Below are 132,871 nucleotides of genomic sequence, written 5' to 3' on the forward strand. Positions count from 1 at the left end.
ATGCCGGCGGCTATGACCAACGCTGGGTCACCGGTTCACAGCTCGACGCTGAAGCTGACTCACACTTATACGGCTCACATTCATCCTTGCGTCACGCTACAATAAATTACGCCAGTTTTAGCTGCAACAGATCCGCTTCTATAATTGGCGTCGCACGCGACCGCGCACGGAGGGCTCACATGCAGGGAAGCGTGATCTGCTCAGACGGGCACTAGTCAGGTCTGCTCGAGTCGTTTGACCCCTGCTCTTCTCAGCGAATGAGGCCCGAGCTGTCGTAGTGATGCCAGTCGCCTCGTCAGCCGGCATGTTGGGCCAAAACACGGTCGTACACTCGGGGGCAGATTGATGTTCCACAACTCTTTATCCACCGGGTTCCTATGGCTCAGCATTGGCAGCAGCCGCCTGGTACCGGTAGACTGTGCCGCTTCACTTACTTGTCAAGCGGCACAGCCTACCCACCTGTATGACACCGGTCTGGGTCGGTGGCTGGAAGGCGATGTGGGCCGCCTGTGACGTCAGCGCAGCGGTGAGGGCCGAGCCCGGAGGCATGGCTCGGGTCGGCGCGGCGCGGCGGCTGGCGAGGACTGCGGAGTGAGGTGGGGTGGGAGCACGGACATCGCGTGGCTGAGCGAGTGTAGTTAACTTTCGCATCTCAAGGCGCCAATTATTCTACCTAACAATTGTGCTAAAGCAGTTGTTAAAATGTCCTATCCCCAAGACAGCGCCTATCATCATACTTGCCATGCACATTACGACACACTTAAGCGTGGCAATGGGACAGCCGATAGAACTTATGTCACTCGTGCATCGAGGTGCGGAGCTATATTTTGTATAACATATTAGTATTAAGGCCTTGATCGAGCAGATTGGTGTCTATTGTTTCGCACGGCAATCGTCCAGAGACGTGGGAACTGGGGGTTATGAGTAGTGCCGCAGCCAACGCTCCAATTTAAAGCGATTATTACTGTTGCTCTAATATGTGGTCGCAGCCTCCAATAGCAAACCGTTCCAACTAGGAGCCAAAAAGTCGGCCACTCAGGGGGGTTCGAACCGGGCTTCTCCCACCGGCCAATTCACGACACGAGCGTTCATCCACTGAGCTACCGAGAATGGTCCTCGTCCGCACAAAACAAAATGACATCCACCCGCTGACCGCCAATGACAGTATTGTGACATTTGATCGCGTTTGACCGCGGCGGGTGGTCGCTGGTTTCGACAGCTCAGTGGATACACGCTAGCGTCGTGGGGTGACCGGTTGGAGAAACCCGGTTCGAACCGTCCCAGGTGCGCGACTTATTTGTTCCTAGATGGAACGGTTTGCTATTGGTGGCTGCGACCACACATTAGAGGAACATAAGAGTTGCTTTGGGACGCCGCGCTATCCAAAAACCCCAGTTCCCACGTCTCTGGACGATTGTTGTGCGAAATAATAGACACCAATGAGCTCAATCAAGGCCTTAATACATATCTGTTAAAAACAATGTAGCTCCGCAACTCGATGCACGTGTGATATAAATTCTATCGGCTGTCCCAATGTCACGTTTAAGTGTGTCGTAATGTGCATGGCAAGTATGATGATAGGCGCTGTCTTGGGGATAGGACATTTTAACAACTGCTTTAGCACAATTGTTAGGTAGAATAATTGGCGCCTTGAGACGCGAAAGTTAACTACACTCGCTCAGCCGCGCGATGGTCCGTGCTCCCACCCCACCTCACTCCCCAGCCCTCGCCAGCCGCCGCGCCGCGCCGACCCGAGCCATGCCTCCGGGCTCGGCCCTCACCGCTGCGCTGACGTCACAGGCGGCCCACATCGCCTTACAGCCACCGACCCAGACCGGTGGCATACGGTGTGGGTAGGCTGTGCCGCATGACAAGTAAGTGAAGCGGCACAGTCTACCGGTACCAGGCGGCTGCTGCCAATGCTGAGCCATAGGAACCCGGTGGATAAGGAGTTGTGGAACATCAATCTGCCCCCGAGTGTACATCAGGCGTCCCCGTCATGTTACCGAGTCTGTTTTGATAGCCGCCGCGAAGAAGATATCATTCGCCATTGCGAATAAATTACCATGTCATTAGCGTGGTGCCGAGAGCAAGGTGGGGCGGGGGGCTGAGAGAGGGAGAGAGAGAGAGAGAGGGAGAGAGAGAGAGAGAGAGAGAGAGAGAGGGAGGGAGGGAGAATCGGAACAGGAAGAGCGTTCATAGGTCGCGCGCCATTCGCGCGGAAGGACGAGCCGCGTAGCTCAAATCCAATCAGTTGTAATTCAGTTCCAATCCATCATATGCCCCACCTCACGCCCGCCCAGGCTACGGAGCTGGCTCCGAGCTACTCGGGGCACCTGACGGCCAGCCGAGGTCAGGTCACCTGGTTCAGGGTCACCACAGATCAGCGCTCGACTGCGGCCTTCGTGGCGCGGGGGCGGCGCAGCGCGGCCAGCCTTTAACTGCTCGATCAGAGCCGTAAACGGCTGATAGATGACGGGATGGCGACGAGCGCTCTGCTGCGGGCTGAGCCACCCACGTACGGAGTTTGGGAGAGCCGAGCTCAGGGGCGCACAGAGGCTCACTGTGATTTGGCCATCAGTGGACTGTGATAGGGGGCTGTAATAGGTGGATGACATCAGCCGCTATTACCATTGTTCATGCAGTAGCTGGGCTGATGCGTGACAATAGTGTCATTGTGCTTCCGCTGCGCATATGAACATCGCAAGCGGAGCCATTTGAGGTCGACCAACCGTGTGACTGCTACCCATTCTAAATTATCACTATTCATGCACTATATGCGTCGTTATCAGTTAAAATGTTCATGCGCACTCATGTGCCGTGTAATCTATAAACAATTCACTGTTGTTTATAGGGGCTCTAGGCCGACTACTAAGGTCATTTTGCGCCCATTACAAACAATTCACACACCTGACGCACGTTGTCGGCACGGCTATACGGTCCAGCTCGTGTCCAATGTCCGTATTGGAAGCGGGATGTGTCCGAATTGGACACCATCAGTTAGCGGCGCACCTTTCGAGGGTGGAGGCGCAGACGGCTGGGCGCGGCAGCGGCTGCTCGGTGTCCGATGACGCTACACGAGCCGTGCTGGCCAAACGAGCTGCCCGGCCCAGCGAGCACCGGACGGGCGAGCTGCTGTCAGGGGCGGCGTCAGCGCGCGGCTAACGACTCCATCACGACACCACACGGCGTCACATCAGCACCGTCACGCCGGCAGACACTCCGTGACGGGAGTGTGACGGGAGCGTGACCAAGTCGTGACCGCCCCCCCCCCCCCCCCCTCCGTCCCCGCTGGCGGCGCCCCTGGCGCGCGCGGCCTTGGCACCGGCCGGCTGCGGTGTCATTACATTACGGCACACAGCGGATGGTCATGGCTGTGATTATCCCGCGTGCTAACAGCGCCACGGCAGTGAGGCGGTGAGTGGCACTCCCCTGGCCACAGCGGGACGGCATATACCGCACCAGCAGGTGGACAAAGGGCCCAACCGCAAACGGCTGTCGATATGTACGTGGGGCCGTCAGACACCGATGGGCAGCGCGGTGACACATCGTAACCATACGAGCCGTCCCTATAGAACGCTGATCGCTGATCAGTGATCTGTGATCGCTCTACCGTACACCAAACGAAAGCGACTCGGGACACTCGGAGAATGAGTCTATCGGCGCTAAAAACAGAATCGGTTACATAATTAAGACGCATACGACATCACGGATTCCGTAGATAAAATCAACCGTCAAAAAACCTCACCCTGGTAGTTTTTCGTGCCATTAATTAAACCACTTCACAAATGACATCGACTCCATCAGATGCCTCAAAATCCGACAAGCAGCCGCCGGGAACTAGGAAAGACGGTGGGCGTCTTCTGCCGCCCGGTGGCTGGCAGTCGCAAAAACCGCCGTAAAAGATGGCTAACAATGGCGTGGCCGCATACAATGAGGTGACATGGTGACGGCTGTCGACCGATTAGGCTCTCTCAGACCGCCCCACCTGTCCTGCCCGGGCCAATTGAGCCGTCCCGTGACGTCACACACACAATGACGTCACCATGTCGGTGCTCCATGTCGGGGCGGGCCGCGGACGAGTGTGTGTATAAACCACTCGGGGCCGGGGCGCACGGCGGCTAATGTTATGCCGCCATCCATTACCGCCGTGCGACGTTTGTATTGCGCAAGGCGGCGGTGGCGGACAGACATCGCGCCGCCGGCTGTCTGTTGGTGTGTCTGGCGACGGGCCAGGCTCGGTGGGCCTCGTGCGGCCTGACGCCGACCTCGGGAACAGCCGGAGCCCCGGCCTATCCGTCACCTGGCACCTGCCCCCGGCACGGTGGCACCGAGCGCCGAGAGGTGTTCGGTCCGTGTGCCCGCTCACAGTGCGGCGGGAGGCTCTGTCTCGTCCAGCGTTCTGTCCTAGAACGTCAGCGCACTGCCTACCTGCCTATAGACGTCTCACTTCCTAAGCAGAATAGTCAACGACTGTAGGCCCCATCAAACAGGTAGCACCGGTGAGGCCATGGCGTATTTGGACTTGATCAGCCAATTCATCCGTAAACTGTACAGCTATTCCTCCACGTATGCCTACGCCCTACATCGTCGTATACCACTCCTTCCTTCCTCCCTTCATTCCTTCCTCTTTCTCTCTCTCTCTCTCTCTCTCTCTCTCTCTCTCTCTCTCTCTCTCTCTCTCTCTCTCTCTCTCTCTCTCTCTCTCTCTCTCTCTCTCTCTCTCTCTCTCTCTCTCTCTCTCTCTCTCTCTTTCTCCCTCTCCCCTCCCTTCCAACACCTCCCTCCTCTCCCACTCTGATAGCTCTCTCTACTCGCCCTGCGGTCTGACAGCAGCCCAAACACAGCCCCACTCGTCCCCAATCCTGACGGCACGATCAGACTCGCTCACCGCCCGGCCTCGTTTCTGATGCGCTCGGCCACCGCTTCGACATGCTAGCCGGGCGGTGGGCGGTGGACGATGGGCGGTGGGCGGTGGGCGGTGGGCGGTGGGCGGCGGGCGGTGGGCGGTGGCGACCCGGGTGTTCTTATTGATTGGCGCCGGGTAGGCCGCCGCTGTCACACCGAGGGGGTGGCACCCCGCCGCGCGCTGAGTGGCTCACCTATACAGACGAACGAAAGGATAGAGCGGATGGAGGGACGGACGGACGGAAGGATGGACAGATAGATGGATGGACGGACGGACGGATAGGTAGGCACTGACAGCGGACAGACGGGCAAGCGAACAGACTGACGAACAAACAGACAAACTAGCGCAGACAGAAAAGCAAACAAGCAAACCATAACCAACAAGCAGGGGAACGAACGGACAGACCTACCGGCAGACAGATGATAGATAGACTTACGGCCAGGGATGCGGAGCCGTGGAAATTTCAGACGGCTCCGGCTCCGGCTCCGGCTCCGGAGAAAAAAATCGGCTCCAGCTCCGGCTCCGGCTCCGGGTGAAATGTTATGGCGGCTCCGGCTCCGGCTCCGGCTCCGAGTAAAATGGTCCGGCTCCGGCGGCTCCGGCTCCGGCGGCTCCGGCTCCGACTCAGTACATCCCCTATGCAATCAATTAAATACGGGTGGAAGAAAAATTGGATTGGTTATACGCGTTACTCTTTGCCATGACCGGCTCACCGCGTCCCCGCGCAAACGCACCTCGGAGAGAACCGGCAGAACAAAGGGCTAGGAAGCGATGGCATTGGAAACGCAGTCGCCGCGAATCGGAGTTCAGTGAACCATCGTAAGCTGACACCCGTCTCGGCTGCATTGGGGGGTGAGGGGTGGGGGGTGTGTGGGATGAGACGGTGCTGGGAGTCGCAGTCCACTGCACTGGTTTGAAAACAATGGCCGTCACCTGATGACTGGTCCTCATGTTCTGGGGATGCAGTAGACGTGGGGGGGGGAAGAGCAAACAGGAAGTTGTTTGCGTACTGTGGAATACTGGGGATATTCGGATTTTTTCATTCACTTGATGGCCCATGACGTAAGTACCATATATTTTACTGCCTTGTACTGTCAAACCGAACTAGGTCAATTATTTTTTTCCTCTTCAAAAAATAAAAAGGAGCCGGAGTCGCCCCCTTTTTTGGCGGCTCCGGCTCCGGCTCCGGCTCCGGGCTATATTGTTTCACGGCTCCGGCTCCGGCTCCGGCTCCGGGCAAAATATGCCGGCTCCGGCGGCTCCGGCTCCGACTCCGGCTCCGGCTCCGCATCCCTGCTTACGGCCATGAACACGGACTGGGACAATCCTGACTCCCAGTGATCGCCACGCCCCGCGGGTATGGTCTGCTGACCATACCGATATGCCCAACCTCGTCCAACGGTCACAGATAAACAGACTCCAGGCAGACCAGGCCCACAGACAGACATACAGACACATGACCCAGCCGCCCGTCCGGGTGGGCCGAAACATGACGCTGAAGGCGCTCCGGCTCCGGGCTCAACTGACTGAAACCAGACTCGGTCCGGGATTCCTCTATCCCGCCGCCACCGCCGCTCGGCGAAACGCGAGGGTAATTGGCACTCGGACAAACTTTGGTCGTAATGCAAGCCAAAGTGGTCACGCAGCTAGTTTGGAAAGTTGTCTCGCAAGACGTTCTAACATCATAAACGGAGGCGGGGGAATATTTTGGGAGCCAGACGGCGCTGGCGTGGAGGGAGCAGCTCGCCCTGTTCCCACCACACTGCCGCTGATATCATCGTCGCCTGGAGTCGATTTAGCAATGACCAAACGGTGTTTAATGCAGCGACCACCGGCTGGTCGTTATCCGCATACCAGCAGTGACAGTCGCCGCGACGAGCGCTGAATTTAGCCGCCGTGACGTCAGCTAGTACCTCGCGACCCGCCACTGACACCACACGGCTCTCAAGACCGATCAACCGTCGGCAAACCACTCTCCACTGCACAGAAACAGCGGCTTACTTTTTACCATCCTACCCACGCTCTCTTCTGAGCTGGAGGTGGCCGGCGCGGTAGCCGGGCTGCCGACCATGGTAACAGCACCAGCCACCGGCCAGCCGGGCGCGGAGGCCGGCTTTCGCTGTCAGAGTCACGACACAAGGACCGGTACGCGACGGGCGGCCGGCGACAGCTCACGACTCGGAGAGACCCGCAGCCGAGTTTGGTGCGGCTCACCGGCCACCAGTCGCCATCCATCATAGTTGGAGCGAACGGGCAGGGCTACGGGAGACGGTATGGGTACAGCGAGGCGTCGAGATGGTGTGATGAAATGCGCAGGACTCGCAGGAGACTGGGCAGTGATGGAGCGAGGATGGAGCTGCTGAGAGCTGGTGCAGGGTCAACCGAAATCATCAGTCATTCTCTGAATCACAATGATAGTAACGGTAAAATTTTACATTGTCTCTCCAACATCCGCATACCTCTATAAAGGAAGACCAGTGGAACAGTGAAAAGTGGACACTGACTGTTCCACTTTCTAGCCGAGGACGGTCAGATCGGCGCGCCGCAGCGGCCGCTAGGTCATCTCACACCGCGCACTGCGCCGAGCCGCGCTCGTACTGCGTGGGCCGGCGCCGCGCTGCAGTGGCCGCATTCCGACGCGCATTGTTCGCCGTCAGCGCGCCACTCCACGTCGCTCGGCGCACAGCAGAGAGCGAGAGCACAGAGTCAGTCTCCAGCAAGGTGCGCAGGCTGCGGCGCAGCAGAGTAACGGCGGCAGAAACGGGTCATTGCAGACGTCTCTCTCTCTCTCTCTCTCTCTCTCTCTCTCTCTCTCTCTCTCTCTCTCTCTCTCTCTCTCTCTCTCTCTCTCTCTCTCTCTCTCTCTCTCTCTCTCTCTCTCTCTCTCTCTCTCTCTTCTCTCTCTCTCTCTCTCTCTCTCTCTCTCTCTCTCTCTCTCTCTCTCTCTCTCTCTCTCTCTCTCTCTCTCTCTCTCTCTCTCCCTCCCCTCTCTCAGAGACAGAGACAGAACAGACTCCCGCCGCGCTCACCACTCACCGGGAGCACCATGCTCAGTCAAGCATGCAGCCAAGTGTGTCATACACCGGGCACGTCTTATCCGTGCCGAGCGACGCTCGACATGATCCGTCATTTGCATGTGACCGCGCTGGCTCGTGGTGTCGCGGTGCCGCTAAGCTCGCGTCGCGTCGGCGCTGGCTCGCGACTGTCCCCGCTCCCTGGCAGGTGCTAGGTGACGGCAGCAGCAGCGGCAGCGGCGGCGGCGGCAGCGGCAGGCGATGGTAATGTCGTCATCGATCGTCGCCCCCGGCGTCTGACAAGGGCACCGAGCGAGCCGAAGGTCGCGCCACGTTCGACATCCGGATGATTCACCAAATCAGCGGTGCGCCATCGCTGAGGTGAGCCCTATCTTCAGAGTTCCGATGGTGGGTCGAATTGGACGGGGAATCACGGGCACAGGCGCGCGGTGATGGGTCGGCTGCGCTCCATCGGCCCGACGGCACCAGCTGGTGGAGCCTGGATCAGATCTGGCTCAGCGCGTCGCTAACACGTGTCTGAGTCGACTCGTTCCGCGTCGTGTCAGAACATTCATTTGAGCTGCCAGAGGCGTCGCTGGCGGCGATGACGGCTGCAGCTGACGTCCGTTCGCCGTCTCTCGGCAGTTGGACGGTATCGGTCTGTTGACGCCTCTCGCAGGCGCGTCCAGCAGCGCTCGGTCGGCCCTCTTCTAATGCATCACCGCCCGTGGACGGCCGCCCGCCGTCATCTATCAAAACACGCCGCAAAAAGGCGCAGAGGACGGCGCGGCGGCGGGCGCCGAGCGCGGCACGAGTCTGCTACCTCACAGCGAGCGATACGACGGGGTGGCGCCGTGACACAGCGAAACACATGACACAGACGAGGGACGGACTGAGGTGACACCAGGATGACACAGCTCAACACCGCCTGATACAAACTCGGCGCGAGCAGGCCGCCATCAGCCCCGGCGCCGGAAGATAGCACTATCACGGGAGTTCGCTGAACGGGTCAGGAAGGAGTGTCACGCCGCGCGCGCTGCCGGCAGCAGGGAGCGTCCCGCGCCGCTGACGGCGGTGTCGGGTGTCGGGTGTGGCGTGTCACCAGTGTCGCGCGTGTCACCGGCGCCACTCCCTGCGACCCATACCGGGAGGGAGCCGGCGGTGGCCTCCGCCCTACCGAGAACAGGCCGACGGGCGCTGAACGGCCCGCTCGCAGTCCAGACGCCACCAGCCGTCCCGCTGCTTAGCGTTGGGGCTGTGGTGAAACCCGATCCGCGGTATCAGACCGATTGGCATTCATCCTACGCAAACAGATCATGTCTGGTAGACTGGGGAGCGGGGTTAGTTGAGAACGGTCGCTGCAAGCTCAATAAACAAAATGTTTCTGTGTAAAGATCGAAATCCCAACCATGGTCCAAACATTCACCCGATTTGGTATCCAGTATCTTCACCATGACAGCGTGACGCGCATAACGATCACGTGACTGCTGCAGTCCGCCCATCGTTACGTGACCATTGTCACTGTGTTTTGGGGCGGGCACAGGGCGGGGCGGAAGCAATGACGGACACGGAGTGCTAGACCCGTCCCCTGCTGTCCCGCGGCCGCTCCCCAAATCAAGCCTCACCAGGGCGCTGCCATACCTGTAACGCCTCCCTGGCAACACTGACATCACAGCCCTTTCCTCAACTGATATCAGATACCTACCCACCCCACACATCTACAGGAGGCATCACATCACCCAAACGTATACTGATAAGGTAATTCAACACGACGATTAGCCGTCGGTGTAGGATGACACAGGGACTGAGTGTTCACGGCTCAATCATGCCACCTGCAGACCGTAACCGGTGTCTGGCTCTGCCTATCTGCCTCACTGATAGCAGTTTGCAGTCCACACTGACTGAGACGTCTGTCTCTGATTTCACCAACTCGGCTACTGATCAGCCCACCGTACTACAATCAGCCACAGCAGACACGCCCGCTGGTTAAACAGCGCTGAACTCCGTACAAACTACAATCCAACCGATCAGCGTCGCAAGCGAGAGCGACGAAACACAGGTGACACAGATACAGGCCAACGAGCGAGAGGTCAGGAAGGCGGGAGAGAGGGAGAGGAGGGAGACAGAGGGAGGGAGAGCTCGCCTGGTCGGCCGATCGCGCGATGTCTGACTGGTTATCAGCGCGTACAACCGGTACAATCATTAGCGGCGTCACGTATCAGTCGAGGCGGCCCGCCGGCGGCCGCTCCACCGCCGCGTGGCCACACCCGGAGATGAGATAGAGAGAGGAGCGGTCAGGACCGGGCTATACAGGGGTCGTTATACGGGAGGGATGGTTACACAGGAGCGGCCGGGGCATGACGGAGAAACGAGCTACACCGGAGTCACTCCTAGCGGAATCACACGAGAGAGAAGAGGCTGGACTACACAAGATCTTTCAACGAGTATTGGATAATCACAGAGACGGAGCCAAGATGGAGACGGAGCCAGAACACTGGCACAGAGACGGAGACGAGAGACGGAGATGTAGTTGGGATACTGACATGGAGCCGGGAGACCCAGATGAAGACGAGGATACTGAGATGGAGCCGGGAGACAAACATAGACGGAGCCGTAATCCTGAGATCCAGACATCAGACGGAGGCGGATCCGGTCGGCCGGCGCCGATGGTGGCACTGATACAGCCCGCTGTCCTGTCCAGCACTGATGGCCCGGGCGGTAACACGGTCCGGCCGCCGCCCACCGCGGCTCCGGCGGCCGGGGCGGCGACCTGGGCGGCATGGGCGGCGGCCGCCCGGAGCGGAGGGCGGCTACCGGTGGCGCAGGGCGGCTCCGAGCACCTTTGGGCAGCTCCACATTTCTCAGGTCGGTCGTCGCCGCCCTGAAGCGGGCCGGCGATGCGTGGAAGCGTGTGTTGGACCGCTCTGATGATGGCTGGTCCCGACAGTGATCGGCCTCATTCGGCTGTAAGGCGGTACTGTCTGACGGTTCCACATGACAGTCCTGTCTGACAATCCTGTCTGGCAATCCTGTCTGAAGACGGTCCTGCCAGATGGTTCTGCCTAACGGTCTCGTCTGACAGCTCTGTCAGACAGTCCTGTCTGACGTCCATTTCTGACACTCCTGTCTATGCGGCCGGTCACGACTGACCGATCTCGCTCGACTGTGCGGCCGGCGACCCACCGGGCGGCGCCGGGGCCGGCCTGTCATCAGCCGCCCGGCGCTCACACTCATCGAGCCCAGGCAGCCAGGTAGGACAGACGTGCGCCGCATATCTGCATGTGAATCGCGCCTTGTTACGATGAATGGCCGATCAGAGCGCGGTGCGGCTCGGATGGCCGGATTACACCACGCCTTGGATAGAGCGCCGGCAGAGGACATCGAGCTGGGAGCAGAGCTGAGCTGTGGGACGCGGGAGGGTGGAGCACCGATCCGGGAGAGCCGGGCCAGGGTGGCAACGGGAGATGGAAAGCCGCACGGCGAGACGGGAGCCCGGGCGGCGGCGGCGCCAGTAGCGGTGAATAGGATAATGGAGATCTGGGCCGAATACGGACGAGCTCATCAAACAGGGCCGGGTCGGGTCGGGGCCGGGGATCAGCAGGGCGGGCCGACAGGGCAGGTGACAATAACGGAGGCCAGAACAGGTCCGAGCCACGAGCACTGAGCCGCGCCCTCATTCACACCGATATCATGTGCCACTCACGGAGGCTGACAGTGACACCACGCGGTGTCCTCGGCGAGTCCTGGGCGCACCGCGCCGTGCGTGCCGAGCGGGGCCGCGCCGCCGACATACCTGGAGAGCGCGGCGCTCCGAGCGGGCTGGTCGTGCCGCACCCAGCGCTATGCGCTCGGCACATGGGAGAAAACATGGGACGAGCGCCGCCACGCCGCCATGGAGCGCAGCAGACGAATTATCCGTAAATTCCTAACATAGTAAACCCTCCTACTACAGCCGAGTTAGCACCAATAATTACCAGCTGGGCTCGGTTTTAAAACATCCAGCTACTTAAATAGCATGCCGGGCGAGTTCAGTCGACTAACAACATTACCAACATTTACTGGGAGCAAATAGCCGGAAAGTTGTGTTCGTGCGGCACGCCCGGTCGACTTTTAACTCGTGTTCGGCCGTCCGGACCGCAGCGTTACGTGTGTGTTGCACAAACAGACAGTCGTTCGGGAGCAGGGCCGGACCGGTATCAGACGGTTCTGCTCGGCCATACCGGCGACGCCGCTTTCCAAACCTGTCTTGCAAGACGGCGCTCCCATGGGCGGAGAGAGAAAGTTGTTTGGTCGGTGACAGGCGCTGGTCGCTGGAGGTATCGGCTTTCCGAGCCGTGTGTCGCCGACCTGTCCACGCCCAAGGACGGGTTAATTCGTTCCGCACGTGGCACACCTGACCACAAATCAGGTCGGTTGACGCCAAGGCCGCTTGTTTGTGAAGGAGGGACAGCACACCAGTCACGGCGGTCGTTTCGGGGCCATTACGGACCCAAGATCATGCCGGCACGTAGGCCGCATGCGTAGGCCGCAGCGTATGGCGCATAACTAAACTACGCCCCGCCGTACAGATACAGCCGTAGCGCTACCTGGTACTACATCCAGCCGTGCCGCGGCCCCCCAGCACGACAGTCAGCCGCACGGGGGCCGGGACGGCTACGGCCGGTTCGAGGCCACTCGGCGGCACTCCCGTGGCCGGGCCTCCGGCGGCCGGCGGCCCTGGTGGCCACAAGGCCGCTGCCGTCGCCGCGCCACTGACTGTCCCTGCACGACTGCACCGGCTGAGCGTCCTTCGCGGCGAGCGGCCCCGCATGGCGCCGCGCCGGCCCGCCTGTTGAGATGGCACCCGTCCGCGGCGGCAGCGGCGGTCACGTCACCGCCGCCGCGCTCAGGGTCACCAATGACGCCATCAACACGTCACTCCACACCGCCCGGACGTCATCGGACAATGATGACGCCGTCAGCGACACCACCGGCGTCTGTGTGTGCTGACGTACGTTCGCCCACCGCACAGAGCTCGTTACACCAGGCGTGAAAGAGCGCGGCCACAGACGGGAGCACGCCGACCGCAAACGGGCGCGCTAGGGAACCCGGACATGGCCGGTTAGCTCGGCGGGGAGCCCGATTCATGGCTCACTCAGTGCGGCCGCCGTGCCATCAGCAGCAGCACTGCCGTCTGGGTCTGGTTGTGCCCTTCACTGGTGCCCAGTACCGGTGTGAGATTGGTGCCGGCTGGTGAGTTATACTTATCACTAACCCGCACCAGATATAATCATAGCGGAGGTTGGGTCGCTTTCAGAGGTCACGAGGCCGCAGATTGACGGCCGCTCATCCCAGCTGCTCGGCTAATTTCGAGCTGTTTCGTCGACCACAGTCAGTTACCACCCGGATGAAATTATAACCAGCCTGGTGCAGTGCCGTCAGCAGGTCGTCGCTGCCGGACCCAGCGGCTCCAACTCACCAAGAAATCGAGCCATCGCGCATTGCAAAAGTTTGTTGTTCGAACGGCCACGACATGTATCTAACAGCGAACAGGAACAAGTTGAGATAACGTCCAGTTCGGAGAAGACAGGTGTGTTACATCCGCGCCAGCCTGACCGCATTCTGCACGGAGCCCGTGATGAGGACGCTACTTAACGCCATCACAGGGCGGCCAGCATGCTAAAACCGGCAATCGCGGCCATCACGACTGGTGTACGCTGGAGGCTGCGGAGGCCGAGGGCGCTGTCTCAGCAGACGGCGCGCCGGCCCGGCGTCACCGCGGCGCCCAGCGGGACCACCCCGCGTGCCGCCGCGATATGTGCTGATCGCGCAGTGCTGGCCGGCGAGCCAGTGGCGGCACGCACCCCCTGCTGTCGTCAGCCGCCGGGTAGCCGGGCGGAATCCATCAGAGCCCGCACCGACACGCCGAATCTGCCCACTAAACCGCCGGCCGGGCGGAGCCGGAAGGGACTGCCGCGCTGACACACCAATACGACCACTAAACGACCGTCCCTTAGGGAGCGTGGAGGGACCGGGGAAGGGTGGCACGCGTCCCGCCGCTGATGGGGCGGGGAACACACCTGGGAGGGACGGGGCGCAAATTCCCAATAGTGCTACACGCTACGCACAGCCCGGGCGGGTGACGTCACGGTGTCGTCACTCGCGTACGGGGCATGCGCATGGGGGCCCGCTCGGCTCTGGAGGCGCCGGCGGCAGGCGGCTCAGAGAGATCTGCACGGCCGATGGGAGCGGGTTCCGAGATGTGCACGGCCGATGGGAGGGCTCGAAGACCACTGCTCTGATGCCTTTAATAGTCAACTACACTGCGAACGATTTATCGGGTATATCCGACGCAGAAGTTGCGGCGAAAGAACCTGAGGCTGTTGCGTCATGCAGCATTATGGTAAACGAAATGTGCTCTGCTCGTGCGAGGTTTTAGAGTTGTGGCTTGGTGGGACAGATTCCTGTGCCCATCGCCACTTGCTAGTAGTCTGAAGCTGTTCAGAGTAGTTGAGGTAGAAGAACAGTAAATTTCAAGCCAGTTTCTGAACTCTTCTCGGGTTTTGACGTCCTACATCCCAAAGTCAAGGTTGAGGTATCATCTTTGCAGTTCACGTCGACGGTCGATGTTTGAAAAGCCTGAAGATTCAAATTTTTTCCGAGAAAAAAACACATCTTTTTCCATCTTGCACCACAGGTACAGAAACAACACCACCCACAAATCCAACACAAATTACAGTCTAATAGGTGTAACACCAACACGGCCTTCAAATCCAACATCCAGCGCCAGGGCTGCGGAGTCGGAGTCGGAGTCGGAGTCGGTAGGAGTCGACAGATCTGCCCGGAGTCGAGTCGGAGTCGGAGTCGATTTTGGAAACCGTATCTGGAGTCGCAGTTGGAGTCACCGAAAATCAATCGACTCCGCAGTCCTGGCAGTGCTGCGGAGTCGGAGTCGGGAGTTGGAGTCGGTCGGAGTCGACAGTTCTGCGCGGAGTCGGAGTCGGGGTCGGAGTTGGTTTTTGAAAGTCGGAGTCGGAGTCGGAGTCAGAGTCGCCTAAAATCCATCGACTCCGCAGCTCTGTCCAGCGCACTCGGCCAAGGCCATCAATCAAGGCCGTAATTCTATATACCCTGGTATGAGGCCCTTGAATTCGCGCCTTAGGTCCGTGTGTGATTCGTGCATAGACTCGTATATTGTCGTCATAGACTTTCCTTAACCTGTATCTGAACTAGCGAATAGATCCCCACCTCGTCTGACTATTGGCTGATGGATGTGACGTCACATAACCCCCAGGCCAATGAGCGTGGGCGTCAGGTTATGACGTCATCTCCCGCGAAAACCAGCCAGTCAGCGCTGGAGGTGCGTAGCGTGTAGCATGATTGGGAATTTGCGGACGGGGCGGGCCCAGCCGACAGCTGCCCCAACACCCAATCACCGGGAGTCCATCGTCGGCCAATTTAGTCGGCCCGAGTCCATCCAGCCGGCGCGGGACAATCACCGTTCGGGACCGCGCCGGCCGGCCCAACAAAAGGCAATCAAGCCGCATAGATCTGACATACGACCGACTTAAATGCCGGAATGATGGTGCCATCGCGCCGCCTGTGGCCGCCACGACCTCTCATACATACACACACCATCACAGCGTGATGGTAATGTCGTAATACAACGCGTGACAGGTCCGGCGCCGAGGCCGGCCGACCACACACGCACCCGCCCCACGGGCGGCGGACATGACACACACAGACACACACACGGCCGACATCGGTCGCTATAAAGCGGCTGTCGGCGCCGGTCGTGTTTACCGGGCCATCTGGCGCCGCGCAGACACCGGCCCGACGCGCCGCCATCGGTCACGGAGCGCCGTTTTTTGCCGCCGGCCGCCGCTCGGTCGGAATGCTCGCCGTGCGCTCCTCGTCTGACGGACGGACAGATACGGCTGGACAGAGTAACGCCACGCCACTGAGAGAGGCCGAGAGAGCCGGGGAGGGAGCGCGACCTCGGCGCGGAGCTGGCGCGGGCTCCGAGCCGGTGTCGATTGATTTGTCCTCGCCTGCGGATAAACAGGAGCGGCGGCGCGTTTGGGGCGCGGTGCGCGGCGCCCGCAGCGGGGGCTCTCGGCGCGTGATGGTGCCGTCACGACGCAAAGGCGTGACCTGACGCAGCGCGCCGCGGCCGATGGGCGCGATACAGACGCCCGGCGGTGAGAGGGGCTGCGGGCGGTCCGGCCCCCGCCGACCGCCCCAGACGGACGCGGTCAGCGCCGGTTCCGGAGCCGTGCATTGATTTCCGCCATCGACCGCGGGCCGGCCGCCGCTCCATCTCCGGCCGGCGCCCACTAGTCAGTCTGTGACCCGCGCGGTGCGGGGCTGCAGCCTCAGCTGGCCAGCTCACCGGCCCAGAGAACCCCATCGGACGCTCTCCACTGCCGACCCACCACCGCCGCAGCAAAAACGCCGCCCCGGCCCGCTGACGGCCAGCATATGGCAGCCCGTGGTTTACCCCACGCTCGCTCACCGTAGGGGATTCGCGTAGTGCATTTGGCAGTGTCGGCCGACTGTGCAGAATGCGGCAGCGCGTAGCGGCCGGCTGACGGCGTGCGTGGAAGACGGTGCACGTGCTTGCCGGCGCCACGCGGCCGGCGCCGCATCCGCTGCACTGAATCATACGCCGGCGTGGCCTCGGCGGCCGCTGGCAGCGTGCCTGCCCGCCGCAGCGGCCCGGTGCGCGCGCTTTATGGAGCAGCCGGCGGCATTTCCATATGACAGGGGCGGGGACCATCTGCCGAACGGCTCACCTGGCGCCGGCCGCGGGGACGCGCCGCGCGCCGATACAGCAGCCAGCGCACAAAGCGGATTACGCCGCCGGCGGCTCCGAAAGCCGCGGTTTGCGATCACCGTCGGAGCCGCGTGAGAGTCGGCCGCGGCGCCGCCGGCTCCGGGAGAAAGTCGCCGGCTCGGCACAGCGCAGTCACGCGCCGGCCGACCCGAAATAGTGCCGCCCACAGGCCGCCGAGCGGCCGGCCGAGCGATCCGGCGGCTGGTCCGGCGCTGGTGGAGCGGCGCGACCGGCCGCCGCGGGCGGGGCTCTGTTCCGCGCGGCCTAATTGAATGCGGTCCGTGTCAGTGGCGGTGTCGGACGCATCGAGCGACGCCCGGCTGGCATACAAACGACCGCCGGCGCCCGGTGCGGTCGCCACCCGCCCGGCCGCTCCGCCCAGAAACCGCGGAATGGCGAGCGAACGCGGACGGCGCCGCGGCCACGTCAGTGGGATGGTGCTCGCTGCTCGTTACTAACCGACCACACATCTGTCACAAACGACCACGCCACTCGGCGTACAGTTCGTCACAAATGCCACAAAGCCACGGAACTGGCATGCCGGCACGGACGAAGGTCTGGACGACGGACAACCCACTGACGGTGACACCTGTGCAAACCACGGCTTCAGCTCGAGTCCAGGAAAACGATGCCTGTGGGCGCGGCTTGGCCTAGGCGAGCTGCCGGGGCGGGCCAGGGCAGCCCGGCAGTCGGTGGGCGCGGTATCTTTGTCCGATCGTGCCGTCATCGTCTGGTCGACAGCCTGTCAGAATGTGGAACGGACACACCAGACAGGACCGCTGTCGGGACATGTCGACTAAGGCTACTTGGGCGAGGTGGACAGGAAGGACACTGGACAGTGGGCGGTAGGTATTAGACACTTGACAGTGGACATTGGACACTTGGACAGTGGGCGGTAGGTATTAGACACCCACTACCCGTTACGACATTGGACAGTGGGCGGTGGACACAAGACAAAGGATGATAGACAGGCTGATGGTGGTCTATCGCTGACGGGGCGGATACTGAAAGCACGTCTAACGATGTCTGATCAATGATCAGTAGGCGGTCATCAGACATCGCCAATCTATCGGCGAACCATCAGCAAATCGTCAGGAACTCACTCCCTACCCGTTACTGACGGCCCACGCGGGCGGCCGACGGCGGGCGGTGGACGGTGGATAGTGGGCGGTGGCCGGTGGGCGGGGGCGGCCGGCGGCAGCGGAAACCAATAACGGCTCCGTGTGGCGGCGATGATGGCTGGCGGCGCGATCGACAGACCGCGTCGGTACAATATCGGCCGGTGACGCGTCCAATTACGGCCGGGCCACCGGCGGCCGCCGACCGCAGCCCGCCGCACGGCTGACGACACTTCCGGGCGACGGCGTCATCACCGGCGAGGGTGCCACCCACCGAGTCGTCAGCGGCGTCATCAGCGGCGTCATCACTGGCAGCGTCATCAACCGCGTCATCAGCGCCACCGGCGTCATCACTCCAACGATCCATCGACGGCCGATGGTCCGTCGCGTCTCGCCGGCTGTCTAGATGAGGTGTCCCTAACGACAGCGGGGTCCGTGGCACCGCCTGCCTCCTCCACCATACCCCTACCCAGCTCCGGCCGTCTCCGGCACACCGACAGCGACTCATCAGCGGCCCGATGACCGTCGCCGGGACCACATCAGCCGGCGCCGAGAGACCGCTTCGCTAATGGAACCTGACAATCAGACTCATGCCCGCCGGTGTTGAGACCAGTTCCCGGAAACGAGCTGGCCAGGGCCGTAAGGGGTGTGTTCTGTGGATTGAATGTGCCGCCTCCGTCTCCGACTCTGTCTCTGTCTCCGTCTCCGTCTCTGTCTCTGTCATCAGTCTCTGATGATGATGAAGACGATCATCACGCCGCGGCCGATTCCAGGCAGTTGGCTCGCCCCGCTGGGCGGTGTTTACCTTGAGAGCATGTTTAGCGTTTACATAAACAGGGCTCGACCATGTCCGTTGGACGAGCGAGCCGATAGGCACGGCCCACTGGACGCCTGACATGATTCAACCCGTCACCGCTGGGATGAATGACGATGTCTGCGCGCGACTCGACAGGTGTTTTGCGTCGCGTTTTTACCTGCGGTCTCAGAGTGAAGCCATTATTGACTAACGACCTTGCTGATACGAGTAAGTGCCAAGTGGCACCGTGACGATAACTAGCGCCGTCGCGACCTTCACCCAGATGGAGGCCGACCTTGCCAGACCACACGAATGACGGCACGCACGCACACGAGCAAACTACGCCACTAAAGCCGCACTTACCGCCGGCGGAAAACTCGCCAAACTGGCCGTAAACCTGCCCGGTGTGCCGGCGTGCCGGTCCGTAAACACTCGACACGCACCGTCTCACCATCTGACAACATTCTGCCGCCGGAGCCGACCGCGAAAAGCTGTTGTATCATCGTGTCAATCAAGCCGCTGACTAACGTCTACGTTTATAGCTGCAGGTCTGAGCCAGTCACAAACGTTATCGCTGAGTATATATAGACACAGCGCGTGAACGGTGCGCCAGACATCTAAGAGCTTTTATCGCGGCGAAAACTACCACATAGTTCGTCGACCTGATAGCCATCCAGTTAGACAGCTAATTAGCTGAGCCCAGACGGGCCATAATCTGCCTCTCAGTCGCCAGACAGGCCCATCTCAGTTAGTTTAGTTTTCGTCTGGCCATGGACCCGAGCCAGAGAGGCCAACGAGATCACCGTCTTCTCGCTAATTTCAGTCGTAAATGGCTACTTTCGTCATCAATGATTCCAACGAGCAGCGCGGAACATTTGGACAGTTAGTCAGTGTTCGATTCACTCTGTAAATATTCTAGCTGGGTGGTAACTCAGTCTGACCCAGCCGGGCGCTAGATAACTGCCTGATTTCAGACAGTTCCTGACAGTCTCGGACAGTTCCGGCTCCGGCTCTAAGTTCCGGACACCGCCCTCGGTCCATCTCCGCTGACCGGCGCCACTCCTGCTCAACATAATCGCCTCATTTACCAGAGTGACAGCGGCAGTCGCGGCAGCTAGCGAGCCTAGGACGTCCGCCCAGCCAAACCCATGGCACTTCAGCTCAGCGACGGACCCCTCTGACGCGCCCATCCGACTTGCAGTGGCCTGGTCGTCCGGAGATGGTCCGGAGAAGCCCGGACTCTCCCCGGGACCGGCGTCAATAGGTCACGATAAAGGTCAGCCGTGACGCGTCGGCGCCGCCAGATTCCTGTCCGAGCCTACGGCGGCTTCAATAACACTCAAAGGGCACCCGGCAGCGTGGTGGCCATCGCTAACTGACAATAGGGTCTGATCAGGCGACAAGAGCTTGTTTATCCACGTTAATATTGCGCATATAATTAGTTTAACATCAAGTGAACCTTTAAATTAACTTACACATACACGTCATCAATCAGCGGCATTCTATAAAATTTATAGCTCCTCAAATTTCACGTCATTGGTAAATTCCAGCCACCTGACGGACTTATCCCGCACAGTTAGGTACCCAGTGCACTGTCCATTTGGTCCCTCACCACGGCCCACCACGTCCCAGCACGGCCCAGCACGGCCCGCCCAGCGCGCCGGTCCGTCCGTCCGGACGCTCCAGTGACCTGGTCGGCGGCGATCAATGCCACAGCCGCAGCGGGCCGACGCCGCGCCACCGCGCAGTCAACAACGGCGAAAAACAGCCGTCCGGCTCGACACAACTGCCGGCGACGACGATATAGTGGCCGGGCGAGTCGTTGATAGTTAGAGAGGTCGGAGGAGGGTAACCTGAGGGGCTGAGGCTGGGGATAGAAGAGATAGGTCTTAGAGGTCAAGGCTGTGGAGAGCTGGGGTACGGAGAATGGGAGTCAGGCGGTCCGAGGACTGATAAGGTGGGCGACACGGGAAGTCAGACTACCTTAGAAGTTAAAAGTCGGGCGACTTGGGCAATCCCGCGGATGGGGAGGGCAGAAGTCGTCAGGAGAGCTTCAAGAGTCGGTCGGCCCGGTTGGAAATTCAGAAGAGCACCCGCATTGTCAGACCGACGACTCACCACAAAACATCGCAGCACACCGTTCGGCGCGGCGCGGCAGCCAACTTGGCGAGAGAAGTTTCCGCCTGATATGACGTCAGCGCCACCGGTGGCCGAAAAACACCGGCAGCCGGCCGGGAAAACGGCTCCTGCAGTGGCCCGCCGCCACCGGAGTTGTCGGCTGTCGCTCGCCAGCAGCGGCGGCCACTTTCCCCGAGCGGGCTTGAGGCGGCGGACAGCTGATGGTATCAGTGCGGCGGCCGCCGCGCCGGTTACGTGGTCGCGGTCGGGCGAATCGAGGCGAATCGAGGCGAGGTAGCGCGACACGCAGCCGACAGTGCGACAAGTGCCATCCGGGGCTGAGCTGCCACAGACACGCGCGCCCACGCGACGTCTGACTCGAGCGGGCCGTTGGCTGCGCGCACCTGAGTCGGCCGGCTGAGCGCCCGTGCGGCGGTTCGTGTTGTCAGTGACGGTGACGGCGTCACTCTGAGTCATTCTCTGAGTCTCTGTCTGTGTCACTTTGAGTGACAGTTACCGAGAGTGCAGCTGTGATGATGCTGCGCAGGGAGGGGCCCAACTCAGGTGACACGGGGCAGGGCGTCGCCCAGCTGAGGCCCAGCTGTGGGGAAGCCGAGCTGTGTGGGCGCTGCCCACACACTCCGCGTGAGCGAGGGGCCGCCTTTCCGAGACACACGGGCTCCATCACCGGATCGCTGGAACTGAGGGCCGACCAGCCGCTGACACGGCCCCCAGCCGGCCTCCGCGGGCCTCCGCGCCGCAGCGCACCCCGAGAGGCGACGAGTGCCTACCGCGTGGCGTCAGCAGCTTCTGCGAACTATCTCATCACAATTCGGCGTAGTCGTGTACCAGCACGGCGCTGTCCGGGCCGCGCCCGTGGTGCTCGCTGACCGTGGACCGGCCGGTGCCCCCGCTCGGCCGGCCCGCGACTGCGCCGTGCAGCCGTCCCACGGGGGGCGGCGCGCCCCCTAATTGCCTCAGCCATGGCCACCGGGCGGGGCCGGCCGCCGCGCTGTCGGTCGGGCCGGCGATGAGTCGACTTTACTGCGCCGCGTCACCGGCGCATTATGAGACCGTTCGCAGAGCCGGCCGGCCGCTCCGGGGAAGCGCGCTCGTCGCGCCGTGACGGTCGGTCGTCACGGTACCGGCACGTGACGTCACGGCGTGCCGGGGGCACCGGTCGCCGGGTCCAGCGGCGGCGCGCCGATTTATGCACGCTGCCGGTGCGGCCGACCGTCTGCAGGGACCGAGCTGGCCGCTGCAGGTGCAGAGCAAGGTCGGCCGCCACCTCCTGCCGACCGACCGTCCGCCGAGACGGCGCGGGTACGAAAGCGACCGCCGGCCGCTGCACCCGCTGCACCCCTCACCGGACCTCCGCGCACCACTCCAACGCCGATTGACAGTCAAAGATAACAGAGAAAAGACGCCCCGAGCTCAGACACGGTCGCTTGCGTCATGATCTAGCGTGCCTGGGCTGGATCTAGCCGTGTTATGTCCCAGAAAAAGCAGACAAGAGAAAAGTTAAGTCTGGGCGAAATCTGGATTCCATCAATGACTCATATGGGTCACCCTTCGCCAGGGTTGCTAGGCGCTATCACGATCATACAAAGCACAACCAGCTCCGTCGGTTTTTGAGTCATGTGCACAATTCGCAACAGCAGCTTACTCGACTGCTTCTTTGCATGTCTTCGAGCGCCAGTAGCTTTCTTCTGCATCTCATATCAAGTAAGCTACGTAAACTACGACTTGATAGGGTCGTAACTCGTAGTAAAATACGGCTGTATCAAGCAGATAGATAGAAGACAAACAATCTCGCAGCTCGAAAGAAGTTGTTCATAGTTGTGTTCCACAACCCTGAAGACATCCGCTTAAGCCGATACCATCGCTCGCTTTCTGCAGTCACACTGTTCGCATTGGCATAAGCCGGGTCACATACATTCCCCACACATCCAGACAGCCCCCACAGGCCCTCCCCAGTCCCCGACCGACCTGGAGCCGCGGTCGTCGGCACTCACCTGACGTAGACCACCAGGCCGTTGCGTGTGACTCGGTTCCAGCGGGCCGGCGCCGTCACGGAGCGGACAGCAGCCAGCTCGGTGGGCGGAGGCGCAGCGCGCGCCGGCGGAGACAGGCTCTCCTGGCTCAGCGAGCTGCACGACGACTCGGCAGCGTCCGAGCGAGCCGACTCACAGCGCGGCGATCCGGGCGTGCCGGCTCCGCCCGGCCACCCGGCTACCGTCACGGTGGTCACAAAGTTGGCCGCATCCGGCGGACTGGCGGCCAGTTCGGGCGCCGGCGGCTCGTACCACAGCTGCTGCTGCTGCTGCTGCTGCTGCTGCTGCTGCTGCTGCTGCTGCTTCCAGTACTGGATGTTGGCGGCCGTGGGCGGCGGGGGCGGCGGCGGCGGCGGCGGGCCGGCGGCCACCCACCCGCCGCCGCCCGGCTCCTGGTGGGACGTCATCGCAACGTCACCGCATGTCCCCAGGCTGGCTGCCGCCACAGGCTGCAAACGGGCACAGGGCACGGGGTCAGGTTACGGGCCATCACGTCAGTGCGCGGTCGCTACATCAATACTGAGTGGTCATTTGTCGAGGGAGGTCATTCGTCAGCAGCGGTCGGCTGCGGTCGCCATGTCGCAGCCATGACGTCGTTGTCGTACCAGAGAAATGACAAGCTTCCTCTGCAGGTGTAACCCCATTCATTGTGGCTAGACTGGTGTGCGGGAACGAGAAATATTCACTATCACTTCATCCGTCATGGTGTAATGACCAAGAGTCGTTACGCTCCTCAGCAGCGCAGTGTTCCGCAACCGCAGAATGTCCGTCAAATCCCTCCGCTGCAGCACGTCAGCGGCAGAGACGCTTTGCTCCTTCCCACCGCGACTTCTGTATCGGTTGCAGAAAGTGAAAATAACACCGGGGTGCGGTCGAGGAAAAGTCAGCAATACTGCTACTCGACCTCCCGGCGCAGACCAGCGATAATTTTTCACCTAGTTTGACAGACAGCCGCTCGATTGCAAATGCAAGGCATGTCAAGACATTTCACATGTCATGTTTTGCCATCGCCGGGCCCGATCAAACGATCAGACCCGTCGCTCATAAACTTACGATCAAGGTCATCATGATACACCGTTCCCCACGCAGGCGCCGACACCTGTTTTGAGAGTCAACAGCTGCTCGCCAGTCCAATCGGCCCTCCGGGGACCCTTCAGCGACGTTGAACTGCGTTACTTCGAGCCGTCGTCGGCTGCCGGCGCCGACGTTCCGCTGAGCAAATAAGGTCGTCGGTCGGGTCGTCGGTTGGGTGGGCGATGGCGATAAGATGATGCAAGGCTCCATCTCCCTCAGAAGATATCCCTCGTGTCTCGGCTCCTAGCTCGGGGAGACCATGAACTCGCGCCGGCCCTGGCCTGTCCCAGCTCGACTCTGGTGGCCGTGAGCCCGCATATGGCCCGCCTGGCCCGCCGACCGGCCGGCCGGCCTGCAGGGGCGCCGTGCAGGACCTCATTGTCATGCAGCCGGGTGGCACGCCAGCCAGCGCATTACCCACTAATGACATCGCATTTGCTGCTGCAGTATATTGAAATGAAATGTCTATATAAGCAAGGATTTTACGAGATGAGATGAGAATAGTTGATGATGGCCCGAGTGTCATCTGGGAAATCCCTTCTGCAGTGAAATGACAATGACCCTTCATAAACTAACCGAGTTTACCTATCGCATTCAACGAACAAGGATAATGGGCACATCAACTTGCAAAATATGTTTGACGACAAACCTCAAATAAGTTCACGAACAGAATATGGTCAGGGAGCAAGCATGAAATCGATGCGCAAAAGACATCATTGGGTTATACCTACCTGCCCGTTCATGTAGTTCGATAACCATAACTATCAGGTAATGCGATAGTCAGGTGAATGGTTAAGTAACAATACAGCCAGCTGCCAGTTAGTAAAGTGGTTGGTTAGGTACGTACAATAGTCAGTCAGTTAGGTGGTTAGGTAAACCGATAGTTAGGTGTGTCATGCTAAACCGGAACGTCATAAAATTGGCTCCAGTATCCAGGTAGGTTAGTACCTAGGTAGACACGACTTGGACACGACACATGATGATCATTGATCACGAGATCAATGAGGTGAGGTGATGTATAGGTAAGGTAATAGGTATCTAGGTACTATCTACCGCTCTTTGTGATATCACATGGTTAGATTTAACGATGTTTGTAAGCATGTAGGTGTAACTTAAAAGTGGGTTTATCTATTTCCCAAACAGCTTATGCCCAGTTCATCCTTGAAATAAGTGACCATCAAGTGCGACAGATCGTTTTAGTTTCGGTCGGGCTACAATAGTCACCGTGGGGCTACACTAAGGTGAAAAACGACACATTTTTCACCTAAGCATAGCCCGAAACTAAACAAAGTATAATCATTTACCTGGTGAGGATATAAAAATGGCGCTTAATTAACATAGAAATACGACTATCGACTATCGCTGTCGATGTGGTCCCATGCACGGTGACCCAGCATATGCTGACATCATAAAACTAATATCACTGAAGAAATCGAATGAAAGAGGTTATCATCAAATATTAACGCGTTATTTTTGTATCATTGGCATAATCGGTAAAATGCGTATACCTATACCTAACGATCGCATCGCATGCGCCGTCCTTCTTACCTTAGTCAGATTTAACAGATGATCCACAGACCTCTAAACGCCTGTGCTCAGTTCTATACAATCAAAGGTAGCACGTAATACGCTCAATTTGCACAAATACGATACGAACACGATAATCTTCCTCGCCGGCCACGCGTGCACCCTCCCCTTTCCGCGGTTCACCGGCAACTGTCTGAGAGCTGCCATATCGCAGGTGATGCTGGTAGTGGAAACTGGTAGGGTATTTCCCCTACCGTAGTAGAAACTGGCGCACCGACGAGCCGCTGCCGCGGGACGCTGCGCGCTGGCTGGAGGTCCGCCAGGTCCGGCACATGAATACGGTACCTACATACCGATGGCTGATGAAGGGATGATTTATAGGGCCTTCTTGGGAGGGAGGGGGCATGGGCAATGGACATCGGCTCTACTCGACAGAAATTTGGAAGAGTGTGAATAAAAGTGATCGAGCAAAGATCCTACCTACCTGTAAATGATAGTTTGAAGGCACGTAGCGACACTTGCTCTCAGCCAGATAATGTGCTTGCGTTCAGCAGGCTTGCGTCACCTAAAAGATTCGTCTTTAGACATTAGACATAGTTATCCGTACCGAATTCCATGCCAGTTTCGTAGTTGAGGTAATACTAATGACTTTTGTACCGTGTAGGTACGTACGATATACGATGATGACCAATGAGTGTCAAACAAGAGAGTGAGGCGCTAAAAGGTACACCCACAGCATGTATGTAATCGTGTAGGTACGCAGCGCCAGCCCGAGGAAGGCAATGGACTATTTTGACGGTTGAATGTTGATCCATCTTAAAACTTCATGCTGGTCCATTGGCAAATTGGAGGCAAGCTATTGATAAGGACCCATCACATCAGCACTCCTGTCAATAAAGATTAGATGGCCACGTCTAAGCCCCTTTATTGCAAACACTTCGCTGAGCTTGCAAAGAAACGCCGCCAGCCTTAGGCACATCGATATTCAGCTAATCAGTTTACGAGTGATCGACAACCGTTATTGATGTCATCGTCTCAAAGGCTTCAGATTATCGATAGCGGGCTCATTTCAAAATTAGCCGCCCTCAAGCGTCAGACAGTGATTTGCAGCCTGCACGATTGTTATTTAAACTAACCGATTCCAGGAGTTCAAGTACTAATCTGGGCGTGATGCCACTGTGGCTCTCGGTGGGACGGGGACGGTGACAGGAAGGGTGTTTTGTCGATAAACATCGTCGCTCACGATATGGCCTCGAAGACAAAGGCCGATAACGCGGCAGACACGGAAGTTCAGTGGTTTATCGACCAGTCAAGTTGATATGATCAACCGGGTGCCGATAATCGCCTACAAACCGCTGGCGAGGAAAACGCGTTTCCCGGGCTTGTGCTAGCTGATACAGGGTCACTTGAATCACTGTAGTGTGTACACAAGATTCGCATGGAAGTTCAATAAAGCCCACTACGAATGGTTGACGCAACCGGAAATGATGCCATAAGACGGGTGAGTGGTGGGATAGCCTCCAGCTTGCCGAGCGCAACATTTGGGAACAGCAACGTCAGTCAATGGCTGGCTGTAGTAATCCTATAAAGTGCCACGTTTGACACAGCAGGTCTCGCATAGTCTGTCACATACGGTTACCAGTCACGATAAGCTGCATCAAATGCGACAAATGACGTAACTACTGTCTTAAACTATAGCACGATTCATGCGAATAGCCTTCTACTTTTCAAATTGTAGCGTTCTTTGTTCGAAGTCGGAGATATCTACGAAGACCAACCAACGAGTAGTGTTTGTTGCCGATTTCATCGCATCAACAAATCATCACTTTTCATTATGTCCCAGAAAGCACATTCCCATTCTGACGTTATTTGCGAAAGTCGTAAGCCTATTTAACGTTAACCTGCACAGTTGAACACATGGAACACTCAGTGCACGCCTGCCAGCTTCTCCAGCGTATCGCCCTCAAGAGCCCAGCGTATGCACCAGTGTACCGCCCTCCAGCGCTTCTTTGCACCACGGGCTGCCATATCGCGGCCACCACGAACCGAAGCTCGTATGTACACCAGCGCCATCTACACCTCCACCGACCACCCCTCGTTTGCTACAGCTGCTGCTCCGCGCAAACATCTGCGAGTCTATTGAACCGGTGCTTCCACGCCAAAACAGCTCAATCGAACCCAACTGCAGCCGTCCAATCGGGTAACAAAGCGTGTGCCGAGAATACGGAACAGCCCAAACGCGGCTAATGGCCTCGTAGAGCGACGACAGCGGCTGTCGGACGAAGCGAATGAACCGCACTGAACACTATCAAATTATACGGTGTGCCATGTATTCAACAATGGGACATGTTGGTGGCGACATTTCACACATGAAGCCGGGCGCGTCTCCCATACGCAGCGGACGCAGAAGGACGCGAGCCGTACACCGAGATAAAATAAATTATCCACTAGCTCTTTAGAGTCGTAGTCGGTGCTTTCGCGAGCTTCACGCACCAATCACGGCGTGTAGGGTATATTTAGTTGTGTGTGTGGTGGATCGGCCCCTAGGCGTAGTAGTTGAGATTGGTTTTCTTCTTGGCCTGGACCTCCATGATGGCGTCCATGAAGTCCTCGTGTGTTACGGTAGTGGCCTCCCGACGGAGAGCGATCATACCCTGCGGAAACAGTTTGGACCGGGGTCAGCTCGAACGGAAAACATCCTGTGCGGGCCTGCGTAAGACAGGCCAAGAGGTACGACTGTGGAACATACTGACCGATACAGCATCATCCAGCGAGAACCATTACAGTTACGTTAGCTCATTTGGTCAGTATCATTAGATGCACAGGCGTCATGGCTGTCAGAAAAAAGTTAAACGTATAAAAAGAAATGTGAAGCAAGGCAGCCTACGATTACTGTAAAATTTGCTAAGGATTAAATTATTAAAGCATGACAGACTGACAATCCCGTTCCAATATATTAACTTATCCAATTTCTTAGAAATGCTGCTCAACCAAACACTGACTAAAGTCACCGGGAGGCATTCCATTGTTACATGGGCTGGCCAGACGGTTTCAGACGTATAGTGAAGCCACTCACCGCCTCGACGCAGACGGCCTTGCACTGGGCGCCGTTGAAGTCGTCCGTGGACCGGGACAGCTCGTCAAAGTTGACATCCGGAGACACGTTCATCTTACGGCTGTGGATCTGCATAATCCTGGCGGACGGGCAGACAGGGTCATTTAGTTAGCAAACAGGTAATCAGTTCGCAGTCTCTGCTCGGTCAAGCTTCAGTTTGGGCTGGGCTGGGTTCCTCCCTTTACCGTCGGCAAGGATCCTCTTCCCAGTAGAAATGTGCCCTTCCCTCTAGATAACGGACTTGTATTATCCCTTTTTCACGGACTCTTAGTTCGGACGAAGCTCCTTCTCTTCATTACGGGCTCAGCCCCACTCCAGTCTGGGCTCACAGTTCCAATCCCAGAATGAAGTGCGATACTAGCTGTCCTCTCCCTCCCCCCCCCCCCAGCCCGGCCCTTGCAGCCCCTCATCTGGTTCGAACCTGTTCATTCAGTTCAATGCTCGTCTTTCTTCCAGCCCACCCAAGTCCAGCCCAGCCCAGCTCAGCCCCATTCCCAGCCTAGCCCCGTACTATACCATCCAGGGTATATTGAGTGAAGGGTAGGACGAACTTTGGTAGGAATTTCTAGTATAACTACTAGAAAACCTACTATATGTGGTCGGGACTAGCAAAAAGTTAGTTCAAACTAGAATATGGTAGCGCTTATGGTTGGCAGTCGTGACGCGCACGTGACATTCATTTCTTAAATTTCTTAAATAACAGGTTTTAGGGGCCGATTAGTGCGCAGACACATTCAATTAGCCATTAATAATTGATTACGCAAACATTCAAGATTCTGCATCATTCAATTCTAGCCGAAATCATACGGCGCTCCCAGGATTCGAACTCACGACCCTCGGATCCGTAGCCCGATACGCTACCGACTGCGCTACCGAGGACCGCGCGCCGACGATCGGAGAGGCGGATCGCGGGTGCTGGCGTGCAGAGAAATCTTTACCCTGTACGCCGTAGAAGATCGGCTGGGTTTCGTGAAAAATGGTAGAGGAATTGTCGAAAGAAAATTCATCGATCTATCATTTGAGACTAAGAACCATTGATTCCTTCAAAGGTTGACCGAGATATCGCTCGCCGAAAACATGCCATTTAACATGTAAACCCTATGGGCTGGTAGGAAATGTACGTACGCCGTGGAGCAGCAGTGCTACCAACTAACTTCGGCGGGGGCCGATACCATCAGCCCGACCCCAACACCATCCTCACCTGGCCCGGGCCTGTTCGTTCGGGTGCGGGAACTCGATTTTCCTGTCGAGTCGGCCGGACCGCAGCAGCGCCGGATCCAGAATGTCCACACGATTCGTGGCGGCAATCACCTGATGGAGGGACAAACGTCGGCGTGTGGCACGTAAAAAACACGCGGAGGGAATGGTGAACATGAGAGCAGCGCATGACAGAAGCGGTAGAGAAAACGGCCGCTAATCGTCAGTGCAAAAAAAAACGACAAAAAAGCTGCCATTGACGAAATCATACGTATTTTTCCAAGCAACGTATCTTGTAGCACAATAATATTGTAGCTTAGCGAGAATCACATTTGGCATTTTATGCATGAAATTAGACTTTCAAACAAGTTGATACAGAGGATAAAATGCAACAAGGCGAAAAAGGGTGGGATGCTACGGCAGTCGACTTTGTGCCATTATTCCCGATGTCAACAGACATTGATACACTTGTCCATTCCCGTTTTACTCGTGAAAGACAACATTACAAGAGCATACACCAACATGGACAGCATCACATGCCGAAGCGAAAACATCATGACAGCTCAAGTACCCTTTTCACAACCCACTAAGCTCAAGACAGCAATAAAACTAAGACCATAATTTGCTGTCCTCGCCTTATCAGAGGCCATAAAAAAGCTCTGTCAGCGGCTCAGTGCGCCTGTCATTGAAACAACAAAGCTGGCATATCAGAAACAACCGAGCATTGCTAAGTCTCTAAACACAGTGACACACCCCACCTAACCCGGCACCAGCGGCGGTGGGCACGGGGTGCGGTCAGCACACGTGTCGCCTATCGATCATACAAACACCAACCGCACCACAGTCGACCAACCAGGCAGCGAGGCGTCGCCGCCCGAACCGGGTCGGTATCACCGGCACTCGGATCACCGGCTGGCAGCGCTCATTAGCACCGCATAAACAGGAGAGAGTCGTAAACACCGACCGAATGCCCAGACCGATAGCGGTGCTCACTTGTTAACGCCGCCAGATATCGGAACAGACGGTCGTTCAGGGAGGCCGGGAGCGAGCTGCCGTCGGTACCGTCCGATGACATTTGCAGCTCGTATCGACGGGACGTGTTTGAAATATCGCGTGCAGGGCTCTATTGATTCGTAACAGGCCGTAGACATGCTAGGTTATATGAGGGACTTATTATTTGACTTTTATATAAGCAAAATAAACTGCAATTTGCAATGTTGCTAGCGTTTGTCATGCAACCCGATCTAATCATTCCAAATATGACATGGCTCAACCTCGCTTTCCAATTTGCATAATTGATTATTATGGTGTTATATAATGTCTTTTTGCAGGCTAGCCACACAACAATGCTGGCACACCAAAGCCAATATGACCATGCCATTGTTTTATCCATTATTTTGCAAGTCAACATCACATACTTGCATCGTCTGATCACTTGTTGATCTGGATTTGGAACAGCCGAACAACGAAGGTAATCGTCAACAACCATTCCTTCAATACCTATAATCATACATAGCACGCTATTTATTTAGAGGGCGGCTATCGCCAGTCCGCATTCGTAACATCAGAAAGCCAGCTAGCTCCATTAAGCCCACAGCCGCGCATATGAAACGGCCAGTCCCCGGCAGGCTACGGCTACGGCTGCCACCAGCCGCAACCATACCCGTCAGGAGGCTCATAACATCGAGCGCCCGTCGCGCCTCGAACCCCCAACTTTTGCAACCGGGACGTACTGTGCTCTCACTCCACGGAGTCCAACGCTCTACCAGTACCAACTGAGCTACGGGACTGACATCGTCCTTTTGGACTCCTCCTGTTGCCTGTGATTGAGAACAAGCTACTATCGTTCTTCATCGTCCAGTTAATATCATTTATCCGCCCCACCTCCTCTCCACAGGTCCCAGACTCTGTGCAAATACCGAGGGAACGCCCGTACCTTGATGTCGGTGGTAGAGGAGAATCCGTCCACTGGTTGAACTTCACTTTTCCGCCCCCACCGCCCTTTCACACAGAGTTCCCCTCTGATAGTCTGAGTAAATATCACCGCGTCGCTCCTACCTTGATGTCGGTGGTGGAGGAGAATCCGTCCAGCTGGTTAAGCAGCTCCAGCATGGTCCGCTGCACCTCCCTGTCGCCGGCCTTCTCAGAGTCGAAACGCTTCGTACCTGGAACATCGGGTTCCCAATCAACACCCCATCACAATTCACACACGGCCGGAGTAGCCAAAATAGGTAACTCGCTTCGCAGTGTGTAGGCCATCCTACCATCTCCCTCCCCCTCACACACACACACACACACACACAATTAAGCAATACCACGAGATGAGTCACTCCTACCGTCTATACAGCCCTGGACAGCTCAGCGATTTCTTCATGACGGCCCTAACCCCCCGGACACGGTGAGTTCCTCCTCTCTGCCCCAAACCACTGAACTAACACCATTGCCCTAAAGTCCCCCCCCCCCATCCACCACCACTCACCGATGGCATCCAGTTCGTCGATGAAGATGATGGCCGGCGCCTTCTCCTTGGCCAGTGCGAACGCGTCTCGCACCAGCTTGGCACCGTCACCGATAAACATCTGTACCAGCTGCGGACCGGCCAGCTTCAGGAATGTCGACTTGGTCTGGGCCGCGCACGCACGCGCCAGCAGCGTCTTACCTGTGGACGAGGGGGGGGGGGTATGTGAGGTAGCTGTCTGTGGAGACTAAGTTCAAGTTTGGGAGACGACAAAATATACATGATATGAAAGTGAACACTTTTTGCAGAGTACGAAGGAGGAGACAGTCTAATGGAAGCGCGTTATTGAAAAGTATGTACACTACACTTGTCTGATACAAATATGTGCCTCTAGAACCCAGACTTTGGCATCATATTACTATTAGGAGCAAAACAATAACCGAAACCATAGACGTATAGGGTCTATAACGTTTGGGGAAGAGTAGTTAGTCTGTGCCGATACCAGCATGACCCGTCAGTGCACCCGAAGAAAGTCCGAAAACGGGCAGCAATATTGTGTTGCAATGACCTGTTCCAGGGGGCGCTGAGTATAGATTAAAGCAGTTGCACGTGGTCGCTGATGTCGCCCAGCGTAGCTACATACGTCTCAGCTGACACGGTATATAGGAGGACCATTGAGCTGCTCCTCGCTCCATAAAGATCACCCTCCAGAATAGCTAGTGTAAGGGATTCCCGAGACGACACCCTTTCGGCAACATCTCTCGATGCCTCCATATAACCCTTCTGACTGGTGTCAGACGGGGAGGGGGGGGGGGAAGAGTCAATACAACACATTTCGCCAGACTGTACCCCCAGGGGATTAATACCACTCATCCATCGTTATAACCCCTCTTGCCCCTAATGACTGGTGCCCGAAGGGCCGTACAGGAGGACGCCCTTCGGCGGCTGGATGCCCAGGTTTGTGAACCGGTCTTTGGTAGTAAACTACAAATCCATTAGTAGATTTACCCACGTTACCCCCTACTAGTACTGACCGGTGCCGGGCGGGCCGTACAGAAGGACGCCCTTCGGCGGCTGGATGCCCAGGTTTGTGAACCGGTCTTTGGTAGTAAACCACATATCCATTGGTAGATTTACCCCTGTTACCCCTACTGACCAGTGCCGGGCGGGCCGTACAGGAGGACGCCCTTCGGCGGCTGGATGCCCAGGTTTGTGAACCGGTCTTTGGTAGTAAACTACATATCCATTGGTAGATTTACCCCTGTTACCCCTACTGACCAGTGCCGGGCGGGCCGTACAGGAGGACGCCCTTCGGCGGCTGGATGCCCAGGTTTGTGAACCGGTCTTTGGTAGTAAACCACATATCCATTGGTAGATTTACCCACGTTACCCCCTACTAGTACTGACCGGTGCCGGGCGGGCCGTACAGAAGGACGCCCTTCGGCGGCTGGATGCCCAGGTTTGTGAACCGGTCTTTGGTAGTAAACCACATATCCATTGGTAGATTTACCCACGTTACCCCCTACTAGTACTGACCGGTGCCGGGCGGGCCGTACAGAAGGACGCCCTTCGGCGGCTGGATGCCCAGGTTTGTGAACCGGTCTTTGGTAGTAAACTACATATCCATTGGTAGATTTACCCCTGTTACCCCTACTGACCAGTGCCGGGCGGGCCGTACAGGAGGACGCCCTTCGGCGGCTGGATGCCCAGGTTTGTGAACCGGTCTTTGGTAGTAAACTACAAATCCATTGGTAGATTTACCCACGTTACCCCTACTGGTACTGACCGGTGCCGGGCGGGCCGTACAGGAGGACGCCCTTCGGCGGCTGGATGCCCAGGTTTGTGAACCGATCCTTGTGGGTCATCGGGAGAACCACGGCCTCAATCAGCTGAAATGTGCCAACACAGTTAATGACTGCAGGGTAAAATAACAAGCCATCGACAGTACCCTACTACCCATGAAGGTTAACGAGATATACAGACAAAACATACATCATCGGTATCATGAAATAGGTCCATGACACTCCTAAACCTGTGAACATAAAAATTGCTACAAACTGTAGTTAAACGCAATACCTAATAACGCAATTTCATTACTGTAGTTTTACGCAAAAAGTCGAATTAACTTCAACACAGATGTTCATCACGGCAGCACCAAACAGTGCCCATCAAACAGCACCCCATGTCCCCACTGCCCCCCCCCCGTCCATCCCTACCTCCTGAATCTGTTTGTCCAGCCCTCCGACATCCGAGTACTGTTCGGTGGGCCGCTCGTCCACCTCCATGGCTTTGACACGCGAGTCGTACTCGGCCGGCAGCGCCTCCAGAATCAGGTACGAGTCCTTGTTGACGCCCACCAGATCACCCGGCTTCAGGTCCTCCGGGTCTACGAGGCCGATCACCGGCAGGAAGTATGTCTGTGGGGAGGGTTACAGGGTTCGGTTAGACTTAGGGGATTGGGATTGGATGAATGGGAGGCTTTAATCCAAGAGGACACTGACGATAGCTGCTTTTCTATTATTCAAACAGTGTGGCCAAATTGGTGATGTTGCGGGGAAAGTCACCCCCAATGAAAAGTATAATGACATCCTCAGAAATTTTAAAATTACATCATCACAACGTTTTTGTTGTGAAAGCATACCTAGTGTAGGAATAAAGACTAAAAATGTTCCAATGTATGATTCGCACCGTCATACTCGTACTGTCGCGCTTGCAATGTTTTTTTTTTTTTTTACATCTTTGATGACAATATTTGAATTTTTTGTTTTTACGTTCCACCAGAGCTTGACGTCAGGTATAGTTTTTCCACATAGCTTGTAAAATCTGCACCTAAAATGACACTGAAGACGAGTTTTTTTTAGAATAGTGACATCCTCATACGACTTTTTTATACATCCTCCCCCTAACGCTAAACCAATTTGGCCACACTGGATTCAAATCACAGTGGTAATAGCAGACATTTAATGTTTACATGCAAGAAGAACGACGAAAACGACGACAATGAATGCTCTCGGTCGGGTGGCTCATTGCCAGAAATATGTGATGATTGCCCCGTGCTCGACTTGTGAGTTAATAAAGCGGCACAAAGTATTGGCCCGATCGTGCACCCCTAAATCCGGCTAACATAAAAAGAAAAACTCGGTTCATACGCAGCACTTTGACGAAAAGATATGATAATTATGTCGCGTGGTCAGTGTCCTAGGCAATCAGCGTGGAAATTAGCTACCTACCAGTTACAGACGTCACCATTACCGTCTCTAGGCATACAACAGGAAACGCGGTTAGCCTCTACCGCACTGCAACCCCCGATAGCTCCGGGCCCCTCACCTGTCTGGTTGATGTCTTCACCACTGCACACTTGCCCTTCCGCTGTGAGTCGAGGTCGACATTGGCGCCATCCTCCTCACCCAGGTCCTGGGGGTCGACATCCAGCAACTGCCCCGCACACAATGGGTCAGATCACGGCATAAAAGGGTCGGAAACGGGACAGTTGGACAATAAGGGTTTAAGTGTAGCCTGCTAGACCAGAATAGTTAAACGATACACAAATACGATACAATGGCGATATTAGACAATGCGAGCGTGGGATAACTGCCAAAAAATCAACTTCACTAAGAGAATAATAGAGCAAAAATTTCGCCATATGATATCAAGCACGATAAATACTTAACCATTCAGAAGTTTGAAGAAGCATTCGGAGATAACAACTCAGTCTGATAAGGCCCCATGTCACGCAACATATGGCTTAAGGACACTATGTAGACCACAAAAATCGTTGGTGGTTCATTCAATTTCATGCACCCCACACTTTCTCAAACACAACACATCGCCGTACGGCACGCCACATATGCATACCTCGATAACATTGGAGACCAGGTAGGGCAGTGTCTTGTTGAGTTTGATTTTCTCGGTGTTCTCTCGGATTTTGTCCTTCTGCGTCTGCAGCTCATGGGAGATGCGCATCACCTCCGACTTCATGATACGGATCTCGTTGTCCAGCAGCCGCGTCAGTCCCACAATCTCTTCCGTGTTCATACGCAGCACATTCTCACCCACGGACTCCTGAAGCATGGAGGCCCCGGTACTGTCAGTCAGCAATGAACTGTATGGTGGATAGATCATTGTTCAGATGTGACTTTATGGTTGGGGAAACATTTATAGCAAATAGTTAGAAACCTGCACTGTCAGAAACCACCGAATGAAGCTGAAGCAAGATCAGTCAATTAACTAGACACCATAATTATTTTACAATGGTTGACGAATAGAATATCGATATCAGCTACCATTCCTAGTGTAGATTTCGGCTTTTATTGCGAGCATCCTTATCTTACCTCAGCATCTTCCCAAATGGAGCTGTCTTCCAATGTAGTCATTTTCAATTTGTATTTATGTGCAGTTTAAAACTCTGCAACAAAGAATATGTGATAAGATCCACAACCTAACAGCAACCTGCCTTCAAGATCGATAAACGAGCAAGCGCAATCGTGAGCCCCGCACGTGCGCTTATGCGACGTGAAACGAACTCGCGCGTGCCACTCTTCTAACCGATCCGTAGTGTGCCTGTACCTACCTTGTAAGTACAGTTCAACGCAAAAGTAACGTGCGGTTTCAGTCGTGGTTATGCTTTGCTTCTGTATTTTAGGAACGAATTACCAGACTACAATGAAACTAGGAATGTAGCTTACATGTATCGTCATCCTTGCAGCTGCAAGTTGATGTTTTGCTGTCTACTCCTGGATCACTCCGCATTGAAAAATCGTCAGTCAAAGCCATCTGTAGAGATTGGTAAAAATGCACAATACTTTAGGTGGTGGGCTGTACCAATTTTGATCACTAATGTCCCTAAAAACGGTGTGTCGAATTTGAGCGAAATCTGCCCAGCTGTTCATACGATCCGGAATCGCACCCTGCACGTGCAAAATGATACCCCACCGACTTGTTAAGGGTTTCCTTCTGGCTAGTCCCAAACGGCCTACCAAATTTAATAGCACAAGGTCCAGCGGTTAACCCATGAGCCGCTGTGGGGGGGGGGGGGGGAGGGGGCATAAAGTTACCGCCTTTACGTTGTGTGCGATAGCTCCGAAACCTGATATGAACTTGAAACTTGGTACCTAACGGTCACAGTGACGTCATAAAGTTTTGTCGTTTTCCGATATGGAGATTTCTGATGTCACTGAGCATGAAACGCGACGGACGGTAAATGAACTTAACAGCTCCTGCTGTCATCCTGACACATCTAAGTACTCTTTCAAGTTTCAACTACTTAGCCAGCAATCGGTCTAATATATTCGCTCCTATATTTCGGATATATCGTGAGGAAACTAAGAAACTCCAATAAATAATTCGACTTCTGACCTCACTATGGTGTCATTACAAGTGGGATCGACACCAAATTTAGACAAAACCTCGGCTAGCTATTCAGGAACATGCAGGCAAAGTTTTTCTTCTCTATCTCTTCGCATTGCGACGATATCGTCGGAGAAGTAAAAAGGGACAACTACATAGTTGCCCCTACCAGGTCGGGTCACCCAGCTAAGGTCACCACTGTCCACTGACCACTCACCACTCACCACTCACCATGTCACATCAAAAGACCTTACCTCTGGATAATTTCCAAATTCACCATAGCTGCACTGGCTGAATGATCGTTTTGAAAATTCAGCAACTGATAATTTCTACAATGCGTAGGTACTTATAAAACATATATTTCAGAATTTTGGTATCAGCGACCTAGTCAGTCACTAATCAGGACAATTTTAAATTGCTTGAAACTCTCGCCTTACTTGTGTTTTGCCAGCTGCTAACGAACACGTATGGGGGGGGGGGTCCGTTCATCGCTGGACCCCCTTGCCGTTCGGTCCCCGATCGAGCTAGGGCTTCGCAGAAAAAAAAACGAGCGTGTTGCCCGTGACGAGAGGAAGCCGATGATACCCAATTTTAAGGTCCTAGGTCATTGGTCGTCCTTCCAGGTCAGACCAAAGACCTAAAAGTCGGAAAAATCGGGACCCGTTAGAACATCGTAAAGTGAGGTAATTATGGGATTTTCAGGGCGCTGATCACGAATTTCATGTTAGTTTTGATCACAGATGATGTCTTCATGTATTTAGGTCAGGTCGGGTCAGGTCAGGCCAGGTCAACCAGTAGGCGACCTGCTGGCTCTCCGTAGAAGTAGGTAGGTGTCAACCGCCACTGACGGCTTCGTATTTGTATTTGTATTTGTATTTGCCATCGTAGAGCGGTCCACTCAAAGTGTGGCTATTAAGCTCCGAGTCAAACATGGTCGCTGTCATGGATAAAAAAAAAACACACACACACACACACACACACGCACACATACACGGTACACAGGGCTACCCCTGTGCTGTGGCGGCCACGGCTGTCGGAACGGTCACGTTCGGTGGAGATCCAGCAGGCGTCTCTTCACGGTACGTGAAAAACGCTGCTGGCTAAGCGGTGTCAGGTCACTCGACAGCCGGTTGTAGAGGGCAGGTGCCCTCGAGCAAAAGCGTCTCTTGCCGGTCTCGGTGTTGGACTTCGGCACGTAGAGTTGCCCGTCCTGCCTCGTGCGCCGGGACCGCCGGTCACCGTTGCACACGAATGCAGCCGCCAGTGACTCGGGCTCGCCACCAGCAATCACCTTGTGCGCCAGACACAGTGTACGGTGGTCGGCCATGTGCTGAGCGGGCAGCCAGCCAAGTTTCCCGCGCAGGTCACTAACATGATCAAATTTTCTCTTTCCAAAAATGACTCGTGCAGCAAAGTTCAGTACCTTTTGAATTCTGTCAATGTTTTTCTTAGTGCCGTTGCCGTAGACGGAAAGGCAGTATGTGACCTGCGAGAGAACCAAGGCGGCTACTAGTGTCTTGATGACACCGACAGGCAGGACGTGACGGACATGTGACAGCGCGACAAGAGTACCGCTGCATCGCCTGCCGACGACACCCACGTGACTGTCCCATGATAATTTCTGGTCGAAAATAACGCCAAGATTTTTTACCTCGCGGCAAGGTACGAGGTCAGTGTTGCGGAAGGCAATTTTGAAGTCTGGAAGGCCGCGCAAATTTTGACCTGTTCCGAGAGTGATGAGCTGTGTTTTGTTTGCGTTTACTTTAAGGGCGTTTGCGCAGAACCACTGATCCAAAGCAGTCAATGAATTTTCCATGCTATGAATAACAGCCGAAAGTTCGTTCTTTTTGCCAGAGACAATCACCTGGGTGTCGTCAGCGTACTGCACGACACTTGCACCCGCAGCGAACAGTGACATGTCATTTGCAAACACGGTAAACAAGAGGGGGCCCAGGGCAGACCCCTGGAAAAGGGGTCCAGGGCGGACCCCTGGACCCCTGCGGGTTCGCTTGCACCCGCAGCGAACAGTGACATGTCATTTGCAAACACGGTAAACAAGAGGGGGCCCAGGGCAGACCCCTGGAAAACCCCCATCGAGTTCGGCATCGGCGGGGAGACGCTGGCAGCTCCAGTGTGGTCTCTGAGTGACACACTCTGGGTATGGCCGGTCAGGTAAGATTTAAACCACTGAACATCCACACCGTGCAGCTCGAGTTTCCGAAGTAAAATGTCATGGTCGATAATATCAAAACACTTGCTCAGGTCAATAAGACATAAGAGGGTGATCTCCCCGCCGTCGGCAGCTGTGAGGATTTGGTCGGTTACGGTAGCCAGCGCGGTTTCCGTCGAATGGCGCGGACGGAAACCGTGCTGGCTGGGGGATAGGAGGTGGATCGTAACATGTTACGAAGGCATCAAAACTACTTCGTAATGTTCAAATAGGTGCTAGTCGTTAGATTCGGAATAAGCTCCAAAAACTACCTACCCTTGATATATCAAGTTCGCGGCCGTGAAGCTCCATGTCATTTGACCTGCGTTACTACATTCAGCCAGCTGGCAACTGGCGAGAGGCCCACGCTAGACCCAGGAAGACTGTGCCGCCAGCCACCTTCTCATCACTGTGGCACGTTCAACTTTTGATTCAAACTATCAGCGGTGAAACGAGCATGGGTGATGTCAGGCGGTGGGTCCCTGGTATCATTCCCAACAAGCACTGCTTGGCGGGACCCCCGGGCCAACAGCCACCCATTCAGTCATTCAGACATAACTTATAAGAAAAAAATACATGACAAAGGTCAGCAATCTTGGCCTGAACTTCACATGACCCTGACACCCACCACAAGGACTGGAACATCATTTCACATGTTTGAATGTTAGCAACCACAAAAAGATTGGAAACATGCAGTGCAGATAATGAGAGCTGACACATGCCAAATCGAGATTCCTTCAAACACCGTCTTGAGAAACAGGTCACAGGTCAAAGGTCACTCGAGTCAGGGTAATGTAAGTTTCAGGGTAGGCGTCAAAATGATTCATTTAAACTGAACTCAAGGGTACTTAAAGTTTTGACGCACACACAATCAGCCTTCTGCTCGAATGATTTACAAAAAACTGGGGAGTCATGACTCATGAGTGTCAAAACAGAAAAAAGTATGTTCATCGTTCGACCAAGCCTTTATCAATATTGCGACAACTCGCAAAGATGACAATTTAAATTTACATCGAATGTGTAAGTTGAAGTGAGGTCATCAAACTGCAACCGCAATGGCTATAACAATAAAGTAACGCAAATCGGGCCCTCAGGCCTCAGCCAGGTATGGGTACCTACCAGAAAATTAGGCAAAATGAAGGTACTTACTTATGGGCCGATAGTCTCTTTCCTACCGCTTACTTTAACAGCACCAGCCAATGCCTATCTTTCACTCGCAATAAATAAAAAAGTCGGCCCAAAAGTTGGGGCCTTGGTAACAACTGGATTTCCATTACGTCATGGGTGATGATGTCACACCACGGGTGACGTTTCACTGCTGCTGCTGCTGTCCACGGACGGCAGCGTTTGTGAGTGGGAAACAGTAGCAAAATTGTAAATGAAGGCAGTATTGGCGCTTATGCTACATATTAAATTTATAACAACATATTGATATTAGTGAATGTTTATTTTTGTTTCTTTTCATAAACCCTCCAGTTTCCAGAGTCTGCATGCAAAAGTTCTGTTATTTTAGAGTCAAGCTATTGTACTAAGGGATTTATTTTGGCAATTTAGTCATGTGTTAGGTTATAAGGCTGCAGAAACTTTTAGTTGAGGTTGGTATCCACTATCCAGTTGCAGCTATAATTGTGTCATATTTTGTATCATTTTCTGAACATGAAACACCTACCTATATGATTTCAATTATTGTGATTGTAGAAAAGCAGTTACCCTCACATTGCAGTGGGGATTAGAACAATTAACCACACTTGTTATACAAAAAGCCTGTTTGCCATCAATTTCGGGAATTCAAATTGGGTATTGGTAAGGTAGACATAGCACAAGCTGCCCTATGCACGAGTGTTGTGAATTTAATTGTGACTCGCTATTAGATCTGCGTCGTTTTGTTGTGTTGCATTTAATTGATGTCACGGATGTGCGAATTGGAGTTGAGTGTTTTTGCCGCGTTGGGAGGTGCGGTCGTGGTGAGCCACGTGACCTTTGTCAAGGCTGGTATTTTGCGCCTTATTGTTGTTGTCGGCTAGTTTTCGGGTGATTCTGAAGTCTGAAGTTCTTGATCGGACGTTTTGTTCTTTTTTTGGCTGAAATGGATGCTTGAAGTATTCTCTTTTCAACATGGGTTTCAATACAGATTGTGATTTAATTCGTTACATTTGGTGCCGAAACGCTCGGGAACGGGATCTTTGATTTTCGTTTTGTGATCTCGCGTCAAGATGAGCACTGAGAAGCTTCGAAAGAGAGCGGCAGCGCGAGGATGGATGAGTCGCTGTCGCCGTAAGTTGGAGGAGTTGCTTGAGTGCCAAGACATTGATGTAAGCGCCCTTCAGACAGCTAAAGGTGACTGTGAGAAAAGACTGGCACTGTTGGATGAAGCACAGTCAGAAGCCGAGCTCAGTTTCCCCTCAGAGGCAGAGATGTTAGATGATATTGAGAGTGCTGCCGAGTTCCGAGAGGGGATAACTGATGTGCTGAACAGAGCTGATGCTGTACTGAGCAAGAAGCCCTCAAGTTCCATTGGATCCTCGCAAACAGGCCACCTGCAGCTACCCAAACTAGAACTACCAAAGTTTGGAGGAGATGTGCTGCAGTGGCAGTCCTTCTGGGAGTGTTTTGAGGCCGCAGTGCACAATGCTGATCTGCCTGAAGTGACCAAATTCGCTTATCTGAGATCATTCCTCGTGGGTGAAGCCAAGGAGAGTGTCGCTGGCCTGCCTCTGACTGGAGCAAACTACAGCAGTGCTTGCGACCTGCTGATGAATAGATTTGGGAGGAAGGAGGTGGTTGTCTTCTCCCACATTCAACAGCTGCTCTCTGTTCCGGAGGCGTCATCCTCGAGCGTCCCATCCCTTCGAGAACTTCAAGACCGTCTTCAGGTCCACATTCGCAGCTTGGCATCACTGGATGTCGGAGGTGACCGTTATGGTATTGTTCTGGTCCCTCTGATTCTGTCGAAGCTGACCCCAGACATTCGCCTCGAGTGGGCCCGTGAGGGCTGTGGCAGGGAGTCGGACCTGGATTGGCTGATGAGCTTCCTGTCTGAAGAGATCAACCGCAGGGAGCGATCCTGTGCGTTCAGCAGACTACAGGTGGCGTCTGCTCGAGAGACTGCTGCGTCCACCGAGAGTCGACCGAAGACCACAAACGGCCCTCAGCAAAGGAGGAAGAAGGAGCCGCGTGAAAGGGTGCCAGCAGCAGCAGCAGCTCTGCAGTCAGGAGCGAGTCCGGGGTGCCCTTTCTGTGGGCAGACACACCAGCCTGAGGTATGTGTCAAGCTTCAGCCCCTGTCTGTCCCCGAGCGTAGAGATGCCATCCGACAGGCAGGACTGTGTTTCCGCTGCTTGCATGCCGGGCATGTTGCACGAAAGTGTGGGGCAGTGTGCGCTGAGTGTGGTGGACGGCACAATGTAGTGTGCTGTTTCAAGCTACATGGAGGGGGTATGCAGCGCGATCAAGGGGGTGCGACAGTAGCCAGTGATAGCATTATCCGTAGCAGTGGCTCAAACCCAGCTCAGCATCCATCCCTGTCATGCAAGAGTGGTGGTCTAGAGAGGAGCTGCACAGTGCTGCCCACCGCTCGTGTAACTGTAGTAGGTCGCGGCGGACAGCGAGTAGAAGCCACTGCGCTTTTCGATACAGGTAGTGATAGGACATATATCAGTGACAGACTCGTTAAGTCAGCTGAGCCCGAGTGGGTAGGCTCTGAGACAGTATCCTATGCGGCATTTGGAGGGACTGGCTCATCTGCTGAGCACAGAGATGTGTACCGAGTGGAGATGGTTGGCTCCAATGTAGCCTCTCCGACAGCCCTTTCCGTTCAGGCTATCAGGATCCCTGTGATATGTATGCCACTCCAGCGCCCACGCATGCCTGCTGCTGTGCTGCAGTCCTTCAGTCACCTGGAGCTGGCTGATCCGCCCTCTGACAGACAACTGACTGTAGACATACTGGTGGGGCTGGACTGCTACTGGGATCTGACGAAACAGGGTGAGATTCGGCTGGAAGGGGGACCCGTGGCGCAGGAGACCGCACTGGGGTGGATCATCTCCGGTAAGGTGAGTGCGCCAGATGGTGCTAGGACGGTGGGCAGCGCCACAAGTCTGCTGTGTCTTGGTGACATTCACGAGCAGTCTCTGAGGCGGTTGTGGTCCCTCGAAGGGATTGGGATCAGTGAGTCAGAGGAGACCGATTCTGAGGTGCTTGCCCACTTTGATGCATCTGTGAGCAAAGTTGATGGTAGGTACGAGGTGGCGCTGCCGTGGAAGGCTGGCAGCGAAAAGAAGCTCCAAGAGAACAGGTCCGCCGCTGAGGCGCGTCTGTCGGGTCTGTCTCGTCGGCTGGACAGAGACCCAGAGCTGGGAGTGGCCTATTCGGAGGCACTCCAGGAGATGGAACAGGCGAGTGTGGTGGAGGAGGTTCCCAGTCACGAGCTGGATGGTCCTTATCCTTGCTTCTACCTGCCTCACCGTCCTGTTGTAAAGGAGTCCAGCACTTCGACTCGGGTGAGACCGGTGTTTGACGCTTCTGCAACCGGTCCCAATGGTGTCTCGCTCAACGATTGCCTTGAGGTGGGACCGTGTCTGATTCCCAGTCTTGTAGACGTGCTGCTTCGTTTCAGACGCTGGAAGGTGGCCGTGACGGCGGACATCAGCAAAGCCTTCCTGCAGGTGGGCCTCAGGAAGGAAGACAGGGAAGCTCACAGGCTCCTCTGGATTCATGAGGGTCGGAAGCGGGTGATGCGCTTTCGAAGGGTGACCTTTGGGGTCAGCTCCAGTCCGTTCTTGTTGAACGCGACTATCCGGCATCACCTTTCAGGGTATCCATCCTCTCGCGCGATAACTGAGATGCTCGAGAACTTTTATGTTGATGACCTCCTTTCGGGAGCCGACTCTGAGCAGGAGGCGAGCGCTCTGCTGACGGAGGCTCAGGCCGTGATGGCTGACGCCGGTATGACCCTGACGAAGTGCACGTCAAACAGCTCAGTGATGTTCGACAAGGCCCACGCTGCCTCTGGCACAGGCGAGCTCGAGAGTGTGAAGGTCCTGGGGGTGAGTTGGAGTCCAGCTGAGGACGTCTTCTCGTTCGAGGGCCTCACTGTCCCTGCTGATGTGACTCCGACCAAGCGTGTGGTGCTGAGCTGCATAGCTCGGCTATTCGATCCCTTGGGGTTTGTTGCTCCGTTCGTGATGGTTGCAAAACGCATCTTCCAGGAGCTGTGGAAGCTCGGTATTGGGTGGGATGATGAGCTTCCCTCGGAGTCCAGCCTGATGTTCATGGAGTGGCTGAAAGGTCTGGAGCTGCTCCAGCAGATTCACATTCCCCGTTGCTACTCGACTGAGGGCTGGAACCGTGGTGCTGGCGTTTCGATTCACGCCTTCGGTGACGCCTCTCCTAAGGGCTACGGGGCAGCGGTCTACCTCCGGATCTCCCAGTCAGATGGCTCTATTGAGGTGACCTTGGTCATGGCCAAGGCGAGGTTGGCGCCACTGAAGAGTGTTACTCTGCCACGACTTGAGCTACTGGGAAGTCTGCTGGCTGCACGCCTAGCCGTTCTTGTGAGGCAGGCACTGAGGCTTCCTGATGACACAGCGACTCGGTGCTGTACAGACTCGATGATCGCACTAGGATGGATCCGTGGCGAGCCTAGGCGATGGAAGCAATTTGTTGCAAATCGAGTGACGGAGATACAGGGTCTGACCGCTCCGTCGGACTGGTCTCATTGTCCAGGTGAGGAGAACCCAGCAGATCTGACGACCCGCGGAGTATCGGCTGAGTGTCTGAGCGGATCGGAGCTGTGGTTCCGTGGTCCCAGGTGGCTGGCTACGCCACAGGCTCGTCCCGGGGCTGATGAGTCAGTGCCTCTCGTGTCCAGTGAAGAGCTGCCGGAGGCAACACTTCTGTCGTGTGAGCTGGATGATGCCGGTGTCTCGGTGGTTGGGAGCGCCGGCCTCCCAGCTCTGGTGACTGCGGCACAGAGTGCCCCAATATTCGACTGCAGCCGCTGGTCGTCTATGAACAAGGCGGTCAGAGTGATGGCTTGGGTGAACCGCTTCCGCCACAAAGCGCGGTCTGGGCGTCACAATCGGTCCACTGGCGATCTCTCGGCCGAGGAGTTGGTGGCGGCCAGGCACCTGCTGCTGCAAGAGGAACAACGACTGGCCTTTGCAGCGGAGTTCAGCGCCCTACAACGGGGCAAGCCAGTACCTAAAAGTTCGAGGGTATATCGTCTGTCCCCCTTCATAGGCGACGACGGGCTCCTGAGAATCGGGAGCAGGCTTCAGGAGTCTGAGTTGACCAGTGAGGAGCGACACCCTGTTTTGCTCCCAAAGGGACGGGTGTCCGAACTGCTGGTGTGGGACCAGCATCGTATGATGTGCCACTGTGGTGTGTCTACTCTGATCACTGCACTCCGAGCGGCCTTTTGGATCGTGGGTCTCCGCTGCCTGGCAAAGCGCATCAAACGCTCGTGTTTGGTTTGTCAGCGGCAGGATGCTGTCCAGTGTAACGAGCCGGCGGCGCCGCTCCCTCGCGACAGGGTAACCCGTGCGCCGCCGTTTTCGGTCACAGGAGTGGATTTCGCGGGGCCGATTTTCGCGGTGGACTGCCCACGAAGAAAGTTCTATGTGTGCCTATTCACCTGCGCTGTGACACGCGCAGTGCATCTGGAGTTGACAGGATCACTGTCACAGGCTTACTTTTTGATGGCGCTCAGGCGTTTCGCTGCCAGAAGGACTCTGCCGTCAGTTATCTATTCAGATAACGCGCGAACGTTCAGCGGAGCCGATCAGCTGATGCAGCGGTACTTTGGCCATCTCGCTCCCCGGTGGAAGTTTATCGTGCCAAACTCACCGTGGTGGGGCGGTTGGTGGGAGCGACTGGTGCGCTCCGTGAAGGTGGGACTCAGGAAGTCGCTCGGCACAAGATGTCTCACTCAAGTGGAGTTAGAGACTGTGCTGACTGAGGTCGAGTCATGTGTGAATTCACGTCCACTGACTCAGGTGACTGACGCGATCGACTGCGAGAGTCTGCTAACGCCCAGTCATTTCCTCACGGGACGTGGCGCCGGCTTCCAGGCCAGGCTGCTGGAGGATCCAGAAGCGGTAAGTGGTAGAGCGCTCTCCGACAGGGCTAGGGTACGCGAGAGGCGTCTGAACCGTTTCTGGACGGTCTGGAGGGATGTATATTTGCGGAACCTCCCTCACTCGGTGCGCAACTTTTCGCATCACTGGTCAGCTACAGCCGGGGTCGGTGGTGCTCGTCAGGGAGGATAACGTTCCCCGAATGAAGTGGGTGATGGGGACCGTCACTAAGCTGTTCCCTGGCAGAGATGGGGTGACCAGGTCTGCTGAGGTTCGAACCCAGGGAGGGCACTTGAGGACCCGGGCAGTCCAGAGACTCTATGACTTGAGACTACTCGACTGATGCCCTCCACCTGACAGCAGCAGGCTGTGCGCTCCTCTTCTTACCTCTGTCCCCTCATAGACAGTTCGAATGAGAAAGGGCTGGACGGATTGAGGCAAAATAGGTTTGGATTGTCAAGGCAATCCAAAGGCGGGGAGGATGTTGTGAATTTAATTGTGACTCGCTATTAGATCTGCGTCGTTTTGTTGTGTTGCATTTAATTGATGTCACGGATGTGCGAATTGGAGTTGAGTGTTTTTGCCGCGTTGGGAGGTGCGGTCGTGGTGAGCCACGTGACCTTTGTCAAGGCTGGTATTTTGCGCCTTATTGTTGTTGTCGGCTAGTTTTCGGGTGATTCTGAAGTCTGAAGTTCTTGATCGGACGTTTTGTTCTTTTTTTGGCTGAAATGGATGCTTGAAGTATTCTCTTTTCAACATGGGTTTCAATACAGAGTGTGATTTAATTCGTTACAACGAGAATGGGTCTTTCTAACCAAACCTTACCTAACCTGACCTACAACCTACAGCCTTAAACCTAAAATTTACAACCTACGACCTAGTCCTACGGTATGGCATATCACGACAGCTTGTGCTACGTCTGCTACCATGACCCAACTTTGTTCCAATTCATACCAACTTGGGATGACAGTCACTGCAGATGTGTGCTGACCATGCAGGTCTTTGTTACAATTGCAATTCTATTGTGTTACAGGTTCGGAGTGCACTCCTAGCTTGCTTGCGTGCTCCAGCTTACCCTCACCCCTGTGGCCTGGAGGGAAACAGGAGAATGGACTCTGTTGCCAAGGAAAGGAGTAACCTCATCCAAGTACAAGTCTTTATTGACATACAGTAAGCCACCAAGCTGCCAACAGCAACAAGTGCCTGCACCATCCAGGCCTGGCCAGCCAGTTGGTTCTGACTGCTGACAGGTGGCAGACTCCCACTTGCGGCAACCAATCAGCGACTGTGAATGTCCACCAGCTATCAGCCATCAGCCAGCAACTGGACCGGCTCTACCCAGTAGCGCTGCAGTCAGGCTGGCGCCCTCTCGGCTAGCCGGGTGCAATCAGTGTGTTGACCATCACTGCAGAGCTGCATTCTGCCCCGTCTGTTGGGAGGAGGACACCCCGTAGCATATTCTCCTGCGCTGCTCGTTCCTGATGGGCACTCGGCATTGCCTGCTGGAATCCATCAACCCCAGCATGGAGGAAGTGCCGAGCAGCGACGTTGCGGCCCTGGGGGCCGCCCACAAGTCCCTCCAGACCTGTTTCCAGTCACCGTGGCCGAACTGGACTTCATAAACCAGCTAGGGGTCAGGGGAGCCACTGGAGACTCTGGCCCTAAGCTCGGTGCATCCGGCCCGCATGCAGGAATACCTTCTGCCTGACTGAGACACTACGAGTCGTCCCTCCCTCAGCTCGGTGATGAGGAACTTCAGGGGACTGTCCTGTCGGGAGTGTGAGGCGTTCTTCTGTGTGGTCCGTCATAAGCAGCTACGGCTCACTCCACAGGTCGTTCCTCGCCGGCTGTCAGATGACATCTTGCGCCAGCGGCCGACCGTGGCGACACACGGTGTTTCACGGCACTGTGCTGCAGCGCGCTGCGCGCAGCGGTGTATTGGGTCTCCATGGAAACATCAACAAACTCGCACATTCGCAACGCTGGAACGTCGAGACGAATTCCTCTCAAACGCCACACCAATGCAGCAGTGCATGGCAGCGCAGCGCCCTGCAGCTCGGGGCCGTGAACCGCCGCCTTGACAAAGTGTCTGCAACCCGCGACCTCGAGTCTCGAGACCGGCTCGCCATCTGGCGAGGTGTGCCGAGCGCCACCTGGAGCAACTGCCAGCGCGCCACGGCGGCGAAGCCGAGTTCCGCCGCTGGACCGCCCGCGCAATGGCCAGCACAGACAAGAGACAACCGAATCACAACACCTACAATTACGTTATTATTATGGTATTGTTACAATCAACCCTGCTCTTTCGAGCGTGGATGCACGCTGAAATTGTCGCATAATTCCATGCAGCTTCCACCTTTCTGCAATACAACGCTTGAATACAAAGTAGTCTTGCAATAGGTTTAGAACTTATGTGCAGATTGTCGATGCTGGTTGACTTGATGATTGGAATTGTGTTTATCTGTTTCATCTGTTTTGACTTAAATACATGGCCATGGACTATGGCCTACCTTGGGAAGTGTCTCTGATTTCAACAAAAAATTTTCATCAGGGTACGCTGCAGGGTACATAGTACATATGTAGTGAAAATTTTGAGCATGTATGGGTGCGCATGTAGAGATGTAGACTGCGAATGAGACGGACTACGACGGTTTTTGAACTAATTAAATCTGATTGACAACATAATGTAGGACTAAAAACTGACTGTCAGAAGAATATTCACAGAATATTCACTTCACCCGGCACAACGAAAAGGGAAAGTCAGGGAACAGAGGCAGGGTACAACATCTCGAAGATCAAATTGCAGGTGCCGATTGGTTATGACTTATGGATCATCGCAGCTCAAGGTACTGCCTTGTACTGCTTTATTTAACTGAAATTGCTTCCACCTTGTATTGAAAGAAGTCATTATTGAATATTTTAGAAAGGTTCTTGAAAATTTATAAATACTTTGAATTAATATTTCTGCAGAATTATACACCCGTATCATTATTTACATGTCAATATTTGTATATTATCTATCTTATAAGAAAATAGTGGCCTCAAGTTTCTAGGAAATATCTGATTTTGCTCTCTGAGCCACTGCAGAACCCTAAAAAGTTAGGAGCCGTCTTCATTATTTAATGTATAAAACCAAATAAATTATCACTGCTCAAAAGTGGAAGAAATGACAAATGAAAAAGTTTTCCTACAGCGTTGCAATCCAGATTCTGAGATAGTGATGGGCATACTAGAAAGCAAGTAAAAGGTATTGTAAAAGTACTCCACAAGGTAAAAGTAAGGAACAAGAATATCCTTATTCTGTTTCATAATTTGGTAACAAACATTTTTAATGTGTTTTAAATACCCGAACAAATCGATTCCAGAATCAGTCTTGATGATATAATATGGTTTTTGTATGCTGTTGGTGGTACTTGAATGACCAAAGTCAGTACATGTCCATCACCTTTCGATATTTCCGTGGTGCTCTCCCCCATTTCATAGCTGCTCACGGTGTTTTCTGCTGACGTCATATGGTGCTGCTTCACTAGCGCCACCATACGGCGTCAGCTGGCGAATTATCCAGTTAATACCAGAGCCCAAAAGTTGTGTATCCTACACAACACAGCACAACACACAGCAACACAGTGCGTCTCACAAAGCGATGACTGCCTCAGTGCGCCACAATAGCAATTATTGCAAGTAAACAAGGAATTGTTTTCTTGGCTTTCAAAAAATAAAAAAGAAGCTTATGTTTTATATGATTGATAATGGCTGATGAAACATAAATTATCATAAAAACTGCAGAACATTATTATTTTTCTGTTATTTCCTTATAGTTTTTTATCACCCCCATATATGAGTTGCTGAAGTCGCCCATGCACTTTTAAAGTTTAATTTTTTTCTTCTTATTTTGAGTTATAAAGTGTTTTATTAGCATCTAAAACAGTAAAATTTGTAAAAAGCATTTTTCATAGCTAAGATATTAAATTTACTCTCGGAAATAAACGTATATATTTATTGATTTTTGCAGCGCTGGAAAACGCACCAACGCCATCTTGTTGTTGTGTGTGGTGCTCTCCCGGATAAATTTACAGGGGATAGGGCCTGGGCTCCCAAGAAAGAAGAAGGAATAAAGGATTAATTCCTTTTCTTATCAACTGGAATTGGAACAGCACCCGGTAAGTACAATCCAGGGTTGAAAATAAGGAATAATAGCATAAAACGCTGCCTTTGAATTGACGCTTTGATGTGACGCTCTGGCTCTTAGAATTTGTGAATTTGCGTGTGCGTCCGATTGGAATTGTTATGCGTGCTACGATGTTAAAAAGTATTTTTAACTTAACTATTTTTGCTTAATCATTAAACATAACTTAATCCTGTTATTTGTGCTTAAAATGTGAGTCATGTAAAATTAAATCCAGCATTTTAAACTATTGCCGGATGAAGAATAGCTGTTAAAAGTCAAGATTAAGTCCTAAGCATATTTCATGGATAATTTTTTTCATATTCTCACATGATTCATCCTGAATCCAAAAATGATACTTATTTGTCTTGCAAATAAAAGAAAAAACAATCAAACCTGACCTAGCCTTACCTATTTACCTATAACCTACTAACCTACTACCTACAAACGTACAACCTAACGACCTAAAACCTACAAACCTATCTACCTACAACCTAAAACCTACAAACCTACAACCTGACCTAACCTAAAACATAACATTTTTGCTGTTACATATTTGTATCAACAGCGTCACAATTGTAGTTAGGACCTAAACTTGACATATACCGAATAGCTTTAGGGTTCAAACACTGGCTAAGCTCTGCTTGTTGCATGAAACAGGGTGGCCACCCATCTATGCAGCCTGCATCATGTTTCTTGACAGCATTATGTACTTGAAGTAAATGCATTGCAAGAAGATCCTTTGGGTTTGTAGTCTTCAGCTCAGGATTTCTGGCTATCACCCTTTTCACAGTTATAGTTTTACAGGACTGAACTGCCACCTACTTGTCTATTCAGACTACACATTTTGTCTAGAACAGGTATTGAGTGTTCTACAGTTATCCAGTAAACAAACCCTTTTGCGGCGGGGATACAAAATTTGGTGTTGTAAAATTAAAGCACAACAAAAAATGTGTGCATTTAGCTAGGTACTCCCCCAACATAATGCTGGTTACCACTCCATTCCTGAGCACTTTAAGTGCAATGCTCAGCAAGAGCATTGGTTTGGTGCCCAGTTTTTTTTTTTTTGCTAGGTTATGATTTTCTAGTGCCTTATGTCTAGTGCCCCATTTTGAAGGTTGTTGGAAGAACCTCTTTACGATTATCTTTGTCTTTTGTACTGACAACTGCGGCCAGTGTCCCAAAATTGAGTTTTGTCCTGGTTGTCAGAGAAGAAAATTACACACCAAAAAGAGGGGAGAGAGTGAAAAACTGCTGATTCGATTAGATCCAAAAAGGGTGAAAAACGACAAAAAACATGTATTTTATTCTAAGGTGTAGGATGCTTGGTGCTAAACCGGGCATCCACACAACTGCTCTTTCTATAGGTAAATAATCTAGGTTTTCTTGGTAGGGAGTGGAAAATTGTTCTTAAAAATTGGTGGTGAGAGTGGAAAATGAATTTCATTTGGATGTCGTTTCCCACCCAAATCGACAAATTTTGGGACATAGCAACTGCCTATGAACATTTACCACTTGATTTAGCATGCTTTGGGATGGGTATATCTTGAGCTGAAATTAATCTGTTTCTGCACTGCAATTGGAGCTTTTGTCACTTTTAGGACATTGAGCATTCTGCTTCATTGCTACATAATATTGAGAGGTGCTATTGCTTCATTGCTTCATTGAGAGACGCTATACCCAGAGATGCTTTTTTAACCAAACCAAAGCAAATATAACCTAACCTGACCTGACCTGACCTGACCTGACCAGAACCTAACCTACAATCTACAACCCACATCCCCAGGCAGTGTCCTGATTTTCGTGAATTTGGGTGGAAACCCACACCCAAACAGATTCTCTTTGTGACGTCCCGCAAAGCCAAACGACGTCCCTATATTTATATATAGGGACGTCGTTTTATATCATATATAGGTTTTGCACTTTTACATTTCTGGTTATATCTCAGAAACTAATTGATTTACGATGAAGCCATTTTATACGATCATGGCAGGCTTGTGAACCAACAAGTCGATCGCATCTTCAACACTTAAAAAGCTTAGGACGACGAAGATATAGCGTGAAGTATACTAAATTTCATAGGTGCAAAACCTGCAGCTAAAACCCGCGTGACATGTACAAAATGTACAGTCCACAGCAGAAGTAATGTGGGGTTTGAGTCATGGGTATGTTCTGCTTCTGAAGCTTAGGAACGATTAACCAGACTACAATGAAGCTTTGAATGTAGCTTATATGTATCGTCACCCTTGCAGCTGCAACTTTAGCTATTGACATCTTCTTTTTTATCACTCCGCATTAAACAATCGCCAGTCAAAGTCAACCGTTGAGATTGGTAAAACCCTACATTACTTAAGCGGTGGGCTGTACCTATATCTCGGAATTTTGGTATCGGTGACGTAAAGTCAGGTCAATTTTGCGACCTCTCCATTGTAAGGCAACGAGAGAAAATTGAAATGCCCCTCTTTTGGATAAATGGTGTTCAAAACCCTCTCAAACATCGGTTCATGGGTAAACATGACACACTGACTCGGAAAAATGCACCTGTGACACCTCTGTGTGCCCCTGACGTTATCTTAGGTCACAAACGGTCACGAGCAGTTTTTTGCTTTAACTTTTGATAGAGACGTGCTAGAGCGATGAAAACACGTCAGACTTATCCAGCTCGATGGGAGCCGATGACCACTGTAGTCCGGGCGCCCAAAAACCCCAATTCATCATCATTATCCAGCTCGACGATACGTATTGACTGCTATGCAACACGACCCTTTTCCGGTCAGGTCATGACCTTGACCGGAGGTCAAATTTTCAAGATGACCTTTCAAGTATTTCAAGTATACTACGAATACCCGGCAAAACCCCTGCTGGTTGAATGGACCTGACCTGACCCGACCTGGCCTAAATGTATGAAGCCATCACTGGTATCAAAACAAACATGATATTCGTGATCAGCACCCCGAAAAAAAAAAACATAGAATACACACTTTACGACGTTCTAACAGGTCCCGATTTTCCCGACTTTTGGGTCATTGACCTGACCTGGAAGGTCAACCAATGACATAGGACCTTAAAATTGGGTGTCATCGGCTTCTTCTCGTCACACGCAGCACACTCGTTTTTTTTCGCGAAGCTCTAGCTCGATCAGGGACGAAACGGCAAGGGGGGTCCAACGGACCCTCCTCATACGTTCGCGGCTGGCGAAACACCAATACGGGCGAGGGTTAAAATTGGGTAGGGTAGGATGGGGTAATTTTAACAGGTTGGACATTTGAACACACAAAATTACGGAAAATCCATAAGTGGTACGACAATAAGACCAATGCAATGAGGGAAATTATCGTACATAAAAGGGCTATCATATGAACGGGGTTAAAAGTTTCATGGATTGAAGATGCTGACGCACACTGTAACAAATCAATTTCGCAAGTAAAAACGCCCAACAACGCGTCATTGCAACTCCATTGCAGCGTAAAATCTTACATTGCTGCCTGCTGGCGCCTAATACGCAGCGGCTTTTGTTGTACAAGGAGCTAATAAGTGCCTTCAATCCAAGAAATTTGCCTTTGAAACCTGTTTTCAAATATGGCAAAATATTTTTTAGCGTGAGGTAATTTGAACATAAAGTGAGGTTTTCATTGAAGACCGGGATATCTCCGAAAAAAAAACGCTCCTATATAGTTGTCTTTTCCCAATATCTTCGACCCAAAGCAGAAGCAGATAAGTAATGCCAGTGTTGGAAAATCTATGTCTTTTATCCGTCCAAACTCCAATGTCCAGCATTTTTGTTGATTTTCCGTCCAAAAATGTCCAAGTTAGCCATTTGTCCAAATAGGTTCGAAAATTACGCAGTAATAAACACTTAAAACTCATTTAAATTGCTTATAATGTAATTTTACCAGCCGAAAAGTGTTCATTATGTTGAGATCTTAACTAAGCTTTCCATTCGCCAATCAGTGCTATGCACGGTTACTTGATAAAAATGCTGAAGTGTAGCAAGCTATCGTCCTATGTTGTACAGTTTGCTACCTTTGTCCAACCAATTTCGAATGGGACATGCAAATATTGATACTCTGCAACTGTTATTTTTGTTGTTGTGTTGATTTTTAAAATGAAGGTGTGCTTAGAATTGTTCTGCCCATTTGTTTATGGATCAAACAACTTCGGTGCTGGCGAGATTATCGTTTTGTTGTGGCACGTCGTAAAGGCAGCATGTTCAAATTACCCCACGGTGGGGCGATTTGAACTCACCGTGACTTTGTGGAGATGTGAGGCTATGCTATTCAAGGTATGCTCGGCTCGTCCAAAAATGAGGCTTGCAGGGTGGTGCTCCAAAACTGTTCTCCTCTGGATACCTCGGCTGTCCACCACTCGGCGTCTGAGGCGATCCCCGCCGCGCCGCGCTGGGTGTGCGCTCAGACGCGGCGGCGGCTCGGACCCAGGTGTGAGCGCGGCCAGCTGGTCGGCGGTGAGCCGAGCCGGGCCGCTGCTCGGTCAGTGACTCAGCGGCCGGTTTACGGCACCGTTCTCAGCCGCGCCAGCCCGGTCCGTCCTTCTGGTGTAGTAAGGACGCGCCGTGAGACCTTGAGGGAGGCGGAAGACGGTCTAAAGTCGTCTGGCGTCTGGGACTGGTGGAGTAGTGCGCGCAGCGCGGGCGCCGTACAGCCCTACCCCGCCCTGCACTGCTGTCGTTTGCTACGCCTTGCAGAAACGGTAGCCCACGCATCCCGCCGCGCTCATCTGCCGCTGCCACTGCTGCTGACCCTGAATGGCTGGGCGGTGGTCACCCTTTTACTTACACATTATATCGGTTGGGTGGCGGTCTTAACCGACAGCCACTATTATGCAACTCTTCCGTGTTGAGCCAGCTGGCTCGTACGCAGAGCCATTCCGGTGTGTAAAGCCAAACGGGTCCGATCAGACTGTCGGTGCCGAGACCGCCAGCTCCCCGCCGTTGCATGCCGTGTTCACGGCTGGCGGGCTGCGTCTCAGGTCCGCGCGCCGGGACAGGTACTAACGCGACGGCTCTGCAGCGGCTGTGACAACGTGCACGACCGGCCGGTCCCGTTGCTCGCAGCTCGTCTCCGAGATGGCTGCGCGCGGCCGAGCGCACCGCTCGGCCCGGCCGCCGACTTTCTGGGTCACACTGATGTGGGCGGTAGTATGCGGCGCACGGCGCGGCCCCGAGAACGGTTACCAGATCGGATTTTCTCAGCCCGAGTGCAGTGACCGGCAAGGATGAGGGCGCACTGCGCCGCTGGATTTTGTGATTTGACGACTAAGATGCCAGACTTCAAGTCGTTTCACGTGTATGATGGATCGGAGCAATGACACGGGATATGAACTATAGACTTGCACACAGGAATGTGCATTATCGTTTTGCGTTGTGGGCTGGCAGTTGTCTGTGCCCGTGCATAATGCATACAGTGGCAATATTTTACCTCGCCGTCACGGGAAGTGATGGTCCGACCGGCCATCTGTTGCAGCATACGAACGAATGACGGTATAATGCGGAAAGGTGACGCTCGGGGGCAGGTAAAAGGATTTCATTTGCTGCTTCGACACCTTCCTTTCGCTGACGTCGTTGGCCTTTTTGTTGAAGTGGTTTTATGTGACCGTGTTTTCATTCAAGGGTACAGGAAATCGTTACATGACCGTTTCCGGCGTAGGTTTTAATCGGCGACGCTGTGTCGGTAGTAAGCCATCGCCAGGCTTACTTACGTACCTGCTGACTGGGTCTGCCTGTGACTTTTGTACTTTCCCTGACTCACTGTGTACGACAGGCTCCTTCTCGGCCAGCTCTGGTAAACCGCTGTTCGCACCTCTCTCCATCCCTGCCTCCCCCTGGGCTGGAACAGGGCGCACGGTGCTGGGGAAGGAGCGCGCCCGGCTCCCGCGGTTGTTTGGGCTGAGAGGGGCGCATGGAGTCGGGGAGGGGAGCGCGCGCGCCTGTTTATTTGGGCGGGGCGCTGATGGCCGGGCGGGGACAGGAGCAGGGCGTGGCCGGCCGTCGGCACCGATGGCCGTCGTCCAGGTGCCGTCCGTCGCGCGACACGCCATGCACGGCCGCACGCACCTGTGTCGCCGGCACGACCCCGGCCGCCCCGCTGTATCCGGTCACCACAGTCAGCGACAGGCGGAGGCGGGCGCGAGTGGCTGCGAACCCGGCTGCTGCTCAGCGCGCGCTCGCGTGGCCGTGACGTCACGGTGCACCCACCTTCCCCCTTCCAATCGTCGCCGTCTGATGGCGGTCGGTGGCGCGTGCGGATGACGTCAGTGGAGCACCGACCGACCGTGCCCGCCCCCACTACCGGGACGGTGCGCTGAGTGGGCGCCGCCGCCGCCGCCGTCGCTGCCGTGGGAAGCATTGCAGGGCAGTGTGTGATCAGAGAGAGACATAGGAGCACGGTATGTCAGTGAGCTGTGCGACTCGGCGCGATCCACCTGTGTCTCAGTGTGTGCTTAGGGAGCAGCTGTGTGTAGCCGTACGGCAGTAATTACACCTCGCCTCAGCTTACACCGTACACCATGAGGTGCGCTCCGGGCTGGGGATGGACGGCCGCTGGGACGGCTAGTGTACAACGTGGTGGGTGTCTTGTGTCGACCGGCGGAAATTGGCCACTGGGTCACCGTCCCGACGGACTCCCGAGCTGGTGTCTTCGGAGCCTTTGTGTCCTCTCGTCTTTGTTCGGCTCCTTGGCCTTTTTGTTCGGCAGCTATTTGCGGACCGGGAGTGCGTGGGTGTTCAATCAGAGCATGCCAGATGACCTCCTAATGTCGTTGGTGGTAATTCATTTGCGCCAAGGCCTCCGGAGACTTTTGTGTAACTGTAATGATGCAATCATGCCCGGAACAGTGTCAAATCGAAGTTGCTGAAATTCGGGTATCGAGATGGAACATCGATTATCCCACTCCGCCCGTTCTTTATTTATTTTTTTATGTGTCGTAGACCTCCGCATCAGATGTAAAGAAGTCTGAGAAGACCTTGGTGGTGCTTTGAATGCCTCTCTCGGTGGATGTTTTTCCGAAGAGCATCATAGTTTTAAACTCAAACAGATCCGTTATACGCCGCGCGTCCCATTTTGTTGCCGCCTTTCCGTCCATAAACAGGGAATCCCACGTATGTGGTGGCTGAGGCCCGAGTTGTGAGAACTCTCGCAGGCTGACTGCTCCCGCTCTGCTCTCCGACCGGCTCTCGCAGCCACAGCTCTACCCGACGGATATTGACCCGCCGCTGTCTCTGTTCTCTCCGCAGACGCTGGGGCGTTCCATTGAGAAAAGCAGCAGCTAAATGAGAGCCGCTGGGCATAATGTCAGGTGTGTCAGCGAACCAAAGCAAGGGGGACAAGAACTCCAAGTCAAAATACTCGGCGGTTAAGATTAATGATCTGTTTAAGGTGAGTGGTTTATTTGGTCAGTATGCGCATGTTTGGAATCACTTGTGTTTCTATCATGTTATGGTGCCTCTCAAAACTGTTCGAAGTTAAAGCGTCTCACGGACCAATACCGATGTCATTTAATAATAAACACTCGCGTTAGTAGAAATAGCGATGTGCCGATCTTGACAATGTCTGACGTGGAGTCAATAATTATTAAATATGTTTACTCGTGAGCCCATTAGATCAATGTGTTATGTAAAGTAACGTTCAAAGCATACTCATGCCTCGGCCTGTCCGTCTATGATCTTTTCCGATGCCAAGAGCCGTTTGCGCTGCAGTGAGTCGCTGCTTCGTCTCTGACTTTCGGCCAGCCTGTTGCTGCCTCCGGCAGTTGTTGGCTCCGTGATAGTGGACTGTCGGCCGTCTGTAGGCGGAAGGCCGTCCGCGCCCCTCCCCCTCCCCTCCCCCGCTCAGTTCTGACGGCCCTTTCCGGCGCGCCGCAGGGAAAGCCAGTCGATATCCAGCCGCGCCAACCGATCACCAAGCATGGCTTCCAGAGTTTGGGTAAAGTTGTGCCGACGCGCAGGATCCCGCCTCCTCCTAACCTGCCAAGGTAAGGGACCGTTGCGTGCCGTGCGGATGCCGGGCGGATGTGTAAAAATAGCGCCGCAGCTCCGGCGGTAGTCGAGTTCAACGTTTGGCTGTTTAGTCTGTCAGCGGCTTCTCGGTAGTTACTCTTTGTGGGAGAATTGTTGGGTTTCTTGGAGCGGTGACTGTTCAGTTGACAGCTGTTGTGGGTTACTATGTGTTGTAGTATAGTAGACGCTATCCTACATAAAATGCAATGCCGGTTGTTGTGGTTTGGACTAAAGAGCGTATTGTGATTTGCTTATCACTTAATTGCATGCGTATTAACTTCAATGTTCTATATTTCAGCCTGAAATCGGAGAACTTTGGAAACGACCCTAATATCAACCTTGTGCCAGCCGGGGGCTCAGGATGGGGTTCGAAGGAGCAGCCGAGTACTGGAGCGGAGTCGTCCGGCAGTGCGCCGCCCCCAGCTGCTGCTGCTGCTGCTGCTGCAGCGGCGCCGGCGCCGGCGCCAGCGGCAGCAGCGGCGCCCCCTGCAGCACCGCCCACAGCGGCGGCGGCGGTGGCCGCGCCGCCCGTCGGGCCGCCGCCGACCGCCGCCGCCGCGGTGGCTCGCGGTGTCGGGCTGCCCGGCTCCGAAAAATCCTGGAGCAACGTGACCTCCGGGCCGCCCGACGCCGGGCCCGCGCCCTCCTACTTGGCACACCAGTCGCCCTACTTCCAGCAGGAGTTCCCCTCGCTGGCGGCCGGCGACGCGGGCGGCGATGCGGCGGCGCAGAAGAAGCAGTCGGGGACGGCGGCGGGTGCGGGTGGGACGAGCTCGGCGAGCAGCGCGCCGGACGGCCAGCCGCCGGCCGGTCCGAGCCTGCGGCCGACCACCGAGGGCAGCTGGACGCAGGGCGGCGGCCGCCGGCCGGAGCCGGGCCCGCCCACCGGCGCCACTGCCGCGTCTGGACGGGCGGAGGGCGCCGGCTCCACCAGCTCGGCCGGCCCGCGTGCGCCTCCTGCCCCGCTGGGCCCGGCCGGCCTGCCCATGCGGCCCATGGGACCGCCCATGATGGGCATGGGCGGCCCGATGCCGCCGCCCTACCGCGGCATGATGCCGCCCTACATGATGCGTCCCGGCTTCCCGGGCCCCGGCCCCGGCTACCCGCCGAGCTACCCGGGCGGCCCGGCGCCGGGCGGCATGCCGCCGCGACCTGGCATGTACCGTGACCAGCGCGGCGAGCCGCGGCCGCCACTCACTGACCACCGACCCATCATCAAGGCTGAGGACCTCAAGAGCTTCGACGAGATCGCCAACAAGCGCGACGACGGCTGGGCCGGAAACACTGCCGAAGTCGACTACAAGTGAGTGAAATGGCCTCAGCTGACATGGAGTTTACACACTGTTTTGTTGATACTGCTGAAAGGCTGAAGTGGTAACATCTCGTTAGAAGGATATCTGATGCCAGCTGCTTTTGTTTCTTCACGTTCACATTTATAACTTCAGAATCGATGCATCTCACGATGATATTCTGCATCTCACGATGATATTCTGCATCTCACGATGATATTCTCGCCCGTGCTTGTTTGTTAGTTTCATGCGTAGTGTTTCCCGCGTGGTGTCCCTTCCCGTCGCCGCCCCTGACGCTGTTCAGCCTGCCGATCCTCTAACCATTTATGTCCGCCGTGTCTCCGCAGTAAGAAGCTGACATTCTCCGATGACGAGAGCGAGCCGGATGACGAGCGGCGCGGCGGCCGGGCCGGCTCCGGCTCGGCACCACCCAAGGGCGGCCGAGAGCCCCGCGACCAGCAGTGGGAGCGTGAGCGCGACCGGCCGCCACCGTCTCACACGGACGGGCCGCCGCCGCCGCGCTCTCACGGGCCGCCGCACTGGGGCGGGCCCGGAGGACCGCCGCCGTTCGACTACCGACCGCCGCCGCACCCCGGTCAGTACCGCTGGCCGCTGCGCACTGCGAAGCAAGGGAGATAAGGAGGGACATGGCTTGAAGCTGTGGCGGCGGACTTGAGTGATTCACAAACGCACCAGGCAAACTTTTCTTTAAACTTTTCTGTAAATGCGTAGCTAGTTTCTGGGAAATGGTCTCTCGACAAAGGAAATGTGTGGAATTCTTTTCAAATTTCGGCTTTTTTTGTCGGCATCTCGCTAGTGTGACTTTCCCGATGCGTCCATTTGTGGTCTGACTTTGTTTCTCTTTTTCAGGCTTCATGCCACCACACATGCGTATGCGCGGCGGTATGGGCGGCTTCATGCCGGGCATGCGTCCGCCGGGCCCGGGCGGCCGCGGCGCCGAGGACGAGGAGGCCTGGAAGCGCCGCCAGTCGGACGAGGTGAATGTGGCCGTGGAGCGCGCCCGCCAGCGGCGTCAGCAGGAGGAGGCGCGCTTCGAGCGCAGCCAGGGCTCGCGCGGCCGTGACGACGAGCCCGAGGGCCGGCCGCCGCCGTCGGGCAAGGAGGACGCGCCGCCGCAGTTCTCTCGCCAGTTCCAGTCGGTGCTGCCGCCGCGCTTCAAGCGCCAGCAGTCGGGCGGCGGAGGGTACCGCGGCGGGTACGACGGACGCGATGGACGCGGCGGCTGGTCAGGATATGACGAGCGACCGCCGAGCCGGGACGCGGACCGGCGCGGCGGCCGGCCCCCGCCCGACTACTACGAACGGGAGGACGGCCGCGGAGGCCGCCAGGACGAGTACCAGCGCGGCGGCCGGCGCGGCAGCGGCACCGACCACGACAGGCCGACGCAGCCAGAGGTGACCGTGCAGCGCGACCCATTCGACGAGAGGCCTGAGAGACCGGAGCGGCCCGAGCGTAGTGATCGCTCCGAGCGGTCCGAGCGCTCCCAGACCAGTGACGACAAGGCTGGCTCGGCTCTGACCGACTACGCCACGGAGGAGTATGACTACGGCACCTCGTGGGCGGACCAATTAGAGAGCGAGGTGCAGTCGCAGCGTGACGAGCCGCCGTCCAAACCGACCGAATCTTCTAAACCTGACCAGGAGCAGACTGGCGGCGACTGGCGCCGTGAGAAGAACGAACGCCGGCCGGCCGACGCCGAGAAGAGCTGGCGCAGCAGCAAGCCGCGCGCCGACCACGATGGCGACAGGCGCGACACTCACACGGACAGGAGAGACGCACCGTCAGAGAAACGGGACACGGACAGAGACAAACGGGAGCCGCACCGCGAGCGTCGCGAGCCCTACCAGGATAAACGCGACGGCCACGAGAAGAGAGACCGCCGCGAACCGGGCGAGGGACGCGGCAGCCACGACCGCAGGGATGGACACCCGGAGCGGCGCGATCACCACGGCGGCGACCGGCGCAACAGCCACGACAAGCGCGACGCGCGACCGGAGCGCGGCGAGCGGCGTGATCAGCACGAGGGGCGCGGCGGCCACGAGCGGCGCGACTACCACGAGAAGTCGCGGGGCGAGCACCACGAGAAGTCGCACCACGAGCGCCGTGAGACGCGCCACCACGGCCCTGTGCCGCTCCTTACCAGAGAAAGGCTCGAGGCTGCTGAGCGCGAACGGGCGCCCAGCTCCGGCATGACTGCGCTCAAACAGGAGCCGGTCAAGCTGCCACTGACGCTGGCCAAGGAGCCGGAGCAGTCGACGGCCGACGAGGACAAGCCAGCGCCCCCGAAGAACGCGTGGGCGGCGCGTGACGCGAACAGACCCTCTCCTCCTGTGGAGAAACCGTCGCCGGCGCCGACACCGCCCACTCCGACGGCCGCTGCTCCGGAGCCCAAACCCACACCGACCGAGGAGGCTGCTCCGGCGCCCAGGGCCGCTCCCACGCCTCCGGCGGCCGCTGCGACTGCTGCCGACCAGTCGTCGGAGCCAGCTCCGGCGGCTGCTGCACCTGCCGCCACGGCCGAGACGGCCGACCGGCCGCCCGAACGCCGCGAGCGGAGCGGCGGCCGCGGCGCGCGGCAAGACGCCGGCGAGGGCGGCCGCGGCGGGCGGCACGAGTCTGGCGGGGACGGCGCCGGCCGGCGCGGCCTGGCCGTGTACCCGGGCCAGGGCCGCGGCGGCCGGTATGCCGTCAGAGGGGGCCGGGGCGGCGGCCGCGGCGGCTGGGAGGGAGACCGGTACTCCCACCAGACCGGCTACGAGTATGACAAGAGGGACAGGAGGCCGAGGCGGGTGAGTACGGTTGGTCTCTGTATTGGATGGATGGACTTGGGTCAGTTGTCACTCATTTGTCGCACTTTTGTCACTCAGATTGGTAGTCGACTATTAGGCATTAGGCCACAACATTTGATGCAACGTATTAATCGCTTTTGTCCGACTTACAATGATTTACGAATATTTCCTAGTCAGCAGTTTGTCGCGTATTTACATTCGGTTTTTCTGCCGTATTTGCTCATTAAACAGTTTGTTGCGTAATTACGTTTTTATTTTCCAGTTGCCTAACTTAGACGTGATGATATTGCGATTCGCGAATGTGCATTATTCGGCTATGCCTTTAACTCCCGTTTCCCTTCGCAGGATGACCGTGGCGGCGCGGGAGAAAGGTCCGACAAGTACGAGCGGTACGACAAGTACGAACGGTACGAGCAGCGCGGCGACCGGCGCGGCGAACGCGGTGAACGGGGTGAGCGTGGTGAGCGCAGTGATCGCGGCGGCGACCGGCAGAGAGGCGACAAGGAGGGCCGGCCGCGCCGCCAGGACGGCAGCGAGCCGGGCAAAGGACGCGACCAGCGCCGCCATCCGCCGGCGAGGGACGAGGAGACGACCTCAGCTGCTGCCGGCAAAACGGAGCAGACGCCCTCACCGGCGCCCGAGGGAGAGAAGAAGGCGGAAGCGGAGAACAAGCCGGCCGCCACTCCGCCCGCGGCCGCGACAGACAGCAAGGAGGAGAGCGGAGAGAAGGCGGAGAAAACTGGAGAGAAGGAGGCAAAGAAGCAGACCGGCGAGAACGGCCAGGGAGGGCGCGACAAGGCGGCATCGTCGGAGGGAGCCCGCGACAAGCGGCCACCGCGTGAGGACGTCGAGGAGCGCTCGCACGCTGACCGTGGTGGATATGCTCCACGCGGGGAGCCGTCTCGGCGCGGCCGGGGCGGCTACGAACGTGGTGGATACGAGGGCGGTCGGTACCGCGACGGCGGGCGCGGCCGGTCGCGCGAGTACCGCTCCCAGCGTCAGTACCCACCGGCTGACGAACAGAACGGCGACAGCAAGACGGGCAAGTGGTCGAACCGGTACGACCAGGTGCCGCCGCGCTTCCAGCGGCACCGCGCCGAGCGGGACGACCACCAGGAGGGCGGTGGCCGCGGCCGTGGCGCCTACCGCGGCCGCGGAGGGCGCGGCGGTGGTCGGGGCGCCGCTCCGCCGGCTGCCACCAACGGGCAGTCGGCCGCCGAGCCGGGCGCCGGCCGGCCGGCCTTCACCAAACAGACCTCCGAGCAGACCAACGAGGAGGGCGAGTGGGAGACTGCCTCGGAGAGCAGCAACCCGGAGGGACGCCGGGCCCGCAACGCGGCCGGCAAGGAGGGCCGCGGCGGGCGGAGGAGCTCCGGACAGCGGGCGGCCGACCCGCCGCGGCGGGAGCGGCGCGGCGGCGGCGGAGACGGTGGTCGGCGCGGCGCGCCTGCCGCCGGCGACAAGGCGGGCAAGCCTGCCGATGCCGGTGCCACCGTCGCCAGGGTGGATGAGATAAAGCTGAACGACGCCGCCGGCGCCCAACAGGCGCTGGCTGACGCTACCAGTAAAAAAGCGGCGGCGGCGGCTGTCGACAAGGCCTCCGAAAAGAACAAGAATGGCTTCGAGAATTACGACCTCAACTCGGGCAGTGTAGTGATTGTGGACGACCACCCAGACGTGTCGGCTGACCAGCTTCAGGAGACCGAGGGCTTTCAGGAGGTGCTCAGCAAGAAGACGGCGAAGGAGCGGCAGAAGGCACTGCAGGAGGAGCAGCTGAAGGCGCAGAAGCGCGAGGAGCGCGCCGCCCGCCGGGCCGCCGAGCGGGAGGCCAATGCCGCCACCCGCGGCAAGCAGTACGAGCGCTCGCGACAGAGCAAGCTGCCGCCGCGGCTGGCCAAGCAGCGCGAGAACAGTCGCCTCCAGCAGAAGCAGTCCGCCGACCTTCCGCCGGCCTCGGCCAGCCCGGTGGGCACCCTGCCCGACAGCGACTCGGCAGACCTGTTCGGCATCAAGGACTCGGTGCCGGCGCCGGCGCCCGCCGTCAACGCCTGGGACAAGCCGATCACGGCCTCCCTGCGCGGCAGCTCGGGTCCTGGACACCTCAGCAGCGTCGACCCGGCGGCGCCCAGCCAGCTGTTCGACGCCGCTGACGTGCCTGGGGCCGGGTTCGCCGCCGAGCGCAAGGCCACGCTCGACGCCACCACCTTTGACGGCTCCAGTGTGCCCACTAAGACGATGATCTTCGAGAACACCAACTACAAGAACACGGGTAGTGCGCCGAAACCGGCTGCGCACCGCACCGAGCCCGTCAAACCGACAGAGACGGAGAAAAGAGCCAAGCCGGGACCCATCGAACTGCCGCTGATGTTCAAGAGCGAGGAGACTCGCGAGATCAAGCTGGAGTTTAAGTTCGACTCTGACCTGCCGCTGCTGGCCGACAAGTCGCTGCCGACTCCGGTGGCCTCTCGTTCCAGTCCCGCGGCCATGTCTCCCGGCACGGCCGACCTCAACATGAAGATCGCCTCTGTGAAGAAGGTATGGGACACGCCGGCCGAGCTGCCGGCGATGGCGGCCTCGCTGGCCGAGCAGCAGGCGGAGGAACTGGTCTCTGAGGTAACCAGCAGTGAGCCGCCGGCAGAGAAGGAGGTGGCCGCCCCGGTGCCCGACTGGACAGACAAGCCGGTGGTGTCGCTGGCGTTCGCCGCCGCGCCGGTGAGCACCAGCAGCTCGCCGACCAAGGCGCCGGCCTCAGACGTGTCCGCTGCGTCCACCAACGTGTGCAAGGTGAAGCCGCAGCAGTTGCACAGCGCGCCGGCCGCCTCGTCTGCCGGTCTGACCATGTGCAGCGCGCCCGGCGGCGTGGTGGGCGGTGCGCCCGGTCCTGTGACGGCCGGCCTGCCCGGCGCCGGCATGTTCCAGCCGGCGGCCGCGCAGCTGGGAGGCATCCCGGCCGTGCCCTCGCCGCCGGCGGTGCTGTTCGGCTCCAGCCAGCCGCTGCAGTCACAGACGCCCGGCCTGTACCAGCCGTTCCAACTGGACGCCACGGCGCCGGCCGCGCTCATGGGCCAGCGCCAGCCGTCGGCGCAGTACTCGCAGTTTCCGTACGGCATGGGCACCAGCACGTACAGCCAGCAGTCGATGCTGATGCAGACGCCGCCGCCGAGCCACGGCGGCCCGTCGGCTGAACTGATGCCGCAGTACCGGTTACCGCAGAGCGGGCCTTACGGCCAGCCGGCGGCCCACCAGACGCCCCAGAACCCTCTGCTCATCAGCAGCACCGCCTCGCTGATGTCGGCCGGCGTGAAACCGTCTGGCGCGCCACCCTCGGCCGCGCCCGGTCCGGCTAAGCCCAGCGGCGCGCCCTACCACCAGCAGTCGCTGCAGTTTTTCCAGTATAACCCGAACCTGCTGAGCCAGGGCATGGGGCCGCACATGCTGGGTTCCCAGCTGGTGCCGCGCCAGCAGGCGGTGACACCCACCAGCAGCTTCTACAGTGGCACGCAGACGACGCCCTATTTCCAGGGCGCCGGCTCGGTGCAGCAGCCGCCGGCCGCCCCCGTCCAGTCGTTCGGTCTGCAGGGCTTCAACAACATGGGCCAGTCAACACAGAACGTGGGCCTGGGCATCCAGCAGCTGCGTGCCGCCGCCGGACTGCAGAACACCTCGTGGAAGTCGGAGAACGCGCGCAACCTGATGTCGAGCGGCCTGAACAGCTCGCTGATGCCCGGCTCGCGGCCGCAGGGCTCCAACATGCACCCGCTGTCGCCCAAGCCGGCCGTACCGCCTGGCACGGTGGTACAGTACCCGGCGCCGCCGCCCAACGCCGCGGCCGTGGCGGCCGCCGCCGCCGCCCGCTCGCAGATGATGTCTCAGTTCCGTGGGGTGGGTGTCGGCGGAGCGCCCGGCGCGCCGGCGGTAGCCGGTATGCCGCCGACGGCCCCTCAGCGCTACCAGAACCCCATCCAGCGTCCGGCCGGCGGCGCGGCGTCCGGCGGCGGCGGCGGCAAGTCTCCGCGCCACGGCGCCGGCCCGCAGCGGCCCAACCCGACCTCTGCCGAGCAGGCCAAGCTGCGTGAGGCGGCGCTCCAGTCAGCGCAGAGCTTCTTCCGCAGCAGCGAGAACGCCGCGCACCAGCAGGGTGAGTAGCGCGCCGACACGGACGGACGGGTCGGTCGGCCGGCCCACTGATCCGACTACGATACTCAGCTCGTTTCCATGGTACAATTAGTTCAGATTAGCTTGTGTCCAGTCTCCTTGTACTTAGCTAGTTGTCATGTGTACTGCTGAGTTCATTCTTCATAGCGGGTTTGATTACGGTTTTGTGACCGTAGTTGACAGTCGCACTTTTAGTTTTCAATTTGTTCTTGTGAGTAATATCGGGGTTGACCATTTCGAATCAGACTAGTTTTGCTTTTAACAAAGTCCAGTGCCATCCGCACGGTACCCATGTAATTGGTACGAGTGACTTTTTTTGAAAGTTCAATGTGTTAACGTGTTTCCATTATTTTCCAGCAAAAGCTAACGCGTACAACCCACCACCGGCTAGCAACGTCAGCTCAGAAGGTGAGCCATGCTTCTGGCGATTGTCTTGTGAATGAGGGGGAGGGGCGTAACCGCAGCTGTGAAGCTGCTGAAGAGAACGCGCTTTGCGTGTTTGTGGGCTAGTTGCCATTGGCTTATATTTCATATTACTCTGTACTGTACTGTACTGATCAGTCCGTGTTTTCACTAATTGTAATTGCATGTATTGCTTTCTACTTTCAACGAACAAAGATAATTGACTTAAGCTTTTGAGGTTAATAACAAAATACGTTGTTATTTAAAGTCTCTTATACACCTCTTATTCTTCTTTTCAGCGAAACCAACCAACTTCGCGCAAGACACCTCAAAGACCGAAGGTGAGGACAACCCCTTTTTGTTTTCTCATACTTATCATGGCTAACATTTGCTGATCAATCCCTACAACGGCTGAATGTGGTACAAATTCAGACACTACCGTATCCCCCCCCCCCCCCGATTCACGCCCAGAGACTGAGCGTTCCGTGGGATTTTCATTTCTGACGCCTTTTTCTCTGTGTCCGGCAGCGCCCAAGAGCAGCGCTCCGTCGGTGGAGCCGAGTCCGCCGGCAGCAGACAGCAGCAGCAGCGGCGGTCCGGCGGAGGCGGCGCCCGTATCGGAGCCGACGGCACCCAGCGGGGAGGAGACGACCCCCGTCCCTGTCGCCGAGCCCGTCCCCGCCGCCGCGCCGGCAGCCGGCGGCGAGACGGACCCGGCCGCCGGGGAGCCGGCCGCCCCCGCCCCCGCCCCCGCTCCGGCCCCGGCGACCGCCGACGAGTCAGTCCCGGCGCCTCCGTCCCCACCGCCCCCCGCCGAGACCGCCACGGAGGCGGCGCCGGCGGCCGAGCCGGCTGCGGACTCCGACGAACCCGCGCCCGCCGCCCCGACAGTGGAGGAGGAAAAGTGAGCGGCGGATGTGTTATCGACCTCAAACGAACAAGTCATTGTCTGCCTACGAGTGTCCCACCTGTCACCGACAGTGGCGGGGCTCGCCGAAACAATGAGTGACGCGACTTCTGAACGGACTCTCTCGAACCCGCCGAGCGACCTGTCCATGACTGGTTGGCCCCGGCCGAGTCCGGGTGAAACTGACGGGTAGATTGGCACAGAGAAGACATGCATTTGTGAAGGGCGGCGCAGCTGCCAGGCGGGCGGCTGCGTTGTAAGAGAAGCCCGAGCATTTCGAGGAGCCGCCGAGGTGCGTCCGTTCCAGTACGCTGAAGTTCTGACGGCGTCCGGTCGTCTGCGGGAAACAAATGAGATTGCCGAGAGGAGTCCGCCCGAGGCGTTAGGTTGTTGCACGAGTCAGGAGGTCCGCGGCGGGGGCATCCGGCCGTCCCACGCACACGGACACGTTCTCACGTACACACTAACTCAGAGAAGCCGACGCGCCCAGGGCGACCTCAGCTCGACCAGAGCAGCGACTGGCGGTAATACTCCGAGGTGGCGGCCGGTGGCCGGGCATTCTGCGCAGCCGGCCGGCCGGGCGGCGCTCTCCGCCCGCGCCGCGCCGCCGCCGCGCGCGCGCGCACGTTTGTGTACAGGCCGCTCTCGTCCAGGGGCGGCCGTTTCCGCTCCCCGTGTCTCGTCCGGTTTTAGCCTATGTAGAATGTGATGGCTCACAGAGCGGACGCCCGGTGACTGGCCGGCGTCGACGAACAACTGGTGGTACTCTTTCTTTCGGGGAAGTGGTAATAAATTGTGTTGGACGTGACGTGTCGTTCCCGGAGCGTTTGCAGGCTGCTATTATTTGGTGTGGAGAGCCGCGCGCAGGATCATGGGTGTTATGTGTCATTCACGAGAGGGCTTAACGAGTTATTCCACCTTGTAGTTCAAGCTCAAATCTTATTTCCTATTATTTCAATAAACAGAAATATTTTGTTTGTGTTTCGTTGAATAAAGTGCAGTGAGTGAACAGAGGAACGCACTAAATCGGCAGGGTCTTTGAGTAAATTGGGCAACCGAACACTTCATCGTTAAAACAAAAAAGCGGATCCATCACATCGTCATTACTTAATTATCTCGCTCTCGTTTAGGGGTGTAAATTAATTGGTATGAGGTACCCAACGCATGATAAGCTGTGCTCAACCTTACAATGTTCACAGCGAGGGCCTCTATTACAGTTCATCGCAGCTGCTTTATGACTTACGAGGTGCTCTGCCATAGACTGCACATGAATTGTCGCTGTCTACCTCGAACAAGTGAGCTTTTGGCGAAGAATTACGCTGCCCGCGTATAGGGTATCGCTGATATCGCCAACATTGAAATGCAATAGCACTTAGGTATGCAATTTAATTTTCCGGTATGTATTTCACAACGTATTTTGTGTCATTGTGTTTTAGTGTTCCGGGATAATGGGATCATGAATGCTGAACCATAATTCGAATATCCGCAATGTCCACCATCAAATGTCTCGAGTTCTTTTTCGGCGAGGTACCCCAGTTCACAGCGCTGGGCAGCCGGTATCCGCACCTCACCAAGTTGACGATCGTGGGCCAGGCGACGCTGACCTCTCTGCGCGGCCTGGAAACTCTGCCCCTGCTGCGGGAGCTCTGGGTTATCGAGTGCGGCCTGCGGAACATCGCCCATCTCGACCATGCCGAGCGTCTGGAGAAACTCTACCTCTACTCCAACCGGATCGAAGCGATCGACGGTCTGAGCCGATGCTCGGCGCTCAGCACGCTCTGGCTGGACGACAACTGCATCGGCGCCATCGCCAACCTCAGCCTGCTGCCGGCGCTGCGCGAGCTGAACCTGGCCCAGAACCGCATCTACCGCCTGGAGGCGATCGACTGGGGCGAGAGTGTCGAGTGGCTGAACCTGAGCGGCAACCCGCTGCCGCTGACGGACCTGCCGGCGCTGGCGCAGCTGCCGCGGCTCACCGCTCTCCACCTGCAGGACCCCATGTACGCACCGGCGCCGTGCACGCGGCTGTGTAACTTTCGGCTGTTCTGCGTGCAGCTGCTGCCGCGGCTGCAGGTGCTAGACGGCGTGTCGATCACTGAGCACGAGCGGTATACATCCCGACAGCACCTGGCCTCGCGGCTGGTCTACTACCGCGCGCTGCGCCGTCACGTGGCCGCGCGCTGTCAGGAGCAGGTGGCGCACCTCCGCCGAGACTGGCACTCCTTCCTCACCGCCATGGGCACCCGGCTGCGACAGCTCAACGCCAAGCTGGTCGAGGTGGCCGCCGCCGGCGAGGCCGACCCCGGGGACGGCGGCGAGCCGCCCGTCTCCGCCGAGACACTCGCGGCGTTCCGCGGCGCGATCCGCCGCCGGATGGACGGAGTGACGAGCGTGGCCCGCGGCCAGGCGGCGCACAGCAGCGCGCGGCTCGGCATGCTCGTCAAGCGGCGACAGCTCGTCCAGTCCTTGCTGGAACTCGAGTACCGCACCGTCGGCAACGTGCGCTGCGAGGAGCTGCACGTGGGCGAGGGTCCGGCCGGCAGCCGGGTCTCGGCGCTCAACCGCTACCTCGGCCGCGAGAAGATCGCCCTCTCGGCCACCAAGAATGTGCACTTGATGGCGATGTACAAGGTCAACAATCGCTTCCTAGAGAACGTGATGGTACAGAGCAGTGCGACTGACAAACAGACTCGCGTGCTTGACCGATTTCTGACTACGGACAGAGCCAGAGACATTGACTGGATCCTGGAGGCATGCAAAGGCAACATCATCACCCAAGTGATGGTCAGCACAAACCTGAATGGTGACGAGGCTGCGGACGGTCGGCCTCAGTCGGCGCTGCGCCAGTATTTCGGCTGTTTTCGCGAGGCGCTGCTGGTGCAGGTGCTGGCGCTGCCTCAGGGTAAGACGGTGCCGACGCGCGTGCCAACCTCGCTCGGACCCGACTCCGAGGAGCTGGCCAGCCGGAGGATCATCCTGGCGCCCAAGTTCATCCTGCTGTACACGCTCGGGGAGGTGTACAATAACCGTCCGCTCACCTGTCTGGCCAGCTCGAGCCTGGACGACGACCTGCTCAACTCGGTGTGCCTGCCGACGAGCCGCGCCGAGCGGAGCCCCACGGCGGCGCTGCGTCCCGGCGAGCCCGGCGGCACGTCTGTCTCGCTCTCCGGCAGAGGCATCGAGGCCATCGACGGCTCGGAGAACGTCGCCTGCCTCCGCGAGGTGGACCTGTCGTTCAACGAGCTCAAGTCGGTGGCATTTCTGCGCAACATGCTCCACCTGACCACGCTGGACCTGAGCTTCAACGACATCGATAGCGTGACCGCGCTGCCGATGATGCCCAGTCTGGCGTCGCTGAACCTCTCCTGGAACCGGCTGGAGAACCTGCCGAAGGTTCTGCGCCGGCTGTCGGTCGCCAGTCCGGTGCTGCGGAAGCTGAACATCACGTTCAACCCGTGGCGCGTGCCGGAGGAGCGCCAGTGTCAGATGGTGGCCGTGATGCTGCCGGGCCTGCAGGAGCTACAGGGACAGAGCCTCTCCTACCCGGAGTCGGCCGTCACCACGTTTCGACGTCTGCATTGCCCGATGGAGATCGGCGACCTGAGCCTGCCGCCGCCGGCGCCGCCAGCCGAGGGCACCGGCCGACTGGACCCCCGCAAACTGACGGCCATCTGTCTGGACGGCCAGATGCTGCAGAACCTCAAGTGCATCAAGGACGTCCCGTTCTTGCAGAGGTTGTCGCTGAACGACAACCTTCTGACCTCGCTGCGCGGGCTGGAGGCGTTTCCACACCTCGAGTATCTCTCTGCCGACTTCAACGAGCTGGCCGACTTCACGGGTCTGCCAGCGCCGGCGCTGAAGCTCCGTTCGCTCAGCGTGCGCCACAACACCGTCACCTCGCTGTCGTCACTGGCGGAGGTGGGGCTGCCACTGCTGGAGCTGCTCGACATCTCTGGAAACCCGGTGTCCAGTCTGGCCGGCGTCGAGCGGCTGACGGCGCTGACCGAGCTGTACGTGACTGCCTGCCGGCTGAAGGTGCTGTCGGCGCTGACACCGATCGCCACGTGCCGCCGACTGCGGGCGCTGGACGCCTCGGGCAACCCGGTGTGCGCCGAGCCCAACTACCGCCGGTTCGCCGTGTACCGCTGTCGGCCGTTGCAGATGCTCGACGGCGCCAGCGTCGGAGACGACGAGCGCGGTGAGGCGGTGCGCGCGCTCAGCGGTCTGCTGAGCCAGGACCGGCTGATGGAGACTCTGGCACCGGCGCAGCTGCGCTCCGTCACCCAGTTGGACCTTCCCAGCTGCGGCGTGCGCCAGGTGGAGCTTCCCACCGACTGCCTCCAGCAGGTGACCAGTCTCAGTCTGGAGAACAACGAGCTGACCGTGCTGTCCGGCCTGCAGCGGCTGCCGCGGCTGCGAGTGCTCAACCTCACCAACAACGCAGTGCGCCGGCTGCGGGAGCGCGCCGAGCCACCACTACCGGCGGGCTCGGCGTGTTTCCCGGCGCTCCAGGTGCTGATTCTGGCCGGTAACGGTCTGGTGCAGCTGGGGCCGCTCCAGCTGTCGGTCATGCGCGCGCTCACCACGCTCTTCCTCCATGACAACGAGATCAAGGCGCTGGACGGCCTGTCGCGCTGTTCGTCTCTACAGCTGCTAGTAGCCGACCGGAACCAGCTACAGTCGCTGCCGGCCGAGACGCTCGCCTCTCTGGCTAGTCTCCGAGCTCTACATCTGGAGAGCAACCGCATCCGTCGCCTCCCGTCGCTGTGGCCCCCGCAGCTGCGAGCTCTCTACCTGGCGCACAATAAACTCAGCGAGCCGATGGAGCTGACCCGACTGAGCGGACGGCTCGAGCTGCGGCGCGCCTCGCTCTACAAGAACCCGCTGACGCGCAACGTCAAGTGGCAGGCGATCCTGTGCGCGTCGCAGCCGTCGCTGCAGCTGCTGGATGGATCGCCAGTGTCGGACGTGTTTGGCGGCCGGCCGGCGCTCGACGGGCTCGGAGACGGCGACTCGGCCGACGAGGAGGGGTCGTTCGGTGACCTGATGGGGCCGCGCAGCGTCTGGTGGCGACCTCCGCAGAAGACCGTCTGGGGATTCCGACCCAACGAGGCGCGGTAGCGTACATACCTGCTCTGGCCACTAATTCACTTCGGAGCTCGCAGATGGTTCTGCTGTGTTGCAGAACTTCTCTTGCGAGATGCTTAGGTTGCACGTAAGCGATTCACGCTTTGACCGGTTTATACGTCTATGCTCGTACCTACTGGATGGAAGGTGTCGAAGGTGGTTAGACATTGGATAAGACGCGACGGGCAAGATAGGATAGGGTAGGATAGTGTAGGCCGTAGGGCAGGATCCTCTGGCAGTCTAGTTTATGCATAGGAGGGCTGCTTCCCTGCGAAAAGGCCGGTGTTAGACGATGCTTGGTCAATGCTTTCAGCACTGTCATCGAAAGTTCGAAACTGACGTACGTAGAGAAACATGTATTAATTATTTAACTAACTGTTCTATATTTATTATGATAAATGCATTACATCTATCTAAGACATCTATTTTCGTCGACGGCAAGCGACATTCCTGGAATACATTGGGCCAAAACGCCGGAACACACACTGCGCCGGCATACACAGGTGTAATGCGGGACAGTATACCCCCTCAGGCATCCGACAGACTGCGGGGCTAAGCACGACTTCGGCAGGCACGCTGCATGCGGAAGCTCAGTCTTGATGTCTGAGCTAAGTCTTGATTAGTCTCACGCCTGTGGGAGAGCATCCCAAGACACTTTTCTTTAGTGATGTTTCAAGGAACATAGTTTCAGAATCGCTGCCTTCCGGGACTTTCCAGCTATGATTTTATCCAACTTTGAACAGTTTTCCTGATCGGTCTTGATGAGTTTTTCCGTGTTCAGCCCGAGTCGCTGCAGGCGCCTCATGATACGCCTCAAAAGCCTCTGTGACGGCACTCTGGCTCGTGTCAGCACAAACAGAAGCTGCTCGTTCTCCAGATTTTTCTGCTCGCCGACCCCGCGGTCGGTGCACGACCACACAATAGCGTACCGTTTGTAGTCGGTCTCGAGGACGTTGTAGTTGGCCTCAGTGCCTCTGGACGGCTGTCCGTCGAAGCTGACGCGCAGGCTGGCCTCGCCGGGACGTCCGACCGGTACGGCCTGCCCCCGGGCCTCTGTCGTCGAGCCGTCGGCGATCCGTATGGCGCGGTTGACGACTCCGATCCGCCCCTCGCCGGCGTCCGAGTATTCAGCGCGACTGCAGCGCAGGCCGCGCTGGAACACGGTGAAGTAGCGGGCGTACTCGAACCAATGGCCCAGGTAGCGGCGCACCTGGAACTTCTGCACGATCGGAGGGCGAGGGCAGGAGCCGGGGAACCGCTGCTGGGCCGCCGTCAGAGCGGCCAGCGTCAGCAGCAGCGCCAGCGGCACGGCGACTCGTGGCGGCGACATGGCGGCAACGAGTCTGACTGGTGCCCCCCCACTGTCACCGGGCTTATATCGGCTGATGTCTGTGACAGGTGGGTCGAACGTTGCGGGAAGGCATATGCTCCACTTCCCTCTCACCAAATGTACGCACGTCAAAAAGGCACGGGGTAACTGTCACTCGCTATCAAGCTGTCAACTGTCGGCAAGTGACAGCTGCGGGTGCGTGAGGAGTCACAGGGCTGACCTTTTGCACCCCCACAGGTGACTGGTCACGTGTCCGTCCAATTATGTAATTACCTAATTACGTAAGGGTGGGCAAACTTGGCCACATCCATCTGGATCTGACGTCCGGCCCGCGGCTATAGTAACTACTCTATGTTATACCTACTGAAGACAGCCCTGGAAAAATAATTATTGTACAACACTCGTTTATTCAGAATATTCCACAACACGCAACATATGAAAACATCGCTCAATGGGACTGCTGCACGCTTGTAAAAGATCTGTAAGTAGTTATATGCGATCATCTAATAAAAAAATATGTATTCTCACTGACTGGTGAATCGAAGAATAGTCCGAACTCCGGCTGCATAAAGTTGGTAACAAAATTTTAACAACACAGTAAGGCGCCTTAAATAAATTCAGTACGGCATACAAGACATGAGTTTTCGAGGCACCAGGTATGGAGGAGTTGGTGGTCCACTAGAATGCTCGACAGGATGTCAAGCATCGGAAAGGGAACAAAATAAGCTGCGTAAAATACGCAACTAAAAGACAAAGACAGTCATTTAGGACAGGTTTATGTAATGGATAACAATTATCAGTTTAACAAAATAAACAAACTCAGTCTAAAACACAATGTTCGATTCAAGTTCACGATATCTCTTTCACTAAGGTGTGATAAGAAACAAAAGAACACCATGATTGCGGTAGTCGGCTAATGCCATTCCGTATTACATAAGCGGACCCAGCCTGTCAGACCGCTAGCGGCAACGCAAATGCATAAAAATGATGACATTTCGGGAAGGGCAACCTGTGGTGAGTTATCGGCATGAATGGAATATAATGAATAGAGAACAATTGCGAGTCGGAAATCTGAGACAGGGCAAAACGGTCGTAATTCCGAAGTAGGATGTTACATGATATAGTTACACACCGACGCTTAGCAAAGTTGTAACACATGAAACAATGCACACAGGTCTCAATAATAAAACCCGGTGACTTCCCTACAGCAGCACCAACGGGTATGTCCTAAGTCTTAACATCAGCAACACTAGTAGCACTCAGTGACGTAAAACCGACACATTTGTGATAAAACTGCGCAAACAACGGTGTTCATCGGTAAAACAAAGTGGTTAATATCAAATGGGAAACTGAAGAAGTGAAAAGTCAGCGGTGATTGTGTGTTAAAAACACCCGATTATACCAGTCTAAGGAACCCCTGTACTATGGTTGTAAACGATGCGACCACATGTCCATCACATTGATCTGTTGGCAGGTAAAAATAACTTGTGGCTTAAACTTGACAAAGTTTTGTTAGTCGAGTCTGTCTTGCCTTTAAACAGAATTACGCCTATTTAAAGGCATAAATATTAGAAAGATACAATCACTGATCGTTCAAAAGCGAATCTCACGACCACTGGCATCGAACAAATATGCAAGTATACAAATGCGCAAAATGCACTGCTGGAGCTATCTACCATTCATTTCTCAACCTACTGGCTTCGCAGAGCTACATTGTGCGCAGAAAACAGTGAAACTGGGAAGGCGCTTCACACAACGTATCACGGAGCCCGCACAGTCGAGGCCCCTTCTCACTGGCCGCGGCGAACCAGCGCAGTACCTTCACCAGGCACCAGCCAGCCAGGTCACAAACAGCACGAAGGCAACACGAATCTGGCACCACAAACAACAGCACAACGCATCGCAGCCGAAAAACGGCTACTCTCAAATAGAAGCCTAATAATTGGCGTTCTGAAGTCATTCAGTTCTAATCAAATACTGTGTAAGGTAGACGGTTTCTTTTCGGGATTTTTTGCACCGCAAGAAGGTGGTTTGGCATGGTTTGAGGCTTTTTAAAAGGTCTCAAACCATGACATGTGACATCAGAAGTTGGTCCAATACTAGATTACTGCATTATATGTAGTGTGCAGTCGGATGTAAATGTTATCTAGAAATTAATATCTAGCTATTTAGAAACTAATAACTATCTGATCCAGATAGTATTAGTATACGTGATTAAATAAAGCGGAAAACGGTACTGGATGGAACAAACCGATTATCGGGTGCAGAAAGGAATGAAACAGCCTCCACGGGAGCTGTCCTGGTATGGTTGCTTCGTGAACGTCTTGAAGATGAGGTTGTCCTGACCTTAATAATCCATTTGAAGTCGACCAGCGCTACTAGTCCTCAGCAGTTCCGTTGAACTGGTAGCGGCTCTCGGCAGTTCAGTTGAACTGATAGCGGCTCTCGGCAGTTCAATTGAACTTATAACGACTCTCGGCAGTTCCGTTGAACTTACAACGGCTCTCGGCAGTTCAGTTGAACTGGTAGCGATCCTCGGCAGTTCAGTTGAACTGGTAGCGGTCCTCGGCCTCCCAGTCGATGTCGTTCTTCCTGATGAGCGCCTCTGTCATGGCGCGGATGGTCTGCAGCTGGTCGGCCAGCAGGCGCACCTCCGTCTTCAGACTCTGCAGCTGGTGCAGGGTGGTCTCCTGCGCCAGGTCAGCGCCAACCTGCGGGGCACAGAACGAAACGCGTCACTATGTCTCCCCGAGCACAGTAGTACGTATCGAAACAGCACAGACGATACCTTCATTAAAACGTAACGCGTAATACGTAAGGCTGTAACGTGGTCTTATCGATATTTTGGCCGAAACCATGAAACACCTAATCCATTGATTTTTTGTAGCTCTAGCTCTACGGAATTTGAGCGAAACAAAACACTGGTGTCGCTGGTTCATAATATACTGTGCAAAGTGCAAACGCAACAAGAAAGGCCTGTTCCATGACGACATCAACACAGCTCGCCCTCCCCAGCTCCCTCCCATTTCGACCCACCTTCTCCGCGTCGGCCATCATCTTTTCTGCCACCTCCTTCATGGCAAAGTCGCCGCGCCACAGTTTGGCGATGAAGTTCTTCTTGCGCTGGTTGGGGTAGATGGTCATAGTGCGTACGGTGAGCTTCCGCAGGATGAAGTCGGGTAGGATGGACTCGACGTCTAGGACCAGCTGCACCGTCATCGCCAGCCGCTTCAGCGACGCCTGCTCCTGGACGGCCTTGATGTCGTCGACGGCCAGACCCACCTGAGAGGGGGAAGGGGTGGTTGGATGTTAGTTAGCAGGAGAAGCGACACTTGAATGGGTTTCGCTGTTACGTCAATGATTTCGGTAGCACTACCGGAGTTAAAATGTTTTGAGTCATTTTGAAGAGTATGGCATAAAATATATGCGACGAGCAAAAACGTCATCCGAGAACGCTTGGTGTCACGATAAGCTAATACCAAATAGTGCGAACTCGATCTTATTAGCCGTCCGATTGAAATGAATTAGTAGAAGGACCAGAAACGATTCGCCTTACGTGGCGATGAATGAAGCACGCTGTTTCACCCTGAAGAAGGAACACATCGTCCGTTCCACTCACCAGCAAGTTCATGATGATGATGGACATGAGGATGAGGAAGGCGACGAATAGCGTGTAGGTGACCTCCGGGAACGGCACTGTCTGCGAGTCGTCGAAGAAGATGTTGCTGTAGTCGAACTCGCCAATCATCATGACGGCTGTCTTCAGCAGCGACTTTCCCACAGACGAAAACTCCGCCTGAAAAAAAAAATACATAGGGTGTTATGGGTGAGCGAGACGATAGATGCACATACCCAAAAATAACATAGGTACCAGAAAATAGCAAAACCACCGACTTCCATGTCGCTAGAAAAGGCTTCGGTGAAAACAGTTATAAAAAGCATAGGGTAGATAGTATCGAAAGGTATAAAAGATTTAATGTGATACGGCTGTATGAACATGCTATAAGAGCTGATGATGCAAGGAAACGTTTAAAGCTAAGCCCAGAGAAACTTACACATGATTTAAATGACAAATAGCCTAACCTGATTCTGAAGCAGGACAAAGAAGCTGATGGCGAAGGCCGTGATGAAGAGGAAGAAGACGACCGAGAACTTGCTGAACGTGGAGAGGACGTCAGTGAACATGACGACGTAGATCCCGAACACGGGGAACTTGCGGATGAAGAGCAGCAGGTTCATCCAGCCGAGAAATACGGCCGCCGCGCCGACGTTCCACTGCCACAGCTGAAAACCGGGAGGGGAGCTGCTGGTTTACCGCCGTAACTGACTCAACTAACGACATATCATTCGAAAAACAGCGATAATGACCAACGGAGCAGTGCGGTGCCAAATTGGCGCTTGGCACCGCACTGACATCTACATAGATTGGTGCCATGCATCGGAACAATTAACGCAAACAAAAGCACACCTTTTACGATGAAACACAGTCCGGGGAAAAATAAATGATGCTCAGCGAAACCATGCGAAACGACACCGCTCAGTCACACAATCAGGTTTCACTGTCAGGTTGGACAGGTTTGAAACACAACCATGTAAGACCCCACCTGGCCTGGCTGCGCGACGAACATCTGACTCTCAAACCGACATTTCGGACTCAAATCGAACTGTCAGACCCTGACATGACCCCGCTGACCCTAACTGACCCAATGACTTCGAATGACTATCTGACCGCAGCTTATGCTCCGAACTCTGACTAGCCTGCCCCGTTAACCCACCTCAAATCAGGAGAATGGCCCATTTGACCTCGAACTAACAGTGACCTGCTAATCCACCCGATACCGGCCGACCGCGGACTGACCGGTGACCAATTTGACCCCGCACTGACCCAAAACGGATCTGATGATCTTCCTGAAACCGAACAAACCAGGCTGATCCCTGACTAGCCCATTTTAACCCGAATAGACCAAACACCAAACCGACCTGGTAATTTGTCCGGCCCCGGACTAACCCATTTGACCCCGAGCCGACCTATTTGACCACAGACTGACCCCGGACTAGCCCATTTGACCTCCAAACTGACCTGTCTGACGCCGGTGTCCCGCGAGCAGTCGTCAAAGTCCCAGACCAGCAGCAGGGCGCACACGTAGCACGTCCACTCCAGAGTGTTGTTCCAGCCAAAATAGTGAAGACGAGCCTGAGATAGCGGCGGCAACGAGTTAGCGACAGAGCTGCGAGGAGGGCGGCGTGGGGTGTGGCAGGGTGCTGCGGATAAGGCCAGGTCGGTAAGGTGATGTTACAAAGCTGCGTCGGGCTATGCTTAGAAGGTAAAGACAGGTCATGTTTACACAGTGGAGATGCGGAACGAGGGTCGAGTTGGGTAGTCACATAAACACAGAATACACAACACACTCGGGATAGTCTTCGCGAGCTCGTTTGCAATATTCAAGTGATTCCAAATAGTTGCAAAGGCTTAGCCCTCAATCACGGCAGAGGCATAAGGATCAGACACCGAGTTTTAAAAAGTTACGTGAGTCAATACCTACGCAAGAAACGGCGAAACTCCAAAAACGGTTGCGATGAATACGAGTAAAGTCAAAAAGTTTTGCCGGCCGGTTACAGCCGATCATGGTCAATATATCTTACCTACGTCCGGATGCATGATTAAGTGCATTAAAATAAATCCGACCCAAGCTCATTCGCAGTGGTACATAACTCGTGAACCGTTTTGCATGTGCGTAACTGGTATATCCAGGCGTCTTTTCCCAGTGCTCAAAGCTGGTGCTTGTGCTCGTATGTGATATTGGTGAAATTGTGGGTGATTGAGCTTGAAACCAGTGCAGAAATATATAAATCAATATGTCATCGGCAGCGTTGTAATGAGATGCATGTGAAGTTTGTCACAATTCACCTGAACGCATTCATTCCTACACGCAATAAAGCGCGATGGTGGTGAAATGAACGTGGCCCATTGGTGCAAGAGGCCTCAGGTGACCAAGTGATGCACCGTTAGCATACTCGTACGTAGCATAGTGCGATGAATCGCTCAAACATGTCAGTGTTTGTGCAAATTCCCTATCCTATTACAAAGCAGTGCCCCATGCCGTGTTTGTAATTCCAGCAGGAAAACATCATCTTGAGCGTAGACGACGAAACATACCGCTCAATAATTATCACAAAATTCGATTGATCATCCGTCCATAGTTATTTATAAACCGAAGCGTTCTGACGCTACAAGCTCTGGATCCAAGAGCCCGGAAAGAATAAGCATTCACCGACCCTTCGGCCTTCGCTCAAATAAACGGTGCCGGTTTATATATTTTGTCGGATAGATGATGACACTCTGTGATACTTAGTGAGCAGATTAGGTTGTTAACTTGGAAATAACACATCTCTCCAACTTAACAGCCTGACAGAGCAGCAAACTGTACTGCATATCTCACGATTGCCAAAGGTAAGCCTTACCTAAAACTAACGCACATCAGAATTCGTCGCAGTTTAGCCATATCCTCAGACCGAAATCGCTATCACATCGTGTGACCAGTCAGCGGGGGGGGGGGTGGAGGGGGCACCCAACATCGACACAGCCATATTCACCACCGAAACATCAAGTGTGCAACATCGAGATGACTGAAAACGTCGTGTGCTAACGGCGAACCCGAGTTTACCTTCCGCTCGCGAAACGGCTGGAACGTCAATCGAAACGGGTTAGAGGGTAGGGTGGGCGGCACGGGCGGCTGACATGCGACCGCGGGCACTAGATATTGGGCATTAGACACTGGAAACTAGACAATCAGACATCGGACGGCCGGACATCGGCGCCACAATGCCGCCAAAAAACGATCGGGCGGTATTTGCTCGTAAATGAGCACCTACATACCTACACGTAGGGGAGGGATATGATGCGGATATTAATCTATCTACATACTAAGGAAACTACTCAACGCACACATGCATCTACGGACCACACAAGAGTTCTTCTAAAAAAAAAAAAACGTTCGTAAATTCCCGTAACTAATGCATAACGGCTTTATGCTTAGTTTAGGAAGTAAGGTCGTAAAACATGTAAGAAAGAAAAAAGTTAAATCAAAGAAAAACATTCTGTAATCAAAATGTAACCCATCAAGAATTTGCACTAACATAACGATGTTCAATAAATACCTACGTAAAATGCTACGTTGGTAATTAACCATTCCAAGCCTATCTGTTGTAACGCTTCAGTCGCGAAGCACGCAGCAACACATTTATCGGGCGAAGCGTTTTGACTTTAGGTGGTAAGGCAGATCAGTCGCAAGAAGTTTGCTGCGGGGTAGAGGATATCATGCATGCGGGTACACATATGCCAGAATAAGGCTGCCAAGCGCTAGCCTAATCTCTTATTCCATCCCTCGTCATAGCAACAAAGTGTCGTCTGAGCTATTTGGAAGGCAATGTCGCAAGGTGCATGGAGAATGGATATGTATCCTGTATCAACAGATCGACTCGCTATTCGGATATCGATAAAAATACGATATATTAAGTGTCCAAGATCCGATAGATAAGTATATGTTGCTTTGATGTACCGTAGTGAACTCATCCCTGTATACAATATACCTACATTGTCAGTCTTTGAAGTGTCATACTCAACTGAGCGACTGCAAGCATGTTGAAACCACACGCACACACGCACACAGTGTCCCATCTCTCAATGGATTTCCTTCTTCAAACCAAGGCCTGTTTCACAGCAAACAGAAGCAAGCCGAGGCACTGCGCGCCAAACCTGTCGTTCCCTTACCAACGAGCTCAAGTAGTACATGTACTAGGGATACCGTAGAGATAAGGGTCAGTAGTGAGCCTGTCTCTCGATCATTGCTTGAACTCGATTTAAAAGAGCAATAGGTAACTTCACATGTACAAGCAAGTCAATGCGCACTACAAGCGAAGTTTGCATACCTTCCGCAACTATGATTGTATTGTGTACCTTATTTGCTCATGTGTAAGTACGGGATACATGACACCGACATACGTCTCGCTACCAGCTATTTTTCATACGTTTACAGACAGTTGTTCGTTAAATAACTACAATATTTAAGCTCAGAATGTTCTTACTTAAACGTGTTAACAATAAGCTAAGTATTCCGTGAGCACATGCAATAGTTTTGTATTTCGCCCAGCTTTAACTCGCTCTCTACGCATAACATAGTACTCAATAAAAAATGCGGCTCCCAATTTTCTCCCCTTCTCACCACCCTAACGTCTCCCTCTCCTCTCCTCCTCTCTCCCTTTCTCCCGCTGCTCTGCCTACCTGGAACACCTGGCCCAGCTCCTTGAGCAGCTGCAGACAGGCCAGCACCGTGATCACGTAGCGGCCCACGCTGGCGAACAGGTTTTGCTCCTCGTGAAGCCAGGCGCGGATCTCGGGACAGGCCACAAACGTCTTGTTCGGGAGAGCTTCAGAGACAGAAGAGTCCGACATCGCGTCAGCGGCTGTCCTGAGGGTTCCAGAAACGGGTGGACGGAGTCGTAAGGTAACGGGTCATTCGTAATGATCAGCTGAAAATGCATACTGTCTTTGCAGCGTTCAGGCACTTTCCGTCGACGAGATTTCCACTATCGTTGAATAAACACACCTACTCTACAAATTTTTGCTCGGCGAGTTCGGGAGGCATGAAGAATAATGTAACTAATGGTTCAGCTCAAAGGTAGTTTCTAGGAAAGCAAGTAGGGAAAACTTAAAACAGAATATGATCTGGGATATAATCCTTGAACAGTCAGGCAATCTTTTAATGTAAATGCCGCTACAGTTCATGAGTCCATTTTCAACTGTTTGTCAGATTTCTCTGAGACATTTCATAGCTAATACGAACGACAAAACGAAAAACGTCAGTGTCTGATTCGATCACACCGCCACGATTACTGACGCTATTTTGTCGGTGTAGGCGTTCGGCGGCGGCGTGGAGATGAGGTAGCCGGTGAGGAAGGTCAGGAAGGTGATGTAGAGCAGCAGGTTGACGTAGTAGAGGTAGCGCGCCAGCCGGTGCCACTTGAAGTGCAACAGCGTCAGACAAAGCGGGTGGCCGAGCAGCGCCTGAAACGGGGAAGGTTGCGTCGGCTGAGACATCGGAGTTCGAATCGCATCAAATACGTACGATGTGACACGAACCTTACGGAAGACGAGCGCTGCAACCCAGCAATTGTCTATTTAAATTCGAAAAATAAAGTGAGTAACAACATACATTTCCACGTAAATCTGCAGGAACGTTTGTGATCCCAGGCTTCCTACATACAATATCCCTTGATGTATGGGTGATATTGAAATAAAGATAAAACGCTCAGCAAACCGTTTTTCTCACACAAAACCGAGGAGCGCTAAGGGCACTGACAAATACAAACGTCCTGAGGCGCGATACGAACAGCTCGCTACTCACCACCCGTTTGGCGCGGACCATGATCATCAGCGGGTGGTTGTTCTTCCTGACCGTCGAGTCCATGGTGTACGGGTGGGCCGAGTCCTTGACCGTGCCGTCGTCAGCGTAGCAGGAGTAGTGGTAGAGAGCGTCACCTGCATCAGGGAAGGACAACTGATCATCCAGTCAGTTGTCATTTTCCGGCGACCGGCACCAACGGCAGATCATGCCAGGAGAGCACGTAAGTGAGCTGAAGAAACAGTGTTCCCTGTAGGCTAGAGACACATTGCCGTCTGTAACTTTGTGTGTGTTTTCCAGTGTAACCGCCCAGAAGGTAATGAAAGCACAACTGAGGAAAATGTTAGCGCGGATAAGACAATCATGTTGACTGCAAGGTAGTCGCCAACGCTAAAAAGACGCGTTTGACAAGACGCATAAATGATCGATCCACAGGAACTGCGCAGCCGTGCTGTCTCAGACTAACCTGCGCCATTCGAGGTGTCGTCTCTGACGTTGAGCTCTGTGTCGTCCTCCGGTGGCTGCACGGAGGAGTAGGTGTCGTCCACGAACTCAAAGTCAAACGTCACCGCCAGGTTCTTGTCATTCAGCTGGGGCAGCCGGCAACGAGTCATCGTCATTTTCGGAAAGAGACTATCATTATGCTGGAGGCTTCGAATGGCGGATACGCTGTCAGGGACTCATAAGATGCACATTAGTTATTATCAGGAGGAATGAGGGGTTCGGCAGACAGAACTATAAACATACAAGCGAGTGCAAGAGCAATAGCACAGAACTCATAGAATGCAAGTGACTCGTAAGTTAGATAGGAGCAATGCATCCTATTCTCCTTCTCTGTAACCACGACACATATCTCCTACACTCCTGCAATATATGTTTTATATGCCATGTAAAATACCTTTATCGAAGCCCTTTCCTAAGTTCCTCAGCAATATCTAACATATTTCTCCCCTCCACTCGCCGTTTCCCCTCCCCATCCCGCTCACACCCACCTCCAAGCCATTGGTTTTGGTGCACATGTTGAACACCTCCTCGGCCAGGTCGGGGTACTTTTTGATCAGCAGACGGATCGGTGTGACGCGCACGTTACGTGCCGACTGCGTCACGTTATTGAGCGCGTCACGCCACTGGTCCGATTGCAGAATTGTCGACACGACGTCTCTGCGGAACGGGCGTGCGTGCGTCATTGGGTGGCGAGACCTTAGCAGTACGTAGGCTTGGGCTTCAAAGGAAGTGTTGGAAAAAATATACTTAACGCATATCAATTAGTGAACCCAAAGCCTTTGTCCCGAGGAGAGTCTGACATGGTGACATAACAATAATGGTGTAACTGTGTTCTTTGATTTAACCGTAATTTAATCGCATCTACGACGGCCAACTGTGATCGTTTAATACACTATTCTGAACTATGAGCCTTTATACGGCCTTATATGAAGTATGAACCCAAGGGCTTGTATGAGCCATAGCCTGTGCTACAGACTTCTCTTTATGAAGAAGCCCGTGCCTGTGCCTTTCTCTAACTGTGTCTTCTCTTATCAATCATCAGGTACCGTCCCAGCCATACTCCCTCCCCTCCACCCGCCAACCACCCACCTGTGGCCGTTGAGAATGGCCAGCTCGAGGGCGCCCTTTCCGTTGCCGTCTCGCGCACTGAGCAGGGCTCCGGCCTCCAGGAGCACCTTCACCACGGAGCGGTGACCTTCTCTGGCCGCCAGGTGGAGCGGCGTCGTCTTGGACTTGTCCACCGGGTCCACAGGAGAGTCGTTGGCCAACAAGATCTGTGCGGCAGGTGGGGGTGACATTATTACTGGAGAGCGGAAGGTAGGATGAGCTCGTAGACACCGGGGCGCAGCAAAATTGTGAGTTGTGGTAACGGATATTTGATAAAATTATCTGCATTCCTATAAGAGCTAATGATTTATGCGCTTTTCCGAAAGACGTTCTTAGCGTTTTTGATGTTCTTGCGAATATTCGGTTTATCTACACAAGGAGTTCGACACGAACATTGACATTGCAGAATCATTGGAATAGAGTGTCAGTTTCAATGTCGATAATTGTAGTCCATATCCGACCACCTAATAAGCGAAACACGCAAGCGATTACCTTTCCTCTTCCTACCATTCCCCTCTGCCTACCTTAACCGTGTTCTTCCAGCCCTTGGCCGACGCGCAGTCGAGTGGTGTCCAGAGATGCACGTTTCGGGCCACCACGGCGGCACCTGCCTCGATGAGTGCCTCGACCACCAGCTGGTGTCCCTCGAGGGCGGCCACGTGTAGCGCGGTGTTCTGCTGTTCGTCCTGATCGGTGATGATGAGGTTGTCGCGGTGCAGCAGCTCCTTCACCACACTGATCAACAGGGGGAGGGGCAGGGTGATAGGGTGATGCGTCCATCATCAATGAGGGCATTAGCTAGTGATTCACACTCCCCAGAAGGAAACGATTTTAGGGACTGAACAGTGTCCCACTATCACATCACTCCACACGTGTCTCTCTTTCATCGTCCCAGTTCGTCCTACTCCGGCGCCATCCCATTCCGTCCCACTCCCCGCCATCCCATTCCGTCCCACTCCCCGGTCCCATTCCGTCCCACTCCCCGGTCCCATTCCGTCCCACTCCCCGGTCCCATTCTGTTCCCACTCCCCGGTCCCATTCCGTCCCACTCCCCGGTCCCATTCTGTTCCCACTCCCACATCCTCCCACATCCTCCCACTCCGCGTCCCTCTCACACTCACGCCGTCCGGCCGTATTTAGCAGCCACATGTAGCGGTGTCTGCTCGTCCTCATTCTTGTTATCAATCCGACTGCCGGCGTCGAGCAGTGCACGGGCAATGGCCAGATAGCCCTCGCGGCACGCCAAGTGGAGTGGCGAGTTGTCGTACTTGTCACTGAAGTCGACTAGTGCTGGTGCTTGACAGTGACGCAATAGAACCTGTGGGGAAATGAGAGGGTATGATGAGAGGGCACGGATTGTCACGGGATAGTGTGACTAAGAGAAACATTGGGCATTGGAAGCACCACGATGTGGTAGGTTTACAAAAAGTAAGATTCACTGACCAGACAACCTTTTGGGTTTGATGCCGCGGATCACGGCAAAAATCCTTCGGTAACCTGACTCTCCAACACATAGAAGACTCCAGAGCATTTTTTAAACACATTGCCTCATCCTCCGGTGATGCAGTGCCTCTAGGATCCACCTCCCCTGCCAAGGTTCCCATTCAATACACTCCCCATCTAATGAACTCCCCATCCGGAGCCGACCGTACAAACCTCCAGCGCTCCAACGTTGTTCTCTTTGGCGCACCAGCTGATAGCCGTCATGTCGTACTTGTCGGTGGCACTGATGTCCGCCCCGTGCCGCAGAAGGGTTTCGACAGCTCGCGCATGACCCGCCGAAGCCGCCAGCAGCAGCGGCGTGAAATTGTCCGTGTCCAGCCGCTCGATGTTAGCTCGTCTGTGGGGAAGAGAGGTGAGTGAGAAAATGAAGAAGACTCAGAGCGGGCGATAAACTAACGGAAAAATTAGATAGGTCTGCGTGAAACTGAGTAACGCAGGCAAATGAGCAGCGCTCGATACATGATTATGTATGGCGTATGACGTATGTGATATGTCCCATGGCTCTGCCTTATAAAAGGCACTGATATTTGGCGCTTATGAGCTCGCGGTAGGTGTCAGTAATGTTGTGCCAAGGATTTATAGACACGGTAATGTCAGCCTAAGTAATTAACATCACACATTGCCAGTGCTAATAAGGTAAGGAATGGGTGTCCAGGGATTTAGTATGCATGCCGGGGTGCCGGCATGTGTACGAGCATCCACATTCACTGTGAGGCTAAAAGCACAAGCACCGTCACCGGACAAGGAAAATGTTAATATTTAGCGTGAACCATCTCCCAACTGAACGGGAAGTATGCCGCTCGCCCACCTGCTCAGGAGGTACTCGATGATGTCGATGTGGTTGTACATTGCCGCTCGGTGCAGCGGAGTCTGGTGCTGGAAGTTCTGCATGTTGATGGCGGCGTGGTGCTGAAAAGGGACATCCTCCTTCAGACTTGAGGCCACGCCAGTAAAGTCATAAAACTGACGGCTGACACTCTATCTCTACAATCTCTTATATGCCTCCTCAATATAGCTATGTATATTCTATACTAAAAATTATTCGCATTCTGGAATTAATATTTAACAATCTTTTTAAAAAAATCCCATTACCTATAACCAAGCTATGATTTACCATCCCTCTGCCACTCACCCTGACGAGCATTTTGACGATGTCCAGCTGCCCGCCCACCACAGCGCCGTGCAGCGGCGAGTCACCCGTGTCATTCACGACATTCACATCGGCGGCGCCCGTCTCCACCAGCAGTTCCACAGTGGACAGACTGCCGCTTTCCACCGCCAGGTGGAGAGCAGAGTTCTGACGCTGGTCACGGTCAGCCAGCATCTACACACGGAACAGATGGAGAGGTTAGGGAGGGTGTCTTGGAGGGGAGGGGAGCACTTTGAACGGGCAAATAGATCTGAGTGATTGTCATTGAAATAAATACAAGGGGATCGGAATGCAGATAAGATACAATATGCAACATGGAAATGGATTTGAAGTGAGTTCTTGGTGCGTAAATAAAACTTTTTACTACGGCCGTTTAAGCAGTGTTGGTTCTCATTTAATACCTTCTCCGTAAAATCGTGCCTCATATGAGTGATGATACACATTCGCGACCTCCCTGATTCCCGAAAATCATGATCTGTCAAATATAAATAATGATTAATGACTTATTTCAAGTCATTGCACGAGACCCATGGCCACCGTCACTGGCCTGCAACTCGGCCTCCACATGGAAAAGAAGAGTTCTCTTTACTCCAAGCATACATCTTCCCCGTGCCCCGCGCGCTGACCTGTTTGACCACCGTCGCTCCCGACCTCTCCCGGGCGGCCATGATGAGCATGCTGACGATGCGGCAGTGTCCGCCCTTGGCGGCGCTGTGCAGCGGCGTCTGTTGCTCCTCGTCCACACAGCGCAGCGGCACGTCCAGCTTCAGCAGCAGCGCCGTCACCGTCGGGTAGCCGTAGGTGGCCGCCATGTGCAGCGGCGTCATCTGCTGGTTGTCCTTGGCCTGAGGGCAGAGGTCAGAAGGTCAGAGGTCCTATTTCAGAGGTCAGGGGTGAGATGTCAGCGGTCAAATGTCAGAGGTAAATCTAACAAGAAAGAAAATGCTTGTTAGGACTTAGGATTCAGAAAATTTTGGGAATTGTAATTTAATTCACGTTAGAAAATTTGAAGAACACACACGCCAGATGATGATCATATTTCAATTATCAATGATGAAGAGATATCACACCATGCGGAAATCCCATGTAACATTTAAAACGGATCGATAAATCTCCGCTGAATAAATATGTAGGTACTGACAAGCATGACACACATATATATATATATATATATATATATATATATATATATATATATATATATATATATATATATATATATATATATATATATATATATATATATATATCAGTTTCTGACGACTACTTCTCATTGATCGCTATTTTCTACGAATTGGAGCGCCTCGTCGTTCACCCACCTCAGGGTTCACGTTGGAGCACTGCAGCAACTGCTGCGCGGCTTGGTCGTTGCCGCGCATGGCAGCGTAGTGAAGCGACGTCAGTCCGTAGACGTCCTTGGCGTTGACGTCGGCGCCGTTATCCACCAGGACGTCGATGACCGTTTCCTCCTGCTCGGGGGGCGGAGTCGGCGGCGTCACTGTCGCTGTGGAGAACCGTTCTTCGACGGGCGCCTGGGCGACTGGCAGCTGGCGACGGTACCTACAGGAGAGGGGAGAGGTCAGCGGGTCATGGGCAGAGGGCGCTTGGGTCACCGGCAGCAGGCGACGGTACCTACCAGGAGAGGGGAGAGGTCAGCGGGTCATGGGCAAAGGGCGCTTGGGTCACCGGCAGCTGACGACGGTACCTACAGGAGAGGGGAGAGGTCAGCGGGTCATGGGCAGAGGGCGCTTGGGTCACCGGCAGCTGGCGACGGTACCTACAGGAGAGGGGAGAGGTCAGCGGGTCATGGGCAGAGGGCGCTTGGGTCACCGGCAGCTGGCGGCGGTACCTACAGGAGAGGGGAGAGGTCAGCGGGTCATGGGCAGAGGGCGCTTCGGTCACCGGCAGCTGGCGGCGGTACCTGACGGGGAGGGGGACAGGGAGGGGAGGTCAGCACTATCAAGACTTGAGGTCGCCCGGGACGGCATCTGGCGCCGGTACCTGTCGGAAAGAGGAGGTTGGAGGGACATAGAGAGCGCCTGAGCCGTTGGTATATACCTGACCGGGAGGCTAGTTCAGTCGTTTCTTTTCCGCCTCAGTCGGGTATTCAGCCGTTGATAACATTCGAAGACGTTGCCTTTCAGCGAAATATACCTGTATGTCTAGTAAATGTAATTAATGCGAATAAATTCTAATGACTGTTTCTCTGGTTCCTTCAAAAATTCATTGACAGCTTTTAATAAATGTCTTAGGAGCTGCGTAGCGGTATTTTCAAGGGGAAAGGTGCTCATTTGCCAAAAGGAGTCTAGTACGTCAGAGCCGCTAATGAGAAAGCCGATCCGGCCGACATTTTGTTTCTGACCTTCCCATAATGAGCCAGAATGGTGGGAACGTACGTACATGCCGTGTCGTACATGCCGTGTATATGCCGTGTCGTGCCGTCAATATCATGCCGTCAACGACAAGACAAAGGTCGGCATGATTCTTTTAGTCGGGTCGACTACAGAAAATGTCAGCTATGTCGCCAATATAAAAGGAATTAACGAATCGATAATGACTAAGGTACCAAGGAACACCACAAACGGGAGAATGAATAGCAGAGGCCAAACAGAATCGGTGGTGAGCAGTAAGGACGGGTCACAATTTCAGTGTGTAGGTTCCACTTCAGTGCTTCACTACAAAAAGAAAACTGGACACACAGTGGATATACGAGGCTTGCTGTATATGGCGAGGCTCGTATATGGCTTGCTGTTTTCGGAACACCACACAAGTTCGCAAATATAACGACACCCCAGAATCATCGTCCACCATGACGCCAAGCTGCGGTAATTAATAACACTTGACCTATCGACCAGTGGTGCCCATCAGAAGCTGGGTGACGTTAATGCAGTGGTGGAAATAGTGCAGCTTCTGCCATCGGAAGAGGGATGAGTGGGGCGGTGCATATCGTGGACATCGGGTGGGTGTGCTGTCACCGGTGGAGGCAGCTGTTGGTGAAATATCTTAGAAGCTGGCACTAACTGTTGTCTGGTTGGCACTAACCGGTGACTGAAGCTGGCACCAACTGCAATTAATGTATTATTGTGCCCGGAACAGACTCAATAGTTAATGGTGCCTGCAGCAGACTAACTGGTGCCTGGAGCTGGCACCACCGCACCAGGCTAGTGCCTGGTGTCTGAAGGCGGGCGGTACGGCACCAACCGTTGTCTAAGGTGAACAAACGCCCCTTGGTCGATATTCCGACCCCGACCGGGAGCGGGGGGTGGCCGTCCCGACCCCAGCAATCAGGGTGTCGGAACACTGAATAATTCCTAGTGCTAAGCCCTCGCACCTACAGGCGATCCCTCAGGTCCCTGTATACCACGAAGTGACCTGGACAGGGGGGGGGGGGGTAAGAGCGAGGAGTCAGGTGTGTTTGTGTTTCTATGGCGAGTTGCATATCCACGCGATAAAACATGCAGCATTGATCATTTCATTTTTAATAGCGTCACGTTACGCCTGAGGGCATACGGTGAGTTGCCAACACGGTCAGTCAGCGAAGAAAAAAGCGACAAAAACCGAAACTGCACATCGTGTCGCACACCTGACTGGCAGCGTCCATCCGCTCCAAGATGTTCAGCTCAGCGTGCCGTCGCCCCCACTCCCCACACCCCCAGCCGCCGTTAACTCGCTTCCAGGGTTGTGCTTGACTCATGAGTCGAGTCAGAAATTTGACTCAACTCTGACTCAAATGAGTCAGATTTGAGTCGAGTCGGATAAAATGTTGAGCTGTTGAGTTGAGTCAGAGTTGAGTCGGACAAAAATATTAAGGCGTTGAGTTGAGTCAGAGTTGAGTCAGTAAAATAACTTTTGACATTGAGTTGAGTCAAACATTTAGGAACATGAGTCAGCTGACTCAACTTTCTAAAACCAAGCTTTTCATTCCCCCTCCCCCCGCTTAACAACTTCGCGCTGGCTCTGCTGCCGGATTTTTTTCCACCCCCACCCCCGCTCAGCAACTTTTTTATCTGAGTCAATTTTGAGTCAACTCACTTGACTCAACAAAAAATTTGAGTCAAGTTTGAGTCGACTCATATTTTCATTGAGCCGCTTGAGTCATGAGTCGAGTCAAGGGAAAAATCAGCTCCTTGTTTGAGTCAGAGTTGAGTCAGGGCTTTCTGAAGTTGAATGATGAGTCGAGTCGGCAATTTTTTTTTAGTCGAGCACAACCCTGCTCGCTTCCCTCACCTGGCGGCGTAGTGGAGCGGCGTGAGGCCGTCCTCCCCGCGGATGTTGGTGCGCGCTCCGTACTTGATGAGCAGCCGGACCGTCTCGAGTCGGTTGTAGCGCGCGGCGTAGTGCAGCGGCGAGAGTCTCTCCGAGTCGAGCTGGTTCAACCGGCGCTGCAGCCGCTGCGGCTGGTTCAACAGCGAGTCCAGCAGCAGCCGCATCGCCTCTGAGTCGCCCTCCCGCGCCACCTGCACAGAGTCAGAGTCGGAGTCAGAGTCAGAGTCGTCCTTCCGCGCCACCTACCCGTAGTCGCCGGAGTCAGATTCAGAGTCAGAGTGGCCCTCGCGCCACCTGAAGTGGTTAGTTTCAGAGTCCGGACCAGTCGGAGGTAGGAGGAAGTCAGACTCAGAGTCAGAGTCGCCCTTGCGTGCCATCTCCTCCGGAGTTGGAGTCAAAGGTGGGAGGGAGTCAGAGTCAGCGTCACGGTCGCCAATTTATAGTCAGGGCTTGGAGGACAAGGAACGCCAAGCTAGTGGCCAGTGACGTATTTTTTTCCGCACTGCATATCCTCTGCGGCTTCAATGATGTGAATGAGAGTAAACAGACCACATGAACGGATACATACTCGTAAGTCGTATGTGCGCTCAAATAGTTTGATTCATATCATGTATAACAATGCATTGCACGATGCACGTAGTTACAGTAAGTCGCACCAAAAGAACAAACACACATGTGTGAACACTAGCAGGCAAATAAAGTGGTAGTTTACACGGAGCAAACTCCTGATATCGATTGGCCAAAGTAATAGCATGTGCCTCGGCAGGTGCACCAGACACTGAAGGGGTAGCCATGAAGTTAAATATAAATCGTACAACATTGACATCAATCACTGATGTAGGAGACAAAACTTACCGACAGTGTTTGGACAGGAGTTCATGTTGAAAAGACGACACAACAGGCACAACATAACACTTTCATTCACCATAGAGACAATTACAGCATATAATAGTAAAACAACATCGATGTTTCGGCAATTTTAGTTGTGTACCTTCACCACCGAATAGTTTGTCAGTTGCAACATAGGTAGATCAGTGCCCACAAGCACACAAGTCGTACGACCATTTGTGTGTAACTGACACATGGCACGGTCTGTTACAGTTGTGTTACAAATAGCTGTCAAACACATCATCATAACATGGCAACAACTCGAATTCATCGGGGCTTTCTGAGTGGTGAGGAACGCCAGTGAATCATCCAATTCATGCGAAGAACATATACGAGAGCACACTGATTCCATTTATTCCGTCTCGATTTGTTCATGCTATATTACCTGGTACTCGGAAGGCGGACGCTTTAAAATGAAAATAGTTAATCGTTTGGTCAAAAAGTCCAAATCATTGGCTGAATCACAGAATCGATATAACTTATCATTCAGAGTTCAGACCTGGTTCGCTAAAGTAATAAAACGAAGAAGATACGATGGTCTGTCTGTCCTATTTTTATACTGGTGAAATCGTGCGGGTCTCACTACTTGGCAACTGTCAATGAGTATTGAGGAGGGGCCATACCAATAGCCATGCGTTCGGCTAAAGGGAAGCAGAATTGATAGACGCAAAACATAAGCATTTGGACTATTTCGTGATGAGTCATGTCTATCGGGATTTGGGTGTCATTGTTTTAAGGTGACTCCTGTAAAGGTGTCGCGTTTACTCTGAAGCATTATCAGGCACGCCTGGATCGCTTATAACGTTAATAATAAAAACTGAAATATCGTTTAAAGTCGTAGTCCTTTTTTATGCAGCTACCAGCCAACGTTATTCTGCTGTCATAACATTCCCGTCTTATCGCTGCATTTTGTTGGACTGCGTGTTTGCACACTGACCTGATGAAGGCCCTTTCTCAAGTCCAGTTGGTGGTTCCTGAAGGGGTCAAAGTCGGCCATGGCCTGACTGAGGCCGGTCACCACGCTGCAGCTCCTGAAAACAAACATGACGTTATTAGATGACGTCATCAGTGTGTTGTAAGATATCAACCGACGGGCGCGGGGGCGGCTGAGTCAGATTATTGCGGCCGAGGGCATTGCAGACATGAGACAACAGAGACTGAGCTTGATAAAGCAAGGTGGGTGCGCAAGTGCCTAAACAAAGGCACCAGATACGGACGGGGTGAAAGCGAGCCAACAATTCGTCATGCATAGAGTGCGGTAAAGCGACTGGAGAACAACAAAAAGCAGACATGCGGACGGAGATAACTGCTTTAAAAAGAAATTACCACACGACGTAATACATTTGTTCTACAGCGGATTTTCCGATGTTGTTCTCGTTTTAACTCGTTGCCCTCGCGACCCTCACCCGTCACCGTCACCGCCGCGCGATACGACCTTTCGAGGGAGTTTCGGGGCTGTGACGCCCCGAACAGCGCCGCCAGGCTCTGGATGAAGCTGGTCTCCGCCGAGCCGCGGCCCAGGTGCTCCGCATCTTCCATCGAGAACCGGCGAGGGCCCAGCAGGGGCACCGCCGCCGCTGCCGCCCGGTCATCGTCCAGTGCCTCCAGAGACCTCCATCGCACGGCCGACCTGAGGTCACCGCCGTGACCTGAGGTCATCGGGCCACACAACGTCGGCGTCTCCGGTAGCGAGTCGCTCCTGATGCAGTGCATGGCGCCGACAGGCCGACGGGCGGATAATGGATTGGAAAGGGACTGGTCTTAGTTGGGTCAAGGATAGATTAGGCCTGGACTTTGCTGGGAGCCGTCTCGGTCCAGGTTTGTTTCGAGTTTAGCGCGAGATACGATCCAAGTCTACCCATCCAGGATCTCTTGTGCATCCTGTTGGCACCTCGACCGCCCCGTCGGATTCACTCGTTGACGATCCAGTTCGTCCGAGACACGACTGACGTCACTGCACTGACGGCTGGGGAATCCCGGTGACCACCGATGACGTCACTGCTGGGCCGGCCGAGGCGCGCTCTCCCCGCGGTATGTGCGTCACTGCTGCACAGCTTCCAGAGCCTCCCGCCGGCTCGACGGCGCTCTGCCCGTCCGATTCAACACCAACACAAACCGCACCGTCAGCCCGCGTTTATACGCCAGAGTCGGCAAGGCACTGAACACTGAACAACAGAGTCGCGCCACTGCCACTCCAGTCACGGGCCGGCCCGTCGGCGGCCCTCTCGGCTGGCTGGGCAGGCCGAGCGGCACCAAGATAAGATAGCGATTAGCGGTCTCATGTGTTCGCCCACCTGACATGACCCTCCCCGCAGCACGTGCTGACCCCTCGACTGCACGAGTTCGAACGATTTGGACGTAAAATACGTCAAGTCTGTCAGAATATTGGGAGTTGGTTGGCAAGAAAAAAGACGATTTATCTTTAGTTATATGATAAAGACCTATAGGTACCCCGATATCTCAGCTCAGCTCAAAAGTGAACTAGAAAGTGAACTAGAAATAAACATACCTAAAGTGAATAAATAAATGATATGAAATAAAAAGCGAAACAAAACTATCTAAACCAGGGGTGCGGAGCCGGAGCCGGAGCCGGAGCTGGAGCCGGAGCCGCCGGAGCCGGCATGTTTTGCCTCGCGAGACGCGAAGCCGGGGCCGGAGCCGGAGCCGTGAAACAATATAGCCCGGACCCGGAGCCGTCAAAAAGGCGGCGACTCTGGCTCCTTTTTTTGAAGAGGAAAAAATTATTGACCTGCTCGGTTTGACAGTACAAGGCAGTAAAACATGTGGTTTCCAAAATAGCCTTGTTATGCAAATACAGAAGCAACGTGAACCAATCCATTCGTCTTTTTTCTTCCACCCGTATTTAATTGTATAGAGGATGTACTGAGTACTGGAGCCGGAGTCGGAGCCGCCGGATCCGGACCATTTTACTCGTAGCCGGAGCCGGAACCGAAGCCGCCATGACATTTCACCCGGAGCCGGAGCCGGAGCCGGATCCGATTTTTTTTTTCTCCGGAGCTGGAGCCGGAGCCGTCTGAAATTTCCACGGCTCCGCATCCCTGATCTAAACCCATTGAATTTGTTGGTATTGCATTACATGTTACTCTGGCATGTTAGATATTATGTGAGGGCCTAAGGTTTCTTATGTGCAGTTTGGCACCATCTGCAGACGAATAACCTAAAAGCAAGCGGTACGTTGAAGAGAGGGAGGAAACAGAAGGAATCGGCTAAAGCGGTAGAGAAATGGTAGGACGGAAACGGTTAAACGTGCAGCGTACACCTGATGAAGCGAACAAAACAAAAGCAACAAAAGCTAACAAACAAAAGCAAATTCCAGCTAACATACCAAGAACATATAAAGCGTACGAATGAGGCATAAAGACATGCGACGCTTAAAAGCCTCCAAAACATTATCAACGAAAAAGTGAAAAGGACTACTTATTACCACACAATGAAAGTGAAAACAGGTAAAAACCTTGAAAACGTCCCAGAGTTACGCCCTCGGCCTCACATCAATGTGCTGGGAAGTCATGCCGTTGAATAAAGATAACGTCATACAGCTAAATTTCGTATCCTACGCTAGACGGAACACTGACGATACCAAACCAAACAGGAGCTATGATATAACCTCACAGGGTGTAAGACGCGAGCATGGAGCTGGGTCTGCCTCAGCAAACAGGATCAGGATAAGTTAGTGCCCAGTAACAGGCCATGACCATGGAAAAGACCAGAGGCAGGGCTGAGGGCCGCAGGACCCGGGCAGGGATCGAGTCCGATCCGGGAGTGACGAGCCTACCTGCTGGAGCGCGCCTGCTTGAGCTCCTCGTCGGTCATGTCGGTGTTTCGCTCGTAGGGTGGCACCATGTTGGTGTCGATGGAGTCCCCGGAGCCGGGGGTGCCCGGATCGGGGACCGGCTCGGCGTCGGCGCCGCCCGCCGAGCCGGCATCGCTCACTGGGGACACAGAGAGGAAGGTCACCGGTCAAAGAGGGAACTTCAGGGGCTGATGAAAATGACGGCAATGAAAGTCACATGAAGAGCCATGGCAATAAGAGTGGTCATCAATTCGGGAAAAGGAACATGGATGATCTATCTGAAACTATTAAAAAGTAAACGATTCTAAATTACCATCACACTATTGATAATTATTGAAAGGAAAGCACAACGAAACTGCAAATTCGTCCCATTTAGTTATACTCACTTCGATACCCCTTGTTGTGATACATGATGTCTGTACCGTCGCTAAAATCTACAACCCTACAATCTAACACAGAAGCACATTAGGCGAGCTCTGAGCACCGACTGATTGCCGTGTAATTTCACCGTGACCACGTCAGGGACTGCTCCACTAATCTCGCCTGACGCTGGGCTGCTGATAAACGTCCCGGCTAGTGTCGAGTACATACACGCGAGGTCGGGGCCACGCAAATAGCGACACATGTTCCCGGGAGATAATAAACAAATATCGACAATCACTCTCGACAGATAAAAGTCGTCAATGCCCACCGACTAAAATTGGAAAAGACGGTTCGGACTTCGGACTAATGACACTTATATATCTACATCTACTTATGTTCGCGTCAAGAATGTACCTAAAAGTTCATCAAAATGACACAGAATGTGGAGAAGGCGATTCACGTGAGCGCTATGATTTTCTACCGCAAGACAACTACTTTATAGCCAGTCATAACTTACCAACAGCCAGAAAGAGCTTTTTAATTTCGATAAAACAAACATCTATGACAAAAAGAGGAGGCGTATCATAAAGCCTTGGGTAGATAGCTTCTTTGAAATAGACCCCAAGCGTTTTGAAAGCGTTTGATGATACCAGGGCACTATAGATTCATGAAACCACTGGTGCCAGAGCAGCGGCTCTAGAGCTACACGATCACTAGGATCATTTCTCGATTTATTTAATACACGCCATAGGTACTGCAGCATAATGCCGTACTTTGTGCGTTTAAATCTATTTCAGCAAGCAGATGTGCAGAACTCCGTTATCACCAAAGGATCTCAAACAGAGAGTAAAGCTCACTGCTGGAAGCCAAGGCATTTAACCTCCATGGAAGCATTGCCGTATAAGCGTCATTTCTCAAGTCGCTGAGGGCTGGAGTCACTGGATATCGGGTAGATGTGTGATCCGTGGCGGTGACGGCTGAGCCATGGGTTCGGCGTCTAAGCAATGAAGACCAAGATTCGTATACCTACACTGGGTTATATGCAAATTAAGCCTAGACACTCGCTGATTTAGACGGGGGATGATGGTGACCATGATTTGGGGTTTTAGGGCGCCTGGACGGCGGCCGTCATCGGCACCCAAGACGGGGAACATTATAGGTATTAGGTAATGACGGGCACTTCAGACAAACGGCGAAGTCAATGCATTCGGAGGCATCTGGCCGGTTAGTGCCGTAGCGAGTTAGAACGGACCTCGCTCAATGTCCGAAACAATAAATGACACAAATAGCTGGAAGGAAATTTCTTGCAGTCAACCCCTTTTTTGTACCCTGCACGAAACTAAAGAACCTATGTATATTACGGCGATAAGTTATATTTATTTCAATCTCGGAGTTTTTATCGCGCGAAGACGACTTATTTATGCCACAGTACAATAACTGTTGCAGCGTTATAGCAAGAAGAAGCATGACATTAATTCATGTCACATACCATATTGGGATAGCAAAGGCGATAACAATGGCAATAACAGTGGCAATGGCAATGACAGTTTTTTCGGTTAATACAATAAGGGAATAAGATTAAGAACAATAAGGGAGTAATAAGAATAAGGGAATAAGAATAAAGAAATAAGATACAAAAAGGGAATAAAATTAAGAACAAAAATGGCACGCAAAATTTATGGGGCAATTACGTTCATTTCCAATGGTTAGGTCCAAAGATCTTACTATCAGGACTCAGGAGGCCGGAGGCAGAAATAATAAGAATCTTGGAAATAATACCGTACCGATAGCGGCCGCCGATGCTGACCGCTCGGTATCCGACATGGCCGAGAACGTGTCCCGTCCGGCCTTCCGCGACCCTCCTCTCAGCCGCTTCTCAGGAACACTGACTCACGCACGCCCATCCACGCCTCCCGCGGCTCACAGGGCGCCGACGGATCGATCGCGACGCCGCCGGCACGTGCGTGTCAGTCCGACGACACACTGACACTGACACTGACACTGCGGCAGGCGTGTCTCACAACAGTGGCGACATTTCACTGAGATACGTTCTGGAAGAACGTCTGTCGGTCGTACTGACAGGGAGCGTCCGGTGCGGCCTCAATTCCGACACGGCTATGGTGGATGTGGTTATCGCCCTAGTCTGGATGCACTTCACTCTGCACTTTCAGTCGCAGACGGCACACGCAGAGATGAGCGCTGACCTCGCCACAGACGTAAACACGCGGTCCGACCGGTCTGGCGAGGACGGGCTATTTCCGTGAGAGAGAGCGCAGTTCTCACTAACGGCTACTGGAGCCGACGCTGGACCCCGGGCGGTGGCCTTGGATCAGAGGCGAGCCCAGGGCGCGTCGACGGGGGGCCGGTCATTGACAGAGTACTCTCCAGACGATATCAGGGATAAGCGCTGGAGGTGACGGGTGAAATGAGTAAGAGAATGAAATGCTGTAGCCGGGGATGGGGTCCGTACCTTTGGGGGTCATGTCCACTTCTTCCACGTCGGGCAGACGGGCGATGTTGAGGGCGATGTCCAGTGTTGCTCGTCGGTGCCGCCTAATGTCGCTAGTGTCTTGCCAGCAGGGGGCGGCATCGTCACTGGGAACGGAGTGCCTTCGGAAGACGTCTGAAAATGGTACAGACACCCGAGACAGATTGTGATGCACAATTAGTCAGTTAGTCCACACGATGACAACGAAAGTTGGGACATCATAGTTGCATTGAAAAATTGCATACACAATCCTGATAAAAGCTCTTAGTCTCAGATGTTTGGTGACTTCACCGTGAAACCCAATAGGCAATAGTGCAATACTTACTGTCAAATAATCTTGTGACGCTTTTTCGGTATTCTGAGCCTGTTGATTGCCGTCTTCCAAACATGTAGCGCTTGAGCTAAAACCTGAAGATGGGAAATATGGTAAGTCATGAAACATTCTGCACAATCTGTAAAAGAAAAACGGAATGGTTCTTCAAATCTATATTTTTATAAAGTTTATTACGTAGGTATGGCAGATTAGCTACTACCAGCAGTAGGTATACCATGATCCATGTCTAACAAATGGCGACAAAATTAGATGTTTAAGAGCCATTATAGAGGTCCAGAGCTTTTCAAATCAAAGGCATTCACAGCAGACAAATTATTTATGAGACTGCTGATTGCTGAGTAACTAAGGGACTGCGGTGTCCTCACCGAGCCAATAAACATATAAGTTCATCAAATATGGATGGATAGGTAACGAATAATGATAAATTGCATTCCAATATTTGTAAAAGATCAGTATGTAAAAGCATACATGGCTTAGAAGAAAATTTCAATTTGTTTCCTAATCTAGGCTACCTACCGAAGATCGCAAGAAAAAATGCATGTAAGCAAATAAAAACTTTATCTAAAGCAAACTGACATCTCAGTACTTCTCCCACATCAGTCCCGGCACGTCTAGGTCGGCCCGGGGGCAGCCAGCCCAGCCTTCGCCACCCGCGACCATCTGACCTTATGCCGACGTAATGATTCACAAGCCGTGCGGTGCAGTCTACATTCAGGCGTATACTACTAGTGTCATCTAGCGGCATTGTTTTGAGCCATAGCTAGAAAATACTACCGCTAGATGACGCTAGTAGTTTACGCCTGAAGTTAGACTGTACCGCACGGCTTTAAAGTCGTTACGTCGGCTATTGTAATCTAAACATCGATCGATCTATTGGCTTTTCAGATAATAGCGCGGGCGGGATTAGGAGCACTGGTGCAATACGGGAACTTTTCCCTACTGAAACTTTCGCCTCGATCGACGGCTTTTTACGCGAGTTAGGTAGGTACGAAAAAACCCGAGTGGTCTTTCCGACCCCTCCCCCAGGAGTAGGTACCAGGGTTAAGGCATTTGTTTGTGCTTGGTTCCGTCGTCCATGGCTTTTATGCTGGATTTGCTTGATATGGTTATGTTCATGTACAAAACGCATGTCTCGGAAATTTGATATCCGTGACCTAAGGTCTGAGGTCAGGTAAATTTTGCGACCTCCCCATCATAAGCCAACAGGGAGAAAATTAAAAGGCGCCTTCTTTGGACGAACGTCATTCTAAACACTCTCAAACACTGGTCTACAAGCAACTATGACACATTGAACATGCAAATGGCACCGTGGGTCGTGACCCCTATTTATGCCTCTGAGGCCATCTCAGGTCACGAAGGGTGTAAGTTTTTTTTTTCGCGAGTAACTTTTGATAGAGGCATGCTAGAGTGACTTGACAATGCTTAGATGTGTTTAGCTCGACGATACGGATCGACTGATTTGCAACATCACTATTTCTGGTCAGGTCATGACCTTGACCTGAGGTCAAATTTTCAAGTTGACTTTCAAGGTCAAATTGTAGTTCATTCGATAGTTCATTCAAAATAGAAGAAATATTCGTGATCAGCGGCCATGCGTTTATTACATAACACCTTTCATGTGTCAATGTCAACCAAAGGTCATTAGAGGCCACATGAGGATGATCCAGCTCGGGCCTCGGGGTGGTTGACCTGACCTCTGGCCTCAGGTCACCAAAATTATTTTTCCATTTTCCCTAGTCATGTGCTTCACAACCGTGCTCGAAATTTGTCTTTATCTCTAGCACTATTTTTCGCAGCTAATTGAAGATCACGTCTGTGACGTTTGAAAGTTACAGTGCAAGGGCTTATAGGCCTATGTATAGGCCTATAGCCCACTTGAGAACGTCACAGGGTCGATTTCCCTATAGTGACGTTATTAAGTGGGCTGGGTCCATTTTTTGTTCATGCTCCAGTAGATGTGAATCGATGGAGAAAAAGGCACTGAAAGTTTGACGCCTCTATCTCTAATCGCTCGGCAGCTATCGCAAACATTCGTCAGGGGGGTAAGCATTGTCCCCGAAGGGCCCGCGTGGGTTAATGCATACTTACATGTGGCACATGCTGTGCCTAAATGCGCCTTTTGCAGGAGTTTGGAAAAATTTAATTTGTACCCATCAAATTTACTTTGTAGTTTGTTTGCCAGAATGGAGGTGGATTTTACTCCTATGATGTTCAAGGATTGTTATAAGGCAGAGACCGCATTCACCAGACACATTGCTCAAGCACAGGAAGAGTTTCCGCTTAAAAGGACCCTCCCACCTTCAAAAAAGTGTATGAATTGGCATGAAAGTGATGTCGCTCGGTTCAGAAAGAGCGAAAACGAATATCTACCAAATTTCACCGAAAAATATTCACCGGTTTTCAGGATATTATACTTTTACTTTTGTTTACTTTTTGGGATCTCCGCTGTTCCTAGCGACTTTATTTGGAAGCAATAGTTTGGCAGCTGAAAGTGCGGCACTTGTTGCGCGCAAAGCAGCATATACCACCGCGTGCTACAAAACGTTTTAGTCAAACATTTAAAAATCGTTAGATATCTGCGCTGACGTCACACATTCAGAGGGGTATTCTTATGCATTAGCCCCTCTGAATCAAAATGCTGCAATTTTGAAATTCAATATTTCCGATTTAAGGCATTTCTCGATGTTGTGAGTGCCGAAACCGGTAATTGTGAGCCAGGGACCCCATTTTGGCTATCTCAACTCAAATCTAATGTTAAGGTGGGAGGGTCCCTTTAAGCGGGAGTTAAATGGCAACTCTCCCTTACCCTTGAGTTAATCACATCTGTTCCTATACTCTAAAAAAATTACGACCCTGATTGAAATGACCTTTGACCTGTGAACTGTTTCCCGAGACAATGTCAGGCCAGATCGCGATTCGGCGTACCTTTGTTGGCGCACTTTATTCGCGTCTTTCCAGACATTCGTAACCAGATTTTTTTTTATAACCCAGCCATTTTGTGCCAACACGTGAAATGATGCATTGCTCCCATGCGGCCATACATGTTGGTGGCAAGGTTATTTAAAAAGTCATGTCAAGGTTATTGTTCCCTGTTGACCTCGGACGTTTTCAGTTTTCTAGCCTTGAATGTCGCCTTTGGAGCAGATGCCAAATCTAACACTTAGTTGAACATTCGAGAAGTAGTCTTGGTGCCTACTGCCTATACAACATGTTACGAAGCTGTCAGTCAGTGGTGGTTTACAGTGGGTGCGTATTATTTAGGCCAGGGTTCATAATGTCCAGGGCACAATGTGTCCAGTGCTCGAATTGGCCAGTGCCTTGAATTGGCCAGTGTTCACATTGTCCAGGGATTACATGGTCCAAAAGTGGCCAACTGGCTGCAGATAGGGTAAATTCAAAGAGGCCAGGGTTCATAATGTCCAGGGCACGATGTGTCCAGTGTTCAAAATGGCCAGGGTTCATAATGTCCAGGGCACGATGTGTCCAGTGTTCGAAATGGCCAGGGTTCATAATGTCCAGGGCACGATGTGTCCAGTGTTCAAAATGGCCAGTGCCTTGAATGGGCCAGAGTTCATAGTGTCCAGGGATTACATAGTCAACCCAACCCATCCCAACCCAACCTAACCTAACCTAACCTAACCTAACCTAACCTAACCTAACCTAACCTAACCTAACCTAACCTAACCTAACCTAACCTAACCTAACCTAACCTAACCTAACCTAACCTAACCTAACCTAACCTAACCTAAGGTAATGATGTTTACCTACCAGGGATAAGGAAATAGTTTCTCGCATGAATAGATTGCAAGCAATAGTAAATCAAATATTTTAGGTTAAGTGGTTATGCATCAGGCTTCAGGCCTTCGGCCTGAAGCCAGATACATAACCACTTAACCTAAAAATATTTGATTTACTATTGCCTGTAATCTCTCCTAAGGCATTGCCTTCGGCACTGCACTGCTTTGCATTGAGCTGATTCCGTGTTTTTTTACATAATGACGTCACTTTCAGTGACTATGTAATCCCTGGACATTATGAACTCTGGCCCATTCAAGGCACTGGCCATTTTGAACACTGGACACATCGTGCCCTGGACATTATGAACCCTGGCCATTTCGAATACTGGACACATCGTGCCCTGGACATTATGAACCCTGGCCATTTTGAACACTGGACACATCGTGCCCTGGACATTATGAACCCTGGCCTCTTTGAATATACCCTATCTGCAGCCAGTTGGCCACATTTGGACCATGCAATCCCTGGACATTATGAACTCTGGCCCATTCAAGGCACTTGCCATTTTGACACTGGGCATAGCGTACCCTGGACATTATGAACCCTGGCCAGAATGAATGCTCCCCGTTTACAGTTAACCCGCGCCCCGCTGGGCTATTCAGCCATACGCGCCCTGCTGGGGGGGGGGGGGGGGGGCAGATTCTGCCCCCCCTGTCTCACTTCCGAACCGATGGTCGTAGAAAGACGGGAAAAACGGCAATCGAAAGCTCTCAACAAGGCGGATCTTAAGAAACCAATTTTTTTGCTTAAGTAGGTCAGAGGTCAGGTCAAGGTCAGGTTAAGGGTATAAAATGCAAGTTTCTACAGTATCGGCCTTGCACCGTAGTTGCCAAAGAATGGAATGAGGCTGATTGCCCAAAACGTGTTCTTAGACTACCCAGACAATATTCGTTGCATACAATGTCATTCAAAGGTCAAGGTCAAGGTCAGGTCAGGTCAGGTCAGCAAAAACAAAATATAGAAAAGGGCATGTGCGACACATGTTTTATGGGTCATTTCACTCATAGAATTCAATAGGCACACTCAATAAGTGGACCACCTCTGGATGAATTTCAGGTCGAGGTCAGGTCAAGGTCAGGTCAAGTGAGGTCAAATTTTGAAGTTGGTTGTTAAGGCCTAAAAAGGTGTTTATCTGATGCGGTTTTTCATGGCGAATCGAATGGAGCTATTTTTGTTTCCGTATGAGGTCTAGAACTTCCAAAAAATCATTTTTCAAAATTTTTGTGTGTCGTGACGTCATAAAATTTTAAATAACTCTCAAATTTTTGAACCGATTCTTCTAAAAATTGGTATGTAGGTGCATATAGACCACTTCTCTGACATATATTTCGGTTTTTTCGATACACTCAAAATTTTGGATTTTATAATTATTTTCCAAAAAAAGTCTTTTTTTAAATTTGGGCCCAAATCCAAAATTTTCAAAAAACCGAGATAGCTATTTGATAGACAAAGTAGAATCACGTATAACCTTTTTTGTTACGTCTTGATTCCTTTAAAAATGAAGATGTTAGCGGCGTTTGAAATTTTGCCGTTTTTTAGGCGAAAATGGCGAACATGACGTCACTAAAACGTCAATTTCTCAAAAATTTTCCGACGGATTTCGCTTAAATTTTCAGGGAACGTGTCAAATTGATGTATGATAAGGTACTGAAAGTTTGACGTCGCTGGCGTAACGCGTTTAGACGTTATTGGCAAAAAACGGGAGGGGGCAGATTCTGCCCCCCCCCCAGCGGGGCGCGGGTTAACACCTACTTCAGATAACCGGCGGGAGGTCTCGTTAATCTGACCTGACCTTCCCCAAATTATTGCATCATTGTCGATCAAAAGACATACCAAATTCGAAATCAGGACCCCGAAAAAACGAGTACGACCTCTCTGCAAGAAGTTCTTAGCAGGTCCCCATTCTCCCGACTTTTAGGTGAGCGACCTGACCTGCCAATGACCTAGGAACTTAAAATGGGATAGCATTGGCTTCCTCCCACCACGGGCACTGGGCAGCACGCTCGTTTTCCCGCGAAGGTCCAGCTCAAACGGTTACGGAATTTCGGTATTAATTGTTTGCATCACAGGTTTCATCAGTTAGTGTCAAAAACAGCTCGGCCTGTTGTAAGAGCAAAGCAGGCATTCGTTTATTCCATCCACCCACGAGTGGTTTGGCTTGTAAAACGATGCCTATTTCAAGTGCGTATCCGAGGGTGAAGACCGAACAATAGGCCATGCTTGTTGAGGTCTTTTCCCGAGGGCTTCAGTGGCGTCACAGAGCAGTAGCGGCGGAACACCTTCAATTAAAGGGGGGCACTGCCGACTTTTGGTCCCACTCTTTCCATGCAACGCCGATAGGGCTAATGTTAAAAGGCCAAAATCAAAGGGGGGCACGGTGCCCCCCCCCCTCCCCGTTCTGCCGCCTATGTCAAAGAGGGCATCGTTTTTCTAATGGCTCCTACCCCATACAGTATTTTATTACATGGCCAGCCTGAACCGCTACTCGTGGTACCTATCGTGAAAAAATGTCGCCGCTCCGAAAAAAATGAAAAAGTATTGAGACACGTGCGGAATCCTATTGTCCGTTGCCATGGTGTCATACGCAAAACTTGTAACCCCTCAGAAGGAAATCAAAGTTGAAAATTGAGGAAAAACAGTAAAGAAAATCACACACCTATAGTGAGTTAATGTCGCCGCTCCGAAATACATGCGCAACCGCGTCCGTTTTTGGCTCCACATCTGGACCAGTTGTGGACGGCCGCTCGGTTCCACCGTCCACTGCTGCTATCGGACTGCACGGCGGGAATACCGGAGGGCGCGTCGCGCAGCAGCTCTGGCCCCTGTTCAGAAAGAGGCCCGGCTGCTTCATCAACTTCGAAAAGATGGCAATGTGAGCGGATTCTGGCGCCGTGTCAAGAGAGTCCGCCGAGGCGAGGTATCCAGTGGGACAACGCGCACGGCCTCAGAGTTTGCTACTCATTTTGAGGCGGTTCACAGGGACGACTTCACACTGCTAGATGCCGATCAGTCTCGGATTGCCGCTGCAGTTGAAGAAAGAGCACAGCTCTGCCTGTCGGCGGCTCGTCCTCGCACCGTCACTCCCGACCAAGTCGCCGGCCTGCTCCGACGCCTTCTGCCCGGTAAGGCGCCGGGCGCGGATGGAGTGACAGGGGAGCACCTGATTCACGGCTGCTCACCTGCGTTGCTGACCGCCCTGGCTCGCCTTATGTCGGCCTGTTTTACTACATGTGACGTTCCGGTCGCGTTCTCCGAGAGCGTCATTATACCTCTGCTGAAAAATCGCAGCTCGATCCAAACAACTTGGACAATTACCGGCCCATCAGCCTGACGACGTGTACCTCCAAGCTGCTGGAGATGCTGGTACTGGACGAGCTAGACGGCAGCTTCAGGCCCCATGGGCTTCAACTCGGGTTCGCCACGCAGCGCGGCACCAGCGAGGCCTCACTTCTTGTCAGTGAGACCATCCAATGGAACCGGCATCACGGCTTACCTGTCTATGCTGCGAACCTGGACGCCAGGAAATGTTTCGATAAGATCTGGCACGACGGGCTTTTTATGCGCTTAGCCTCGTACCTCAGCCCCAGCTCATGGCTGCTGATGCTGACTTGGTATCGTCAACTCACAGCCCGCGTGACATTTGCTGGCTCCACGCACTGGCGGATCCAGGCTTGCGTTTTGGGGGGGGGGGGGGGGCAACTCATGCAGGAGCCAAACCTAGGGTACCCCCAAATCCTGTTTTCTCATCGGATTTAGGCCACTTATTTTTCGTCACAGCCCTGACACTATGAATTTTTTTTTTAACTAAAAAAGAAAAATATATAAATGGTAGCCCACCCGACCCATGCCTTTATATTACTTTGTAAACACTTACCATTGTTTTTATCGACCAGTTAAAGGGACCCTCCCACCTTAACATTAGATTTGAGCTGAGATAGCCAAAATGGGGTCCCTGGCTCACAATTACCGGTTTCGGCACGCACTCACAACATCGAGAAATGCCTTAAATCGGAAATATTGAATTTCAAAATTGCAGCATTTTGATTCAGAGGGGCTAATGCTTAGGAATACCCCTCTGAATGTGTGACGTCAGCGCAGATATCTAACGATTTTTAAATGTTTGACTAAAACGTTTTGTAGCACGCGGTGGTATATGCTATTTGCGCGCAACATCTGCCGCAAACGCCGCACTTCTAAAATAAAGTCGCTAGAAACAGCGAAGATCCCAAAAAAGTAAACAAAAGTAAAAGTCTAAATATCTTGAAAACCGGTGAATATTTTTCGGTGAAACTTGGTAGATATTCGTTTTCGCTCTTTCTGAACCGAGCGACATCACTTTCATGCCAATTCATAAACTTTTTTGAAGGTGGGAGGGTCCCTTTAAATCGGAAATATTGAATTTCAAAATTGCAGCATTTTGATTCAGAGGGGCTAATGCTTTTGGATACCCCTCTGAATGTGTGACGTCAGCGGAGATCTAATGACTTTTTAATATTTTACTAAAACGTTTGGTAGCATGCGGTGGTATAGGCTGCTTTGCGCGCAACAAATGCCGCACTTTCAAATAAAGTCGCTAGGAACAGCAGCGGATATCCCAAAAAGTAAACAAAAATAAAAGTCTAATCTCTTGAAAACCGGTGAATATTTTTCGATAAAATTTGGTAGATATTCGTTTTCGCCCTTTCTGAACCTAGCGACATCACTTTCATGCCAATTCATTAACTTTTTGAAGGTGGGAGGGTCTCTTTAACCCGCTTCGAGTCAGTGCTTGGGTCCCTTTGCGGGCCGGAGGTGGTAAAACAGCCCTGTCTAACTCGGCTCCTGGGCCACGCCCTGATTGAACTATGTTTCATTATCGTTTGGGGGAGGGGGAAAACGGGCCACTTTAGGCCTCTGGGAAGGGGGCATGGCCCTAAATGCCCCCTCCCTGGATCCGCCAGTGTAAGAAGAGACCATTGGAGCTGCAGTTGGGTACCTCAGACATCAGGGTACGCCCTCAGATGTATGTATAGGACTCGCATGGAGACTAGGGTGTCTCGAAAAATAAAGTTGACATGCCTATAGCCCAAAACATTTGCAATCGAGTCTGCTGGTTTCGAAAATCGCAATTAAAAAATTATGAGCCATTGTCTTCAACAAGCGCAGTCGCGATTTCCAAAAGCTTGCACCTACTTTTCGGGCGTTGCAGTCTCCATTGGTTTTGCTTGGTGTTAGTGGCAGTAATAATACGGTGGTTTTCACGAAAGTCTCAGGCAGAGTTCGTGGGTGAAGAGTTTAAGCGTAGTTTCAGGTCAGTAGTTAATTGACTTTATTTAGTGTAGACGTTGTCGATACACTTTTTAAAGTCACGCCTGTAATGCGACCTTCGCTTCAGCGCAGCTAAACTCTGGGCAAACCACGGCCGGCACCAGCCCATAATCTCAGTCGGAACTCGGACCAGACACGCTAGCGCCACAGACGCCTAGTCGACACTCGAGCCCCTCGAGCCCGACCGCGGCAGCAGCACAGTGATAACTTTCGTCTGCTCTAACCATAATCATAGTACCCAAGCCACAATTGTGAGCCGTCTCGTGTCCAGAGCCTACTTGCCACTTGGCGAGGACGAGAACGACGCCCGCTGCCGCCTGAAGGCTTGGTGAGTTTCACCTCGAGGGGCTGCGGCCGCGCCAGTGTTGATTGAACTCTCGTGATGGTGTCGACTGTCGATGTATGCATTGGTGGTGAAGTTACTCATTCATTCTCAGGCCATGGCAAAGCCCGGTCCAAGTACCCGTAACCAGACCGTGGTCCCGGTCCTGAATGTCCACCCAGCAGAGCTTCCTCCATCTCCAATGGTCTCTTACACTGGCGGATCTGCAGGGAGAGGGCATTTAGGGCTATGCCCCCTCCCCCCCCCCCAACGATAATGAAACATAGTTCAATCAGTGCGTGGCCCAGGAGCCGAGTTAAACAGGGGGTGTTTTACCACCTCCCGGCCCGCAAAGGTTGCGCCAAGCATCGACCCGGAGCGGGTTAACTGGTCGCCAAAAGCAATGTGAAGTGTTTATACAAAGTGATATAAAGGCATGGGTCGGGTGGGTTACCATTTCTATATTTTTTCTTTCTAATTAAAAAAAAAAATGTTCATCGTGTCAGGGCTGTGACTAAAAATAACTGGCCTAAATCCGATGAGAAAATAGGATTTGGGGCTACGCTAGGTTTGGCTCCCAGGTACATGAGTTGCCCCCCCCCCCCCCAAAAAAAAAATGCAAATCTGGATCCGCTAGTCTTCCTCGCACGCAGCTTCCGTGGAGAAGCGATGTTCTCCGATGATTCCTGAAGCAGAGGAATGCTGCTAGCGCAGAAGAGTGTCGGAGAAGCGTGTCGGCCATGACGGCCGATATCATTGTCAGCCGTGCGAAGTCAAGGCTCGACCTCCCACTTATCCGGACAAAAAAAATTGGAATGGAGTGCGCTCAAGAGCAAGACAGAAACGTAGAAAACGCCGTATATCATGTGTGTTGGCATTCTTACTGCATTTTACCTCGTCAGCGACATGGATATTAGCTTTTAGCATAACCTACTGTCAGCAGGATGATTATCACTCAGGTAGCAATTTTTGGATATGTTGCGCTAGGAAAGTGTTTTAGTAAATGTTTATGCAACAAATGTATTGATTCGTTGAAAGATCGCAAGCTGAAGCGAGAACGCATTTACACGGTTTACGTGAGAATAACACCGAAGAAAGCCTATGGAGACTGCAACGCCTGAAATTGTCAGGAAAGGGTTACAATAGACGAGGTGCGCTGGTTCTTAACATTAAATGAAAATTTTTTAATCATCATTTCATGTCATAATAAGGCTAGATGCAAGTGGTTTTTGCTATAGGAAGTGAATTAATTTTTTTGACCCCACTTTCGAGACACCCTAATGGAGACCTCTTATGCTATAGTGTACTGAAAGGACCCAAAGGAGCCTGTCTATATGGGCTCCCGGAGATAGACGTGGGCCCTCAGGAGCCCGCCAGAGCCCCAATGAGGGATAAGTGAGGGATACCAAGTGCCTGCAATTGCATATTGCATAAGCCATAACGCCTTTACAAATCAATATATTATGCATCAGTGGCAGATCCAAGGGGGGCCACATGGGTCATGACCCCCTTGGTGCCCGGGGGCACCACAGGGGCACACCACAGGGCCGGTGGTGCCACAGGGGCACCATCGGCCTAGTAGGGGCACCACCAGCCCGCCAGGGGCACCACAGGCCTAGCAAGGGCACCACGGGCCTGTGAGGGGCCCCACAGGCTTGTCAGGGGCACCCCAGGTCTGTCAGGGACACCAGAGACCTGCCAGGGGCGCCGCCGGCCTCGCAGGGGCACCATGGGCCTGTCAGGGACACCAGAGGCCTAGCAGGGGTACCACAGGCCTTACAGGGGCACCATTGGCCTTGCAGGGGCACCTTGGGCCTGTCAGGGGCACCACAGTCCTGTCAGGACCCAGGGGCACCAGCGGCCTAGCAGGGGCACCACAGGCCTGCCAGGGGCACCACCGGTCTAGCAGGGGCACCATGGGCCTGTCAGGGGCCCCACCGGCCTCGCAGGGGGCACCACCGGCCTCGCAGGCATCACGGCATCACGCAGGGGCACCTTGGGCCTGTCGGGGGCATCACGGGCCTGTTGGGGGCACTTTATATATATATATTTTTTATATTATTCAGGCCTCCCTCCAACGGGCTCGTGTAGTCCCAATTACAGGAGGGCTCCTCCTCCTCCCGGCCCTCATTACCCACCCCCCCAGGCTACGGCTGAAGTGGGAGCCTACCCCACCTTTAGGCTTGTCAGGGGCACCACAGTCCTGTCAGGTCCCAGGGGCATCAGCAGCCTAGCAGGGGCACCCTAGGCCCGCCAGAGGTACAGCCCACCGCTAAAGTAATGTAGGGTTTTACCAAACTCAACGGTTGGCTTTGACTGGCGATTGTTTAATGCGAAGTGATTGAAAAGAAGATGTCAATAGCTAAAGTTGCAGCTGCAAGGGTGACGATACATATAAGCTACATTCAAAGTTTCATTGTAGTCTGGCTAATCGTTCCTAAGCTTCAGAAGCAGAACATACCCATGACTGAAACCCCACATTACTTCTGCTGTGGACTGTACCACAGGCCTGCCAGGGTCCAGGGGCACCACAGGCCTAGCAAGGGCACCACGGGCCTGTCAGGGGTACCTCAGGCTCCCGTGCCCCCCCCCCTCCCCCCAGATCCGCCAGTGATGCCACACCACGCGAAACACCGCCAACTACCAGCTGCCGCGCCATAAACACGTGCCAACAACAGTCTTTTTTTTAAGGTCGACTCCGCTCGCGCAACTTTTGACTGACCCTCACTGCTACTATATTGCTTCCATATTATGCTGTGGAAAGCTTTACTTCACCAAGTGGCTAAAAACCTCCATCAAGGTATATTTTCTTAGCAATTTTTCTGGCGTTTTGGGGGGGGGCCAAACAGGCCACTTTAGGCCTTTGGGGGGGGGGGGGGCATGGCCCCCGTGGCCCCCCCTGGATCCGCCAGTGGGCCTCCACGTCCAGAGCCTTCCGTGTCTGCCGCGGCACCAGGCAGGGCGCTATCCTGTCACCAATGTTCGCGAACGCTTTCCTGCGTCCTCTTGTGACAGCACTGGACGCGAGCGACCTCGGCGCGGACATATATGGTCATCATGCGCCGGCTGTATGCTACGCTGATGACCTGCTCCTCCTAGCTACAAATGCTAAAAACCTTGATACCATGCTGAAGCTGGTTGGCGACTTTGCTCAGCGCTGGAGGCTAGAGTTCGTCCACCCAGAGCCAGCCAAAACTAAGAGCCACTGCATTATCTTCGGTCAAGAGCTACTAGCCCAAGAGCCCAGATGGAGTCTGTCGGGTCAGAGGCTGAGAAACCACCAACAGTCTGAACACCTCGGCGTCTTACTGGACGGCAGCCTGTCGGCCGCACCGCATGTCCGACACCGCACGGCAAGAGCGCGGGCTAGCCTGTACAGCCTTGCGCCTGCCGGCATGCTGGCATCTGGGCTCTGTCCAGCAGATAAATGTTTTCTCTGGAAGACTGTGGTTCAGCCAGCACTGACGTACGGCTGTTCGTCCGCTCCACTCAACTCAGCTGACATCGAAGAGCTGCACGCCACTCAGACAGCGACCCTCAAGACGGCGCTGGGGCTGCCTCGCCGCGCCCACCACTCAGCGCTCCTCGCTGCTGCCGGTATAGCCCCTGCACATGAGCTGATTCGGTCGGCATGCTTCCGGGCTGCAAGTGGTGCTCTGCGGTCCGAGCACCGTCTCCAGCAGGCATTCCTCTCGGGCCTGACGAAGTTGGCCATGTGCCCCGACTTGCTTGGCGACTCTCTGCTTCTCCAACTGTCCCGCATGTGCGGAAACGACTTCTCTGCCGTGCTCGAGGCAGCTGCCGGACGGTCGTGCAGTCACAGGGTGACGCCATCGCGCGCCCCAGACGGACTGGCAGATAGCATCCGCTTCTTGATGAGGGACAACAGCCAAGCTTCGCGTCGCCTACTACGACTGCTGACCTGCTACGTCCCACCGGGGGCCGGGACCCCTGTGACCTAAGCTCCGTGCTGACACATGACGGTTTTGTCATTTCTGATGATTGTGTTATCAGCTGTTGGGAATTTGCCAATGTTTGGTGCAAAATAAATATGAATGAATGAAATAGTTTACACACGAACCATGTAAAATCATTTTTAAAACGATTCTTCGCACGGGACATTCACTATTTCAGCCTAACCCTCGCGGGCCCGGGGGCGTTTTTCGCCCCCTGGCGAATATTTGCGATAGCTCCCGAACGCTTAGGGATAGGAAAGCGAAACTTGCAGTACCTTTTCTCCCATCAACTTGACATCTTCTGAAGAAAAAAAAAACTTGGACCTAGCCCCTTGATGACGTCACAGGGTCGATTTTTCTAGACCCCTGTGTCACGCCAAACGCTCCGTTCCGAGACCAACGGGTAACTGTATTTCAGTCGAGAGCACCCGGCCGGCCGACCCTGGCCGGCCAGATGCCCCAGGCAAACAGGGGCGCGCCCAGGCACCAGGCAAACAGGGGCGCGTCCAGGCAACACAGGTTAACATTTCCTCCTCCAATGAAATGAAAAAGAAAACAACGACAAACAAAAACAACGACAAAACAACACTTCGGTATGCCTACAGACATTCTACACCGTTCGCTGCACCACTGGTTTCACGAACTTCAGATGCGTTCGCCGCGTGATTCCCGTACTAGGATCTAAGAGATCGACATGTCGCTTCCCCACCGTACCGACGACAATACATACAGACGACCACGGATCATGCATTTTTCGAGAAACACCGGGACGAAATCGAACATTTCTCACTCGGACCTGATCCCCTGGCTTCAAAATCGTCATCTTAGCATGGTGTCTCGTATCATAGTGTTTCTTTTGTGTCCTCTGAGATGCATCAACCGAGTCGTGAGCCGTCTTTAACGTTTGTGCCACTGTGCGCATTCTCTCCTGAACGAAATCATTGGAATACAGCGAAACCGGGCGAGTGATCATATCGGACAGGGGCGAATTCATGTGTCTCATGAAAAACAAGAAATATGGCGAATAATCGTGAGTTGAGGATACTTCATTGTTCAATGAAAATATGATGCTCGGCAAGTGACTTTCCCAGTCCGTGCCAAAGCTGTCCGAGAGAGCACGGAGCCTGCGTTTTATATCTCGGTGCCTACGTTCTACTTTGCCAATACCCTCATGATGGCCTCCTACCGCGTGACGGATCGTAACACCCCAAAACTTACAAAAATCAACTAGCTTCTGACTCTTGAAATTCGAACCTGCGTCGGTCTCCAAACTCTTTGGCGGCCCAAACGTCAAGAACTGCGTACTGAGAGCATCTACAATGCCATCAGTTATGCCGGTGTCCAAAGGGTAATGCGTGAGGAAACCCGTAAACCTGTCAACGCAAGTCAACACCAGCGTTCTCCCCGACACTCGGCTGGCTGGCATGTGGACGATATCTACAACCAAAACTTCCCCCGGCGCCGCTGCCGACTGAGCCACCAGCGGGGGTACCGGCGGTCCCCTGTCATCTTTCCCGGCGCTGCACCGCTGACAGCTGTCCACGTAATTTTTACAATCACGTCCTAAACCCGGATACCAAATCGCGCGTGACAGCTTCTCATGCATCTTCTCGTATCCACAGTGGGCATGGTGTGAGACGTCGTGGTTCCGGTACATGAGTTCAAACCTTTTCGCCTGAGGCCAGACTATGGTTACGGAAGCGTCTGAGCCAACCTGACGGCAGAGAATGCCGTCACGCAAAAAGAAATGTTCAACTTTTTCCTTCTTCAACGCGGGAGGGCATAACTTTGGCCACTTCTGGTGTTTGAGTCGGTGAACGAGAGCCCGACATGTTTTGTCATGCTTCTGGTACCAGATTAATTCACTCTGGCTAGCAAGCGCATTTACGACATGATCCTTATCAGTGCGTTCGGCCACGCCACCCCGGGTGCCGGCCCCACCGCCAGGCGTGCCGACGACTGCATCGGCAGAGGGCTGCGCGTAGGCTGCCCCGGCCCCCGTGTCCACCGTCCCGGCTCGTGCTGCGGCCGCCCCAGCTCTCGCCCCGACCGTCCCGCCGGCCGTTTCAGATCGCGCGCCGGCCGTCTCAGATCGCGCGCCGGCCGCCTCAGCTCGCGCGTCGACCGTCCCGCCGGCCGTTTCAGATCGCGCGCCGGCCGCCTCAGCTCGCGCGTCGACCGTCCCGCCGGCCGTCTCAGATTGCGCGCCGGCCGCCTCAGCTCGCGCGTCAGTTTCCCTCTCAGGGATTCTGGAAATCATATCTACGTGCTGCATGTCTTTCGCTGCGCGGTGCTCCGTGGTGAATTTAAAATGACTCGCAAACACACGCCATCGCACGATACGGGTGTTTCCCTCGTCGGTATTACTCAGTATCTTAAGGGCGCTGCGACAGTCACAAACCCACGTAAATTCCGCTCCATCCAGGTACTTGTAGAACTTTTTTAGCCCCGTGATAAAACTAAATACCTCAAGCTCGTAAATGGTCCATTTCGACTGGCTCATACTGTACTTGCTGCCGTTGAATGCTATCACCTTTTCTACGCCGTTTTGGACTTGACATAGAATTTGACCGGAACCTACAGTGCTACTATCGGTATACAAAATAAACCTATCGTTATTTCCACGGGTGGGGTAGGCCAGCACACGATTTGAAAGAAGTTCGTCTCTTAGACAACTAAACGACTCATCTAAATCTCCATCCCAAAAGAATGCGTCTGCGTTTGCCAACGTTACTAATGGGGCTGAAATAGTGGAAAACTGTGGAATAAATTTCCGGAACCACGCGAAGAATCCGTAAAGACGCTTTGCCTCTTTAACGGAGGATGGAGGCTGCAGCTCTGCGATACAGCGGATCCGTTCCGGATCGATGGATACGCCATCTGGGGAAATCTGATGCCCCAGATATGACAGTTTGTTCATTCCAAAGCTGCACTTCTCGGGCGAAAGTTTCAGACCCGCCTTTCCCAGCCTATCCAGCACGGTGTGCAACAGCTTCAGATGGCTTTCGGCGTCTGGACTAGTGAGCAGTACGTCGTCGGCATAAATAGATACGCCTGGTACATTACCTAGAACGCGGTGCATCATGACATGTAAGAAGTAAGATGATTGGGCACAGCCCATCGGTACCCTCTGAGGGTAATATGTCTGGCCCAACGTGTGGAAGGCACAAATTCGGCTCGAGTTTTTGGAGAGTCGCATATTCCAGAACGCGTGTTTAATATCCAGTGATGACGCGATTTTCCAGCCGTGTAGCGAGTAGAGAAACTCATCGATACTCGGGAGGACAAATTTCTTTGGCAGAAGGCTCCTGTTTATCTCCCTCATATCCTGCACGATACGGAATTCCGACCGGTTTCCCTTCGCTACAAGTACGACCGGCGAATTCCACTCACACGGCTCACCCACCGCGATCACCCCGCTGGCCTGCAGCTTCCCCAGCTGATCACTGAGAGGCTGCTCTTTCGCCAGAGGTACCGGGTACGGCTTTGAAAACTTTGGCCTGGTCCCCGGCTCTAACTCTAGCTCAACGTCGCCTCCCTGATAGCATCCTATATCGGCATAACTGGTGGAAAAAACGTCGGGAAACGACTGCAGCAATGAACCAAGCTTTTCCCTAGCCGGACCGGCGAACTCACTCCCCACATTGAACTTGTCCAAAACCTCCTCCGATGACAGACCGAGAAACTGATTGTCACTGCTGGACACCGCATTTATCTCGTGTTCATCCTCGTCAGAGAACGCGACCGACTCGGTGACACCTGCGCCATCTAAAGGCTGCAGGTACCCCACAACGTCTCGCCTACGCAAAGTGACGAATCGGTCAGACCGGTTCCGAATGGTGAGCGGTATCTGTCGCGCTGTGTACGGCTTCACCAGACTGTCTGTGATCTCAATATCACCTGAACGCTGTCCCGTCAACACATAGCACGCATCCGACGAGAGAACACAGTTCGTTTTTACACACACACAAGACACGGATCTGGGAGGGACTCTGATCGGCTTCTGAAGCTTCAACTTAAATTGACCCGACACGTCAGAACAATCGAGTACAGCTCTATTCAACTGCAAAAAGTCCCATCCAAAAATACAGTCATGGCCCAGTCCCTCCACAACGGTAAACTCAAAAGACATCTCTTCCTTTTCCTCAGCCGACTCAACTCGCACGGACAGGCTACACGTACCTAGAGCTCTCAATTTATGTCCTGACGCAGAAATAAGTGAACACGGTTGACCTAATTCCATGGCGGGAGCGATAACTCTCATGACAGATGCATTAACAAGACTTTTCTCACTTCCTGAATCCAACAGACAGTTTCCAACCAAATAACCGTTAAGAGACGCTCTGGTAATTGGCAGTGACTTTATGCCTACTCGATGTACCTGTCCCGCCACTCGTTTGGGCACTCACGCTTAATGTGGCCAAATCCCGAACATGACCAGCATCGGACGTTACTTCTCCGGCTGTCCGTGGCGCCGTCCAACCGGTCCGTCGTCCTGTCCTCCGTCCTCAGGTCGGCTCCCGACGGGCGCCGCTCCCCCGAGTCAGGCCGCCGCCGCTCCCGGCTCCCGGGGCGGCCGCCGCCCGGACTGCGCCGGCCCGGGCCGGCCGCGGCTGGCCGGTCAGCTGATCGGCCGCCGCCGCGCCAGTAGCTCCGTCCTACGCCGCCGCGTCGTCCAGGTCCCGCCCCAGCCGGGGACGGGGATGGAGCACGCCAAGGTGGTGGCGATGATGACCGTCTGGCAGGTTGTGAAGAGTACCGGTACCGGCTCCGAGGCGATACACTCCCGTCTCGCTCCAGAGACGATGGACGTGGTCTCCTGTTCTCGCCGAAAGATGACCGGAACGCAGAATCTGCGTCATCACGCGAATGCCTCGCGCTCCACTCGTCGCTCTCATCACGATCGTACCGGCAGCCGCTCCCGCCGGATCGGCCGGCACCGGGCTCCCGATCTGGGCTGCTCCACCGGACCTGTCTTGCCGCGAACGTGACAGCCTCTGACGCCTGGTCAGCAGGCAGAGCTTCTTCGCGTGTGAGCTCGGAGACACAGGCCTCGAACGTGTTGGCCTTCAGTCGTGATAGTAGCCGCTTCTCCTGATCTGATATCCCGATGAGGAAATGACGATAGAGCGCGGCGCCGTGCGCTGGAACACAGATCTTCTTCACCTGACCATCGTCGCCGAAAAACTCCGGGCATGCCTTCCGAACCAACTGCTGAACCTTCAGACCATAGTCCGCCGCCGTGTCAGCTCCCTTGTCGAGCGAGGAGAGAGCCTCGGTGGCCTGTTGGGCAGTAGTAGCCCCACTCTCAAAGCGAGCCGTGAGCGCCTTTTGGATTTTATCCAACGACAGTGGGCCGTCGAAGTCTTCGATGGCGTTGACGACTTCTAAGGCGAGGCCTTTGCAACGAGCCGCGACTATCTCACAGAGTTTGTCGTCAGTCACTCCTCCCAGCTTGGCCAGCCGGCGGCACTGTCGCATGAAATCAGAAGGGCGAGCCGACCCATCGTAAAACGGGAAGTCGCTCACCGACACTCTAAAGTCCGTCGCCATCACGCTCACTCTCACCGTTCCCAGCCGCTTGCCACCATGTCGCGCCAAACGCTCCGTTCCGAGACCAACGGGTAACTGTATTTCAGTCGAGAGCACCCGGCCGGCCGACCCTGGCCGGCCAGATGCCCCAGGCAAACAGGGGCGCGCCCAGGCACCAGGCAAACAGGGGCGCGTCCAGGCAACACAGGTTAACACCCTGCACGGCAAACTTCGGCGTCACAGACGCGAACTTCAAATAGCTGCTATAAATAGAGTTTTAGAGATAAAGACAAATTACGAGTATGGTTGTGTAGCGTATGACCTAGAAAAAAAATTGGTGACCTGAGGTCAGAGGTCAGGTCAACGACCCCGAGATGTGGTTTTAGTTTTTCGCAAAAACTTCGACAAAAATGGCCCTAGAGCTACGGCAGTGGTACCATCGCATTCGCCTTGTCAAGCCGCGTCGAATGATATATATATATATATATATATATATATATATATATATATATATATATATATATATATATATATATATATATATATATATATATATATATATATATATATATATATATATATATATATATATATATATATATATATATATATATATATATATATATATATATATATATATATATATATATATATATATATATATATATTGTTTGGAAAAGGTCAAGTTTTACGTTGACCTCATGTGACCTCGAATGACCTTTGGTTGACCTCGACACATGAAAGGTCGTTTATGATGGATTCGATTCCCGGATGAAAAGTCAAAACGTTAAAAGTAAACGGATAAAAAGTCAAAGGACATTAGGTCAACAGACAGAAAGTCAACATCGCAAGAAGTCAAAGGACAAAATGTCAAATGAACAAAAAGTCAACCTGCCAAAAAGTCAACACGCCAGAAGTCAACAAGCTAAAAGTCAACACGCAAGAAGTCAAAAGACATAATGTCAAAGAGACAAAAAGCCGACATGTCAAAAAGTCAACGCGCTAAAAGTCAACACGCTAAAAGTCAACACGCATAAAGTCAACACGCAAAATGTCAACGCGCGAAAAGTCAACACGCAAAAAGTCAAGACGCTAAAAGTCAACTCGCCTAAAAGTCAACACGCTAAAAGTCAACACGCGAAAGGTCAACAGATAAGTCAACACGCTAAAAGTCAACATGCTTAAAAGTCAACACGCTAAAAGTCAACACACAAAAAGTCAACACGCTAAAAGTCAACACACAAAAAGTCAACAAGCAAATAGCTAATAGGTGCGCGAAAAGTTGATGCGCAAAATGTAGTCAACAGCAAAAAGTAGTCTTTAACAGCAGTCGTTTAAAGTGGGTACAAGTACGCCGCAGCCCGCGTCTCCGGTCGGCGACTGACCCGCGCCGGGCCACCTGATCCCCGGCCGCCGCCCGCTGGGCGCCGGCTGCACCGCATAGCGCGTCTCGGCGCGTCCCCGTGCGTGCCCCGACACTACCGATAAGAACGCTCCTACCTATTTTTACTTTGCTTTAAAAAGTGTATTGGGAATGTGAACTTATCTATATAAAGTTGGCGTACTGTGCCTGCTGGTGGCGGGGGGGGGGGGGGGGGGCAGTTCCGATAAGGAGACGTAGGGCGGAGGCGAAGATGAAGGAGAGGGACAGTAACTGGTAGCCACAATGCGCTATACTTGTCACCTCTCTTTGGACGTCACAGCTCCGAGGTCATAAAAATTGTGTTTTTAGCAATCGCATCTCGATAACTTAATCGACCCATACATTTCGATGAAAATTGGTCACCTTAATTGTATGCAGTCCGTACCTTTCGATGAAAATTGGTCATCTTGTATGCAGTCCGTGAATATTAACAGGTTGTTATCTGTTGATGCTGATATGAGCGTCCCTTTCAAGGCAGGACAATCCGACAATCACACAATTGCCTCTCGTTCCAACTTCCACCTATCTAAAAGAAACGACGCGCTTTACTATTGTACCAATTGTACCCCTACAATACGCTTGAACTATAATAAAAGTGTGAAATCGCTTATAGAACCCGTGACGGAATCACTTGATGAGAAACGTCTCCCTACACAATATAGGAAATTTAAAAAAGCGAACCTTTCGTATCGATAACATTCCGGGTTACTATATTTGTTGAAATAATTCCAGTACCTAAACTGCGCCTGGGACAGCCAGTTGTCTCGAAGGATCATGTAACGCTGCCTCATGACAACCTTACGATGCGAGCGAGCTCCCACCTAGCACGTAAGTGTCAACGGATGTGTGTCAGATTTCAGCCAAGCATGCCCGTGTGACCAGCTGAGTCGCGGTTGCGGGCCATGGGAATCCCCATCAGTCGCGCAATGGAGGCAGTCTCGCTTCAATGTCCAATGATGCAGGTCAGGTTATATTGTGCAATGTGCAGCATCCTGCTTAATTGTGTACAGCTATTTGTAAATGTTAACTCATGTATGTACCTAATGACTGATGATCCAGGTGTCATTGACTTTGTCTCTTTGACTTGTCCTTTTGAGTTTTTGGATTTTGGCTTTTTTCCTTTGGATTTTTCGTAATTTGACTTTATGTCCTGTTGACTTTTCGTCTTTTGACCTTTGTCCTCTTCACTTTTTGTCCTTTTGACTTTTAGTCCCTTTGATTTTTTGTCCTTTTGACTTTTTGGACTTTGACTATACCTATGTCTTTTTGACTTTTTGACCTTTTTACTTTTTATTTTGACTTCATGCCCGGTTGACTTGTTGTTTTTGACTTTTTGTCCTTTTGACCTTCTGTCCTTTTGTTTTTTTGGATTTTGACTTTATGTCCTGTTCACTTTTTGTCTTTCGACTTTTGTCCTTTTTACTTTTTGGCAATTTGACTTTTTGCCGTTTTTACTTTTTGTCTTTTGACCTTATGTCCATTTGACTTTTTGTCTTTTGACTTCTATGCTAGTTGACTTTTTGTTCATTGACTTTTTGGCAATTTCACTTTTTATCTTTTGACGTTTTATCCTTTTTGACTTTTTGCCTTTTGACTTTCCTCTTTGTTGACCTTTTACCTGTTGACTTTTAAGATTTTTGACTTCTTGCTTTTGACGTAATGTCTGTTGACTAATCATCCTTTTACATTTTATCATTTGACTTTTTGTCCGGAACCCGATGGATTCCTACCCGCTGATCACGAATCTGGCATCTATTTTCCTCTAATCCTTCATTTAGGACCTCCAGATGGCAAAAGTATCTTATTTATTATTACTAACTTGAATCAGTGAAATAGCCTCTAGCAAGGATACTCTTCTGTGACCTTGACCTTTGAGCAGTCTTGTGTCGTAAGATGAACCACAAATAGGGACCTAATAAGCCTCAAAACATTTCAAAGCATCTTGGAAGTTAGCACGCAAGATGTACGAAAAGTGGTAAGTTTGAGGTCAGTTTTGAGCATGACCTTGACCTTGGCCTTTGATTTTGAGCACATTTTCGGAATTCTCAGATTCTCTTCTTTTGTTTGACACCCAATTTTGCCGTTTTTTGCATGCTGCCGTCCTCTAGAACGCTTACTTTGAGATAACTTCATTCGGTGTTCTCTGTTCGCATTAGGTCCACCGATATTGTTGGGATGTTTGGATTGTGTGTTCCATGTAGGCGGACTCGAGGACGGGCGATACTGCACGAACCCACCGCAAGGGTGGAAACGATAAGGGCCGGAATGTTTTGTCGCTTACCGAGGCAAGTGAACGGCATGTACGAACATGTGGCATCTGCGGACCTATTCGCCAGTCGAGGAACTTTTTTGAAGTCTCTTAAAGCCTTCTTAATCTCTCTGACATGACTATACGTACCCATATTTGACAACCAATGAGCACATGTATTTATAGGTTTTAGTATCGAACTGCGTCTGTAAATGGGTGTCATACCTGTGGGCGTTGAAATAAATACATACAGGGTGTCCAGAAAAAAAGATACTACGGAAATTAAGTCGCATTCATTAACGCACGTGCCGATTTTTTCCCAACTTCATGTGCTTATAGTGCAAGATTTGGCAAAACTCGTGGGCACTGTAATGCGTCGTTGGAAAGTTGTCTGCCTGCCCTCCGAGAGGGTCAACATGACCATCAGTCACCTGCAGACCGTGCTAGTGCTGGAGCTGATCTGCCGGAAGGACGCTCACATTGAGTAGCTGCTTTTAGGAGCTGCCGCGACTAACCAAAGGGTTTACATGCCATGTGGCACCTGTTGTCTGTTTTGCCATATTTTTGCGAATACAAGCATGTGCCATTTTAAAATGTGCGGTGTTTATTTTCGGAATTACAACAGAAAATAATAGTATCCGTTTTTTCTGGACACCCTGTACATACATACATAACTACACATGTGCCGGTTTTTGCCTTTGACCTTGACCTCTGACCTTAAAAATTGACCTGAGGTCAAAAATTTTAGGTGCTTTAGAATCGTCTCGTAAGGACCTTTCGTTTGGTATCGTTTTTGTTTCCGTAGCTCCCTTATTTACGGAGTTAAACAGGGGGGGGGGCTGCGGTGGTTGGTGTTACTTGTTGTCAGCGACTCAGCCCCTGTTGTTTATTGTTAGATGTAAGCGCGCCCGCTATTCTGGCCGCCGCTCGTGACGTCACTCACTGACCGGGCGGTCAGGCGGCCCGGGCGGTGTGTGCCGGCCGGCCGATAGCCCGGGGCGCGGCCCAGCCGACCTCGGAGGCGGCCGCGCCGGACGGAGCCCAGTCGCGCTCGGAACGCCACCCCGTAGGTACGGCCTAGATTGCCGACCCTTGCACACGGGCTCTGACGGGACGACGCGTCTCTGGTGACGGGTGGGTTCGGACTCGCTGCCGACTCAGTGCACCCCGACACCACACCAGACGGAGTCATCCGCGGGTGACTCCATTGCACTCTGGTGTCCGTCCGAATTAACTTGTCCCCCACAAACTTATAACTCTGGGCATATCGAACATATCTGGGCATATCGATCTTGATTATTGGGCATTATAGTTCCTCGTTGTGCATTGTTAATTTTTGGCACCGTATATCTTGTTCTTCTCTACCGTTGTGCTCACGGTGAATACAATTAACTCGTGTCATATTGCATCTGGGAGAGGGCCTCGACCGGCCTAGCGGCCGTCATACCATATATATTATCTAACGTAATTCGGCCAACGTTTTTTTCAGACACAGTAGGTACACATACAGTCCACTTACCAGCCAGAATATCTCAACATAGTCCTCCGGGCCGGATAACTGTATCCTATGGTTTAGCTTTGTCTTATCGGCTATCGTTTTCTCCTATTACCAATTGCGTAGCATTTCAAATCCTTTGGTCTAGGTTTGTTGTTTCGGTTATCATTTTCCATTACCATATCGAATAGCGGAGCCATGTCGGAGGCACAAAAGGTCGAGACGTTGAAACAAAATCGGTCCAGAGAGCGAGCCAAGGCGACCAAAGGTCTTCATAAGCTGAAAGCCGCGTACCAGGCGTCTGATGTTGATTCCGACGACCTTGCTTACCTGATACACCTAGGCGAGAAACAGCTATCGACGCTGGAGCAGCTAGGAGAGGCCTTACAACAGTATGAGGTCCCCGATGACTCTAGCCACGTTTCTGAGCTTGAAGAAGCGATCTTCAAATCCAAAAGGCGTCTGGAAAGACTGGATAAGACAGACACACCTCAGCCCAGTGTGGATCAGCGCGGCAGTTTCAAACTTGACCTACACCTCCCTAAATACAGCGGCGACCTGCTTGCCTGGCCTGAATTCTGGGAGCTCTATGCATCTGCGGTCCACCGCAATGCTAGCTATTCCAACATTGAAAAGTTCGTCTTTCTGAGAGGACACTTGACGGGAGAAGCCGCCAGGTCCATTCAGGGACTCGCCACAACCGACAAAAACTACCAGGTAGCTATTGACATTCTCAGAGACCGATTCGGAAAAGACGGTATCAGAAAGGACACACTGATGGCAAATTTGCTTGCTCTGCCTGCCGTGTCCAATCCTGATGACCTGAGAGGGTTGCGGCGTCTCATAGACGACCTCACCGCAAACGTTCGAGCACTGGACGCCCTCAACACGCCCTCCGATTCTTATGGCGAGCTGCTACTACCGGTGATGAAGGGCAAAATCCCTGAGACATGGAGGATGCAGTGGGCCAGATCTCGTAAAACAGCCCCTACTGAGGAGGGGTCATCAGAGTTCTCCCGCTTCATGATCTACCTCCACGAGGAGATGAACTTGCGTGAAGAGGCCTCCCAGGTCCCATGTCAGAGGGGAAAGCCAAACCATGCAGAAAGTTCTCACCAGTCACCCACTAAGTCAGCTACTAGCACGCTGAGTTCTCAACGGGTTCAGATGGTGACCAAGCCTAAATGGAGGTGCCAAGCGTGTGGACAGGGACAACATGGCCTTGCAAAATGCGACCAGTACCACCGAATGAAACCAGAGGATCGATGGAGCGTCGTGAAGAGGGCTGGACTCTGCTTCCAGTGCCTTGGACCTCATCGAGTTCGTGACTGTCAGAGCAGACGATGTCCACTGTGTCAGGAGCATCATCACTCATCTCTACATCGCGGGGAACGGGAGACATCAGCAGCACCTTCGGCATCGGGGATAGCTCCCTATGCATTCCCGTCTCCACCTCCTCAAATCCCAAAGAGTGTAACGGGGATAGCTCCCCATGCATTCCCGTCTTCATCTCCTCAGCCATCAATGGTTGCAACCAGCCCAACAGTCGACTCAGCTCAAAGGACTGACCTGAACTCAACGCCACGAAGCTGTCGCTACAATGCCATCAGCCGGCACAACAATCAGTTCTTCCAAACCGCCCTGGTAAAAGCTTCAGGCCCGAAAGGACACCGGCTGGTACGAGTGTTATTGGATGGCGGGTCAGACACCTCTTATGTAAGGACATCTCTGGCAGAGGATCTCGGTCTTCCGATCCTGAGAACTGACACATTCGCATGTGTGGGTTTTCAGGAAAAGCTGGAAGAGCCTCGGCCATACCACCTAGTCCAGATCAACCTGCAAAGCCGATTCGGAGACGACCCAGTACAACTTGAGCTATACAGTACAGATCGGCTCTGCTCAGCGCTGTCATCCAGCAGCGACTATCCCGACTCTCTTCAGCTACCCGAAAAGATGGCTGATGACTTCAGAAGTGGACCAGTCGACATACTCATCGGCATTGACCAACTGTACGACGTTGTCCTCTGGGATCAGATCGAACTTGACGAAAGACTTCGAGCCATCGACACTGTCTTTGGTTACGTGCTGCACGGCCACCACCGAGACCACCGCTCAGACCAGTCAGACCGTCACACCTTCCATGGTCTCTGCATGGAGAAGATGTGGGATCTTGAAACCATCGGAATCATACCAGAGAAAGACGCCGTCGCAGAACCTGATCTACCCAAGCCGACGTGGAACGAATCAGAAGGACGGTACCAGATGGGGCTGACGTGGAGGTCAGATGCCAGACCAATCTCCAACTTTGACGCTACAAAGGCGCGCACATCCCGTATGAAGGACAGACTAGGTGAAGAGGCTGTTGTCCAGTACGAGACCCAACTCACTGACTTGTTGGCAAGTTCTATCATTGAACCCATACCACCATTCGATTACAGTTCCAATGAGGTGCCACCCAGGAACAACTGTCACGGTGGGGAGCCCACAGTGAGTCCACCTGAGTCCCAAGGCGACTCAAAAGAAGAGTCCAACACTCACAGTCAATCCTTTGACACTGTGTGTGAGAAGAGTCGTGACCGGACGGCTACAATAGCATCAGCAGGCTCAAACCAGCCTGGGACTGGCGACGGGATAGTTCCCGCGCCGACCCAAGCGTTGAAGACTGAAAACGACCTTTCGCACGCATTTTACCTTCCACATCGTGGACTCCACCGCAATGGGAAGCTTCGGATAGTCTTTGATGGCTCGGCAAAGGACGGCACGGGTATCAGTCTTAATGACTACTTGGATACCGGTCAAAACCTCCTCTTAAAGCTACCTGCAGCGGCCTAATGGTCAGCTTGACGCTGTTGGAATCCATACACTGAGCAAATGGCAGCGAGAGATGGAGTGACTCGAGACGGAGATAGCTCTCCGCTTATGGAAATCACAGCTATTTGAAATATGCCGCTCTCAGAACTTATATTGCCCACTTATATGACTCACATCGTTGCATTTACATACAGTTCGGCATCGCTGCCGGCTAGCGTTACCGATTTTCCCTTACAAATGCCCATGGATTAATTTGTCTGATGCCCACTGCTTGACCCACCTTGTGTCGCACATCTGACAGAGTGTTTTGTTTGCTTGACCCACCTGTGTCACACATCTGACAGAGTGTTTGTTTGCCATCAGACTCCGACCACTTCGCCATGTCAGTTCTGGAGCTGGTGGATGGGGATGCGGATGACTGGCTCGCCACTCAGGGTACTGATGAGCCGCACGAGCGGCTTCGCAGCCGCTCTCCTCGAGGCCGGCAGCGTCGCCCGGACATGCTGCACCTTCTCCTCGGTGACTCGATTGCTAACCGAGCCGGCCTGGCGTCTCGTTTCCCAAAGGACCAAGTCCTCAACCGGGCCAGGGGCGGCGAGACGTGGAGGTCGCTCTTCGATCGGGTAGAAGACGACATCGCCGTGTGGCAAGTCGCGACGACGGCGATGGGAAAGCAGAGGGGTGAAATCATCGTGTGGCTGACAGGCAATGATGTGTACAGCCGCCTGTCGAGAATGTCCAGCTTTACCGCGGAGTCCTTGACCGCCATTGGACTCCTGGCCGAGGTGCTGGTGAAGCGCCTCCGCTCCCACACGAGCAGCGTGCTCCTGCTCGGCCCGCTGCCGCGTCTGGCCGGCGAGGTCATCGGGACCACGTGGGAGGCCACCGCTGCCTATCATCTGGAGCGGACACTCCTCAAGGCCCAGCTGGACCCGGTCGCCCGTGTCTTGCCACTGGGGCGGGCCTTAACCCGCAAGATGGGGCGCAAACGCCATGGCCTTATGGGCTGCGACCGGTGGTACCAGCAAGACGGCATCCATTTAAATCGGGACGGCTATGAAAAAGTGGCGGACGCTGGATCATTCCCGGTGTGGCTGACGCTTAAACCAGAGGCGTAAGCGACTCCGACGTCAGTGCGCGCGTGATGGCGATGGACCCACGTACGGACCAACCGAGTGGTAGTGGGATGTGATACGATGGGGAGTGCCTGACTTCTCTTTTGAGTACCTATGAGAAGATGATGTTTAATTTTGTTTGTGTGAAAGTTGTTGAAATGCAGCGTGCATTTCAAGATGGGGAGAATGTTACTTGTTGTCAGCGACTCAGCCCCTGTTGTTTATTGTTAGATGTAAGCGCGCCCGCTATTCTGGCCGCCGCTCGTGACGTCACTCACTGACCGGGCGGTCAGGCGGCCCGGGCGGTGTGTGCCGGCCGGCCGATAGCCCGGGGCGCGGCCCAGCCGACCTCGGAGGCGGCCGCGCCGGACGGAGCCCAGTCGCGCTCGGAACGCCACCCCGTAGGTACGGCCTAGATTGCCGACCCTTGCACACGGGCTCTGACGGGACGACGCGTCTCTGGTGACGGGTGGGTTCGGACTCGCTGCCGACTCAGTGCACCCCGACACCACACCAGACGGAGTCATCCGCGGGTGACTCCATTGCACTCTGGTGTCCGTCCGAATTAACTTGTCCCCCACAAACTTATAACTCTGGGCATATCGAACATATCTGGGCATATCGATCTTGATTATTGGGCATTATAGTTCCTCGTTGTGCATTGTTAATTTTTGGCACCGTATATCTTGTTCTTCTCTACCGTTGTGCTCACGGTGAATACAATTAACTCGTGTCATATTGCATCTGGGAGAGGGCCTCGACCGGCCTAGCGGCCGTCATACCATATATATTATCTAACGTAATTCGGCCAACGTTTTTTTCAGACACAGTAGGTACACATACAGTCCACTTACCAGCCAGAATATCTCAACAGTTGGGATTACCCCCCGTACCCACCGCATTTGAATTTAACCCGGCCGGGTTAAATTCAAATGGCCATTTACCTGAATCAAGTAGCGAGCTGCGGGCCGTCACGACAACTGATCTGATAACTGTACTTGCAGCCTAGAACCCATCGAGATCAAAGAGTCTGGTCGTTGTCATGACAACCATCTCGATTCTGGCCATCTTACCTCAGTCTCTGAGCTGTCTTTCCTCAAACGATACGCGATAAAACCACACACCACCATCCGTCCCAACTACCCGCACCACTCCTCGCCCTGTCACGTCACGACTGACTGCCCTCGGGGAGTCCCGGTGCTGCGAGCGACACCTGCACTGCCCCTCCCCTCCTGCCACCCCTCCGCTCCGCCCCGCCCCCTGAGGGCGATCACCGCTGAATCGACCGCGCCTGCGGTAGCCATGGTAGCGAGCGGGCAGGGCAAGCACTGTGTGCACTCGCGAGACTGAGGTTGCAGCTGGAGTATGGATTACAAAGCCTTGGGTAGTGGGGCAAAATAAATAGCCTACATGGGGGAAGATGTAACTATAGTCGTGGATGTAGGAGAAGATGGAGTTTACCGTCTCGAAACTTTAACCGTCGTGTAAACATTACCCCCAACCGACAGCCAGCGACATGACTCCCGATACATTACATCCAAGCAATCAAAGCCTAGTTAGATGTGTTGATCTTCACAAAACAGCCCCACTGACGCGCTCCGTAAACATATAATACAAGCCACGATCGTAACGGAGCAGACATCCGTTAGACACAATGTTCAGCATTACCGATACACAGGCGGATCCAAGGGGGAGGCATGTGGGGCAAATGCCCCAGCATCCGTGATCATGTATGTCAAATACATGAGGATTGAGCCACCAAATAACAATTCGGCATCGGTTTATCATCGGTAGGTAGGTATACCAAAAAGTTGTCTGATTGACATCTCTGGTTCAGAGGCGGATCCATGTCAGAGTTTTTTTTTTTTGGGGGGGGGGGCAAACCATAACAATTTATCGATTCTTTCCATGCCTCGTCCATAGGCGTAATGTAAAAATTATGCCGTTTGGGAGGGGCAAATGCCCATTTTGCCCCTCCCCTGCAGATCCGCCACTGCTCTGGTTAGCTATTGTGTAAAGGTTGTCGCAAAAGAAACGTTTGATTTTAAGGCCTCTGCCATCTATGGCGCTAATTCAGTTGATCTGCACTGTGCAGTCAGATAGGCATACACATTGCGGAAAGCGTTTGAAAAGATCTATATTTTTAGGGTGGAGTATACCTAATCCAAAACTGAGGTTATTATTAATTGAAGTTGAAGTTCTTATTTAACATCGGTAAATTTGGCCTTCGATGAACACTTGTGACTTCGATTTTCGAACACGATCTGTTATACGAGGATGTCGCTATACGAGCTACGCTCGTAAGCTCGTCCAGTCCAGTAGCCGAGCTTAAGATGTTCAAATTACGTCGGTAGGGCATGAAAATCCGAAAACCCAGTGATTCACGAGTTAACCCGCGCCCCGTCGGGGTCTGCCGAGCAACGCGCCCTGCTGGGGGGGGGGGGGGCAATTTGGACCCCTCTCCCCAGCAGATCTCGAGAACCACGCAACATAGCGACAAGCGGCAAACGGTGTTTGATAGCCCCAACAGGGAACTACCTTGCGACCCAATTTCATTGACCTAGGTCAAATCGATGACGTCACAGGTCAGGTCAAATGTCGAATTATCACCGTTTACATGGGCATTTCAAGAAATGCGTTGTAAAATCGAGTTAAATGTATTTCATTGAAAATTGTCGATGGGGAAATGTTCGTCAAACACATATTTTGACCAGGTCAGGTCACAGAGGTCAGGTTGCTGAGGGTCACACAATATGAAAATATCATGTGATGCATGTTTTATGGTCCATTTTATATGCTAAATGCGATTATGTCGTCAGGCAGCCCTTGGGTTCAGTTTAAATTATGTTCTGGTGAAGGTCAGGTCAAGGTCAGGTCAAATTAGGTGAAATTTGAAAGTTGATATTTTGCATAAAATGGGTAACAATTCGATGCAGCTCGTCACGGGGAGTTCAATGGTGGTCTTTGTTTTGCGCTACGTGGTCTAAAAGTGCTAAAATTGAGCTAATTAAACAATTTGACGTCATCAATTTTGAAGTTTTTTTCGCTATAACTTGGCCAAAAAAGGAGGTATCGATCTAAAATTTGGTATGTATATAGAGGAGCGCAGGGACTATCACATATATTCCGTTTTTCGAAATTCCGATAATTATTGTTTTTTTTTGCGTTTTTAAAAGAACATCAATTTTTTGAATTTGTGAGGGCCGAAATCCCAACATTTTGAAAAGCTGAGATAGCAGTTTGGTAGCGCCGCCTTTTGTCTGCATGACCATATAAAAAAAAACTTTGAAATTGCTTGGTAACTGTAGCTTTTGTGAGCGTTTCAAGATTTGATGTTTTTTGCTCATTTTTGCTCGAACATGACTTCAGTTTGGCCTTAATAACTCCTGACCTAAGGTGACCTAAGACTTGAAATTTTGTGTGAAGGTGTCAAATAGATACCCGAGAAGGTACTGAAAATTTGGCGGTGCTGCGCGTTTTCTTGCTATTTAGGAAAAACCACAGGGGGGGGGGCAAATTGCCCCCCCCCCCCCAGCGGGGCGAGGGTTAATATGTAGATACAAAGCGAGCGGACCAGCGACCACCCACCCACAGCGTCCACGTGGCGAGTTGTAGCCTTCCTCACAAACACCCATGGGCGTAGGAACCTCACGAAAAGTGGGGGGGGGCCAGCTAAACTTCAATGTCTCTTTGTGGGAGCCCCAATACCCCTATGAAGAAATTCTTTGCAGTTTTGTGCTCATCTCACCTTGCTGAACCATTTCCTGCTCTTAGTTTTGTAATTAAATCAAAAATGAAGATTTTTCTTTAAAAAATGGCTGAAAAGTGGGGGGGCCATGGCCCCCCCGGCCCCCCCCTGTTCCTACGCCTATGCAAACACCAAACCACGCTACCCCTACATTGATTTTTGTACCTGACAGACCAAGTGCGCAGCTTTCCAATGGAAAGTTTCCAAGCTGCCCGACAGCGAGTTTGCATGGACGCTATTGGAGGCAACGTGCACTGAAAGTGCCGTCTATAACCTGAG

At 53.5% G+C, this 132,871-nt stretch overlaps 6 protein-coding genes across 8 annotated transcripts in view; 2 read left to right on the top strand and 4 right to left on the bottom strand.

Moving 5' to 3' along the window:
- LOC122365633 (hormone receptor 4-like) overlaps positions 1-25,596 on the bottom strand; it is a 61,153-nt gene extending 35,557 nt beyond the window's left edge. Inside the window, exons 1-2 of the mRNA XM_043337016.1 lie at positions 25,447-25,596; positions 22,786-23,273 (exon numbers count right to left, since the gene is read on the bottom strand). Coding sequence (XP_043192951.1) covers positions 22,786-23,231 — 446 coding nt within the window. The 5' untranslated portion in view covers positions 23,232-23,273; positions 25,447-25,596. The remainder of the gene's footprint in view (positions 1-22,785; positions 23,274-25,446) is intronic.
- Positions 25,597-27,738: 2,142 nt separating this feature from the next.
- LOC122365623 (26S proteasome regulatory subunit 6A-B) lies at positions 27,739-40,997 on the bottom strand. Of its 2 annotated transcripts, XM_043336995.1 has the most exons (12): positions 40,900-40,997; positions 36,527-36,600; positions 36,051-36,257; positions 35,523-35,630; positions 34,412-34,612; positions 34,053-34,084; positions 33,352-33,422; positions 32,217-32,396; positions 31,796-31,902; positions 29,742-29,851; positions 28,502-28,619; positions 27,739-28,079 (listed from the first exon to the last, which is right to left on the bottom strand). In XM_043336995.1, the coding sequence occupies exons 2-12, from the start codon at positions 36,566-36,568 to the stop codon at positions 27,969-27,971; spliced, it is 1,287 nt and encodes a 428-aa protein (XP_043192930.1). In that variant the 5' UTR covers positions 36,569-36,600; positions 40,900-40,997; the 3' UTR covers positions 27,739-27,968. The 2 variants fall into 2 exon arrangements, with proteins under 2 accessions (XP_043192930.1, XP_043192929.1); XM_043336994.1 differs by lacking the exon at positions 33,352-33,422 and having other exon boundaries at positions 33,982-34,084.
- A 9,851-nt stretch (positions 40,998-50,848) lies between these two features.
- On the top strand, positions 50,849-69,536 carry LOC122365627 (protein PRRC2C-like). The gene is made up of 10 exons (XM_043337001.1): positions 50,849-50,983; positions 58,238-58,379; positions 58,865-58,974; positions 59,298-60,302; positions 60,636-60,883; positions 61,159-63,098; positions 63,444-67,236; positions 67,611-67,661; positions 67,955-67,996; positions 68,184-69,536. The coding sequence occupies exons 2-10, from the start codon at positions 58,293-58,295 to the stop codon at positions 68,561-68,563; spliced, it is 7,656 nt and encodes a 2,551-aa protein (XP_043192936.1). The 5' UTR covers positions 50,849-50,983; positions 58,238-58,292; the 3' UTR covers positions 68,564-69,536.
- Positions 69,537-69,898: 362 nt separating this feature from the next.
- LOC122365634 (leucine-rich repeat-containing protein 9-like) lies at positions 69,899-74,275 on the top strand. Its single transcript, XM_043337017.1, has one exon. It carries the CDS (start codon positions 70,051-70,053, stop codon positions 73,681-73,683), a length of 3,633 nt encoding a protein of 1,210 aa, XP_043192952.1. The 5' UTR covers positions 69,899-70,050; the 3' UTR covers positions 73,684-74,275.
- A 75-nt stretch (positions 74,276-74,350) lies between these two features.
- LOC122365622 (apolipoprotein D-like) lies at positions 74,351-75,019 on the bottom strand. Its single transcript, XM_043336993.1, has one exon. The coding sequence runs from the start codon at positions 75,017-75,019 to the stop codon at positions 74,351-74,353; it is 669 nt and encodes a 222-aa protein (XP_043192928.1).
- A 598-nt stretch (positions 75,020-75,617) lies between these two features.
- LOC122365628 (transient receptor potential cation channel subfamily A member 1 homolog) lies at positions 75,618-100,305 on the bottom strand. Of its 2 annotated transcripts, XM_043337002.1 has the most exons (23): positions 99,800-100,048; positions 97,635-97,791; positions 95,274-95,468; positions 94,776-94,869; positions 92,912-93,141; positions 90,004-90,244; positions 89,311-89,529; positions 88,667-88,858; positions 88,343-88,443; positions 87,688-87,871; positions 87,153-87,349; positions 86,556-86,766; positions 86,014-86,198; positions 85,413-85,581; positions 84,887-85,010; positions 84,424-84,557; positions 83,917-84,083; positions 83,301-83,487; positions 80,100-80,213; positions 79,103-79,303; positions 78,639-78,815; positions 78,056-78,301; positions 75,618-77,730 (listed from the first exon to the last, which is right to left on the bottom strand). In XM_043337002.1, the coding sequence occupies exons 1-23, from the start codon at positions 99,837-99,839 to the stop codon at positions 77,563-77,565; spliced, it is 3,933 nt and encodes a 1,310-aa protein (XP_043192937.1). In that variant the 5' UTR covers positions 99,840-100,048; the 3' UTR covers positions 75,618-77,562. The 2 variants fall into 2 exon arrangements, with proteins under 2 accessions (XP_043192937.1, XP_043192938.1); XM_043337003.1 differs by lacking the exon at positions 95,274-95,468 and having other exon boundaries at positions 99,800-100,305.
- Between the last annotated feature and the right edge of the window lie 32,566 nt (positions 100,306-132,871).

This window comes from Amphibalanus amphitrite, unplaced genomic scaffold (genome assembly GCF_019059575.1).
Source record: "Amphibalanus amphitrite isolate SeventyFive unplaced genomic scaffold, NRLGWU_Aamphi_draft 000752F_arrow, whole genome shotgun sequence".
NCBI classification, from domain to species: domain Eukaryota; kingdom Metazoa; phylum Arthropoda; class Thecostraca; order Balanomorpha; family Balanidae; genus Amphibalanus; species Amphibalanus amphitrite.

Excerpts from the sequence above, each read along its gene's own strand:
- LOC122365623 (XM_043336995.1), bottom strand. The coding sequence starts at position 36,568 with ATGACTACATTGGAAGACAGCTCCATTTGGGAAGATGCTGAG. Across the intron at positions 36,258-36,526 it reads CCATTTGGGAAGATGCTGAG|GAGTCCGTGGGTGAGAATGT; the intron begins GTAAGATAAGGA and ends TCCATGCTTCAG. Across the intron at positions 28,620-29,741 it reads AACGAACAGGCCCGGGCCAG|GATTATGCAGATCCACAGCC; the intron begins GTGAGGATGGTG and ends CCCGTCCGCCAG.
- LOC122365627 (XM_043337001.1), top strand. The coding sequence starts at position 58,293 with ATGTCAGGTGTGTCAGCGAACCAAAGCAAGGGGGACAAGAACTCCAAG. Across the intron at positions 58,975-59,297 it reads CCTCCTCCTAACCTGCCAAG|CCTGAAATCGGAGAACTTTG; the intron begins GTAAGGGACCGT and ends TCTATATTTCAG. Across the intron at positions 60,303-60,635 it reads ACTGCCGAAGTCGACTACAA|TAAGAAGCTGACATTCTCCG; the intron begins GTGAGTGAAATG and ends GTGTCTCCGCAG.
- LOC122365634 (XM_043337017.1), top strand. The coding sequence starts at position 70,051 with ATGTCCACCATCAAATGTCTCGAGTTCTTTTTCGGCGAGGTACCCCAG.
- LOC122365622 (XM_043336993.1), bottom strand. The coding sequence starts at position 75,019 with ATGTCGCCGCCACGAGTCGCCGTGCCGCTGGCGCTGCTGCTGACGCTG.
- LOC122365628 (XM_043337002.1), bottom strand. The coding sequence starts at position 99,839 with ATGTCGGATACCGAGCGGTCAGCATCGGCGGCCGCTATCG. Across the intron at positions 86,199-86,555 it reads GCTGGAAGAACACGGTTAAG|ATCTTGTTGGCCAACGACTC; the intron begins GTAGGCAGAGGG and ends CCTGCCGCACAG. Across the intron at positions 85,011-85,412 it reads CCAAAACCAATGGCTTGGAG|CTGAATGACAAGAACCTGGC; the intron begins GTGGGTGTGAGC and ends CGGCTGCCCCAG.